This window comes from Eupeodes corollae, chromosome 2 (assembly GCF_945859685.1).
Source record: "Eupeodes corollae chromosome 2, idEupCoro1.1, whole genome shotgun sequence".
In the NCBI taxonomy this organism is placed as follows: Eukaryota; Metazoa; Arthropoda; class Insecta; order Diptera; family Syrphidae; genus Eupeodes; species Eupeodes corollae.
In genome coordinates this window covers 64,504,728-64,648,906 of record NC_079148.1, presented here as the reverse complement: position 1 = coordinate 64,648,906, position 144,179 = coordinate 64,504,728, and the positions used below count along the sequence as shown (strand labels likewise).

The following is a 144,179-nucleotide window of genomic DNA, read 5'->3' as shown; positions in this document are numbered from 1 at the left end:
TATTCTTTATGAAAGACCAGAAATGTTTAATATTATGCTTTAATTCTCTCTCTATTGAATATATATAATTGTTATAAATAAAGTTATTTAGAACATTGAATTCTCTATCCAATTGGGTATAGCTGAATTTAAGAAAAGAATTATCTAATGAATTTCGATATAGCTTATAAGCTTTTTTCTTTTTATTGCTAGGATTACATAACCTTTTATTGAACCATGGAGGTTTCGAATTACATTTAATAGGCAATTTCGGCACGAATGTATTAATTGCACTTTTCAACGAGTCAGTGAAAACTTTGTATGAACATATTTGATACAATTCAAACTTTGTCAGCAATTAGAAAATTTAAGTATACATATTTGATATTTATGTATTTAGACAAATTCGTTTTTAAAATTAAAATATATAGCGAAGTGTTATCCTGCAAAAATGAAATATGAATCGGTCAAGACGATGTTTTCACCGTCCGTACACAACGAAAAAAGTCATCCTGTTAACTATTTTGACTGATAAACGCGATAGTAAATATTTCAATTTGCAATTCTCAATTTTGGTTTTCGAAATATTATTACAATTTGGTATTCAATGTGACAACTTTGGTTGAAGGAAATAGAAACTACGGTTGCCATTTTTACCTGCGTGACAGTCAAAACGACAACTGCGGTCATCAAGATAAAAACTGCGGTAGTCAATATGACAACTACAGTCGTCAATAGATCAACTGCAGTAGTCAATATGACAACTAAGTACTCAATGGGACTGCCGTGCAAGTCATTACGACTATTTTTTTTAAAAACCGTTATCTAATTTGAATACCGGATAGTTAATATAACAATCCTCGATAGTCCATTTTGATAATCAATACAATACGGTAGTCAATATGACAACTGATGTAGTCAATAGGACAGTTACGGTAGTTAATATGACATTTTTTTCTCAAAACAGTAATCTAATTTTACTACCGAATAGTAATTATAACAATTCTCGATAATCAATTTCGGTAGTCGAAGTTGTCCTATCGACTTCTTTTGTTGTAACATTGACTACCAGAAATTGACAATCGAAAATTGTACTATTGACTATCCAGTATTCAATATTTAAAAAAAAAAGTTGTCATATTGACTATTTTGGTAGTCAATGCGAAAATTTGGCCAGATTTCAAGTTGACTATCGACGATTGTTAATATGACAACTTTTTTTCTGTGTAAGATATTTGAAAAAAAAAACATTCTTATCACCAAACATTTGTAACGGAATGACGTTTACTAATTTTTATAACTGAAAATGTTATTCCTTTCAAATGTCTTAAATTAAGACTTTTCTAAACCTACATCAAAGCTATCCCGTACATAATGAACTTCCCATATCTGTTTAAAAAATACAAATAACCCCTTTCTCTTAAGATATGGACTTGGTAGGTAAGCTGATGTGAAGTTAAAATAAAAAGGTAGCATATAAAAATATTTGTTATCATTTTTATTATTATTAAAGATATAAGAGCATAACCCGTCAAAAATAGTTGACATCCATTGTAAAATATTTGGAAATGTACCTACAAACTTGTAGAAGTGACAAAATAGATAAGACGACATTGACAGTCTTTACTTTTTTTCCCTCCCTGCGGTGCAGTGTTGTTTTGTTTATGTGGAGAAAACATTGGGCGCCGAAACGTCTGGCATTTCCACAATTTCAATAATGCCACAAAGCAAACACAAACAAAAGATATTTATTAGGTGTTGAGTAAATTAGAGTCTCTATACGACCGACAACGTCGACGCACGGACCGACAGACCCCTCGATACCATATTGTTTGCATGTAGGTACGTTACACTTCACGTTTTCATATTATAGCGTATAGCGCGCTTTACGCTGCGCTGCTGTTGCTGTTGCACTCTGTTGTCGGTTAGGTTCTATTTGCTCAGCATAATATGCATCGATGAACGATGAATCAGTTTTATCTACGGAAAAGCAGGCCACACTGCGCTCTTGCCTCCACCGTATTATAGCGACTTCAAGTACGAGCACAAAATGTTCCCTAGCCTTTTTAATGCCTTATCGCGCACACACCCAGTTGATTGTTAATTGTGATGAGTTTAGCGTTTTGTTAACTCGAACTTATATCAATAATTGAGCTTTTTATTTGTTTTATATAACACTTATGGTGTATTGGCTACGCCACATTTATAAATAATATTATAAATGTAGGTATATTTGTATGAATGCAATAATAACGAGTATACTGAACCTTTCAGTGTGTTCATATTTTATATTAAAAAGAAAAACATAAAAGTAAAATCTAGAATACTGAAATATCATATTATGAGACTTTTTACTCCGCATAATTGATATAATAATAGAAAATAAATGTAAATTTATAGAACTTTAATATTTTTAAGAATATGTCAGATGTTACTTTCATTGAAATAAGAAGAAACTAACAGCGTTATAAGCCAAAAATAAGGCACTGTGGAAAGTAAGTCCAAAAAAATATATCCTTGTACATAATCGATCCTAGAGCTACCCTTACTTCGAAGGAGGTCGCAGTTGCATAAGTGGTATGTACAGTGATGGAAAAAATAATAGAAACGAATTTTATTTTTACTGATCTAGCCACATCATTGTTTTTGCAGGAAATATTAACTCATGTGCCTCACTGTATATGATCGATCGAAAACGGTACTTTATTATGCTATCACTTTTAAGCACATTTCGTTGCAATAAATAATTCTTTATGGTCATTTGTTTAACGACCTCGTGTTTGTGCTGGAAAAAAAAATAGAAACGCTTTTTTGTTTAAGAAAAATTCGTGAATAAAAAGTGTTGAAATCTAAAATAAGGTGATTTAATTTGGTTATTTGAGAAAACAAAAGGGTCAAAATAGCATTTATCGCGAAATTTGTTTTCTAATTGTTATTAACACTTTCAGCATGGGCCGCGGGTTACATTGCTCAAACGAAGAACGAGAGTTGATGAAAAATCTCAAAAATGAAGGCAAATCAATGGCGGAAATTGCAGGCCTAATGAATTGTTCAAAAAAGAAAGTATTTACCGCCATTAATTTTGAACAACAACAGGAGCAGCGCGGCAGAAAGCGGGCAACCTCCAAAAGGTTCGATGCCTTATTGGTACGAGAATCGAAGAGGAATCCATTTTTATCGTCGGAGGACCTTAGGAAGGAGTTAAATGCTCCAGTCACAAGCCGGACGATTAGAAATAGGCTTATAGAAATGGACTTGAGGGCGCATTCTGCAAGGAAAGTTCCACTGCTCAGCCAAAAAAATATTAAAAATCGAATCACTTTTGCGAAGGCGAATTCAATGCGGCCAAATTGGAAAAATGTCTTGTGGTCAGATGAGACAAAGATAAATTTATTTGGATCCGATGGAAAACCAAAGGTAAGGCGCCCCAAGAACACCGCATACGATCCCAAACACACGATAAAGACCGTTAAGCATGGCGGTGGCAACATTATGCTTTGGGGATGTTTTTCGGCTTCAGGTGTGGGACCAATTTATTGGATTAAGGATGTTTTGACGGCCACAGGTTACGTTGATATCCTTAAAAATATAATGTTGCCATTTGCCGAAGAAAATATGCCGTTAGTGTGGGAGTATATGCAGGACAATGACCCCAAACACTCATCCCGACTCGCAAAACAGTGGTTCAAGGACAACAAAGTCCATCTAATGGAATGGCCGTCACAATCCCCAGACTTAAATCCCATAGAGCATCTGTGGGGAATATTAAAAAAGAGACTTGGTGGATTTAAATCCAAAAATAAAGACGAGCTGTGGGAAAAAGTGCAGGAAGAGTGGTACTCCATTGAGCCCTTCACTTGTGCCAAGTTAGTGGACTCCATGGGTCGCAGGTGCACCGAAGTACTAAAAAATCGTGGTGGCACAACAAAATATTAAAAAAAAATTATATTTTATTGTTTAAGTTTAAGAAAAATTGTGTTAATTAGTTTTAAGTCTATTGTTTCTATTTTTTTTTCCAATGGAAATAAATTGAGTTAATTTTTTGTTATTTGAATTTTGAATCAAATTTTTTTTTTCTCTATTATTGAAAGCGTACTTCAATATACTTTAAATAAAAAATGTAACATTAAAAAAATAATGCATTTCAACGAAGAAAATTTAAACATTACCAACAAAACAAGTCGTTTCTATTATTTTTTCCATGACTGTATATTAAGCAAAAGCTTCACAAATTTACTAAACCCTTTGTTTACTAGTAGTTTTGCCACTAAATTGATACTTTTCTATTTATACAAAAAAAAGGATGCATATATTATGTACAACAATTCTTTTTTATAAACATTTTAGTTGTAAATATAATGAAAATCTATCTACAAAAACAAAATTTACAATTTTGCATCCATAGCAAAGGATCTGATGCAGCTCTCAGTCTTTTTCTCTGGATTGTTAGAATTTGTTCTCCTTCGAACTTCTTCTATAGCAATTATTTCAAATCCTAGTGAATCCATTTGTATTGTTTGTTAAATTTTCTTGAGCTCTCTTAGTAACTCAATTTCAACACAGAAATGGTTGAAAGATGTAAGTCACTAGGTCCTAGTTCTGGATGATTTGTTGCACCCCCTAATTTATTTATTTACTATCACTGAAGGTTCTTGAGATATAAATAAATAAATAAGGTGGCGCAACAGTCCATGAATAACCACGGCTTAGTGACTTACAACTCTCAACCATTTCTGTGTGCGAGCAATGTTGTCAGAGATGGAAGGGACCTACAGTTTATGTGCTGAATCCGAGCGGATAATTTGGGAAAGCACTTTTTCATGAAAAGATTTACTCTTGGAGGATTTGTCAATTCCTCGCAAGATGCAGTACCCATGAAAAAAAAGTTAGGTGGCACAGGCAGGGATTGAACCCAAGACCTCTTGCATAACAGTCCAACACACTTTTTTTCAAATTTATTTTTATTATTTTAATCTTAAACCTGTCTTAAAGCCATACAAAAATTCATAAAACTAGCCTAAATAACCATAACTTACAACTAACTTACTGGTCCCATACGGACACTCTAAGTTAAACAATAATATTAAGTGCTAAAGCCTTTCGGCCCCAAGATCTATTTTACTTCAATTTAAATTCTATTAATTTTTATATTTATTAGAAAATTTGAAAAAAAAAACTAATATCCAGATCCTTTTTTATTTTTACTTAAAAACTAATTAATATAAAACTAAGAGCTAACTAAAACTACCTATTCTACCTATAAACTACTTAAAACTAGAACAACCACAGCAGCAAATCTAATTTGTTTGTATTTCATATTTTTTGACTTTTTTTTTAAATTTTTTTATTCCATGCCGGCCAAGGCTTAAAACCCCATCCCGACTACCCACTATCAAGTGCCGATTTAAGCCACCAAAGCTGGTTCTCCTGCTTCACCCTATCAGTTCAGTCCCGTTCGGACACAGCCCTACTGAACCGAAGGAGATCTACTCCGCCTTGTGCCAAGACGTCCCGATTGTACGGGAGTCGCCTATCCACGGTTCGTCGTCTGACGTGGTAGATTAATGGAACTGCCAATCTATCCTGTAACATACCGCATCTATTTAAAAAGAGGAATGCCTCTGGTGGAATGAAGCCGCTCAAGCGTGCACTTTCAAAATACTCGTCGTTTGGATAGAATATCCTGAAAATTAAATTGTTGGTCGAAGACATAGCTCTTGTAATGTGACCTCGAATGAGTTTTATCACGAAATTGTCAATTCTGTTGATTCGAGCCCCGTTGTATAGGACCTCGTTGGATATAAGCCGGTACAGCGTCGTAAACACTGCCGCTCGAACACCCGAAACTTCTCCATCTGGGAAGGGGCAACGTTGAACCACACAGGACAACCATAAACGATCATCGGCGGTATGAGGGCCATAAAGCAAATTACCTTCACTCTGGGGTCAAGCCGACTACTAAAAAACAGCCGTTTCGTCATAGTGAAGGCTCCTCTGGCCGTGGTTAAGCAGTATTTATATGTCTGTCAAAATAAAAATACTGATCTAACCAGATACCGATATACTTCACTACACTCTTGCTCGCCAATGGCTGCCCGTGAAGATCAACGATGACCATCTTGCGTCAATTCTGCACGCATCCCTAGCCAACTGAGTCCGGAAGAGAATTGTCTCCGACTTCTGGACATTTATTTTCAGTTTCCAGTCGTCGCAATATTTCTGAATCTTGTCGAAATCACGCTGCAAGAGAATTCTAATAACCTCAACCTTTCGGGCCGTTCTGTACGCAATTAGATCGAACTGTTTATCCAGAATTATTTTGTTGTCCGCAGCCCACTTAGTCAGAGCCCTTTTAATGATCTTTTCGAAAACTTTGCTGATACTCGGAAGAAGACTTACCGACCGAAGATTCGACGGGTTGAAGAGGATGAACCACAGCGGTCTTCCAATGCATTGGATCATATGCTTTATTTAGTGCATTGTTGAAGAGTGTGGTGTAAATGTCAATTGCCAAGGAATCGTCATTGAACCACATGAAACCGCGGTTCTCAGATCGCCATTGTGTGATATCATTTCGAAGGTAAAAGTGATTAAGTAGGGCTCTGTTTTCCAGGTCGTGGTTGCTAACATTCACCTTGTACACTTGCTGGAAAGCAGCTCCCACCTCCTCCACTTTTTCCTTCCGATCTTCAATTATGTAAAAGTCATCGTAAAAGATGACTTCTTCTGGATTTTTGTGCGCTGTCATGACTACGACGTCTCTGTTCTCTTCAGTTTTTTAGAGTTTTAGACATGGAAGGTCATAACAGTTTTTTTCCTGAATATCTTGTTGATTTTGGGGAACATTCTAGTGTCACTGGAATTAACTGACCGGATCTTGCGGTACAAGTACTTGTTAATTGATAACCTGTAGTTCTCCTTAATCAAAGTCCAACGCACTAACCATCACACTACGGGTACTACGGTTCTTGAGATATGGTCGACAAAAAAGTTATCTGAAAGGTACGGATGTAAGAACGTTATACGTACACACGGACATCTGTATTTTTCGTTTGAATATATAATAAATTCAGTGGTGTTATAAAATAAATTGAACTAGAAATTTGTCCCATTTTCGAAGCTATAATAGGTATCGCAATTTAAGATATGACCTTCTTAACAATATTATTCATTGTTTTTTTCAATTTTTCTAAAGTTTCGATCGAATTTGTATTCATAAATTGAGGGTTTGAAAATATGTATGCCTGATATGTAAGCATGTGATTGTTTTCAGTAGCCGTAATATTTGTTTGCTGTTTTATACAAGTCCCTCATAGGGGCATACATCTTATGCCTATGCCCAATAAACTCTGAGAATTGATGGTGATAAACGATGTTATAAAATCTTAAGTTACACACGTTATTTTTATCAGTTTTTTAGAATAAGATTTTTATTTATACCATTTTAACCAAATAATAGATTAACATAAGTTGAAGTATTAAAAACATACACATATGCGATTACGAACTAGTATGATAACTATGGCGCCCAAAATTGCTATGGTTTATTCGTTAACGAGTCAAAAATACTTTTTTTTCTTTTGGAGAGGGTCCATATCACCCCGTCTGGAAGGTAGGGGTTATTTAAGAACAAAAAATACTAAAATTGAAAAAAAAAATATTAAAAATTAAAAAAACACCTATTTACATGACACGAATACAATACCTGTTTTTAAAGCCAGAAATTTGTATGAAAACTCAAAATTTTGATAAAAAAAATGAGAACCAAATTTCCAAAATTGTAGGCTGAAGTGCTTAATTTGTTTTCTGTAGTCAATATAGCTTTTGATGAATCCAGCACATGGCTTTATATCATGTTCCTTAAAAAAAAATTAAAAAAAAAAATATCAAATCTACGATTTTATGAAATATTCAATTTACGGTCATTTCATTTTGAGGAAAAATTATAGGAAATAAATCAAAATGTTGCCATTAATTTTGCTTAAATTTAAAAGTCCCACCACGATAGCAAACAAACAAAAAATAAAAAAAAATAAACAGATTTTTGCCAAAAGTATTGAAACTAAAAATGCATCTTCTCTGTTCAAGCATCAAAGCATCAAGGAAGGAACCAAAATAACCACTCCTACTTAAAGCGCGTGCAAAAATAGAAATAGATAAAATATTTATGTGTGTAACTTTGGTTTTTGGTAAAAGTAGAGGTACGAATATTTATTGTTTACATCTTATTCTGCCGCAATAAATAATTTAATTTCTAAAATTGAAAATTAAAATAAAACATACATATTTAAAATATTACGAGACATTACATTTATTAATGTTAATGATGTCTTTGTACATTGCGCCGCGCCTCCGCCATCCGCCATCCGCCTCCGAAACAAATATCAACGATGCGATGATGGGAGGTTTCAAAAAATTTCAGCACACAGAGGAAGTTTACTTAAGAAAATTTATGTAATTTTTGAACCTCTATATTCTAAAAGATATTTTCTTTTTTTTAACTTGTGTACTTGTATATTTTTGATCAGCACACAACCACAAGCAAGCACATCTACATATGTATATAAAGAATAATAAATGTATAGGTATAGAAATAAAAACGGATAAATCTTCATGCTGCGTAGTGTGCGGTCGGTCGTCGGTCGTTTAAAATAAGAACATCAGTGCTTCAAAAACAATACAAAAAAAGCACTGGCTTCGTTTCTAAATTTATATCACAAGCATAAACAAATACAAAATATAGCTGCTGCCATGCAAGGCAGCGAACTGCCAGCAAAGATGTTGTATGCCACGCACATGATTGCCACTTTGGTGCAGTGCCATTACATGCAGATCCGCAATGAATACGCGCTACCGCCGCTGCCATGAAACGATCATGAACCGATCAAACGTATGTAGGTACACACGATCATCATATCATCACCATCACCATATCGCCATCCCGATCATCAACATCAGCTAGATTAAATTCGATTCTAATTTGAAACGAACACAAAATACTAATCTTAGATTGTGTATCCAAGAATCCAAGTCCAGTCAAAATTGAGAAAATGTGTAATTCGAAGAAGGGACATTCTTGAGAAGTGCTGAATTTACGATGCATATATTCTGTGAAATTTAACATTGAAGATATTTTGAGAAATTTTTTGAAGAGCAGATCTTGTTCTTTGCTCTTAAATTAACCGTCAATAAGTTTTGAAAAAAAAATAGTTTTGAAAAAAAAAGGACTTTCTGATATTCACTTTAGGGCCGTAGTTTCAATTTGACTTCAAAATTACTTTTTAAATAACAATTTTATCTGCTTTTCCAGGTCAAATACATTTTGACAAAAGAGAGTTTTTTTTTTGACAGGGGGAAATTTTCAAAAGACACTTGGCAGTATTCGACACCAAGTAGTGTGGGACGTTTAACCACTAAAACCACCTCTTCATCAGGACCAATCTTGAAGGATCGACTTCCGATTTTTCTTTCTTAATTTTGTACAATCAATTTGGGGGAAGTTTAAACTTTTAATACTTTCCCATGTTTTTTTAGGCCATAAGCTCATGAGGCTTGGTTCTTCTTAATCTCCGAACATGGTTTCTTATATTCAAGGCGGACTCCATTTCAGAATTAGTATGACTTTGCAGTCTCTGGTTGTGCGAAACAGCGTATTTTTTAACAACTTCTGTAAACATTTCTATTTGTAAATCACGGTGTAGATCGGTATTTGTTATGTACCAAGGTGCATTAACTATTCCACGAAGGACTTTGTTTTGGAATTTTTGGATGATTTCGGTATTTGTTTTCTTTGTACAGTCCCATAATTGGGTTCCATAGGTCCAAACAGGCTTTAGTATTTGATAATACAGCATTATTTTGTTTTGGATTGATAAATCAGAGTTGTTACCAAGCAACCAGTACATTTTTCTATATTTCAAGTTAAGTTCTTCTCTTTTCTTTTTGATGTGCTCTTTCCACTTAAGCTTTGCATCCAAAGTCATTCCAAGGTATTTGGCCGTATTGGCGTAAGGTACAGCTTGATTATTAATGATTATTGGATTGTTTACCTTTTTGTTTGTAAAGTTTATATGTGAAGATTTTGTTTCATTGAGTTTAATACGCCATTTTTCGGTCCAAGCTCTCACTGTGTCGACGGCATTTTGTAGTTTTACTGCTGCCTTAGAGACACATTTGTCGGGTACCAAAATTGTGGTATCATCTGCAAAAGTAGCCATTATGGTGTGATTACCAACTGGAATATCCCTTGTGTATAGTAAATACAGGGTAGGACCTAGAACACTTCCTTGTGGTACACCGGGTTCTATTTTCTTCAATTGCGAGTATTCTTGATCGTACCTTACTCTAAACAATCGGTCTGAGATATAATATTTCAAAGTACTGCTTGAGAAGATCGCTTTGCAGTTTGTTCTCAAGTCCCTCATGCCAAACCTTGTCAAAAGCTTGAGCAACATCTAAGAAAATAGCTGAACATACTTGTTTTTCTTCTTTTTCTATTACATCCAATATTCTATGAACTTGGTCTATCGTGGAATGTTTATTTCTAGAGTCAAACTGATGGTTTGGGATTAACCTTCTTTCTTCTATGATTTTGCTAAGTCTCTTCAGAAGCAGTTTTTCAACAACTTTTGCCATAATTGGTGTAAACGATATTGGTCTGTAAGCCTTCACTTCTGTAGGTGGTTTACCTTGCTTTGGTATGACAATTACTTCAGCAATTTTCCAATGGTGCGGGACATACCGGTGCTTAAGACATGCATTTATTATATATTGGAGTTTTACAAAAAAGAGTGGTGCTACTAATTATAGCGAATCGTAAACGTTATTGCACCTGTACCAGTGGTATTTGGTTTGATTTTTTTAGCTTTAAGTTGCTTCTAAATGATGAGAGTTCAACTCATTGTATTCCAAAACAGAATTGATATTTATTGTATTTTAAAACACTATTTATAGTACCCGTGGCATGATGGTTAGTGCGTTGGACTGTCATGCAAGGGGTCTTGGGTGTGCCACCTTAATTTAAAAAAATTAATATGCGCGGGTACTGCCTCTTGCGAGGAATTGACAGATCCTTCAAGAGTAAATCTTGTCATGAAAAAGTGCTTTCTCAAAAATTAGCCGTTCGGATTCGGCATATAAATTGTAGGTCCCCTCCATTCCTGACAACATTACTCGCACACAGGAATGGTTGAGAGTTGTAAGTCACTAGGCCCTGGTTCACACCGGACTGTTGCGCCACCCAATAGTAATAGTATAGTATTTATACTAAAATTTTGTTTAAATTTGGTAAACAAAGTTTATTAATTATAATATTGTGAAGTTATTGTGGTTGACAATTTTTCTTAAAGCTAAGTAAAAAGATACTTCAGTCAAAATCAATTCTTATCTTATTTGTTTTAAGCTACTTTAGTTGTAATTTTTCCAAATCAATATTTTGAAAAAAATAAGTTTGATTTCAATATTTGTTTTAGTCACAGAGATAGTTTAGTCTCAAAAACAATTTGTTACAAATTCTTAGCACCAAATGTTAAACTATTTTTAAATTACTATGTAAAAATAACAACCCACTCAATTTTTTTGAACGTAATTTTCTGCTGCTTTTGATGGTATTATCAGTAAAACAATATTTATTTGATTCCATATTGTAAAAAATTTAATCGATAATTCCACTGGTTCTTGAGATATGACCGACGAAAAAAGTTTTCAGTACACTAAACTTTTATTTATGGTCTATTGAACTTGAATCTTCGAGAAATGCCAATATTTTCAATTCGACAAATTGGACAGATTACAAACACTTCCTTTATAGGAAGTTAATAAATGCAATTTTTATTTCCTTTTAATCTGAGATGTAAAGCTAAAATTTTGTTAAGAAATTGTTTGTTAACAAATGTTTCAATCAAGAAAATGTCTCTCATCAGTAAATGTCTGTGAATCAATACTTCTAGTGAAATCATGACTAGTCGGTATAAGAACTGAATTACAAATAAAGGTTTAAATATAATTCTGTTGTTTTCTTCTTCTTCTTTATTGTAAACGGTTTTAAAAGTTTTTGACAAATTAATCGTAATAAATAACTTAAACTCCTCTATTACTTTAAAAGAAACTATGTACATATTAATTTTTCAGCAACGCAATGGGTAAAAGCGCAATAGAGAGTCAAAGTTCTCAAAGTATCTTTTTAGTCCGAAATATTGAAACTGTTGAAGTTGTTGAAGAAAAAAAATTATTGATGTCAAGAGTAGAATCTGGTACGTCGTCCAGGAACAACTGTGCTGAAGAAAACCCAAGTTTGCCGTTTTCTTTTCAATCTTGGTAGTTGTCATTTCACAAACGATTTTACAACTTGTTTGCATAGATTTCAATCTGTAGGCCTTTCAAGTTCAGTTAAGTTAAGAGCTGAAAATAGCCGATCACCAGCAACGTTGTATGTTTGCCAGTTGAATTATTAAAAGAATACAAATTATTTGGAAAAATTATCTCCAGTGATGAATCCTATTTTCACCTAGAAAAATCAAAAAATCAAATCTATAAATTGATTCTTAAAGTCACAAAAAAATAACAATTTTCCAAGAAAATTTTCCTGATTTTGTTATATCTCAAAGCGATAATCATAGTTGGCCAATTGTAATTTTGTAATTAGTCTTGTAATTTACCACCTTATTCTTTGATTTAACTTATAAAATTCTACTTTTTAACACCGAAATGAAACTTGAAAAATCCCGTTTGTTCCACAATATTTATCTAACCATTCTTTAAATACAACAATCCTTTTTCAAATCACAATGATAAAACAAATATTTTTATGATTTAATCTATTCACATCTGACGATCAGGACCTTTATTTTGGTATTCTTATATTCCTTGATTTTACCTTCATAATATTTTCTAACTGTTCATCTTTTACGTATCTTTGTATTCGGTCCTATCGCGATATCGTTCCGAGCCGATTTTTTGCTTGGAATTTAACACACCCCAGTGAAATGCGTTGAGTTTTGATCAAGACCTTTTGGTGAGAATTTTGACATCTAAATTCAATAATCAATTCAATAAAAAAAAAAAAGTTGGTGCAATAGTCCGTTGAGGACTAGGGCCTACAACTTGCAACCATGTGTGCGAGTATTGTTGGCTGGGATGGAAGAACCTACAGTTAATTTAAATTTAAATAACTTTTCATGAGAAGAATTAATCTTGGAGGATTTGACAATTCCTCGCAAGAAACAGTACCCGCGAAAAAACTTTCGATGGCACAGGCAGAGTTTGGACCCAAGACCTCTGGTATGATAGTCCAACGCACTAACCATCACAAGTCGGGTAATTTTCAATTGATTTTGCGAACTCCTCCGAAATGAGTTCTTCTTAGAAGCAATAAACAAAGTTTTGGAACCATGTGTATCCATGTATGTCTATGTATTTATATGTACATATAACACTTTAGTTGTGAATCTGGTCTTTTTGGAACGTAATTTCAATCCTTTTGTTCACTACATAGTCCGACCATCATAGAAACCACACGGACATTATTGAAATCCTTAAAATAGTTGCTCTCTGCAAGGTTATGATTTGATCTGCTGTAAGTTGTTCTGCACAAGAAATTAGACGCAATATATTCAGCTCTACATTTCTCATCAACCTTTAAAATGTCTTTAAACAAGATATTTTTAGCGGTTGTTAAATCTTCAATGGGTAAATTAAAATTAAATCGATATTCCTGCGCAAGATCTTGCCACTCTCTATACCAACTATTTCTATCGATATTGTATCGATTTTATGGCCACTCTCTTCAGGACCATTCACAATCATTCGTTTAAAAAACGTCAAGCAAGAAGTTCGCTTGTAACTTTAATGCTTGTAAAGGGTGATTTTTTTGAGGTTAGGATTTTCATGCATTAGTATTTGACAGATCACGCTGGATTTTAGACATGGTGTCAAAGAGAAAGATGCTCAGTATGCTTTGACATTTCATCATGAATAGACTTACTAACGAGCAACGCTTGCAAATCATTGAATTTTATTACCAAAATCAGTGTTCGGTTCGAAATGTGTTTCGCGCTTTACGTCCGATTTATGGTCTACATAATCGACCAAGTGCGCAAACAATTAATGCGATTGTGACCAAGTTTCGCACTCAGTTTACTTTATTGGACATTAAACCAACCACACGAATGCGTACAGTGCGTACAGAAGAGAATATTGCGTCTGTTTCTGAGAGTGTTGCTGAAGACCGTGAAATGTCGATTCGTCGCCCTTCGCAGCAATTGGGTTTGTGTTATTCGACCACATGGAAGATTTTACGCAAAGATCTTGGTGTAAAACCGTATAAAATACAGCTCGTGCAAGAACTGAAGCCGAACGATCTGCCACAACGTCGAATTTTCAGTGAATGGGCCCTAGAAAAGTTGGCAGAAAATCCGCTTTTTTATCGACAAATTTTGTTCAGCGATAAGGCTCATTTCTGGTTGAATGGCTACGTAAATAAGCAAAATTGCCGCATTTGGAGTGAAGAGCAACCAGAAGCCGTTCAAGAATTGCCCATGCATCCCGAAAAATGCACTGTTTGGTGTGGTTTGTACGCTGGTGGAATCATTAGACCGTATTTTTTCAAAGATGCTGTTGGACGCAACGTTACGGTGAATGGCGATCGCTATATCGTTCAATGCTAACAAACTTTTGTTGCCAAAAATGGAAGAACTGAACTTGGTTGACATGTAGTTTCAACAATATGGCGCTACATGCCACACAGCTCGCGATTCTATGGCCATTTTGAGGGAAAACTTCGGAGAACAATTCATCTCAAGGAATGGACCGGTAAGTTGGCCACCAAGATCATGCGATTTGACGCCTTTAGACTATTTTTTGTGGGGCTACGTCAAATCTAAAGTCTACACAAATAAGCCAATAACTATTCCAGCTTTGGAAGACAACATTTCCGAAGAAATTCGGGCTATTCCGGCCGAAATGCTCGAAAAAGTTACCCAAAATTGGACTTTCCGAATAGAAAAAGTTCCGAAAAAGTTACCCAAAATTGGACTTTCCGAATAGACCACCTAAGACGCAGCCGCGGTCAACATTTAATTGAAATTATCTTTAAAAAGTAAATGTCATGGACCAATCTAACGTTTCAAATAAGGAATCGATGAGATTTTGTAAATTTTATGCGTTTTTTTTTTTAAAAGTTCTCAAGCTCTTAAAAAATCACTGTTTATTAACAAAGGAGAGAGACCCGTTTCCAGCATTATAACGTAGTTTTGCGTATTTTCGGCAAATGAATTATTCATTTTATATGGTGCGTAAGGAGTTTTTCAAACGAATTGTACTTTTAACATTAATATACATGCGATCAGTATTGCTTCAAAGACTTTAGACTTTTTGCCTTAACCAGTTTTTTCATTAAAGATCCGTTTTTCATTTGATGCATTGTGTTAACCACCATTTAGTAACCATAACTTTCGATTTATAGATATTAAACAAAGTAGGGCCTAATGTACAACCTTGTCTCACTCCTGATGAGGTTTCAAAACAGTCTGAGAGTTCTTCAACTGTCTATGCAGCCGCCCTGGTTGCTCTACATAAATGCTCAAGAACGCAACCAAACTTCAATGATATCCCAAGACTATACAGCTTGTAGAATAGTGCACCTCGATTGATTGTATCAAAAGCTGCTAAAAATCGATAAAAAAAATACGTACAGCTTTTTCCTTTGTTTCAAGAACTTCTCTACCAAGCTCCTGAATGTTCTCTATTGCTGAATATCCTTCTCTATTTACTTTTGTATACAAGTATTTATTAATTTTCTAATAGAATTCTTAAAGTTTTATTAGAAAATTTAAACTAATTAAATCAACCTTCAAATACGTTTTAGGGCAGCTGGTACAAGAGCTTGAACCAGGGGTATTTTAAAATTCCATACATTCTATATGCCGATTGAGTGCAGCGCTTAGGTTTCTAGGAAGAGGGCGGATATCAGCTTGTCGTAGCCAAGGATTTAGAAGACGGCATGGCGCAATCATCATTTTGTTATGATATTAAAATGGAACGTATTTAATAATATGCAAAATTTTGTCGTTAAGTTTTAGTGATTTTGTAAAAAGAAAAATTCAATCAACAGTCATGTTTTTAATGTTAAAAATGGGCTTTGAATCAAAATTTATAATCTTAGAACAAAGAAAGATATTGACCTCAAACACAAAATGTTGTTATTGATGTTTCATAAAAATTTTAGAAATATCGATTGACTGACACAGCGTGGACTACATCACAGCCTCTTCTTTTTTTTAATAATTTAACTATTTTTCAAAACAAATACAATTAAACGTAGCATTCCTTATACAAACACCAATCCTTGAAGCAGTTTCAAAAGGTTCAGTTAGTAGCGTTTTGTACTAATTTATCTTTTTTTCGTTACTCATAAGATTGATTTTTACATTATATTTTTACCTCTTCATACAAATAATCTGAAGTGAACATTAAAAGGATATGTCCCACTTTTGGGTTAGCTAATGAAAAACATAAAATCTGATATTGGCTCCAAAATCGTCAGTTGTGTTTTCAATTTGAGTTTTTTTTGGCGTTGAAATATTATATTATAAATATTATACACTTATTAATGGATACAGTATTTTAAGGTTAAGAATTTAGAAATACAATATGCATTGAGAGATACAGTCATCGCCGGATTTAGCTTTTTTGGGCCCAAGGCCTGAAGAGTGAATGGTGCCCTCTTTGCATATATTCTCGTATATTGTATGGTTTAGTTTATATAGAATTAATTACCTAATTACAAATATAAATTACAACGAATTCTATAAAACTGAAATTAATGTTATTTATAATGGTAGTTACAAGAATATGTACATATATATACGACTTTTTTTTTACAGATTTTTACTTCATTTTTAAAATATTTTTTTTAAAGTTTTTTTTTTAGCAGCGAAGTCTTCAGTAAGTTCTTCCAAATCTATTTCATAAGCCAATCCCTCTCAATACAGAGCAGAGGTAGTGCATCAAGTCTATCCTGCGTTATCATTGTTCGACAATGCCGTTTCTACGTTCGGAAACGCTGATGTAGTTTTATCTTCCCACATAATCTTATATGAATTAGCTTGATTGAAAAATTTAAAATTATTGCCATTTTTATGCACCACATAACGATGGAATTATATTAACTCGTCAGCAAGTTCTGAATTTAAATCTTCCGGACTTTTTCATAGCTTGTGCAAATAAAATCAAATCGTTCAGAAATGTCTTTATATTTTTTGACCACTGATGGAATACATTTGCATTCTTAACTTATCGATAATAATATAAAAAGCGTTTATCCGAAACTTATCTTTCGGGCTTAAATCTACACCGGCAGCATTACCATCGTAGCTGCAATCAGGTAGAACTTCATTAGGGCGCATTTCAATAGTGTCGATAAAAATTCGAGCATGTCAGTAGTGTTACGTCTTCGTTTTGCAAAACCATACTGACTTTTTAAAAACTTTGTAAAATATCGCTCCAAATCACAAGCATTAAGGTAAATTCTAGTTTATTCATTTTGGTTAGTAGATCACCAGCATATCCCTTTAATGAATTATCTTCAGAAATGTCGTTCAAAGTACCTAATAATTTATTTTTTGATTTAATCATGGCAAAAGTAGCTGCAGAATGAGCTTCCCAACGTGTATCTGAGAGTGATTTTATCACATTATTATTTTGAGGAGCAGATTTCAACGTTTGCCATCTACTTGTTGATGCAGAAAAAAAAATTGTAAAGCGATTGTACGACAGAAAAAAAATCAACTGCGAAAGGAATCCACAGCACAGCGACCAACAAGACTTAAAGAGTGTGATGCACAAGTTACATAGACTGCATATGGATTTGTCAGAAGAATTTTCTTTATACTGATTTCCCCTGCGAACTCTTTGAGCCATTATTTCAATCAATTCTTCATATATAGTTTTTGATAGATAATAAGTTGCTCCTGAACCAAGATGTCCGAATTTTGAAATATGAGTTGACAAGACAGGATCAAACTTTGCTATTAATTCAAGAAGACCCATAAAATTGCCACTATTTGATGAACCAAATTTTAATCACATGTTTCCAGTATGGCTCTTGAATTTGTTTGTCAAAATCTGTCTTGATTCTGCGGTGAAATCTACGTGTAATGGAATCCATCAAAGCTTCTTTATCATAGCTCGATTTTTCATGATTATCTATTAAATCCGAATTTTTCCAATCAAAAAACCTTCACGATTAATAAAAGTTATTCCTGGCCTACTGTGATCAGAAAATAGCTTACAATAAAAGAAGAACAACACTCCTTTTAAGATGGAATACAAACTCCATTCATGTTGGTAGTTCTCGCCATTTGCTTTTTTACCAATAAAATAAGACCTTCTCCATATGTTCGTCGAGATTTAAAAAAAAGGATCATTATGTTTGTTGTTTTTGGTCAGGATTTGTATTTTCATCGGCTTATTTTATTTCATTCTTTTCAGTTCCCCAAGTTCCATTGTTTATCATACTGTCCGATCCAGATGGAACGTCATCTACATTTCCATGAGTACCTTAATTTGAAGATTTGTGAAAATCTATTATCGATTTTGCTCGTATGAGCAATAAAGATTCGGTTGCTTCTGCTTACTTTTGTGGCCCCTTTTTCGTGATGCCCCAGGCCTGGGCCTGGTTGGCCTAAGGGTAAATCCAGGGCTGGATACAGTGTTTTGTTCATACATAGTCTTAAAGTACAATATTTCGAAAAAAAATTGTAAAAGAAGATTTGTACTAGAGTCAAATTTACATCAAATTTAGATTATATCAAATTTGGAAAATTAACTTCTAAAGCTTTTTTGTTAAATTCTACAGCAAATCAAAACTGGTTTCTTCATATTTGTATATTTATTTAATATTTGAAGTTATTCACTTGAATTAAAAATGTTTTATTAAACTGTTTCTTAAAAGTTGAGAATGAAATTAAAAATAAATTCCAACTTATAAACTTAAATTAGGTATCAAAATTCTTAGTGATTTTGTTCTTTTCTTTTGCGTCTCAAAATTAATAACATTAAATGGTGTTTCAATGAAGTATTTCAATGACTTGTTACATTTTTAAATAATGGTTACAAAAATATAAAAACAAAAATCTAAAATGAATTCAACGTAAAGTACTCGAACATTTAGGAGGCATAATGGCTTTTCTTAAAAGCAAAAAAAGAATTGTACAAAAAAATTATAGTCTAAATTTTCCACCGGATGTTCAACTTATTGATGTTTATTTAACTATCACATCCAGACGCTTGGCTATTCCATACACGGTTATGATGTCACACCTTTATGCTGACACACCGCTTTGTTCACTTGTGCATTTGAAAACGATTGCTGCGGTGCATGTTTTTATTATATTTTTTTTTTATATTAATTTTATTCTTTTTTTCATGTTGTTTGTATATTTATGTAGATATTAACAACAACTATAGATGGTCAATATCTTTTTTCCGACGAGCGACGACACGAACGGTAGCAAAGGTGCATGCAGCTGCAATATGAGCTTCTGTTTCCTTCCGTTTTTTTTTTTTGTTTTTTAATTTTGGTTGGTATTTATGTACAATGATAAAAATGCCAGAAATTATGGTTTTTCAAAGAAACTGATTGATAACTGAGACATTATGCATGTGTAATAAGTTAGATTTTGATTGAAAGAAAAGAATTAAAAGAAATTATGTTGCCTAATGATAGTTTATTTAATTTTGATAAGAACCGCAGTTTATAGAAACGAATAGAGAGAGATTATGTGAATTCGAATAAATGGATTAAAATTCTTTGAACCTCTTGGCATTCATGCATGATTTCAATTTTCTTTTTACCAAATATCACATCCATAGACTTGGGATTGTATTTGTACAAATCATAATTTTGAAGGTCTTAAAGGTGCCGTTTGGATTCTTCTTAAAACTCTTGGTCACCTCCATCCCCGACAACATTACTTGCATACAGGAACAGCTCTAGCTTCCGACGGACTGTTCCGCTATCTTATTTATTTTTAAAAGTGGCTTTACAAAGGAAATATGACTAGTGAGTGCTTAGAATAAAGTAATATCTGTGTCAGGATTCACAATTGTTTAATATCATTTTTCTTAAATTCTTACCAGCGTTTTCCTCTTTTATATCTAAACAGAGCTTAAAATGATTAACTCAAAATTCAGTGTGTTCAGAGCTTCAAAGTTGTATTACTTTTCTTCGTTCAGAGGACAGTTTCTGGGAAAAACCTGACTGTTGTGAATAAAACGTTGACACGAAAGTTCAACAATTATTTAAATCAAAACAAATATTACCTATATCCAATTTTAAAATCGAATTCAAAATGTATTTTAAAAGATAGCCTGTAATCCGTTAACTGAGTTGTTTCAGAATCATATTTCCGTTTCCCAAAATAGAATTGAAATCAACGGTAACAAAACATAAACAAATGGGACATCGCCACAAAACTGACGTTATTTTTAGAGATTTTTCAAGGGCATTTGAAAGAGTCAACCACCTAATCATATTAAATACGAGTAAACTAACTATTCTAGGCATTAAGTCTTCCCTTTTAAAGTGGCTTGAATAATATTCACTTAACATAAGAAGTTTTTGTAATGGGTCCGATTTGTCAAATTGTAAATTTTGACATTTCTCGATGTTTCTAGAGTAACTAGAGTCGAAATAAAATATTTTTAGAAAGATGTCTGTGCGTGCGTGTGTACGTACGTTCGTAGATTCGCGACCAGCAGAGTTATCCACTTGAAATAAATTTTGTTATACTGATAATAATGCACGAGAATTGCCTGGGTGTTTTTGTTTCCCATACCAGTTTTAAAAAAAAGGTAAACATTTTGGTTAACCCTAAATATCTCATGAACCAAAACCGATGGAGTCTTGAATTAAATTTTATATAATAAATTGTAACGTGATACCAAACCAGTTGATAAATAAAAACCTTAACAAGAACTAATAAAAGTTGGTAAAAATTGATTTTCGACTCAAATATCTTTTCAAAGCCTTGAGATATTGGCTTTAAACTATTTTTATCTTTTAAAAAATTTGTCAACTTACTGTGGCGCTACAGTCCGGGCGGACCTGGGCCTCAACCAACATGCGTCACCAGCCAGCTCGGTCCCTAGCTTGCTGTCTCCAGTTTCACACGCCAAGTTGGTTGAGGTAATCTCCCACCTGGGTGCGCCAACTAAGTCGCGGTCTTCCTCTTCCTGCGCCGCCACTTGGGATTGCATTCGAAGATCTTCCAGGCTGGAGCGTTGATGTCCATTCGCTCTACATGACCCAGCCATTTAAGCCGTTGGAATTTAATTCTGCTAACTAGGTCAGTGTCGCTGTACAGCCCGTACAGTTCTTCTCCTCCATTTTCCATCTATGCGTACGGGACTGAAAATCACATGAAGAATTTTTTTCTCGAAGCCTCCTAAGACGCTCTCATCTTTCTTTAATAGGGTCCAGGCCTCAGCGCCATAAATGAGAACCGGGATGATGAGTGTCTTATAGATGCTCGAGAGAGAACTTTACTTCTCAATTATGTCTTCTAAGTCCAAAGAAGCAGCAATTTGCAAGAGTTATTCTTCGTTTGATTTCAGCGCTGGTGTCGTTGTCTGTGTTAATAGCGGTGTCTAGGTAGACAAAGTCCTTAACTACCTCAAAATTATAGCTGTCCATGGTGACGTTTTGTCCAAGACGTCGTTGTTCAGTGTCCTTTTTTGATGACAGCATATACTTGGTCTTGCCCTCATTGACCACTAAACCCATCTTCTTCGCTTCCGTCGCAATGCTCAAAAACGCTCCACTGACATCACGCTTTGATCTTCCAATTATGTCAATATCATCTGCGTATCCGAGTAATTGGATGGACCTTTGGAAGATTGTACCTCTAGTGTTGACGGTTGAGTTTTGCACAATTCTTTCCAAAACGATGTTAAAGAAGTCGCATGGGATTGCATGGCCTTGTCTAAAATTTTTTTGACATCAAATGCATAGGTGAGATCTATTCCGACCTTGATAGAGCAGCGTGCATTCTCCATCGTCATTCTGCGCAACAGATAAGTTTGACAGGGATGCCAAAACTAGACATTGCTCTGTAGAGCTCTTCCCTATAGATGAAGTCACACTGATAAGGACCTATCAGGTTGGTGACGAACGGCTTCAGACGTTCACACAATACGGCAGAGAGGATCTTATATGCAATATTGAGGAGACTGATGCCTCTGTAGTTGGCGCAGTTTAAACGGTCTCCTTTCTTATGATACATAAGAAAACAGTGTGATGCGTTCGCTCACACTGTTGAAACTCAAGATTTTTTCCCTGAGTCTAGTTCCAACAACAAATCCACACCCAAATAAACGCTGACTTTGTTTTCGGTAGCAGTCACTGTAGTATATATCGTAGTCTTTTAGTTTGCGTTTGCCCAGTCCATCCCATCGCACTTCTTGGATGGGAGTAATATCTGCCTTGCAGAAGTTTAGGGTTTCCGCTAATTGTTCGGCTGCACGTGGTCTGTTAAGGGACCTAACATTCCACGTACAGATCCGAAGTTCGTTGTCCTTATTTCGTTTGTGTGGGTTGTCAACAGTGAATCCGTCCGTATCCGAGGATTGTTGATGCTTCGCAAAAAAGGTATTTTTTATGTGTCCAGGAAGTCACCCCGACGACGGCACAACCTCCAACCTGGAGGGCCAGATCCTTTGTATAACTTCAAAGAACTGGAGCCTTATAAACAGCTCCTTACAGTCCTGGGCTCCGACTATATCGAAGAAGCCCTATAAGGTGTTCACTAAGTAGATCAACCTTTATGGAACTGTAGACGCCACCCTTGATTCCATCTCAATAATTCGTCCGCTGCCGTCTGGATAAGTCGAGGTGCCTTAGTGGAAACTCCTCCCCCCCTCTCTCGCTTGCTGCCCACAACGAATTTCCACTGGGGTTGGAACCCAATCTCCAGTTGAGGTACTAGGCACCCTGAACATTGTTGTCAACATTCAGTAAAATTTTGAGAAGAATCGAATTGACAGTTTTTTTTACAAACAAAAAATAAAAACCTAACAAAAAAACGATACTAAAACTTGGTAAAAATTTTAATTCGACTCAAATAGCTTTTTAAAAAAACTTTTTTTTACTTCACAGAAAATATTGTTTTCGATATTCAGTAGATTTTTTATAAGAATCCAACAGTCCGTTTTTTCATAAAAAAAGAAAATCTATAAAAAAGTACGCACATTTGGCTAAAATTGATGTTCGGTTCTTGATATCAAATTAATTCCATTCATCCAATTTTTAAAAATTTAAGAAATGTTAATAAAACTGGTAAAAATTTGTTTTGACTAAAAATCTATTTATCAAAACTAGATTTTCAAACTAAACTATTTCTTTTTATGAAAAATATTTTTGGTAATTTTAATTTTTTTAAAAATAATTCAACTAAGAACTTTTATTAGTTCATTCCTACAAACTTTTAAGCAAGACAAATCGACAGAAGGGATGTGAAGTTATCAGTGTGGGTAGAATCCCAGCCTCTTTTTATGATTACTCAATCGACAGAAATAAAAAAGATCAGTAGCATTTCAGAAGATATGAATTTTATAAGTTTGGAGAATTGGAAGGCATCCCTTTTATAGTTGATGTTTATTGTTTGGAATTGTTTGCAATTCCTCTATAATCATCAGGATTATTTTTCAGTTTGGTTTTTAAGAGACATTAACATTTCATATCAATTGTCTTAATTTATTTAAAACTATAAACAATAATATCAACTAATGTTATATTTATTTAATTATGTAAGCAAATCTCCTCCAAACAATTATATTATCTAGTATCTAGATGTTCATGTTCTTAATGTAAAATTCCTGTTTCATTAAAAATAGATTAGCTACAAAATTATAAATTTCAGAATTAACTAATATTTTTGTTTAAATAGTCAGCTCTTAAAAATTACCAGGGCCAAATTCTGAATTTTAAACTTTCAAATGCTTTTTAAAACTATGAGTGTTCAAAAAATTTTAAGAGCATACTTCATCTTACTTATAACTTTTGTTGCACAAATGAAAAATCAAATTTTTTTTAAATCTTCATGATTTATAATTTTAAGTTTATATATTTTAAAATTAATGTTAATATAATTCAAAATAATTCTGAAATAAAAATTACGACAAATGTATCTGGTTTTGAGATCAGATAGCAGAGATGGGGTCTACCACGAAATCTAGAAAATCAAAATCTAGAAAGCAAAAATCTCGAAAAAAAATCTAGAAAAATAAATCAAGAAAGAAAAAATCACGAAACACAAAAATCTAGAAAAAAAAAAATCTCGAATGCGAAAATCTCGAAAAAAATATTTATAGAAATAGAAACATTGTCTAAAAAATTAATATTTAATTTAATACTCATGGTAAGTAAATTATTACACTCTTTGCGATAAAAAAACGACCTCTCTGAACTGTAGGTATAATGCAACTGTAAAAACAGGTTGCAGAGATTAGTGAAACTATTAATGGTGCTGTGTTCACATCGTTACAATAGAAAAAAAAGAAAAATGAGGATGATCGAAATAACATCGGACAAAAAGTTTACAAAAATTGAAATCGATGCATTTATTTATCACTCAAATGAAAGTTTAAAAAACAAGGTCTATTGGATCTGCGAACTTAACAAAACTCACAACTGTCGGGGAAGAGTGATTACGGTGATAAATGGTGGTACCCACAGTGTTGTTAAACTTTCCAGTGAGCATTCCAATACCCCAACTGCATATAAAAAACACGTGTTGAAATGTAATTCATCTGTCAAAAATAAAGGAAAGTCAACTTGTGATGCACCATCTCAAATAGGGTTAAACACGAAAGTCGAAACCCCTTCAGAATGTAAGGTCTATTTACCTCCTGATGTCGCTCAGAAACGAAATATCGCTCGTGTTAGACGTCCAAACGAGAGAGAACCTAGTGATCTAAGCGAAATTAATGTACCGCAACGCCTACGGTAATTCCCATCAAAAATTAAATACAAATTATAAAAACAAATCTTGTCTTCGTCTGAAGAAACTAATTTATATACACGTTTTTTGTTCGTCAATACTGTTTATGTCTTATACATTTTTTTAAATATATTTTAATCTGCTAGTAAATGATTCTTATTATTTTTGTCTTCAAGGTATGGTAATGGGAAGCTTTTTGTCCTTTCTAAAAAAGTTTTTGCTCTATAGAAAAATTCAAAAAGAAGGTTTTGCCAAGAAATACGGAAGTGATGAGAACTTCAGCTTAGAATTGAGAATGTTAAAATTCACGAAATTCCTGACTACTTCAATTCGTTGAACTTTCAATTTTGCGTAAGTAGTCGAAAAATTGGAAAATGGTTTGATAAGAACTATATTGGATCGACAAGATGTAAGCCCTTATATTCCCCTTCATTTTGGTCTTGTGCTGACCAAATAAAGCAGAACTTACCCAGGACACAAAACAAAGTTGAGTCGTGGTACAGAAGGTTGAAAGTCTTAGTGGGAAGGTCACACATTGGCCTCTATAAATTAATCTAAATTTTGGGCAAGGAATTAGTGCACGTCCTTTGTCAAGTTGAAAAGATGTACAAAGGAGAAGAAACAAGAGTCAGGCGAGAGGTTATAAAAAAAGAAAAACAAATATTAAAGGTTTTGAACGAAAATGAACAGAGGAGTCATGTGGGATATTTAAAAAGTCTTGCATACAACTCTCATTTATAGTTTTGTTGGCTATAGATATGGATTTATCTAATATATACAATTCTCCTGTCACAGTGTTAGTTGCCGTACTCCTCCGAAACGGCTTAACCAATTTCGATGAAATTTTCCGTAGGTATACATTCGGTAGGTCTGAGAATAGGTTTTTATCTATTTTGTATATTCCTAAGTGCTATGGTTCAATTGCATCATCATCGTACACGGTGCAACGATTTTACGATAGTATTCAGTTCAATAAAGCATTGATTGCTATTGAGGATCTTTGCATTATCATTGCCAACTTACCACTCAGTAATGGTAACAATTGTGGCCAGCAATGTCCCACTATTGAATTAAGAACAAGAAAGCATTTATGACCACAACATGCTCGCAGTTTCGGCAAGACAAGGTGGATTCTTTTTTTTTTTGAAGGACCAGGTGGAACTGGCAAAACATTTCTCATTTCGCTAATTCATTGTTGTTACATCTTCTGGGATTACGGCAACTTTATTGGAGGGAGGCAGAACAGCTCATTCATTATTTCAACTGCAACTAAATATTCAAAATAACCTAAGCGCGTTGCGCATAATACAAAAAATCATCTATGGCCGCAGTGCTGAAACAGTGTAAAATTATCATCTGGGATGAATGCACTATGGCACACAAACATTTTCTTGAGAAGTTGAACATGACATTGGAAGATATAAAAAACAACGCCAGTCTATTTGGCGGCACTCTGTTACTCCTTTCAGGTGATTTCAGACAAACACTTCCCGTTATTTCGCGTTCAACGTACGCTGATGAGATCAACGCGTGCTTAAAATTATCTCCACTGCGGCGTAATGTTGAAAAAGTACAAACTGAAAGTAAATATGCGTGTTCAAATGCTTCAATATCCATCTGCTGAAACATTCTCAAAACAACTATCAGATATAAGCGACGGATGAAACTACAGATGAAACTGGATGCATAAAATTAGCGGTAGATTTCTGCAAGATTATTGATTCACAAGATGCTCTCACTGACCAGATATTTCCTGATGTACTTAAACAATACACAAATCCTGAATGGCTACAACATACAACATTTATTACCAGAAGACTTGGTGTCATAGAAATATATTGATACAGTTTGTGATTTTACCGAAGCTGTAAATTGTCCAACTGAGTTTTTGAAATCATTGGATTTATCGGGCATGCCACCGCATAATTTACAACTGAAGGTTGGATCTCCGGTAGTTTTGCTTCGTAATTTGAGCCCACCACGGTTGTGCAACGGCACGCAATTATTCAAAAATTAATGACAAATGTTATTGAAGCCATAATTCTAAATGGCAAACTCCGAGGTGAAAATGTATTATTACCTCGAATCCCTATTATACCTACAGATGTGCCAGTTCAGTTTAAATACTATCAATAATTCTCAAGGCGAAACGATATCTGTCTGCGACTTAGATTTTCATACGGACAACTATACGTGGCGTGCTCTCGAGTGGGCAAGCCATCCAGTTTGTTTCTATTGGAGAAAGATGGGATCACACAAAATATTGTACACTCTATTGTATTAAGGGATTGATATTGTTTTTTTTTGTATTATTTTCATATTACTTATTATTTTAAAGTATTAATTTGTTTGTGAGATTTGTTATTTTAATATTTTGCCACCGTTAACAGTGCTCTATATCCCTCCCAGTTATGTACCACATCCTTACACACTTACAATAAGTTTTTTTTTTTTTATAATTAGCAAACACTAAAAGGGTTTTTTATACCTTTAATATGCCAAAGACACAGTGTGAGCATTAGGAAAAGAGGGAAGGGTTGGATAGGAGGTGTCGGTGTACATTGGTTTTAAATTACTGAACATTGCAATGACAGGGAAAGATAGAGCGTGGCAAGGCGATCCACATTCGCGGAGTACGGCTAAAAATAGAATCTCTGTACTTCATAGTACGTCCGAAGTTGGGCTCAAGGGTAAACTGATGGGCATTCCTAGAAGCGCGGGTATTACGGGTAAATTGTTTAAGGGGAGGAATGCAACTGGCTATTTCACTAGAGCATAGTTCGTTAAAATAACGGTAAAAAAGGGTGAGGCAAGAAACCTTGCGTCGATGTTCTAGTGATGTAAACGAGTTGATGATGTTAATGTCACCAATCATTTTAAAAGCTCTTTTTTGAATACTGTCCAAGAGGCTTAAATAAGTTACTGGAGCACCAGCCCAGAGATGAGAGATATATTCAAGTTTCGGACGTATATAAGTTTTGTAGATTGTAGCCAGATCAGACGGAGAAAAAAATTTCTTGCAACGTCTCAAAAAACCTAGACATCTTGCGGCATTTTTGGCAACATCGCGTATGTGATCGCTCCACAAAAGGTGGTTGCTGGTGCACAATCCGAGGATGTCAAGATTTTCTGTTTCGTTGATGCAAGTGTCACTCATAGATAGTGGCAAAGACGAAGCATTTAATTTCACACGATTTTTTATTCCCCATTGTACAATGCTGTGTAGGTCGGAATTTAATGAGCTAATCATATTTTGCCGTTGCAGTTCCACATCCGAAGAGGAGGGTAATGAGTCTGGAAACAAATATGAAAAGCTAAGAGTGCTATCGTCAGCGAAATAATTTATTGGATGAGGAAGAGGGTCGGAGACAAAACGGAGCCCTGGGGCACACCGAGTTTATTTTATGAGTTTCAGACTTGAATCCGTCCAAAACAACTTGTATTGAACGGTTCGAAAGAAAATTTCTAATCCAACGAAGAAGAGATTCGTCGATACCGAAAGCACGCATTTTCGATAAGAGAGCAAGATGCCAGACTTTATCAAATGCCTTTGAAATATCAAGTGCAATAATCTTACTTTCTCCAAAACGATGTAAAGATCTGTTCCACTGTTCGGTGATATGAACCATGAGATCACCAGTGGACCTATTGCTACGAAAGCCGTATTGCCGGTCATTAAGAAGCTTCCGTTTCTCAAGATATTTCTTAAGCTCATAATTAATCAGCGTTTCCATGACCTTAGAAAGAAGGGACGTTAGTGCTATCGGTCGGTAATTTTAGGGAGAAGAAGATTCGCCTTTTTTTGGAATTGGCTGAACAAATGCAGTTTTCCAACTACTCGGAACGAGCCCAGAAAAATAGGATAGATGGAAAAGCTTACGCAGTGGTTTTGCTAGCGTGGAAGAACACCTCTTCAGAATAATAGCGGGGATACCATCTGGGCCAGCGGATTTATGAATGTTGAGATCTTTTAGAACTCTCGCCACAGTTCGAGTACGAAAAAAGATTGGTCCCATAGAATCATTTACGCGTTCAAAAACTGGGGGAGTCATGACACTATCTGGTAAGGTGGAATTTTCGGAGTCATTCAGGAGTGTCATTGACAACAAGCGTAGGAACCGAGGGAGAGGAAGAATTCCTCATGTTTTTTACAAATGACCAAAAATTCTTACTGCCTTTGGGACATTGCAGTATTTTCCACCGTAATTTTTGGTCATGTAAAAATTTGGTCCTTCGAATATAGGCGTTGCAGGCCTTCCTGGCTTGCTTAAACTTTTTCCGGTTTTCCTCAGTTGGGTTGGCTTTAAAACACCGGAAGCTCACCTCTTTCTCCTTGATAACCTCTTTGCAGCTCGAATCGAACCATGATTTAACCTTGGGTTTAATACTTTTAACCCTATTCGGGATAAACGTTTCCATTCCCAAATGAATAATACTAGAAATCATATCTGCACTGGAGTCTACGTCGCTACCGAGGAAGCATAGCGACCAGTTAAAGATCCTGAAGAAATTATTGAGACCGTCCCAGTTGGCTTTCTCGTACTGCCAAACGGTTCTCTTTGGAGCTCTTTCTTTAACTGGATTTGTTTGACACGAGAAATTAGCAGATATGACACTGTGGTCCGATGTGCCTAGAGGCGTCAATACACTGATTGTGTACTTATCAGGATCAGAAGTGAGAAACAAGTCAAGGGTATTTTCTGCTCGGCCGTAAACGACTGATATTCGAGTAGGCTCGTTGACAAGCTGAGTAAGAATCTCAGCACACATTCCTTCGGGCGTTGTCTGGCCCGAATGGCGAAGCCACGAAAAATTGTGAACATTGAAATCGCCCGTAATAACGATTTCAGTGTGAGGATACAGGGAGACAATTCTTTGTATGGAGTCAGACAGAGCATCAAATTCCTGAGAAGTTGAAACTCTGTCCAGGTTTGGGCTCCGATAAAGAAAACAATAGTGAATGATGTGCTTATTCACGGAAAGTTTTAACCACATGAAATTAAAAAGGGAGTTGGTACAATGACCGTATTGTGGTAAAAGTTCATATGCAACATCATTCCTAATATATATGGCGAGACCATGGTGTGAGAAGAATAATGGCACTAAGCAATACCCATGAATAAAAAATTCAGCATGATCGGAATCTTCACCTACTTGGATTTCACTGAATGCCAAAACAGCTGGTCTGTTAGAATTAATGTGGATGTATACAGACAGAAAATTCGATATTAGCCCACGAACATTACTATAATCTACTCTTAAATAACCAGTCATTGCAATATAAAAAAAAATCTTAAAAAGTTATGTATTGCTTGCAAAATATTCTCTAAAAATGATTTATATGACAAAGCAACGTTTGTTGGGTCAGCTAGTATTAACATATATAAAACTGAATAATATTCTTGTGTTTTTTGCTTTTTATATTGAATTTTTTTCTTCATTTTAAGTTCAGAAAATAAATAATTGTTTAACTACCTAAAGAGCTGCGTTTAACTTGAGTATTAACTCTTAATAAAGATTCGATATTTACTCTTTCGAGATTATAATTCATTCGAGATTTTTCTCCATTCGAGATTTTTGCATTCTAGATTACAAGCAATTGTGTTCTATATTTTTGTCATTCGAGATTTTTCTCCTTCGATATTAAAACATGCTCCCGCAGAGATGTCTCTCTAGACGAAATACGGCGTGGTTTTGGTAAAAATTCTTTTTTTTTTAATTTAAATACTTAGTTTTTAATCAATTTAATTTCAAAGAACTAGTCTCTTCTCATGATTTATATTTAAATAATAGTTGTTGATGAGGAATTGCTTCATAATATCTGGAAACAATTTTGAATATATTCGAAATTCATATCTAAAAATATTAAAATAAAGAATACAAATATTTTTGAAGTATTGAGATTTACTGTTTATTTATACTTTTCTTTTAACATAAAATATGACAATGTATGTTTGCATAATTTAGTTTTTTACTTTGTATATAATAATATTTTAATATTAAATAAAAAAAAAAAAACAGTAGTTGTGCTGACAAGCTGAATATATTAATATTAATACAATTTAATGCAATAAAGGAAACACAAATAATATGAGTAGAAATAATATAAGAAGCATCCCAGATCGAATGATAAGAACTTTTTTATTTTATAAAATAAAGTCATTGCTAATGCAGGTTAGACATTTTCATAGTTTATGAAGAGATGAAGGAAATTGTCGGGATAACTCAGGTGTTCGGACATCCATTGTAAAGGTGTATCGGCGTGAATATCGATGCCATGAGTGCGAATACCACCTGAAAATATAAAATGAAAACTCATTTTTAATGTCGGGAAAAATACATAAATCTTATGAAAATAAATAATAGAAAAAGATACTTAACGAAAGGAACAAAACAACAAGAAAACTTACACATACATACATAGATACTACCTAAACGCACAGTTCTTATTTGATATTCTGGAAAAGTTTTGATTTATATCAATTTTCAGTACGTTAAGGAATTTATCCAGTAGCCAGGGAAATAGAGGACAATAAATTAAAATTGGTGTTAGGGATGGGATTTGTTAACTGGGAGACACGTACAAATATTATTGTTGAAAACTGTCCGATTATCAGTATTTATTATGATGGTAAGGCGATGAAGGGAAGTGGTGGGTGTATAGGTGTTATTATTCGAAAGGTCTTCAATTTTACATAATTTTTTTTCCTTAAGGAATGGTAAAGTATTAACATTTTTTTGAGAAGACTATAGGCAAACCAGAATTTTGTCAAGAAAAACAAAAAGGTAATAAAGGTGATTTTTGGTTTCGTGACATGATCAGAAGGCGTCTGATTGGAGGTCATTCGTAAAAATTTCGGTTGGAATTTTAAATAAAACAATTTGGTGTAAAAAATTATATTTTTTTTATTTTTTATATTTGATTTGAATGATTTGAAACAGAAAAAAACTGTAGCTTACAATTTGACTATATGAAATGAAAACAAAAACCTCAAGACTTTAGATACTCTCTTAAACCAACAAAGTTAAATAATGAGGGATTTTAGTAATACTCTCTAATCCAAACCCTGGTAAATGGGAGCATCCCAGTTTTTCTATTGTTACTTCTCTTAGTTTTGAACTTTAAGATGTGATGTTTTAAGTTGGGAAAACCATAAGGTAAAGGGGAAATGGTTCTCAGTGTCCAATAAAGATAATAGCACTTAATTATCTATTAAAATTTTGATTGTGGATCCAATGTTTTAATAAATACAGTTTATTTTTAAGTTTCGACTAAACGTTTCTATTACACGCTGTGTTTTGACTTTTTTTAACAACTGTTTCACAGATAAGGTACTGTTTTTCTTTTAAATTCTGTTAGTCGCTTTTAAACTACTTTTTTTGGCACTAACGATATATTGACAAAAAGGCTCGACATTACATTCTACATAATACATAATATTCCAGTCTAAGCTTGTGTCTTTAAAAAAATTTTACTCCGAACTTTGGTTTTTAAAACCTCGCCCCTTAGAACCAAAAATATTCAATTACCAAGACTTGAATCTTTTGTTCGTTTCACTCTCCAATGTTGACATTATTGAACATGACACTTGGAGCACTTTTCAAAGCAACAACAAAATAGTGAGGTGAATTATCTGGAATATATGCAAATTTTTTTGATAATAAACACACACTCAAGGGGATATTACTACCCTTATTATGCAGAGGCACAGTGTGAGCACTAGGAAGAGGAGAAAGGTTTTAAAAGGAGATGTCGGTGCACATTGGTTTTGAATTCCTGAGTATTGCAATGACTAGAAAAGACAGAGTGTGGTAAGGCATTCCACATTCACGTAGTACGGCTAAAGAACGAATCTCTGTATTTGACAGTACGGCCGAAATTGGGCTCGAGGGTATACTGATGAGCATTCCTAGAAGCGCGAGTATTACGGTTGAACTGTTTAAGGGGAGGAATGCAACTGGCTATTTCACTAGAGCTCAAAATATTAAAATAACCTTAAAAGAGGGTCAGACAAGAGAAATTACGACGATGCTCAAGCGAAGTAAATGAACTTATGATGATATTATCATCTATCAATTTAAATGCTCTACGTTCAATACTATCCAAGAGGCTTAAGTAGGTTGCAGGAGCACCAGCCCAGATATGGGAGTTATATTCAAGCTTTGGACGTATATAAGTCTTGTAAATAACAGCCAGATCAGAGGGGGAGAAAAACTTCTTGCATTGCCTTAGAAAACCCAAACATCTTGCGGCATTTTTGGCGACATCGCGTATGTGATCGTTCCACAAAAGGTGGTTGGTGATACACATACCGAGAATATCGAGATGTTGAGTTTCCTCGATGCAAGTGCCATCTATGGATAATGGCAGGGGGGGTATATTTCGCTTTAACGATACAAGACAGCATTGCGTTTTCGAAGCATTAAATTCCACGTGTTTTTTTAATCCCCATTGAACAATACTGTTAAGGTCGGAATTTAATGAGCTTATCATATTTTGTCGTTGCAGTTCCACATCCGAAGAAGAAGGGTGTGAATCTGAAAACGAATATGAAAAGCTAAGAGTACTATCGTCAGCGAAATAATTTATTGGATTAGAAGTTGCAGACAGGAGATCATTAATAAAAACGATAAATGAGAAAGAGTGTTGGAGATAAAACAGAGCGCTGAGGCACACCAGCATTTATTTTATGGTTTTCAGACTTGAATCAATCCAATACAACTTGTATTGAACGATTCGAAAGGTAAGTACTAATCCAATGAAGCAGGGATTCATGCAAACCGAAAGCACGCATTTTCGATAAGAGAGCCTGATGCCAAACTCATTCAAATGCTTTTGAAATATCAATTGCAATAATCTTACTTTCTCCAAAGCCATGTAAAGATTTGCTCCACTGTTCGGTGAGATGAACCATGAGATCACCAGTGAACCTATTGCTTCGAAAGCCGTACTGCCGGTCACTAAGAAGCCTTCGGTAGGCTTCAAGATATTTCTTGAGCTGACAATTAATCAGCGTTTCCATGACCTTGAAAAGAAGGGACGAAAGTGCAATCGGTCGGTAATTAGACGGTGAGGAAGGTTCGCTTTTTTTTGGGTATGGGGTGGACAAATGCAGTTTTCCATCCTCTCGGAACGAGACCTGGGGAGTAGGACAGATGAAAAAGTGGTTTTGCCAGCGTTGAAGAACACCTCTTCAGAACGATAGCGGGGATATCATCCGGAACAGCGGATTTATGTGTGTTTAGATCTCTTAGGGCTCTTGCCACAGTACGAGTGCGAAAAAAGATTGGTCCCATAGAATCATTGCTAACTCGGTCAGTGCTGCTGTACAACCCGTACAGTTCGTCGTTATATCTTCTCCTCCATTCTCTATCTATGCGTACGGGACCAAAAATCACCCGAAGAATTTTTCTCTCGAAGCATCTCAAGACGCTCTAATCTTTCTTAGACAGGTTACAGGCCTCAGCGGTATAATTGCAAGAGTTTTCTTCGTTTGATTTCAGCGCTGGTGTCGTTGTCTAAGTTAATAGCGGTGCCTAGGTAGACAAAGTCGTTAACTACCTCAAAGTTAAAGCTGTCCATTGTGACGTTTTTTCCAAGACATCGTTGTTGTGTCCTTTTTTGATGACAGCGTATACTTGGTCTTGCCCTTATTGACCACTAAAACCCATCTTCTTCGCTTCCGTCGCAATGCTCAGAAAAAGGTCCACTGACATCACGCTTTGATCTTCCAATTATGTCAATATCATCTGCGTATCCGAGTAATCGGATGGACCTTTGGAAGATTGTGCCTCTAGTGTTGACGGTTGAGTTGTGCACAATTCTTTCCAGAACGATGTTGAAGAAGTCGCATGACAGTGCATCGCCTAGTCTAAAGCCTTTTTTGACATCAAATGCATCGGTGAGATCTTTTCTGACCTTGATAGTGCAGCGTGCATTCTCCATCGTCATTCTGCACAAACGGATAAGTTTGGCAGGGATGCCAAAACTAGACATTGCTCGGTAGAGCTCTTCCCTAAAGATGCTGTTATACGCGGCTTTAAAATCGATAAAGAGATGGTGGGTATCGATTTGAAGTTCTTAGGTTTTTTCCAAGATCTGCCGTAGTGTGAATATTTGGTCGATAGTGGACTTTCCTGGTCTGAAGCCACACTGATAAGGACCTGTCAGGTTGTTGACGAACGGCTCCAGACGTTCACATAATACGGCAGAGAGGATCTTATACGCAATGTTAAGGAGACTGATGCCTCTGTAGTTGGCGCAGTTTAGAGGGTCTCATTTCTTATGTATCGGGCACACTATGCTGAGATTCTACTCATCGGGCATGCTTTCTTCCGACTATATTTTGCAGATAAGTTGGTGCATGCTCTCTACCAAGCCATCGCCTGCTGCTGGACGTGGTCTGTTAAGGGACCTAACATTCCACGTACAGATCCGAAGTTCGTTGTCGTGGGTTGTAGTAAATCCATCCGTACCAGAGGCTTGTTGGTGCTTCGCACTTAAGGTATTTTTTACGTGGCCAGAAATTCACCCCGACGCGACGGCACAACTCCCAACCTGGAGGGCCAGATCCTTAGTATAACTCTAAAGACGGGGAGCTGATTCTCAACCCTTTTCTCGTTTGCTGCCACCAACAACTTTCCAGTGGGGTTACAACCCAATCTCCAGTTGAGGTACTAGGCACCCGATGTTCACCGCGGGGAGGTGAGAGTAGGAGTTGATAGACAGAGGTGGGTTTTGAGAAAAACCTGTGGACGCTTGTGGCCTCTTGAATGCACATGTCAACCATTTGACATATATGCGATAGCTTAGAGATTATATGCACCTTGGGTGTTCTGAAGTAAGTGTAGGCCAGATGTTTTTCGTGACCTGACAGTGAAATTTGCCTTCTTTTTAATATCCTACATTAGCAACAGTTTATGTGCGATTGGTATGCCAGCAGTAGTCAAACGTGGTAGGATAGGTTGTTCTGTACCATTTCTGGGGAGTTCATCTGCCTTACAAATTCCTGGAATGTCTCTATGGTGCGGTACCCAGCAAAGGTAAATGTTGAACTACTTCGCCATCTCCATTAGAGATGCTCGGCAGTCATGAAATGTTAGTGTTTTTAGAAGCAGAGATTTGATATCGGTCTGATTATCTGAGAAATTAGGAATAACAAATGGTGATAATACGTTTTCTTTAAGCCAGTACAAGACTTCTTTCATTGCCAAAAGTTTTGCACGCTACTACTAAGTTGGAGCACGCTACTATTTTCGTTTAGAACCTTTGCCTCTTTTTTAAACAGTTGTTTTTTTCGAACTTTTGGTTTAATGAACTTTTTCTTTTAAAATGTTGCTTCGAAAGCTAACAACGCACTTAATTCAAGAGATATATTTACGTACGTGTTTTTAAAAAGTGAGTTAAGTCCATGTTTGGACTTTTCTGTCAGCAATTTATTTTATACAAAGTGATATGAAATATTTTTCTTCAAAAGCTTACTTTTTTGTTTAAAAAAAAAACTATTGCAGAACATAATAAATAGATGTATAAAAATTCCATAAAAAGACCTATTGTTGCTGAACGAAATTTAGAATTTGGCCAGTCTCTTCTTTTTCAATTATGAGCTGCTTTAAAAACGTCGTAAACCATTTTGTTTACAATTAGTGTTTTATCCAATAAAAGGAAATATTACAACACAAACACAATAAGTAAACGCCCAAGTGTGCCATTTTTTCAATTACTTAATAGAAATTAAACTAAATTGAAAGAATTGTTCATCATTTTTGATTTCGTTTACTAAATATTAAAACTGCCCCTTACGAGAAAATTTACGGCACTGAAATTCTTTAAATTCTGACAATTTTTAAATTTGTACATTATGTTTTATGTTTTTTAACGACTTGTGACACACACATTAAAATAGTTGATTTGTCATCAACAGACCATTATATTTTTAATTAAATTAAAAGTAAATAAAAACAGTCCATTTAATTGTGGTTTATTACATGAGATTTGTGACAAAACTACCAAGAAAGTAAAAATAAAAATTGATGTAATTTCATTTCAATAATGTTTGTCTCTAAAAAAAAATAATATTAAAAAAAATCAACATTATCAAACTGCTTAAAAATGAAATGGTCTTTGTATGCGCGTTTCGTACAAGGCTATTTTAAGGGTATATATTTTTAACATTTTCAAACAGCATCACATCCTCCATCATTAAAAATTTATATTTAAATTTATTTTTCACTATATTATATGTAGAAGCTTGGCGGCTGGCGGCGCCAACTTTTCTATATGAGTCACTTTTGGTTTTCAACAAAAATAGATTATGAATATTGTAGGTATATAGCTTGAGATTTTGTTAGTGCTTCGTGCTGGTGTAGCGATGATGGCGACTCAACGTCTCGAGTATTTTGCATTGGAAATTTTTGGTGTCCCATGATTTTGGTATAAGTAAAATTATTTTTAAATTTTGATTTTTCAAGTTGTTTTTTTTTTTGTATAGATATGTATTTAGAAATAAATGTATAGGTATGATATTTTGAAAAGACTTTAACAAATAATCCTTAGCTTTACTTATGGGAAAGTTTTTGACTGCTAAAAAGAGGTCTTGAAGTAAAATTATAGTTCGAAAACACAAGAAAAAACTAATACGTGACTCAAGTCTACAATTGCCACCGATGTATGTCAGAATATAAATAATCACCTCATTCTAAGAAGTTTATCTTTTCTTCCGCAAAGATAACAATCGTCTATGTCAATTTTTGGGTGTTTTTAGTTATTTATTTTTCGAGGAAAATAAACCCACATTAAATAAATTGTTGTGGCGCTATACATTGTACTGTAAATTCTATCTTATCTAAAAACAGTCAACGCGCCTTTTGAGTAATATTAATAATAAAATACTAGCGTCACCGTTATTAATAAACAATGAGTTTTGAAAAAAAAAAAAACATTTCAAAACATGACATCAGTTAAAATGATAACAAAAATTTGTCAAGCTTAACAAAAACAAAAAACTAATGCCTGTCTGAGTTATGGCAGAATAGTTTTTTTTTATTTTACTAAGAAGAAGAATTTTGATAAGACTTCAAAATGACGCATGAGACCTTGACAATGACGGTGCTACGAACGCCCGTTAAAATTTTAACATGGTTTTTAATGATCATTTTATAAAGAAATGTTATGCATGGGACTTTTCAGATTTTGGTTGCATGCAACTTTGACTTTTTTAGGTGTCATCATTTTTGTACTTAAAAATGAGCACTGATAACTTGCCGTACAAACATTTTAAAGGATTTTTTGTAATGAACCAGCATGTAAATCAAAGAACTTCAATACAAACAAATTAGAGAAAGTTAAGACAATGGAAACTTGAAATTTATTTAGTATTATTTTTAACAGAACTCCAATTTTTGTAAAACATACAATTCTGAATTTTTTTTAAACAATTTCACGATCATAAGAACTTGTTTAAAATTAAATAAGTTTAAAAAGTACTTGTTTAAAATTTAATAAGTTGAAGTTTGAAGAAAAATTTTCCTTGTTATGCAGATATTTGAGTCAGAAATTAATTTTTGTAAAAAAAACTGTCAATTTGATTTTTATAAAAAAAATTACCAGATGCAAAAACTACATTTTTTGTAGGAAACAATTTTTTTGAGGCAAATATAATCGTTTGTTTGTAAAATATTCGACCTGACAAAAACAAGATAATAAGTTTCTCAGTTTCATATATTTTTGATGAGCAAATCCGCTTTTGTCATAGTCCATGATTCTTTTTGTTTTTACAATAAGCGCACACTCAAAAGGATATACTTCCCTTATTATGTACACACAGTGTGAGCACTAGGAAAGGGAGAATTCCGGAATATTGCAATAGCTAGGAAAGACAAAGCGTGGCAAGGCATTCCACATTCGTATGGTACGGCTTAAGAACGAATCTCTGTACTTGACAGTACGACCGAAGTTGGACTCGAGGGTATATAGATGAGCATTCCTAAGAGCGCGAGTATTACGGTGGAACTGTTTAGGGGAGGAATGCAACTGGATATTTCACTAGAGCTTAAAATATTAAAATAACTTTAAAAGAGGGTCAGACAAGAGAAATTACGACGATGCTCAAGCGAAGTAAATGAACTTATGATGATATTATCATCTATCAATTTAAATGCTCTACGTTCAATACTATCCAAGAGGCTTAAGTAAGTTGCAGGAGCACCAGCCCAGATATGGGAGTTATACTCAAGCTTTGGACGTATATAAGTATTGTAAATAACAGCCAGATCAGAGGGGCAGAAAAACTTCTTGCAACGCCTTAGAAAACCCAAACATCTTGCGGCATTTTTGGCGACATCGCGTATGTGATCGTTCCACAAAAGGTGGTTGGTGATACACATACCGAGAATATCGAGATGTTCAGTTTCCTCGATGCAAGTGCCGTTCGCTTTAACAATACAAGACAGCATTGCGTTTTCGAAGCATTAAATTCCACGCGGTATCTTATTTCCTATTGTACAATGCTGTTTAAGTGGGAATTTAATGAGCTTATCATATTTTGTAGTTGCAGTTCCACATCCGAAGAAGACGGGTGTGAATCTGGAAACGAATATGAAAAGCTAAGAGTACTATCGTCAACAAAACAATGTATTGGATTAGAAGTAGCAGACAGGAGATCATTAATACAAATGAGAAAGAGTGTTGGAGATAGAACAGAGCCCTGGGGCACACCAGCATTTATTTTGTGGTTTTCAGACTTGAATCCATCCAATACAACTTTTGTTGAACGATTAGAAAGGTAATTACTAATCCAATGAAGGAGGGATTCATAAAAACCGAAAGCACGCATTTTCGATAAGAGAGCCTGATGCCAAACTCTATCAAATGCTTTTGAAATATCAAATTTACTTTCTCCAAAACTATGTAAAGATTTCCTCCACTGTTCGGTGAGAGGAACCATGAGATCACCAGTGGACCTATTGCTACGAAAGCCATACTGTCGGTCATTAAGAAGCTTCCGTTCTTCAAGATATTTCTTGAGCTGATGATTAATCAGCGTTTCCATGACCTTGGAAAGAAGGGACGTAAGTGCAATCGGTCGATAATTAGACGGTGAGGAAGATTCGCCATTTTCGGGAATACGCTGGACAAATGCGGTTTCCCATCCGCTCGGAACGAGACCTGAGGAGTAGGACAGATCAAAAAGCTTACGCAGTGGTTTTGCCAGCGATGAAGAACACCTCTTCAGAACAATAGCGGGGATACCATCCGGACCAGCAGATTTGTGTATTTTAAGATCTTTTAGGACTCTCGCTACAGTACGAGTGCGAAAAAACATTTGCCCCATAGAATCACTTACTCGCTCAAGTACAGGCGGAGTCATAACACTCACTGGCAGCATTGAATTGGCGGAGAACAGCAAAGAGATTAGCTTTCTCTAAAGAGCTAACAAATGGAGTGTCATTCACAACGAGCGTAGGAACCGAGGAAGAATTCCTCATATTTTTTAAAAATGACTAAAAATCTGTACTGCCTTTGGTATAATGCAGTATTTTTTGCCGTAACTTTTGGTCATGTACAAATTGTTCCGTCGAATATGGGCGTTGCAGCCCTTCCTGGCTTGTTTGAACTTTTTCCAGCTTTCCTAAGTACGGTTGGCTTTATAACAACGGAAACTTACCTCTTTGACCCTGATAACCTCTTTACAGATCGCATCAAACCATGCGTTTTCCTTAGGTCTGATGCTTTTAACCCTATTCGGGATAAAAGTTCTCATTCCCAGCAGAATCAAACTTGTGATCATATCAGCTCTGGCTTCAACGTCACTATCGAGGAAGCATACTGATCAGTTAAAGATCCTGAAGTAATTATCTAGACCGTTCAATGGTCAGATGTGCCTAGAAGAGATAGAGCACTAATAGTGTACTTACCAGGGTCAGAGGTAAGAAACAAGTCAAGAGTGTTTTCTGCTCAACCTTCAACGTCTGATATTCGGGTGGGCTCGTTGACCAGCTGAGTTAGGTGGTTTAACTCAGCGAAGATCCCAGCACACACTCCTTCTGGTATTGACTGGCCCGAATGTTGAAGCCATGAAGAATTGTGTACATTGAAATCGCCCGTAACAACGATTTCAGTTCGAGGATAGAACAAAACATTTTCACGAGAAGTTGACACTCTGTCTAGATTGGGGCTTCGATAAAGGAAGCAATAGTGAATGGTTTGCTTATTCACGGAAAATTTAAACCACATAAAATTGAAAAAAGAATTAGTGCACAGACCATATTGTGGTTAAAACTGATAAGCAACATCATTCCTAATGTATATGGTGAGACCATAGTGGGAAAAGAATAATGGCACCAAGTTATACCCTTCAAAGGATCGGAATCCTCACCCACTTGGGATTCACTTAGTGCCAATAAAGCAGCATAAGCCAGGACGGGGATATAGCGACACTTTGGTCCCTCGAGAAAGTAGTTTACCACTCAATTGCTTTCTTAGCCCAAAGAAACAGCGGTTAGCAAGAGTTATTCTGCGTTTGATCTCAGCGCTGGTGTTGTTTTCTGCGTTTACAGCGGAGCTTAGGTAGACGAAGTCCTTGACTATCTCAAAGTTACGTCTGTCGATGGTGACGTTTTGACCAAGACGTCAGTGTTGTATGTCCTTTCTTGACGACAGCATGTACTTTCTTTTGCCTTCAGTATAGGGACAGACTCTCTAAAAGCTATTGATATATATTTTACAGATCTTGGAATGTCGAGAATAATGTCAACATTTTTAAACTGATCAATAGAACTAATTACATTTAACAACGACCAACTTCTAAATCAAATTGAGCTGCGTGTCTTTTACAGACTTATACCTAATCTACTAAAAGAACCTTTTTCAATAAATTAAAGATCAAAACTAAATTTTTAGAACTGTTGTTTCATTTAGCATTTTTTCAAATGCGTAAGATATTTTTAAAAAAAGCAGCTGGCAGGGTTTAAAACTGACAAAATCAATTTTGTCTATTTCGTAACATTTATCTATTTAATTCGTTTTTTTTTTATTTTTTTCTGAAACAAAAAACTACATTGGCGCTAAGATATAACCTTTGCTTTCGATACTTTACGTCAGCACTATGTTAACGTTCAAAAACGCACATCACGCTATTTATTTAAAATAAATCATCAATGTACAAATTAGAAAATATCTCTTTTAAGTTCTTTGTTTGTCGTTAATAAACAACAGAAATTGTATACAGTGGATCAATATGTCTTTAAATTTGGAAGAAATTCGGCTTTGAATATGGCAACGATGCCATCCATTTCCTTTTTCAATTGTGAATGAACCTTAAAGTTTTCAAATCTGTCAGTCTTGTGTAAAAGTTGTTACAAGTTCATTTGTGATTTTCACTCTAAAAGTAAAATTATTCTCCCTCAGAAATTCGCAAATATTTTTTCAAAACAAAGCAGAAATAACTGGGGGTAAGTGTTTTTTATATTATCGAAGTGTCTTAATAACATTGGTGATCATTGTTTTTTTTAAAATAGAGGGTTTTCTAAGAAATAACTGTATTACTTTACAGGGACAGTGTCCAGATCCACCCGTCTATATTTTTTTTAATATCTTGAAATAAGGAGACATTTTATTTGTTTCAGACTAATAATGATTAGAAATCGGAAAACGACAACAAATAGGGCTGCAATTGATGAAAATACCGTTGCTCGAGGCATTGTAGATCTAAAAAATGGTAATGGATCAATAAGCAAAGTCGCAGAGCGATATGGGCTTAGCAAATCTATGTTGCATAAACGAATCCAAAAGTCTGACCCTCTGTGTATTAAAATCAAGTCAACATCTTATAAATATACATCAAAATACACAAACAATCAAGTATTTACAAACGAAGAGAAGAAGAATATATTCTTCACTGCTCAAGACTTCAATACGGTCTAAGCTTTCATCAGATTCGTCGACTCTCTTTTGACTATGCAACAAAACTTGAAAGGCAAACTCTAGCACCCTGGCAAAACAATAAGATTGCTTGAGTTGATTGAAGCGGCATCTCACACTTTCCTTGTGTAAGCCGGAAAATACTTCCATAGCCAGAAATATGAGTTTCAATGAAACAAATGTGAAAAGCTTCATCAAAAATTTAAAAGAAGTGCAAACGAAGTTGAATTTTACCGCGGAGCAAATAGCAAATGTTGATTAATCTGGCATAAGCACGGAATTGTTGCAAGAACCGGTTGCAAGCAAGTCGGCCAGGCAGAGAGTGGAGAGCGTGGGGAACAAGTAACATTCGTGGGAATCGTGAAAGCCCCCCCCTGTCTATATATTTAAAAGGGTGTTTTTCAAAGAAAGCTTTTTGGTAGGATCACCTGAGGATAGTTTCAGCTTAGCACTTAAAAGTGGTTGGATGAACAGCGAATCATTTGTCAAAGTAGCTCAGAACATACAAAAATACACTCATGCTTCTAAAGAAAAGCCGGTGCTTGTTCTTCTCGACAATCACGAGACTCACTGCTCAATAGAATTAGTGATATACTGTTGTCAAAATGGACTCGTTTTGCTAACCTTTCCACCTCATACCACCCATAGGCTACAGCATCTTGACGTTGCAGTTTTCGGGCTTTCAAATCACGCTAAATAGCCACCTTTAACAGATGGTCAGCAAAACATCCGGGGAAAGCGATTTCTATTTCTGATATTGCCGGACTTTCTTGCGAACCATTCCAAGAAGCCTTTTCTCGTAAAAATATTTTTACTAAACCAAAATATTTTCAGCGATGACGAATTTCTACCAGCATCTGTCACTGACATCTTAATCGAAAATGGAACCAATATTGCCGAAGGAGTACCACCTACAAGTGAAAATAAGAGGGCTGAACCAGATGATACAAACTGGCCACCAATAACACTGGAACAAGTGCGGCCGTTGGTCGAGCCATCATCATCCGAAGAAGTAAGCTATATTGACTCCGACCAAGATCGGGATATGTCAGTGAAAGAAATTGACCCATTGGAAATTAGTCCGCCAGAAGTCATAGATGAAGGTGACTATGTTTTTGTAAAAATGTATGGCAAGAAGGTTCCTAAGTTTCTTGTGGGAGTAGTCATCAAGAAAATGATCGAATCGGGTAAGCTTTTAGTAAGATTTATGAAAAAATGTGCCGGGAGCCCAGATGAAAGTTTTATTGACAGACACCAAATAGCAACAAAACTACCAAATGCTACGAACATGCCCGGAACCTCAAGTTTTCAAATTTAATGTTGGGTTCAAAAACTACGATATGGGATAAAAAATTTCGTTTATTAAGTGTTTTTTATACTTTTGTTAATTAAAATAAGAAATTTTTATTTTGGAATATTAAAAAATTTCTTTTTTAAATATCTTGTGTTAGTTTTTAATTATTTATCGGTTATTTTTGTAGCTGTCCACTTGCGCCCTATTAATTTCGGTCCGTGTCCTTATCCACCCTTAGGTGGGGGCATATGGACAGAAAAAGCTAGTTGGTTGAATTATGGAAAACCTTAAAACTTGAAATCTTATCAAGTTTATGTTTAGGGACAATTAAGGGGAAGCCTTATTTTATCAGCTTTTAAAAAGTTTTGATTTAAAGTCTTTACTGTAGACAAATATTAGAGATTTAATAAAATTTGTCCACAACCGCAACCTCCTCCCCTACCTAAACAACATCTTTAAATTTATTCTGCATTTGAGCATAAACTGTCCCAATGTTTCTTTGGCGAGACTTTTGACTAAAAACACAAAGCCAAGAATTTACGACTTATACGAGTTTGTTGTTTGTTATATCTCAAAGTGCAATATATCTAACCAGATGTAGACAAATGTAATGTTTTTATAAAAATATACATCATGCTCAATGTACTCTATATAGTATCTTAAATATACATCGATACAGGTAGGAGCTATTTTAGGAGTAAAATTTCCCTCTTTAAAGAAAGATTATAACAGCACCAGAAGTTGTGCACATTACACACTCAATAGAAATGTTCTATTTTCTTATTTTTTATTTTGTGTTATGTTTGAAATGAACTTCTTGATTATCGGCCAGCCAAGCCCCTATATTCCCAAATAGTATTCACCACTATTTGGGTTTCTTTTATTGCTATCTAACATTTGACGTCAATTGAATGCAAATTCGGAAAAAACTAAGTCCTAAATTAAAATTGTTTCAAAACCAATTTAATTTTTAAAAAATAAAAAAATTCAACGTTTAAGGGGTGTATACTTTATTTGGCATTGCCAAATTATTTCTCGTATTTTTGCAATCACGTTCTTAAATTTATTTTAAAGATCTTTTGATATTAGGTCTGATTGAAAAGTTGAGAAGCACATCAAAAATTATCACATAATTTTATTTGTTTTCTTTCTAATGTTTTAATCTTTCATAAATTTGAAAATGTTTCAAGTCAGTTAGTTAGTTCGAGGGGCTAACAACCCCTTCACAGTGAAAAACTTGAAAGTTATGAGAAAGATACCAGCCTCGGATAATGAACCCTCTCTTATGGTAATCAGACCCGGAACGACAACGGACTACGCATTGAGAGTTTGTACCTGGAATGTAAGAATCCTACACACTCCAGGTGCAACTCAGAAACTTGAATCTGTCCTATTGCAGCATAAGGCAGATATTACTGCGATCCAGGAAATACGATGGATAGGATCAGGGACAATGAAGAGAAAGAATTGCGACATTTATTATAGCTGTCATCAAAGATTGCATATATTTGGATGCGTATTCGTGGTAGGAAATCGGCTTAGATCGAAAGTCATGGATTTCAAACCAAGAAGTGATCGCCTGGCTGTGATCCGCATCAAAGCCACATTACAGACCATAAGTATAATATGTGCACACGCCCCTAACGATGATGCTGAGGAGTCTAGCAGGGAGGATTTCTACAACCTCCTGGATAGAGCCTACGGAGCCTGTCCAGAGTACGATGTCAAAATCATACTCGGAGACTTCAATGCAAAAATCGGGAAGGAAGACATCTTTGGCGGATTAGTTGGAAAGCACAGCCTCCACGAAGAAACAACAGATAACGGCTTCCGACTAATCGACTTTACTGCAGCTCGTAATGATAAGTAACACTATAGGTTTCCGAGACGGAAGATCTACACAGCAACCTGGCGATCTCCCGATGGTCGAAGCACCAACCAAATCGACCATGTGCTAATCGGCGCAAGGCACGCATCCAACATCCTGAACGTGCGCACTTTCAGAGGAGCAAATGTCGACTCTGACCACTTTCTGGTAGTGGCTAATTTTAGAGTTCGAATATCAAACGACAAAAAAACACGTGCGGCCCAAAGAAAGGAGTTCAACATCGGTTGCCTTAGCACATTGGAGAATGCCAGAGACTACAGTGAGCGCCTGATCGAGCGACTCTCCTCCGCCGTCCTCCCAAATACTACAGACTTCAACACATACTCGAACCAATATCGCAAAATAATAAAAAATGTAGCCGAGACCACCATCGGTTACCAGCCACCCCCGAAAAAGAACCCGTGATATGATGATGAGTGCGTGATATTGAAAAGAGAGACGAAAATGCATGTGGGCAGATGCTGCAACGGAAAACAAGAGCAGCAAGGGAAGAGTACCGCAGCAAAAGGAGAAATGAGAAAAAGTCCCTACGAAGGAAGAGAAGAGCAGCCGCAGTTTCTCAGCTCAGAGATCTAGAGGAGTATCGGGCCAAGAACAACACCCGACGTTTCTTTAAAAGGTCGAAGCAATTAGCTTCTGGTTTCAGAACCGAGACGCAAGCTCTTCGAAACAGTGAAGGAAACCTATTCACCGAAGCACAGGGAATTGTAGATGTTTTCAAGCAGCACTTCCAACAGCTGCTGAATGCGCAAAATGTCGAGCAAGGTAATGACGAAAGAGAAGCAAGACCAGTCAATGAAGACCCAGTCCCAGCCCCCAGCAGAGAAGAGGTAGAAAGAGCCATCCAAAAGCTAAAAAATAACAAGTCTGCCGCCGGGTTAAATGGCATACCCGCGGAACTCTTTAAATATGGAAGAAATGTTTTGATAAACCGCATACACCAGGTCATCACCAAAGTGTGGGAGTAAGAATGCATACCCACTGACTGGTCGGTAAGCTCCATATGACCAATCTACAAAAAAGGCGACCCGATGTTATGCAAAAACTAGCGTGGTATATCGCTGCTTAATGTTGCATACAAAATCCTCTCCAACGTACTGTGTGAGCGTCATAAACCTTTCTGCACGTACCAGTGTGGCTTTAGGCTAGGCAGAACAGTGATAGACCAAATATTCACACTGAGGCAGATCATGGAAAAGATCAACGAATTTCAAGTCGAAACCCACCATCTTTTCATTGACTTTAAAGCTGCTTATGATAGCTTCCACCGCCAAGAGCTTATGAAGGCGATGTCTGAATTCGGGATCCCGAACAAACTGACCCAGCTGTGCTGTCATGTGACTTCTTCAACATAGTCCTGGAGCAGATAGTGCGTAAGGCAGGTGTGAGCACGGAGGGCACTATCTTCAACAAATCCACACAGCTCCTAGGCTATGCGGACGACATAGACATAATCGGTCGATCCAAAAGAGCTGTACTTGAGGCTTTCACAGCGATTGAAGAACAGGCGAAACTAGTTGGTCTTAAAGTGAATGAGGACAAAACAAAGTAAAAGCAACATCCGTCCACCGCCTAGGACAAAACGTCACTGTTGGTAGCAGCTATTTCGAGGTAGTTAAGAAGTAGTACCCGTGGCGTTGGACTGTCATGCAAGGGGTCTTGGGTTCTGTGCCATCTTCATTTAAAAAAAAAATTAATAATCGCGGGTACTGCCTCTTGCGAGGAATTGACAAATTTTTTGTCCCGTATTCGACGGTGGTCAATGGAGAAGAAGATACAACCGAGGACTGTATGAGCTGTACCAAGATGTGGATGTAGTCCAGAAGGCTCTTGGCTCCAGCCAAGAAAGTCTTCTCAGCCCAGCCCCCAGGTACAAGACGACAATGAAGATCGAACCTACGGTACAAGGACCAAGTGACTGCGGATGCCAGAGCGCTTTGTCTCGTTGACTGGAGAGTGCATGCGAGGGATCGTTCACGATGGAAGACTGCAGTATCTCAGGCTGAGACCCTTCATGGATTGTGAGCCGGACAAGTAAGTAAATAGTTCAACTCATTGTTTAGAAATATACTCATCGTTCAATGTTGCTTGTTTTTTAGACGTTTGTTTTTACAAAAGAAATAAAACGCATATTATTTAGTGTTATCGCGGGTAATTTAGGTTTATTATAAAATAAGAGTTTGATATTATTTTTTAAAAATCATCTTGAGAAAGTGACCGCCGAGGCTGGCTCGTATAAATTTCAGCCGAGAGGCCTAACTTTCGACTACTTTGCTGTAAATCACTAGGCTCTAGTTCTCAAAAGACTGTTGCGCGACCCAATTTTTTTTTTTTATAATAAGCGCACACTCAAGGGGATATATTACTCTTATTATGTTGACACATTGTGAGCACTAGGAAAAGGAGAGAGGGGTTGAAAGGAGAAGTCGGTGCACATTGGTTTTGAATTCCTGAATATTGCAATAGCTGGGAAAGACAGAGTGTGCCAAGGCATTCCACATTCGCATAGTACGGCTAAACAACGCATCTCTGTACTTGAGCATTCCTAGAAGCGCGAGTATTACGGTTGAACTTTTTAGGAGAGGAATGCAGCTGGCTATTTCTCTAGAGCATAAACCATTAAAATAACGGTAAAACAGGGTGAGACAAGAAATATTTCGACGATGTTCAAGTGACGTAAATGATCTTTGATGGTAATATCACCAATCAATCTACATGCTCTACGTTCAATACTATCCAAGAGGCTTCAGTAAGTTGCAGGAGCACCAGCCCAAATATTGTAGTTATACTCAAGCTTTGGACGTATGTAAGTCTTGTAAATAACAGCCAGATCAGAAGGGGAGAAAAACTTCTTGCATCGCCTTAGAAAACCCAAACACCTTGCGGCATTTTTGGCGACATCGCGTATGTGATCGTTCCACAAAAGGTGGTTGGTGATACACATACCGAGAATATCGTGATGTTGAGTTTCCTCGATGCAAGTGCCATTTATGGATAATGGCAGGGTGGTATATTTCGCCTTAACGATAAAAGACAGCATTGCGTTTTCGAAGCATTAAATTCCACGCGGTTTCTTATTCCCCATTGTACAATGCTGTTTAAGTGGGAATTTAATGAGCTTATCATATTTTGTCGTTTCAGTTCCACATCCGAAGAAGAGGGATGTGAGCCTGAAAAAGAAAATGAAAAGCTAAGAGTACTATCGTCAGCGAAACAATGTATTGGATTACATGATGATAGAGCCCTGGGGCACACCAGCATTTATTTTGTGGTTTTCAGACTTGAATCCATCCAATACTACTTGTAATGAACGATTTGAAAGGTAATTACTAATGCAATGAAGAAGGGATTCATGCAAACCGAAAGCACGCATTTTCGATAAGAGAGCCTGATGCCAAACCCTATCAAGTGCTTTAGAAATATCAAGTGCAATAATATTACTTTCTCCAAAACGATGTAAAGATTTGCTCCACTGTTCGGTGAGATGAACCATGAGATCACCAGTGGACCTATTGCTACGAAAGCCATACTGTCGGTCATTAAAAAGCTTCCGTTCTTTAAGATATTTCATGAGCTGATAATTAATCAGCGTTTCCATGACCTTGGAAAGAAGGGACGTAAGTGCAATCGGTCGATAATTAGACGGTGAGGAAGATTCGCCTTTTTTGGGAATGGGCTGGACAAATGCGGTTTTCCATCCTCTCGGAACGAGACCTGAGGAGTAGGACAGATGAAAAAGCTTACGCAATGGTTTTGCCATCGATGAAGAATACCTCTTCAGAATAATAGCGGGGTTACCATCCGGATTCTTTTAAGATCTTTTACGACTCTCGCTACAGTACGAGTGCGAAAAAAATTTGCCCCATGGAATCATTAACTCGATCAAGTACAGGCGGAGTCATAAAACTTACTGGCAGCGTTGAATTGGCGGCGAACTGCCTAGCAAAGAGATTTGCTTTCTCTAAGGAGCTAACAAATGGAGTGTCATTTACAAATGACCAAAAATTTGTACTGCCTTTGGGACATTGCAGTATTTTTTGCCGTAATTTTTGGTCATGTAAAAATTTGGTCCGTCGAATATGGGCGTTGCAGGCCTTCCTGGCTTGCTTGAACTTATTCCGGTTTTCCTCAGTTGGATTGGCTTTAAAACAACGGAAACTTACCTTCTTAACCCTAATAATTTCAATTTACGAATGCCATAAATAAGCTTAGCAGTCCCCAAAAACAGCAATATTTTTATTTTAAAGTGTTTTGCTTCACCTTGAAAATAGAAACCACCTATTTCAGAATAAGTCTTAATTAGATTTATGAATTTCATAAGTCTAATACAACAAGTTGTACAATTTGAGATAAGTCATACAATAATTTTCTAATTAGAAAAGAAAATTCGAAAGTTTTTATTGAAACAAATTTAGTTACATTTTTTTTTATTTTATTTTCAAAAATTATCAATTAAGTGTAACCAATATTTTATATTGAAATCCATACTCTATAAAATATTTGGCTATTTTAATATCGATAATTGATCTTCTAATCAAAATTTATTTCTATAAACTTTCTAGACATGCTAAAAAAGGAAATGTTGTAAATACTTACAATTTTGGTTGATAGCCAGAGACAAGCCCCTAATATTTAAGTTATCCAACTTATTTTTCAGTCACATGACGTCAATAAAAGTTGTTTTCCACTCAAATTCCTTAAATTTATTGCGAAATCTTTTGATTTTTAATTACAAGACATAAAAAATGCACGTGTTTAGGAGTCACGTTCTAGTTTAAGGGGGTTGATACTTTATATAAGATAATAAGAAGAAAAAAAAAACTAGCGTTTGCATCACTGGTGTAGCAACAAATTGTATATGATGATTTTAGTTTTGGCAACATTATTTTATATTGGCATTGTTTTGGGTAAACAATTTTTACTCATATGACAAAAGTCTTGAGAATTTTTTTTATAAATAAATCATTTGAAATGGTATATTTTTAATTTTGAAAAATGGGGTGTGTCCGCGTGCATTTTAGTCAAATGATTTTAAAATGAGTTTGATAAGAAAAATTTATAAACGTTATGGCGGTCGGAAAGAGCTCAAGTAAGTTGAATGTTTGGACTTTCTTGATTTATAGATTTTTAGTGATTATTAAAACATTTGTACTATTAAACGTTTAATTTCATTGTCTTAACTTTTTTTTGGTAGCTCCATCAAAGGATGTTAAAACGGATGGAATTTTTGATTGGTCTGATTTGTTTGGGCACCATTTTAAGCCAGAATATTCAGGTATCAGTATGATACTCATACAATTGTTTAGTTGTGAAAAACTCTGTCATTAAATATTTCACAACTCTGAATATTTGATTTATAAAATTAAATAACATTCTTTAAATTCCAGCTGAAAGTGACAGATGGCAGCTCGAATACAGTCACGCTTTTGCGTGAATTTTGAAAAATAACAATTGATTCTTTATACTTTTTTCATGAATCATAATTTGTCATGTTTTTAAATACATTAATCCTTATTTTTTTTTTTCAAGTATTCCAAAAATCTTAATTATGTAGACCCCATTGCAAGAAGTTATGAGGCGATGTGAAACTTAACAACTATTAGTTCTTTTTTAAATGTATAACATTTTAGGCGTTTGTCCTACCTTCCTCATTTTCAGGCCATGGATACCTTCATATATGTAAGGAGATCGAGATGATTAGAATGTGAAGAGTGTTAGACGGAAATCTAAGATAATTTTTGACATTTTTAGTAGTGAAAGTGTATTGATGGTGTAAGTGATGTAAAAAAGTTTAAATATAATAAACTTCAAAGATTAAAAGATGCATTTACGAAGATAAATAACATTAAGTCAAATGTTGAACTTTAAAAAATTATACTCTAGTCGGATTTTTACATTAAGTGCTTTTCAGAGTTCTATTCAAAATTTAAAAAAAAGTATTTTAAGAAACCAACCATTTCGTTTGCCGAATGTTTACTTAGAACCAAAAAACATTCAAAATATCATAATTGACACAAAAAAATGTTAATTATTTTGAGTTTTCATTACGTAACTACATTATTATGTAATTTATCATATGTCTTTTAGTTTTGTTTGTAGATTGGTCTAGTGATCTCTTATATAAACTTACTCAAAGGAACATTTTGGCATGATACGAGTATAAGTGGGGGAACGTAGTTTTTGAAATGTGATTTCGACCGCGTGGTGTTTTTCAAACTATTTTGCCAAATTTTCGACATTGTTATATTTAGAGACATAACCTTTAAACAACCGACCAGATAATCAAAATAATTGTATTTAAAGTCTTGCCAAATGAAATGTTAAAAAACTCTCCGTTCTAATTGTATATCGTTTTAAAGAACTGAAAGAGAGTAGGCTTTCGACATTGAATTTCAAAAATATTAAAACAATATTTAATTAAAGTAAATTCAAAGTCGATGTTTAAATTTTCTTTTGAAAGATTTTCAACACCAAAATTAATTAAAAAAGTAACAATTTTTTTTTTTTTAATTTATGTTTTACTTCAATTAAAAGGGAACTTTAAAAAACTTCTTAACACAATCCCGTCCTCTCGACTTAGACGAAGTAAAGATTGACAAATGTAAGATGAAGTCTAATAAATCCGCTGGAGCGGATGGCTTGAATGCAGAGCTCTTTAAAGCAGCTGGAGATAAGTTGGTTAGGAGATGCCCGATGAATGGAACCTTAGTATTGTTTGCCCGATGCTGAAAAAAGGAGACCCTTTAACTGCACCAACTATAGAGGAATCAGTCTACTTAACATCGCCTATAAAATCTTCTCTGCCGTAATATGTGAACGTCTAAAGCCCATCGTCAACAACCTCAGAGGTCCTTTTCAGTGTGGTTTTAGACCAGGAAAGTCCACAGTTGATCAAATATTCACATTACGGCAGATCCTGGAAAAAAAATCCAAGAACACCAATCTTTTCATCGATTTCAAGTCCGCATATGACAGCATCTACAGGGACGAGCTGTACAGAGCCATGTCTAGTTTTGGCATCACTGCCAAACTCGTTCGTTTGTGCAGGATGACCATGGAGAATTCACGCTGCTCCATAAAGGTTGGAAACAACTTAACACAAACTTTCGATGTCAAAAAAGGTTTTAGAGAAGGTGATGCGCTGTCATGTGATTTTTTTAACATCGTGCTTGAAAGAATAGTGCAGAGCTCACACGTCAACAATAGAGGCACTATCTTTCAAAAGTCTGTCCCATTACCAGCATATGCTGATGACATTGACATAACCGGAAAAATGGGGCTTTTGTGAGTATTGAGGCAGAGGCGGCAAAAATGGGTTTAACGATTAATGAGGGCAAAACAGAGTTCATGCTGTCGTCAAGAAAGGACATACAACACCGACGTCCTGGTCAAAACGTCAACATCGACAGACGTAACTTTGAGGTAGTCAAGGACATCGTCTACCTATGGCTCCGGCGCTGAGATCAAACGCAGAATAACTCTTGCTAACAGCTGTTTCTTTGGACTAAGAAAGCAATTGAGTGGTAAAGTCCTCTCTCGAGGGACCAAAGTCTCGCTATATAAGACCCTCATCATGCCCGTCCTGCTATACGGTGCAGAAGCATGGACTATGACAAAAACGGATGAAAACACCTTGGGTCGCTTCGAGAGAAAAGTTCTTCGTGTGATCTACAGTCGCGTATGCATCGAAGGGGAGTGGAGGAGAAGATGGAACTGTACGGGCTGTACAGCGACGTAGACTAAGCCAGAAGAGTAAAAGTCTGGCCCAGAAAGTCTTCGAATTCGCACCCACAGGACAGCGCAGTAGAGGAAGACCGCGGATCAGGTGGCGCGCATAAGTGGAAGGTGACCTCACCAAACTTGGAGCGCGAAACTGGAGACATCTAGCTAGGGACCGAGCTAGATGGAGAAGTTTGTTGGGTGAGGCCCTAGCGCCACCTTAAGTAAGTAAGTAAGTAATCTCTTTGCTAGGCAGTTCGCCGCCAATTCAACTCTGCCAGTGAGTGTTATGAATCCGCCTGTACTTGAGCGAGTTAATGATTCTATGGGGCAAATCTTTTTTCGCACTCGTACTGTAGCGAGAGTCCTAAAAGATCTTAACAAACATAAATCTGCTGGTCCAGATGGTATCCCCACCGTTGTTCTAGAGATGTGTTCTTCATCGCTGGCAAAACCACTGCGTAAGCTTTTTCATCTGTTCTACTCCTCAAGTGACGTTCCGAGCGGATGGAAAACCGCATTTGTCCAGCAAATTCCCAAAAAAGGCGAATCTTCCTCACCGTCTAATTATCGACCGATTGCACTTACGTCCCTTATTTCCAAGGTCATGGAAACGCTGATTAATTATCACCTCAAGAAATATCTCGAAAATCGAAAGCTTATTAATGACCGACAATACGGCTTTCGTAGCAATAGGTCCACTGATGATCTCATGGTTCATCTCACCGAACAGTGGAACAAATCTTTACATAGTTTTGGAGAAAGTAAGATTATTGCACTTGATATTTCAAAAGCATTTGATAGGGTTTGGCATCAGGCTCTCTTATCGAAAATGCGTGCTTTCGGTTTGCATGAATCCCTCCTTCATTGGATTAGTAATTACTTTTCGAATCGTTCAATAAAAGTTGTATTGGATGGATTCAAGTCTGAAAACCACAAAATAAATGCTGGTGTGCCCCAGGGCTCCAACACTCTTTCTCATTTTTATTAATGATCTCTTGTCTGCAACATCTAATCCAATTCATTGTTTCGCTGACGATAGTACTCTTAGCTTTTCATATTTGTTTTCAGATTCACACCCCTCTTCTTCGGATGTGGAACTGCAACGACAAAATATGATAAGCTCATTAAATTCCGACCTAAACAGCATTGTACAATGGGGAATAAGAAACCGCGTTTAATTTAATGCTTCGAAAACCCAATGCTGTCTTGTATTGTTAAAGCGAAATAAACCCCCCTTGCCATTATCCATAAACGGCACTTGCATCGAGGAAACTGAACATTTCGATATTCTCGGTATGTGTATCACCAACCACCTTTTGTGGAACGATCACATACGCGATGTCGCCAAAATTGCCGCAAGATGTTTGGGTTTTCTAAGGCAATGCAAGAAGTTTTTCTCCCCCTCTGGTCTGGCTGTTATTTACAAGACTTATATACGTCCAAAGCTTGAGTATAACTCCCATATCTGGAATGCAATTTACTTAAGCCTCTTGGATAGTATTGAACGTAGAGCATGTAGATTGATTGGTGATATTACCATCATAAGATCATTTACGACACTTGAACATCGTCGAAATGTTTCTTGTCTCACCCTCTTTTACCGTTATTTTAATAGTTTGTGCTCTAGAGAAATAGCCAGCTGCATTCCTCCCCTTAAACAGTTCAACCGTAATACTCGCGCTTCTAGGAATGCTCATCAATATACCCTCGAGCCCAACTTCGGTCGTACTATCAAGTACAGAGATTCGTTCTTTAGCCGTACTATGCGAATGTGGAATGCCTTGCCACGCTCTGTCTTTCTATTCTATTGCAATATTCAGGAATTCTCCCTTTCCTAGTGCTCACACTTTGTCTACATAATAAGGGTAGTATATCCTTTTGCGTGTGCGCTTATTGTAAAAAAAAAAGAATCATGGACTATGACAAAAGCGGATGAAAGTACCTTGGGTCGGTTCAATTAAATAGCCAGCTATTTAGTCAGCTGTAAATTTTGAAGCTTTCATCTTACATTCGACACATAAAAACTACACAATTATTTATAATAACTCATTGAAATTCATCTTAAGACTTTTTTTTTGAAACCACATGCAAGACAAACCTATACCTATACCTGTCCTATTATGTGACTCTTATACTGCTCCTGTAGTGAGACTTTACAAAGCGAAATAGCGTTACAAAATTGTTAATTTAGAGGCGATATTTGTTCTTTAATTTTGCAGAACTAATTTTCAAATTAAAACTAGTTAACTACGTAACGCAAACATAAATATAATATATGTATTTAAGCAGTTACTTTAAAAGTAGTAGTTTTAAAAATTTGTCAGAAAAATAATTAATGTTACAACAATTTTGTAGGTGCGATTGTATATAAAATATTTATGCACATAAAAGTTATAATATTACGTAACACAAATGGAATTTTGTGTTAACTTTCGTTTCCACTTGTCGCTGTTCTAGTTCCATAATTCAAATTGTTAAAAACAAGTCACTCATTTTTCAATATGAATCAACAATTTATCGAAAGCTTTAGAATTTTGATGTGTCATTGTACATACAATATTTTGTAAATACCTATGTTAACAATCATTTAAGTTAATGACTGTTTGGTAGATATGACTATACAACTTTCAATCATAAAAATTGACACTATTTTCTTGGACGTGTTTAACGGCGTGTTTTTTGCAAAAGTATACATATGTAAATAAGTCGCTAAAATAGTATTTTTTATTCCTACATAATAAACTACCATACATAAATGTTTGACTTGACAAAAAAAAAGAACACATAACAACTTCCCACACAAAAAACAAACAAATATAAAATGATCACATCTCGACGAAGTATCTAATGCGAACTTATAAATAGGCAGGTTAGTATATTTATTTATTTTTTCAAATAGCTATGAAGTATTTTGATGCAATTGTGTTTTTTGTTGTTGTTTTAATATTTATTTATAGCAAATTTATTGGCTTCCCTCTATTGCCCCATATTTGATAAATAAAAAAATATCTACACTTAACATTTCAACATTTGTTGCACATTCTCGTTCTCTATAGCTTAGGTGATCTGGAATTTTAAATGAAAATTAAGTTGGTAGTTACGAGTATGCACATCAAAAATTATGTTTCATGCCCACCAACTATAATTGCAAGCTAATTTATGGCTAATATCTTATACTATATCATAAGATTTTCTCACTAGGACACTTCCATGATACTGTTGCAGCCGCTATAGCTAAACCGACAACCAACGCGTCCTCGTATTTTTTTTTATGTTATTTTAGTTAATGAACACCATGGAACTTGTTGTTGACAAGGCCGGACTTACTTTATATTTAGCCCTATCACTCCAATCCAATTAGAGCTGTAGTGCGCCGTTTTAATACCAACAACTCAGTTGACCTGTGATAGAGAAGCTTAATAGCGATTATGTTAAAGCCATTTTGTCGCATTGAGGAAAAAGATTAGGTCTCTTATCTTTGTCTCAGATACCTCATCAAGTTCGTGAAAGAATAGGAGACAAATTTTATAGAGCTTCACAAGCCGTTAAACACAATTTTTACGTAGATGATTGTTTAGCCGGTGCAGACAACATTGATGACGGTCATGAGTTACTCAACGAGATTAATTCTTTACTCAAGACAGGTAACTTTGAATTGAAAAAGTTTTGTGCCAATAATCCCATGATTTTAAAAGAAATTCCTGAAGACGATAAAGAGAAATTAGTAACATTCCATCAGTCTGAGATTATTAAAACTTTTATTAATATGGGATCCTTCACAAGATGTTTTCAAATTCATCTTTAATGACGAAAAGATAAGTAAAATTAACACACAGATAACAAAACGAACAGTTTTGGCGAAAACGCTTCCTCCACCATGTGTTTGGTTTTCGCCTTACATAATATTGCCTTCGATCGCTCCCAAAAATGATATATATCGCGAAAAACAACCGATTCTCAAATCGTACGTTTGAATGCGTTTTTGCAAATTCCAAGCTTTTTTTATTCATTCACGAAATAAATGTTATTTTGAATCATGCAAACTGCACACTGCACGACAACACTTCGGACAACGGATTCAGGCTCATAGATTTTGCTGCGGGCGAAAAGTTCGCCTTTTCCACACCTCAACATCCACAAAGGAACTTGGACTTCTCCAGATCAATCTACCGTCAACCACATTGACCATATTGCGATCGATGCCAGACACGCTTCCAGCATCATGGATGTCCGAACTTTCCGAGGAGCTAACATCGACTCGTTGTAGCCAAGGTATCACTTCGGGTTTCCAGACCCAAGGCAAAACAGGGAGGTGCTGTGAGAAGGTACAACCTCGAACGGCTACAATCACCAGAAATCGCCAATCCTTTTCCGACCGAGTTACAAGTAACCTCTATCGAAGTTCTCTGCCGCCAACACAACGTATCGAAAACCAGTGGCAACATTGCCAAAATACGATCAGAGTAGCCGCCTCTGATGTGCTGGGTTTCAAGCAGCCACCAACAAGGAACCCCTGGTTTGATAATTAATGTCAGCAGGCAAATGAAGCCAAACAAGAGGCACGCAAAGCGGCGTTGCATAAAAGGACGAGAGCTGCTCATAAGCTCTATGAACAGAACAGGTGAGAGGAACACCGACTTCTCAGAGGAAAAAGAGAGAGCATGAGAAGGGTGCGGTCGAAGATGTTGAGAGGTTTAAAAGCAGGAATGAAGTTCGAAAGTTTTATGAACAGGTAAAACGAAATTCACAGGTACATAAACCAAGAACCGAAGTCTGCGAAGACGAAAGTGGAAACATCATAGTGGAACCGCAGTCAATGCTGAGGATATGGAAGGACCACTTCTGCAGACTGTATAACGGCAACAAAAAACTGAATTAAGCTGTCAGGCAGGATGATCCATTCAACATAGACGACGAAAGCCAACAATCCCGCCCTCCCGACTTAGACGAAGTAAAGATTGCCATCTAAGCTGAAGTGTAATAAAGCCGCTGGAGTCGATGGCTTGAATGCCGGGCTCTTTAAAGCAGCTGCAGATAGAAATGGCGATCTATGGCAACCCCGCCTGAGATCCAATTAGCGCTGTAGTGCGCCGTTTTGATAAGGTGGACATAAGTTGGTTAGGAGCATGCACCAACTTATCTGCAAGATATGGTAGGAAGAAAGCATGCCCGATGAATGGAACATCAGTATTGTTTGCCCGATCCTGAAAAAAGGAGACCCTCTAACTGCACCAACTATAGAGGAATCCGTCTACTTAACATCGCCTATAAAATCTTCTTTGCCACAATATTTGAACGTCTAAAGCCCATCGTCAACAACCTGATAGGTCGTTATCAGAGTGGTTTTAGACGAGCAAAGTCCACAGTTGATCAAATATTCACATTACGGCAGATCCTGGAAAAAAACCAAGAACACCAAATCGACATTCACCATCTTTTCATCGATTTCAAGTGTTGAGAGCCATGCCTAGTTTTGGCATCCCTGTGATTTTTTTAACATCGTGCTTGAAAGAATGGTGCAGAGCTCACACGTCAACACTACCTTTCAAAAGTCTGTCCAATTACTAGCATATGCTGATGACATTGACATAATGGGAAATCTTAGCGTGAAGTCAATGGGGCTTTTGTGAGTATTGAGGCAGAGACGGCAAAAATGGGCTTAACGGTTAATGAGGGCAAAACAAAGTACATGCTGTCGAAAAGGACATACACCGACGTAATGGTCAAAATGTCAACATCGACAGACGTAACTTTGAGGTAGTCAAGGACTTCGTCTAACTAGGCCCCGCTGTAAACGTAGAAAACAACACCAGCGCTGAGATCAAACGCAGAATAACTCTTGCTAACCGCTGTTTCTTTGGACTAAGAAAGCAATTGAGTAAGTCCTCTCTCGAGGGACTTTATAAGACCCTTATTATCCCCGTCCTGCTATACGGTGCAGAAGCATGGACTATGACAAAAGCGGAGGAAAGCACCTTGGGTCGCTTCGAGAGAAAAGTTCTTCGTGTGAGTGGAGGAGAAGATGGAACGACGAGCTGTATGGGCTGTACAGCAACGCAGACTTAGCTAGAAGGGTAAGATTCCAACGACTAAGATGGCTGGGTCACGTAGAACGCATGCAAACCAATGATCAGGCACAGTAGAGGAAGACCGCTGATCAGGTGGCGCGCACAAGTGGAAGGTGACCTCAACCAACTTAGAAACTGGAGACATCTAGCTAGGGACCACACAGGACTGCAGCGCCACCTTAAGTAAGTAGGTAAACTGCACACTACAATGTTTAAAAATAGTATTTGCAACTTCTTCGGACAAGTTTGAAACACTTATTGTGAAATTTTGAGTTTTTTCCTATTTGAAAATTTACAAAGTCATTTCTTTTCTTATTTTCTGTTGAACCAGTGTTTTCGAAATTTTTAAAATACTTAAAATTGAACTTGCCAGTACTTCTTTTTATCTACTGTATATCGACAGACGGGCAGAAGCGAGAAGTTTTTAGTGTGGATCGAATCCCAACCTGTTTTCAAGCCTTTTGTTTGACAATCGCGACAACTTAAAAGTTTCCTAAATTTCCTTATTCTACTTTCTGCAAAAAAGGAAGTCAATATTCTGAACGATACTTTTTATGTACGGCTGTTAATATTGGCACTTCTATGACCCTTAATTTTTTCCCTGACAAAAGTGCTACCAAATTTGTATTGGGCTCAAAGAACTGTGAGACATAGTTTTATTAGGGATTTCAATCCCACCATTTTGAAAATTAGCTTGCTGGTCTTTTTTCAATCAATTGTTGTGTGACGGATAGACTTATGAAAAGTCATAGAAGGCTCTATAAAAAATAAAAGAAAAACTCTTATCAAACATTGATATTGGCCCCCCAATAGAAGTCATTTAATTTTTACAGCTAATCCAGCCCTGAGTGCTGCCAACACTATTGAGTATGAGTGGCACAAGCACATATAGCAAAGCACAATCAACAATCATAGCCATAGATCGACCGGATACCTGGCTTGAAGTGAGACGCAAGGGTATGACCCCAACGGCGTGGCGCGGCACGGCGCGCACCACACCAGTCATAGCCACCGCCATCGCATCACAGCACTATACTCCAACACGAACACTCCTCTATTTTCAATTCATATATGAACATATCTACTAGTATGTAGGTATGTATATAGGCAAGGTAAAGCGTATAGATACTGCCATACAACTACACCATTTACCTGACAGAATTTAACACGTGATCCGTTTGTGCTGAATAAGCGGGAGAAGCAATGAAAACGAAGCAATAAATTTCCAAACTGGTGCCGTCATGTCTGGCATGGTTTGTGCGACTCGATTCGGTGCGATCCGAATCCAAATACGAATCCGATATTGAGTGGGTTAGACGTTAGAGAGGTGAGGAGCACAATCCGGAGAATGGAGCCGAAACTGAAGCCGAAGCCGAAACCGATCGACCAGCTTGTTTCTGTTCTGATCGTTGTGTCGTTGGCGTTTTCTTCTCGTCGTTCGTCGTCGTCGTCGTCGTTATTGTTGTTGTTGTTGTGCTGCTGTTACTTTAGCCGAGGCATGGCGTTTGATATAATCAACAAAAGCCAGGCGTTTTTTTTTGCTGTTGTTACCTTTTCTTCGAAATCTTTCTGATTCCTCATTGATATTGGAAATATTTCTTTTTTTATTCATTCGTTTACAAATAAAAAGAACACAATTTTTTTTGGTGTGTATGTATTCGATATCCTAAAAGATTCAAAGCACACACACAATCAAACATATAAAATGACGATCAACACAATTAAATTGATATAAACTGGTTTCATTTGCTTTGAAATAAAGCGGCGGATTTGCGCTAGCATTTCATTACTGGTTTTTAATATCACGTTATTCGTCAATTGAATTGGGTTTAAGTTTTTTTTAATTTTTGCTTCTTTTGTGTAAAAAGAGATCGAGAGAAGTATCTATACCTATGCACCTACCTACATATGTATCTATAAGATACAGAATTATATTGTAGATATTATAAATTTTGTATTTTTGTTTTGTTTTAAGTTATACAACAAGCGAGGGGGATGCTGTAGCTGAGCGAGGCTGTGCCTGTGATGCTCTTAAATGATCTGCGCGATTTGCGAAGCGATGGATGTCGACGGAGGCTGCGGAGCGCAGAAACGCGGCAACAAACGGCGGCGTTATGAATGAGGTGCATGCGGCTGGAAAATAAATATAAGTCAATTGACGACAGAGGCGAATCTTCATGCGGTAGGTGACAATTCGCTTCAATTGGCCTCATTCATAAACCAGTTGAATATACATCTTTATACCTACCTACAAAACACATATCTAGATACATAGATACAAACTATACTTTAGGTAGAAATAAATGAGTATTTATTTATATTTTATAGCTTTTTTTAATTTTTAGGTTTGTAGGTATATAAAGACTTAGACACACGTTTAAAGTCATTTGAGCTAGTTTTAAATTTAAATAAATAAATATGCATAAATATGTACATATGTATATCTGACTATACTTAACCTATCTCTCACTTAACTTATCAAACAAGTCAAGCAAGTAAAAAGCAAAGCAAACACCTAAGTCTTTCCGGCGCCAGATTAAAAGTCGCGATCGCGACCAATATAAAATGTTAAGCGTGGTTGTTGGTTTCGCTGTGTTGTGATGGTGATGATGTTGAATCTTGTTGAATGTTGAGTTGATGGTTGACAAATGAATAATTATGTTACAAACAACAAAAACAAAAATATTTAAAACCAATTCAAAAATAAAACAACAAACTGGGGAAATCAAGTTCATTCAGAGAGCTCACGAAATTTAAAAAAAAAACCTAAGCTTAGTGTAAATGGCGTGTCGATTTTTCATATAGTGTGGGATAATGATAAATTTAAACATCTTTCGTTTTAAAATTGCGTAAGATTTTTGTTTATAATATTTCAGCTTATAGAAAGCTCTCATTTACATTTCTTTAAGATAAAAATTAGTTAAAAGATTTCGCAGTGAAACTACGACTTTTATAAATTTTGAGCTTCAAGCTTAGGGTTTTTCTCACGCAATATAAATTATCTACATTATGTGGGATGTAAGAGATGAACCTTCCTACATTCGAGTAGGATAATCGTATAGGTAGGTATAGGCTTGAGAACTGAATTAAGTTATCAGAAGTTATTGATTAGGTAAAACTATGAAATGTAAGCTTACAATTTATTATTTTCAACTTGATTTTTTACTTTTGGAGGGCAATGTTTTTGAGTGCCTTACTTTTGCTAGAGCTCTTCGAGCTCTTGGACAAGACATATGAGCAGTGCCCTGGCTATGACATTAAAATTGTCTTAGGAAATTTTAATGCCAAGCTAGGAAGAGAAGACATCTTTGGTGGCATAATCGGGAGATACAGCCTGCACGACACCATCTCCGACAACGAATTCAGGCTGATCGATTTCGCTGCGGGGCGACACGTTCTGGTAGCTAGTACGCAGTTCACGCATCTTAATATCCACAAGGGGACATGGAAATCTCCTGATCAATCAACCGTCAACCAGATTAACCACATTGCGATCGACGCACGACACTTCTATAGTATACAGGATATCCGAACATTCCGAGAGGCCAATATTGACTCGGACCACTACCTCGTTGTAGCCAAGGTACGGCTACGGATATCCCGATCCAAGCCAAAACAAGGAAGTACTTTGAGAAGATTCGACGTTAGGTTAGGTTATAGTTGCTGTCCAAGATTTGATACCACATGAATCTTGAGGCTTCCTCCTAAGCTCAATAGAACCAGCTTGATTCCCTTACGAAACGTAAGAGCCTGATTATACTGATATGATTTAGATTGTTAAGATCGTTAAAGAAGAATTCTCCTAGGTAATTCTTGCGTTTTCGAGCTAGAGCAGGCCATGTGTAGAGAAGATGAAGAACCGTTTCTTCCTCTTCCTCGTCCATACAGCTTCTGCAAAAGTCATTTGAGAATACGCCTTTTATCGAGCTTATATGCGATCTGCTTAGAGAGAGCAGGCACCTTGAACGTTTTAAATCCAGTGTTGGCCAGATGTTTTTTGTGGCTTGACACGTGGAGATGTTGTTCCACCTGGTGCCTGCCCTTCTCGCAGCGTCTTGCATTAGCAACAATTTGCAAGTAGCGATTGGTATGCCAGTCCTTCCAAACGTGGTAGGATGGGCTGTACTGTACCGTTCCTGGTGAGTTCATCTGCCTTACAGTTACCTCGAATGTCTCTATGGCCCGGCACCCAACAAAGGTGAATATTAAACTGTTGCGCCATCTCCATTAGAGATGATCGACAGTTATGGACTGTTATAGAGTTTGTAGAGACAGAGTCCAGAGATTTGATAGCGGCCTGGCTATCAGAGAAAATACGGATATCAGATGTTGATATCACGTTTTCTTTGAGCCAGGACAAGACTTCCTTTATCGCCAAAAGTTCCGCCTGGAACAGGCTACAATGATTGGGAAGGCGGAATGAGAGACTTAATTTCAGTCGTTCAGAGTACACACCACCACCAACCCCTTCTTTGGTCTTTGAGCCATCTGTTTAAAAGTGGATTGACTCATCCTCTAAGAATGTCCTATCCTCCCGAAAAGATCTGGTAGGTATAGAAATCTGGAAATTCCTATCGAATTGTAGTTGGGGGATGGTGTAGTCTGTGTGCTTTGGAATTGATTCTAAGTACCTTAGAATTACGGAGTGGCCAATGTTGTTATTAGTCCACTGCGACGAAGCATTGTGGCGGATAGCAGAGCTTGCAGCTATTTGTTTACTAAATATGTCAAGAGGTGTAAGGTAGAGCAAGGTGTCCAGTGCCGCAGACGGGGTCGTGCGAAGCGATCCGCGTCTACATAGGCAGGCTGAACGTTGGACTTTATTTAACTTATCCCTGTTTATACCTTTCTCTAAAGCAGTCCACCATACTGGCACACCGTACGTTAAAATCGGTCTTATTACCGATGTGTGGTTCTAGGTTGTAAACCCCATTTACTAACAATAGCTTTTTTGGAAGAAAAGAGAGCTACAGTAGCTTTTTTGACTCTTTCCTGTACGTTGCGTTTCCAATTTAGTTGTTTGTCTAAGATAAGACATAGGTATTTAGCCTCGTCTGAGAATTTTAATTGGATTCCTTTAATATAAGGAGGGTTGACAAATGGAATTTTGTATCTCCTCGAAAACAAGACCAGATCGGTTTTGTGTGGGTTAACACCCAGTCCACTCCAATCAGCCCAAAGTATTAGTCTGTCCAAGGCATTTTGTAAGAGTTCTTTAAGGATATTAAGATGCTTTCCTGAAACAGCTATAGCAACGTCGTCCGCATAGGCTATCACTCTGAAACCCTCCGCATCCAGACTAGTTAGGTCAGTCGATGCTGAGAATATAGAAAGATCACTTCTCCAAATTATATAATGGCGATGACGAACCAAATTCCTCTGTAAGGGAGACGCAGACCTACAATTCCGCCTACCCGACCTTGACGAAGTGAAGATAGCTATATCTAAACTTAAGTCAAACAAAGCTGCTAGAACTGACGGCATCGCTGCCGAACTATTCAAAGCAGCAGGCGATGACTTGGTACGGAGCATGCACCAACTCATCAGCAAAATATGGTCGGAAGAAAGCATGCCCGATGAGTGAAATCTCAGCATAGTATGCCCGATACATAAGAAAGGAGATACTCTAAATTGCGCCAACTACAGAGGCATCAGTCTCCTTAACATTGCGTATAAGATCCTCTCTGCCGTATTATGTGGACGTCTCAAGCCATTCGTCAACAACCTGATTGGTCCTTATCAGTGTGGCTTCAGACCAGGAGAGTCCACTATCGACCAAATATTCACACTATAGCAGATCTTGGAAAATACCCAGGAACTTCGAATCGGTACCCACCACCTCTTTATCGAAGAGGTCTACAGAACAATGTCTAGTTTTGGCATCCCTGTTAAACTTATCTGTTTGTGCCGAATGACGATGGAGAATGCACGCTGCTCTATCAAGGTCGGAAAAGATCTTACCGATGCATTTGATGTCAAAAAAGGTTTTAGAAAAGGCCATGCACTCCCATGCGACTTCTTCAACATCGTTCTGGAAAGAATTGTGCAAAACTCAACCGTCAACACTAGAGGCACAATCTTTCAAAGGTCCATTCAATTACTCGGATTCGCAGATGATATTGACATAATTGGAAGATCAAAGCGTGATGTCAGTGGAGCGTTTTTGAGCATTGCGACGGAAGCGAAGAAGATGGGTTTAGTGGTCAATGAGGGCAAGACCAAGTATATGCTGTCATCAAAAGAGGACACTGAACAACGACGTCTTTGACAAAACGTCAACATGGATAACTTTGAGGTAGTTAAGGACTTTGTCTACCTAGGCACCGCTATTAACACAGACAACGACACCAGCGCTGAAATCAATCGAAGAATAACTCTTGCAAATCGCTGCTTCTTTGGACTTAGAAGGCATCTAATATCACCATCTATAAGACACTCATCATCCCGGTTCTCATTTATGGCGCCGAGGCCTGGACCCTGTCAAAGAAAGATGAAAGCGTCTTAGGATGCTTCGAGAGAAAAATTCTCTGGGTGATTTTTGGTCCCGTACGCATAGATTGGAGGAGAAGATATAATGACGAACTGTACGGGCTGTACAGCGATACTGACCTAGTTAGCAGAATTAAAGTCCAACGGCTTAGATGGGTAGGTTATGTAGAGCGGATGGACATCAACGCTCCAGCCCGGAAGGTCTTCGAATCCAATCCCGAGGGACGGCTCAGTAGAGGAAGACCGCGTCTTAGGTGGCGCACCCAGGTGGAAGAGGACCAACTTGGCATGCGAAACTGGATCATCTGTCTATTGTTTAATACTTTCATAGATAGATTTTTGCTTTGAGGGTGATGTAGATTGGGACTTCTCCTACATCAGTGGACAAGGAACATCGGTAATAGACTACTGTGCTATTTCTAGCAAATGAATGGATTACGTTAATCATTTGAAAGTTGAACCAAAGATATGTTTAGACCATATGCCAATTAAAATCTTGGCAAAAATCCTCGTTTCAAATCCTCCCAGTGGGTGCCAGGCGGTAATGATCACCACAGTTGTCTTGCACGTTGTCAAGATGGAGATCAGCTAAGGTCAGGTTGAATTGCTAAAGTTTCCTACTCCTTAATAGTAGCAAGCTTTAGCAATGCAATTTGACCATAGATACGGGCTCCCTAATTTCAGTGGTGGTGTGAGCGTCTTTCATAATCCGTACCGAAGAATGAAAGGCTGGTGGGCAAACCAGTCGCTAATGAGCTCATTCAGATGCCTTGGCAGGGTCCATCTTATCTTCTGCCTTAACCCGGTATATCGGCTCTGCCGGGGCTGACCTCTTTTTTCCGACCTACTCATGGGACCAACATTTAAAAACTTCTATAAAATGGACGAACAAGACATGACGAACGTAGTACCCTCCACTCTTGGCCTCCAGCCAGGGGACTTTGAAGGGGAGCTCATTTAGCGCTGGTAGTTCCAGCACTTGTGAGCAACCCAAAACCACACGAAGTATAGACAGTGCTATTCATATTTGGGAGTTATAAACGACCCTAAACTAAACTGGAAACTAAATATTGAAGTACGGGTTAAGAATACCTGCGTTGCCTTCTACGCCTGCAGCAAAACTTTCGGCAAAAAGTGGGGACTTCAGTCGAAGATGATTTTATGGACGTACACAGCCGTAGTACGTCCAATCTTAGCATATGGTTCGATTGTGTGGTGGCCTGCTCTCAGCAAAGCCTATAATATTGATAAAGAAAGTTCAGAGAACAGCTTGCGTGGGCACCACAGGGGCCATGCGTACTTGCCCAACGGACGCCTTAAACGTTATTTTGGATCTTCTACCAATCGACCTTTTTATTAAATACATAGTTTTCTGCAGCGCTATTAGGCTGAAGGAATCGAACAGCTGGTTGTCAAAACCTTATGGTCACAGCAACACAACGAAATTGATTCCCTCAGATATTATCTTGGTAGACACTGACTACTGCACTCCTACTTTGAGCCCTAGTAAGGGTTTTAAGGTTATTTTCCCATCGAGAGAAGATTGGGCGGATGACATCATGTCCATAGGTTTCGACACAAACATCTTTACTGACGGCTCAAAGATGGAGTTCGAAGTTGGTTCTGGGATCTTTTCTGAGTCCCTGAATGTAGCTAAATCCTTTAGGCTTCCTGACTTTGCTAGCGTTTTTAAGGCTGAACTGCTGGCAATAAGGGAGGCGTGTAAAACCGAAATGCGGCTATCTTCACAGACAGTCAGGCAGCTGTCAAAGCCATTTACTCGGCCACATCCTCATCTAAATTGGTCCAGCAATGTCGCGATGAGCTTGCGAGCCTGAATATTAACCTCGGTGTCACCCTGATCTGGGTTCCGGGCCATAGTGGTATCGTGAGGAATGAACGGGCCTTCATAGCTCACTTGGCGGAAATGGTTAACATTCCTCTTGGTGCTATGAAGGGTAAAATCTTTTCTATCTACCAAACTGAATCAAACCGAAGGTGGAGCAATTAACCCAACTGCATTATATATAGGAAGATATGGCCCACCTATCATAAAACCGGTACAAACGACCTTCTATGCAGGCCAAGGCAAGACATAGCCAGGATTGTTGCGGTTTGTACCGGACATTGGCCTATAGAAGTCCATGCGGAGAAGTTGGGTATCTCCTACAACACCTTTTGCCGTTATTGTAGTGACCAAAGAGAAACTGAAACGATCATCCATTTCCTCTGCAAATGTCCTGCTTTGGCATACACTAGAATGAAATACTTTGGAAAATCATTCTTTCAAGAACTTGATGAGCTATCTGAGACAAAGATTAGAGACCTAATGTTTTTTCTCAATGCGACAAAATGGATCTAACATAATTGCTATGAAGCTTCTCTATAAATCTATCCCTTCCAATCAAAGGTCAAACGAGTTTTTGGTATCAAAACGGCGCACTACAGCGCTAATTGGATCTCAGGTTAGGTTGCCTTGAGATCGCCATTTCGACCTACCTACCTATGCCAATTAAAGTGACATTTTTCAAAAACAGATACAAAATCAATTCATCTACCACGAAAACTCATATGGAAAGAGAGCAATAAAAGCAGTTTTGAGAACAGACTTCACCAAAACCTTGCTAAGATACGAGTAGAAACCCAAACAGACCACGACTCGTTGGAAAAACTTATAAAATGCTTCGTAAAATCTTATCCAACCCCTGGCAAAAACGCTTAACAAGTAGGGAAACAAAAATGGTTCGATAATGAATGTAGAGAGGCGAGAAAACTATCTTTCAATTTATTGAACAAAATAAGGGATTCAGCTAATGTTGATGGAAGACTTCTTTCGAGTTACAGCCAAGCAAAGGCTAATTTAAAAAAACTGTTTAGGAAAAAGAAAAAGGAATATATACAACGAACTGTAGGAAACCTCGCAACCGAAAGAAATCAAGTTGTATTGGAGGCAATTACAAATCCTGAAAGAACAAGGATAAAAATGTGGAGTTAACATCAATTTTCTGAGTGATCACTTCAGAAAACCAAATTCTTGATGAAGATATATCGCTAGATGAGATAATTATGGTAGTTCAACATCAAGATCGCGTCCCAACAGAATTTTACAAAAACGCAACAAACCAATTTCTTCGAAAAATATGCGAAAATTTTAACTTTATTTTTAACACGGGCCAAGTACCTGACTCTTTCAAAGAAGCTTTAGTATTTCCCATATATAGTTTTGAGTCAAAACGTATGCCTTTAGAATGTATTTATCGCACTAACATTTTTAATGAAGTTGATGTGATTTTTATGAACACTGAATTTTGAAAACAACAAACTGAGTTTTAATATGAATAATTATGTGAAATTAGATGAAAATCTATGAACATTTGCGAAAATGATCATATGAAATAAATATCTATGTAAAATTAAGCTTATTTTATTTTGTAGGTCTAAGATCGGCGCTGAAAACAATTGCAAATTCTTTTCTTACTAAAAGCAAATGTGTTCAACTCAATGTGTGACAAATGTCTCAGACTGTGTTTGCTTCAGCTTTTTTTCTGCTATCACAATTTATAACAAATTGTTGTTTTTTTCAGGTACGACAGTGTGTGGTCCAAAATAAGATTAAGCTAGCAAAAAAAAACTAAACCTATAGACATTGAATTTATCAAACTTGTGTTTTATTTTTCAAAAAAAAAACATCCTGACATGTAGTAAATATTGTTATATTATTGTTGTTTTTTCTGTCTAAATTTTAAATAACTATGGAAGACATTTTCACTCATTTTCAATTAAAATTAATAATAGAAAGTTTTTAGGAAATATTCTTGGAAAAAAATTTATTTAATATTAAACAATTAAGACACTTGTTTGCAATAAAACACATGTTTAAATCAAACTGGAAGAAAAAACATACAAAAGTGCAAACACAAAAATTAAATGCGGAATTCAGGGTTTTACGAATTTGCTCTTTTTTTATTAAGGTAAGGAGATAAGTAAAAAGTTTAAAAAATTTAAGATCCATGATAAACTTGATTTTAAAGGGTTATGAAGAACTTTAAGAAAAATAGGTTTGCAGATATTGTTTTTTTAATTATTAACCAAAACATATACAGAACTTGTCGGATTTTTATTTTTTGATTAACTTTTTTTCAATTTGTGGTTAAAATTCCATAAATTGTTTTTTTTTTACCAATCTAAAACTTTCCATAAGATCATACCTATATTGAGATTGTGTGGCAGGTAAAGTCTCAAATAAAAATAAAATGAGGGCTTGGGTGGTCCATATTTCACATGTTTTCGACATTTGGGCGCCTTATTTGTTGCTAGCACTCATTTATAAGTACATAGTACCTATGTATGTATGTTTATTGTTTTTGCTTAATTTAACTAAGCAAACAAATGTTTCTTTTTTATTTCTTCAAGGTTTTTTTAAAATTCGATGTAGGGGTATAATATGACAGTGTTTAAAAAAAGGATAATTAAAAATATCATAAGTGAACAACATTTCTACGAAAAAATGTGTTTCTGTCTACTTTTTTTCTTGAAGTTATATAATATTTCATTTTTTACTTCTTTTAAATAATAATTGAAAATAATAACTTAATCATTTCTACGATTTATGAACTATTTTCGAAAAAAAAGCAACAGAACTTTATTTTTTTTTTCAATTTAATAAAACATTATTTTATCAAGTTCAGAATGTCGAAAAAGCACCTTTATCGTAAAATCATTTCTGGCTTAACGAATTGCAAATAAGCCGTATTTTTGATTTTTTAAGTGACCACAATTTTCATGAGACTTACTATGTTTGAAAACTTAAGCATTTTAAGAAATGGACCTGTGAATTCAGTCCAATCTGTTTTAAGAAGAGGCCATTCATAAAGTGCAGTTGTGGAGTCTATATCTTGAAAATTATGTTTAAACATTAGTAGTCATGAATAGAAATAAGGGAGATGTTCTATTTTTCTTTGGAGTCTGATCCTATGGAGAACACCTATGAGACTAATACTTACTTACTTACTTACTTAAGGTGGCGCTACGGTCCGGGGCGTACCTGCTCACTGTCTCCAGTTTCGCACGCCAAGTTGGTTAAGGAATTCTCCCACCTGAGTGCGCCACCTGAGTCGCGGTCTTTTTCCACTGCGCCGTCCCTCGGGATTGGATTCGAAGACCTTCCGGGCTGGAGTCCATCCGCTCTACATGACCTAGCCATCTAAGCCGTTGGACTTTAATTCTGCTAACTAGGTCAGTTTCGCTGTACAGCCCCTACAGTTCGTCGTTATATCTTCTCCTCCATTCTTCATCTATGCGTACGGGACCAAATATCACCCGAAGAATTTTTCTCTCGAAGCATCCTAAGACGCTCTCAATTTCTTTGACAGGGTCCAGGCCTCAGCGCCATAAATGAGAACCGGGATGATGAGTGTCTGATAGATGGTGATTTGAAATGCTCGAGAGAGGACTTTACTTCTCAATTGTCTTCTAAGAAGAAGAAGCAGCGATTTGCAAGAGTTATTCTTCTTTTGATTTCAGCGCTGGTGTCGATGTTTGTGTTAATAGCGGTGCCTAGGTAGACAAAGTCCTTAACTACTTTAAAGGTACAGCTGTCCATGGTGACGTTTTGACCTGGACGTCGTTGTTCAGTCTTGGTCTTGCCCTCATTGACCACTAAACCCATCTTCTTCGCTTCCGTCGCAATGCTCAAAAACGCTCCACTGACATCACGCTTTGATCTTCCAATTATGTCAATATCATCTGCGTATCCGAGTAATTGGATGGACCTTTGGAAAATTGTGCCTCTAGTGTTGACGGTTGAGTTTTGCACAATTCTTTCCAGAACGATGTTGTAGAAATCGCATGACAGAGCATCGCCTTGTCTAAAACCTTTTTTGACATCAAATGCATCGGTAAGATCTTCTCCGACCTTGATAGAGCAGCGTGCGTTCTCCATCGTCATTCTATAAAACGGATAAGTTTGATAGGGATGCCAAAACTAGACATTGCTCGGTAGAGCTCTTCCCTATGATGCTGTCACACGCGGCTTTAAAATCGATAAAGAGATAGTGGGTTATCGATTTGAATCTTCTGGGTATTTTCCAAGATCTACCGTAGTGTGAATATTTGGTCGATAGTGGACTTTCCTGGTCTGAAGCCACACTGATAAGGACCGATCAGGTTGTTGACGAACGGCTTCAGACCTTCACATAATACGGCAGAGAGGATCCTATACACAATGTTAAAGGGACTGATGCCTCTGTAGTTGTAGTTGGCGCAATTTAGTGGATCTCCTTTCTTACGTATGGGGCATACTATGCTGAGATTACACTGCTTCGTAAGCTTCATAACTTTGGGATTCACTCTAATCTCATTCAGTGGATTTCATCTTTTTTAACTGATAGGGTTCAAAAAGTCAAACCTCGAGATCTATTAAATGTAACTCAGGAGTTAACCAAGGCAGTCATCTTGTCCCAATTTTATTTATAATAAACATAAAGTTCAGCAAATGTTTCATATACGAGGTGTGGCAATTAAGATCCGGGAATTTAGTTATAATTTAAAAAGTGGCAACACTTATTCATTTGTTATCATAAGTCTAAGAAGGAGGATCTTCCTTTTAGTTAGAGTTCAAAGTTGAATTATATATCACGTTTGGTTTTCGTTTTATGCGTAAGTATAACAAGTAACTTTTTTAGTGGCGTAGTGAAAATGTGTGACGTACATTAGAAGCATACATTATTGAAATCTGGATCCTCAGAAATCCTCCGAAAATTGCAGGTTGTCTATGAAGACGATAGCACGTCAAAAACGCCTGTGTTTGAATGGGCGAAGCGGTTTAAGGAAGGGCGTGAATCGGTGGAAGACGATCCACGTAATGGAGCTCCCGTCACCTCTCGTACCGACGCGAATGTTGATCGTTTGCGCATGTTAATCACGTCTGACCTTCGCCTAAGCATTCGTGCATTGTCTTACGAGTTAAACATCAACAACGAAACGGTTCAGAAGATGTTACACGAGAATATGAACATGCGAAAGATCTACGCAAAAATGGTTCCTAAAGTTCTCAACCATTCTCGTTCATTGTGCAAGAGTTTTTGGCAAAAAAAGGCATCCCAACGTTGCCTCACCCACCCGATAGCCCCGATAAAGGAACTCATCATGGCGGCGTACAGAAGGTCCAAAAAGCTCTAACCGTGGTGCTTAACGGGCTAACTTCGGAGGACTACCAAGGGTGCTTCCAATCATGGGAGAAACGTTGGAATCGTTGTGTAGAGTTAAAGGGAGATTGTTGTGCAGGTCGATAGTAACATTTTTCCTAAAACTTCATTTTCTTGTTTTTTTTTGACGAATTCCCGGAACTTAATTGCCCCACCTCGTATGCGGATGATCTTAAATTATTCCATTAATTATTTCTTTAATATCCAATTAGACCTCGATCATTTATGAAAATGGTGTTTGGTTAACTGTCTTAAACTTATTGTCAAGAAATGCTTCGCTATCCCTGTCTCTAGGAAATCTCAACATATGAGTTAGCGTATTCTCTTGATCGTATCCCTCTTCAGAGAACTGCTACAGTTTACATTTGTTCCACACATGGATGCTATTGTCGATAAAGCCAACTTTATGATTGGTTTCATTAAAAAAAACTCAACTGACTTTTCGGATTCTTATATGCTTACATCTCTATATAGCTCATTAGTAAGATCATTGCTTGGGTATGGAATCCTTTCTAACAAACATTTTCGGATAGAATTGAGAAAGTTTAGAATCGTTTCACAAAATATGTGTTTTGCAAAATGCCCTGGAATTTTTGTTCAGGTTCTCAAGCTTGACGTATTCTAAAAACTCTCAAATCTCGAAGAACTATTCTTGATATAACATTTGTGAGAGATACTTTAAAAATAAATAAATTGGGTGGCACAACAGTCCGTTGAGAACTAAGGCCTAGTGACTTACAACTCTCAACCATTCCTGTAATGTCTTGTTTATTCTTGAGTAATGTTTGTTTATTTATTTATCAATTAGAGATTATAATAACTTTTACAGACTATCGAAATACAAAATTTGTCTTAACATAAATTTTAGTCAATTAACCAGAAAGAATAAGCTGAGCATATTTTTAAATAAAAAAAATCAGATATTTGGTTAATTTCTCTGACACAGCGAGATATTGGCTCGTTAACAGCATAATTTACTCTATGAAATACCTCATGGAATAAATAACGATTTCTAAGCACTCGAGTTGGAGCATGTAAATTTATAAGAGACAATAAAAACGGACAGTCAATATGATAGGATAAAATATCTTTAATGAACATTATAGAATATATTTTGCGGCGATTTTCTAAGGTCTGAATGCCAAGAAGCTGACACCGAGTATTATAAGGTGGCATAACATCTGCGTTCCATCTAAGTTTATAAATAACTATTCTTGTAAATTTTCTTTAATTTTTTTCAATTCTAACAGAATGAGTTTTGTAATACGGATTCCATACCACACAGCAGTACTCCAGAACTGATCTAAGATAAGCAATGTAAAGCGTTTTTAAGGTATAGGGATCAGTTAGACCTTTAGAGTTGCGGACAAAAAATCCAAACATAGAGTTGGCCTTGTTAACTATGAATTCTAAATGATTACTGAAGCTGAATTTACAGTCAAAAATCACTCCCAGATCTTTTTTGGTTGAGACTCTATCGAGAACTTTGTTCTCAATATGATAATCGTATACAAAAGGAGCAGATCGACGGGAAAATGAAAAACAATGACATTTAGAGATGTTGAGGTTTAATTTGTTGATTTTACACCAAGTTGATAAACTTTGAAGATCTTTTTGAAGAAGCACACAATCTACCGATTCCTTAATGCATCTCAGAAATTTAAGATCATCGGCAAACATTGTAAGAGAAAATCAGGAAGATCATTTATGAATATAAGAAACAAAAGTGGTCCAAGATGGCTACCTTGGGGAACACCCGAGGAAAAATCTATTGGATTTGAGACGATCAAATCAATACGGACATATTGAATTCGTCCTGTAAGATATGAACGCAACCAATTTAACAAGTTAGAATGTATACCTAGTTTTTCCAGTTTATGAATCAAAATTTTATGGTGAACTCTGTCAAATGCTTTGGCAAACTCCGTATATATGACATCGACTTGAAATAATTTTTTTAGATTATTTAAAACTAAGTCGGAGAAAATTGTAAGATTTGTAGAAGTTGATCTACCGGATACAAATCCGTGTTAAAATGGGGATATAGAGTCTTTTAATAAAAACGAAAGCTTATCGCAAACAATTTTTTCAAAAAGTTTTGGTAACTTGCAAATCGGGCGATAGTTGTATATGTCCTGTTTTGGACCACTTTTATGGATAGGGGTTATAAAAGATGTTTTCCATTCGGAAAGAAATACACCTTTCTCAAGTGATCTGTTAAAAATAAAGCATAGTATTCGAGACAGGGAAGGCGCACAGTTCTTTAAAATAATGGGAGGAATTTTGTCTGGACCAGTTATGTTAAAACTTGACTGATCAATGTTAACCGTATTAAGGTGAGGAATGGAGGGGACCTACAGTTTATATGCCGAATCCGAACGGCTACTTTGAAAAAAACACTTTTTTCATGCCAAGAGTTACTCTTGAGAATTGGTCAATTCCTTGCAAGTGGCAGTACCCATGAAAAGACTTTAGATGGCATAGGCAGGAATCGAATCCAAGACCTCTGGCATGACAGTTCAACGCACTAACCATCATGCCACGGGTACTACCTACTGCTAGATACTTTATGTTACCATATAAAGTGTCCTAACCTTCTATCGTTAATTTTTGTTTACGTCCTGATTAGACCATTGAGAGAAAGATACCTTCTTTTTCAACCTAAACACAGGAAAAGTTATGGAATGAATGAACCAGTTTCAAGGTCAATTAGGGAGTTCAACGAAGTAATAAGTCATATTAGCATAGAATGGCCTAGAAAAAAATTAAAAAATGATTTTAATTATCTTTTTTTAAGAAATTAATCATGAATTGTAATTGAGTACTAATTGTAGATTTAATAAATAAATAAAATATAAGCTTACTGTTGTAAATGTTTCGTAGGAATGAGGACTGTCGGTTGTTGCATTTAAGTCATCATTTACTTCGCACACAGATTGGGCTGAACGTAAGATTTCTTTGGTATTAATCTCATTGGTGTACGTCCTGGTCCAAACAATGGGCCAACTCCTTACTTGAGTTTTATTTTAAAAAAAATATGACATTTAGGTACAATTTGTTTATAAAACAACGTTGCCTAACTCTAAGAAATTCTTAGCTTTTAAACTCTTTTTATTTTTTTTTATTTATTTATTTCGATATGGCTATACAGTATTTTTTTTTAATTTACAGGCACTCGGGGTTATTAGTACCCTTTATATGTTTATATTTAAACACAGTACGAGAATTAGGAAAATAGGGAAGGATTTAAAAGGAGATATCGGCACATTGGTCTTAAAGTTCTGAACATCAAAATGGGAAAGAAAAACAGAGTTGGCTAAAGCATTTCACATTCTCGATGTGCGATTTATGAAAGAATCTCTATACTTGACAGTACGACCGAAATTGAGCTCAAGGGTAAACTGATGAGCATTCCTAGAAGTGCGAGTATTACGGCTGAATTGTTTAAGGGGTGGAATGCAACTGGCTAATTCGACAGAACATTGTTTGTAAAAATATCGATAAAACAACGAAAGGCATGAAACATTGCGGCGGTGTTCTAGCGATGTAAATGTTTCGATTATAGTTCTATCGCCTATCATTTTTAAAGCCCTTTTTTGTATTCTATCCAAGAGATTTAAACTTGTTTTAGGGGCACCTGCCCAGATAAGCGAATTATATTCAAGCTTTGGACGGATGAAGGCTTTGTAAATTACAGCCAGATCAAGGGGTGAAAAATGTCTTGCACCGTCGGAGAAATCCTAAACACCTGGCAGCATTTTTGGCAATATCAAATATATGATCGTTCCATAAAAGGTAATCTGTGATACACATACCAAGCACTGACAGTTGATTAGTTTCTTGGATGCAAATGCCACTCATAGATAGTGGCATCGGGGGTGTGTTACGCTTTAACGACAGGAGGAGTTTTCGAAGCATTAAATTCTACACGGTTTTCGATTCCTCATTGGACAATACTATCGAGATCAGAATTTAATGAGCTTATCATACGCTGCCGTTGAAGTTCCACATCAAGGATGTGAATCTATAAAGGAGTATGAGAAGCTGAGGGTACTGTCGTCGGCGAAACAGGTTAATGAATTAGAAGTGGTAGACATAAGATTATTTATGAATATAAAAAAGAGTGTCGGAGACAAAACGGAGCCCTGCGGAACACCAGCATTTATTTTATGAATTTCAGACTTGTAACCATCCAATACAACTTGTATTGAACGCCAACGAAGAAGAGATTCATCAATACCAAAAGCACGCATTTTCGATAAGAAAGCTTGGTGTCAAACTCTATCAAATACTTTTGAAATATCAAGTGCAATAATCGTACTTTCTCCAAAACGATGTATACACATTAAGATATAATATCTTATAAACTAGTGATAACAATGAATGCAGTGAAATAAAAAAAAGAAGAGAAAAGAAAGATAAAGTTGTAGGCAAAATTATACAATATTTATAATAAAATTTAATGATTGTTTGGAAATAAAAGGAAAAAATAAGAGATAGGACGAAAGCAGGAAGAGGTGGAGAAAAAGATAAAAAAGCTATAACGGTTTAGACAGGAGAGGGAAGAAAAGAAAAAAAATTAAGATACTGATAAAAATTGACGTAATTGGGATTTAATATTTGTAATGTTGTTTATTCTCTTAATATGGCGAAGCAAGGAATTACACTTACGTGTAGCATTAATAAAACATTGGCGCTCAGATGTTATTGAGGCATATCGGGGTTGAATGAACTGGTCAGACCTAACTGAATAAGCCCTTCTTATTCTCTCAAAAAGGTAGGGTGGTTGGTGTGTAAGCAGGACATCGGAAAACAATGATAAGGTACGAAACAGAAAATAGTTCTCTAGTGGCATCTGAAGTAAACTATTTGTAAAATGAGATACTCTGTCGTATCTACAAAGCCCATAAATGTATCTGATGATGCTGTTGAAAATGACGTTAAGCTTGCTTTTGCATGCAAAATTAAAACTCGAAAAAATTTCGCAGCCAAAATTGGAAGAATAAAACTTTTTGCAAGCATTGCACGCGTCTTCATGGGTGTATAAGCCTGGGAGACCCCAAGCATGCGTAATACTCCATATGATTTTCCAATTATAGCGTTAATATCCTAACTCCAAGATTCCTAGCAGAGTCCACAATAGTTGCATTGTTTAAAATAATTTGTGGGAAGTATGAAATATCCAGAACTCTTTTAGATATAACTAAACTTTTAGATTTAGATGGATTTAATGTCAGTCCATTAAACTGTAAACAACCTGATAGTTTTTCAAGGTCCTCGTTTAAGTAAGCACCATCTTCAATAAGACCAAGATCGCAGCCGAGATACATCTGTACATCGTCAGCATGTACTGTGCAGTTATGAATTACGGAGGAAATGTCGTTTACATATAAAGAAAAAAGTAATGGTCACAGAATAGATCCCTGTGGAACTCCACTAGTGGTTGCAAGAAAGGCAGACAACTGGTTACCTACTTCAACTGCTTGCATTATTCCGGATAAATAGGACGAAATAAGTTTTACTGCATCAGAGGAGAAGTTATAATGCTGGCGAAGTTTATACGAGTTTGCTGTCAACCACAGTATCAAATGCCTTCGAAAAATCAAGGAGGACTAAAAAATTAACTTTATCGCCATCCAATGCTTGACGGAAGTTCTCTATAACATCAAGCAGAGCCGTAACACAGCTATGCTTCTTGATTTTTGATTTTTCAGGATCCTTTCAAAAACTTTTGAAAGAAAAGCTAAAATGTAAATTGGCCTATATTCGCTACACTTAGCATTTTTGGATATAGGTATAACTTTTGCCAATTTCCAATCAGAAGGAAACTCTCCAGTAGTAAGGATAGTATTGAAGATATGAGTGATATACGGTAACACTACGGGAAGTATAATTTTTAAAAAGGAAGGGTGCATTTCATCGGGACCTATGGCATTTGACTTTACTGAAAGTAGACTTTCAACAACTTCAATACTGCTAACACCTCTGAAGCCAAAGTTGGAGGAAGTATTTGGCGCTGATAAAATTTGAACTGGAAGCACAGAGTTAGATAGAGAAGTCGGCAGAGGAGCACTGACGAATTTTCGATTCAAAAAGTTACCGTCAACATTCTCTTTATGACTATGTTTTGATTTACCAAGCCCAATGCTACGCAGATTACTCCACAGCTGTCGGTTATTAAAGCCGGCGGTATTAAGTTTACCCGAATAAATCCTAGTCTTGGCTGAACGAATTTCCATCACAACATGCGAAGTGACAAATATATTTGTCTAAGTTCAGGTAAACGATACATTTTTCACAAGTTGTACGCTCGATCACGTTGCTGCATTAAGATACATATTTCATTGGTGAACCAGTTGGGATCTTTTGATTTATTTTGTACAGTTTTTAAGGCAACGTGTCTATTAAAAAGTTGAGCAACATTATTATTAAAAAACTGCACTTTTCTTAAGCAAGAAAACAATATTAGTTTCAAAACACAAAGTATCACTTTAAAAATAGATTCCAAGGATTAATTTCTTTGAACGAAAAATATCTAAAAAAAAACAGAAAAACAAAATAAAATATTGAACCAAATCTTTACCTCGTCCGGGGACAGATATATGTAAATACTTAAATCGACCCGGATCAAAATGTTGTTGTCCAACAGAATCAACCTCCCCCTTTGATTGCCCTTTTCTGCATACCTATTTTCTATTCAGGTGATGAAAATAAATTCCCTTGTAAAATTGACGACTCATACCACCTAAGAAGAACAAGATACAAGAATCTTATAATTAATAGCATATAAGATTGCAAAATATGCCCTACTATAAAGGATGACGACGATGATAATGTGTGGTATATTATTATTGAGTTTCCTTCGTGTTTTCGGGTACTAAATTTGCAAAAAAAAAAAAAAACAAAAATCAAAACAACAAAACTAGAACGTTGAACATTATTTTGTGCCAGCCCCGAAAGCCAAAACCGCCATCTAATTTCATATTCACTCACAGAATTAGTCATCCACAAAAACGATAAATTAGATTTTGCAACACACCATTTTTTTCAATAGACGAAATGGGGGAAGGGGATACACATCAGCAACACCTAAATTTAGAAGTAACGAGACAAACAAAATTTAAATAGAAACTTATAAATGCGACTCTATCGTAAAGGTCTATGCGTATAAAGCGTGATGTATTTTAGTGCTCAGTAATGATGCGTTGGGCTAAATAAAGTCCCCCCTTTTTTGTTGCAGTTCCCAGAAATCATGCTGCCTGCATGTCTGATGTCTTTTATTCTAAATCTGCAATGGTTAATGGAATTAAAGGAACTAAATCTGAACGAATCGAATAGTTTTTGTTGCTTTTACAAACAATAGGAATTAATTAAAAATAACTGGATTTGTTTTTTTATTGGAATATGATATTAACATTAAGATCAAATTAAAGATGACTTTTCGGCAATTGGTCACATTTAATTTGAAGAAATACTGGTTATAAGAACCTACTTTTTGACTACCCAAAGTAAACAACTTATTTGTGAAGCTTGTTGTTAGTCATTGCCAACTTTGGGTTTTTTTGAAAATCAAAATAATCATTTTAAGTTACAGATGATAAGTTTTTGAAAGTTTGATAAAATGGTTATGGCGACCAGGTTTTGATATAAATTGCTTAAAAAAATGTGGTGACGATGTCGTACAGTTGTAAGGATCTGTAGAGAACTGGACGGATAATTCAATTTGAGAGTTTTTAGAAAGAATTAAGCCATTCATTCTACTCAGAAACTATAAGCCTCGTTGCACACTTGATTATTCAGTTTAGCGCAGTGCCACTGCAGCACCACATCTGCGCAGAGTGGTGCTGCGTTAAAACATCATTTGCGGGTCTCTGCAAGATTGTTGCGTCTCCGCAAATTCGGTTGCATAACGTGGCTTTTATAGGGAACTTCATATTAATTCCTGCGAGAAAAAACCACCAAAACAATTTCACCGCCGTAGCGTCGCTTTGCTGATGTTCAATTGGTAGACATGTGCATTCAAAAGGACACAAGCGTCCACAGGTTTTTCTCAAAACCCACCTCTGTCTATCAACTCCTACTCTCACCTCCCCGTGGTAAACATCTGGTGCCTAGTACCTTAACTGGAGATTGGAACCCCAACCATAGAGGAAAGTTGTTAGGGGCGGCAAACGAGAGAGGGGAGGAGAGGTGTTTCCACTAAGGCACCTCTCATTATCCAGACTGCAGCGGAGGAATTCAAGAGATGGACTCAACGGTGACGTCTACAGTTCCAGTAAGGTTGAACTACTTAGTGAACACCTTATAGGGCTTCTTCGACTTATACGGAGCCCAGGCCTATAAGGAACGGTTGTATCAGACTCCCCATCCTTGGAGTTATATTTGGATATGGCCCTCCAGGTTGGGGGTTGTGCCGTCGGGGTGACTTCCTGGCCACGTAAAAGCTTTCATAGTTGCGAAGCACCAACAAGCCTCGGATACGGACGGATTTACTGTTGACAACCAACGCAAACGAATTAAGGACAACGAACTTCGGATATGCACGTGGAATGTTAGGTCCCTTAACAGACCTCGTACGGTCGAAGAATTAGCGGAGGCTTTAGACCGCTATAAAGCAGACATCACCGCCATCCAGGAAATACGATGGGATGGGCCGGGTAAAAAGAGGATGAATAACTGCGATATTTTTTATGGTGAATGCTACCGCGAAAACCAACAGCGCTTATTTGGATGCGGCTTTGTTATTCGAGCCAGACTTAGGCAAGAAGTCTTGAGCTATAGGTGCATCAATGAGCGCCTCATGACCATACGCATCAAGGCTAAATTCGGCAACATTAGCCTGATATGCGCGCACGCCCTCACAAAAGAGAAGGATTACAACACCAAAGACATGTTCTTCGAGCTCTTAGGCAAAATATATGAACAGTGTCCTAGCTACGATATTAAAGTTGTGATGGGCGTTTTTGGTGCCAAGCTAGGAAGGGAATAATCGGGAAAAACAGCCTGCACGACAACACTTTCGACAACGGATTCAGGCTCATAGATTTTGCTGCGGGCCGAAACGTCATGGTAGCCAGTACGCGTTTTCCACACCACAACATCCACAAAGGAACTTGGACTTCTCCAGATAAATCTACCGTCAACCACATTGACCATATTGCGATCGACGCCAGACACGCTTCCAGCATCATGGATGTCCGAACTTCCCGAGGAGCTAACATCGACTTGGACCAATACCTCGTTATAGCCAAGGTAGCACTTCGGGTTTCCAGACCCAAGGCAAAACAAGAAAATACTGGGTGAAGGTACAACGTCGAATGGCTACAATCACCAGAAATCGCCAATCCTTTTCCGACCGAGTTACAAGTAACCTCTCTCGAAGTTCCCAGCCGCCAACACAATGTATCGAAAACCAGAAGCCGCCTCTGATGTCCCGGGTTTCAAGCAGCCACCAACAAGGAACCCTGGTTTGATGAGGAATCTCGGCAGGATAATGCAGCCAAACAACAGGCACGCAAAGCGGCGTTGCATAAAAGGACGAGAGCTGCTCATAAGCTCTATGAACAGAACAGGTGAGAGGAACACCGACTTCTCAGAAGGAAAAAGAGAGAGAATGAGAAGCGTGCGGTTGAAGATGTTGAGAGATTTAAAAGCAGGAATGAAGTTCGAAAGTTTTATGCACAGGTGAAATGAAATTCACAGTTACTACATGAACCTAGAACCGAAGGCAGCAAAGACGAAAGTGGAAACATCATAGTGGAACCGCAGTCAATGCTGAGGATATGGAAGGACCACTTCTGCAGACTGTATAACGGCGACGACGAATTGAATTCCCCTGTCAGGCAGGATGATCCATTCAACATAGACGACGAAAGCCAACAATCCCGTCCTCCCCACTTAGACGAAGTAAAGATTGCCATATCTAAGCTGAAGTCTAATAAAGCCGCTGGAGCAGATGGCTTGAATGCCGAGCTCTTTAAAGTAGCCGGAGATAAGTTGGTTAGGATTAGGAGTATGCACCAACTTATCTGTAAGATATGGTCGGAAGAAAACATGCCCGATGAATGGAACCTCAGTATTGTTTGCCCGATCCTGAAAAAAGGAGACCCTCTAAACTGCATAGAAGAATCAATCTACTTAGCATCGCCTATAAAATCTTCTCTGCCGTAATATGTGAACGTCTAAAGCCCATAGTGAACATCCCGATAGATCCTTATCAGTGTGGTTTTAGACCAGCAAAGTCTACAGTTGATCAAATATTCACAATACGGCAGATCCTGGAAAAAACCCCAAGAACACCAAATCGACACCCACCATCTTTTCATCGATTTCAAGGCTGTATAGAGCCATGTCTAGTTTTGGCATCCCTGCCAAACTCGTCCGTTTGTGCAGGATGACCATGCAGAATTCACGCTGCTCCATAAAGGTTGGAAACAACTTAACAGAACCTTTCGATACCAAAAAAGGTTTTAGACAAGGTGATGCGCTGTCATGTGATTTTTTTAACATCGTCCTTGAAAGAATAGCGCAGAGCTCAAATGTCAACCCTAGAGGACCTATCTTTCAAAAATCTGTCCAATTACTGACTCAGCGTGATGTCAATGGGGCTTTTGTGAGTATTGAGGCAGAGGCGGCAAAAAATGTTTAACGGGTAATGAGGGCAAAACAAAGTACGTGCTGTCGTCAAGAAAGGACATACAACACCGACGTCTTGGCCAAAACGTCACCATCAACAGGCGTAACTTTGAGGTAGTCAAGAACTTCGTCTACCTAGGCTCCGCCGTAAACGCAGAAAACAACACCAGCGCTGAGATCAAACGCAGAATAGCTCTTGTTAAACGCTGTTTCTTTGGGCTAAGAAAGCAATTGAGTGGTAAAGTCCTTTCTCGAGGGATCAAAGTGTCGCTGTATAAGACCCTTATCATTCCCATCCTGCTATTCATTGCAGAAGCATTTAATATGACAAAAGCGGATGAAAGCACCTTGGGTTGCTTCGAGAGAAAAGTTCTTCGTGTGATCTACGGTCCCGTATTCATCAAAGGGGAGGGGAGGAGAAGATGGAACGACGAGCTATACAGCGACGTAGACTTAGCCAGAAGGGTAAAAGTCTAACGACTAAGATGACTGGGTCACGTAGAGCGCATGGAAACCAATGCTCCGGCCCAGAAAGTCTTCGAATCCACACCCACATAACAGCTCAGTAGAGGAAGACCGCGAATCAGGTGGCGCGCACACCTTGTTTTGTCTTTGGAGAACACATTTCTGATTTGAGCGAAAATGTATAGGAAAAACTTGATTGGATTGTTAGGTTTCATTTCAATACAAAATAGCCTCCTTAATGAGAAAAAAATCATTCTTAAAGTAAAAATCCCGCGGGTTTTTGGTTTGACAACGCAGAAAGAAAATTTGTCAACGAGCAAAAATTTAAAAACTAAACTTTGACGAATCAACATTTCTTGAACCAAAATGAAAATTGTTTTCATTGTAACTGTGCATGTTTTAGATTTAAAAAAGTTTTGTTTAGGAGAAAATAAAAAGCAATTGTAAGAGAATTACAATTTACTTATGACAACATCGAAAAAATAATAATAATTATATAATAGTGGGAAAAGTAATATCCATCTATTATCGTTAAATTTAAAGATTTTAGCCAGCGGATACAACTACGAAGATTTAAAATTCTTGAAAGCTATTGTTCCACAAAGATTTAGCAAATAGTCAGGGAAACATTCAAAATCGTTAAAAATAATAGAAATCCGCTTTAAAAGTACATATCATCCGCTCCAGAACCGGACTTCTGATTGCTGGACTTTCTTGAGATCTTTCCGGTAATTTTTCACAGCTGTCTCACTGTCGGCATTTTTCTTGTAATTTCATTCAACGGTCGTAACATAATCCTGTTGCTATAATAAGTACTATTAATTTTTGGACCCCATCCACCAAACAATCTGTACAAACCCTTATTTGGACATTTTTTTGATACCTGAATGGCCAGCCTTACTTAAGGTGGCACCACAATCCTGTGAAAACTAGGGCTTCATCCTACAAACTTCTCCGTCTAGCTCAGTCTCTAATAAGATGTCTCTAGTTGCGCACTTCACGTTGGGTGAGGTCACTTTTTGGAAGACTTTACATTGTCAAAATTCGATAGTACAAAATTTGGAGATACAGCATTTGAACAAACCTTTTTAATAGAGCGTTTTGAAATAAAGAATTTAAGACATACAGAATTATGACCAAACCATATCTTACATAATTTTGATTATACAGAATTCATAAAAGCAGTATTTTGTATTTTTGGGCTAAGGGATTTGAATCAAATGATTAGCTTTTTTTCTAAAAAGAATTGTTTTGTTTTACAACATTCAAAATGTTCTTAAATAGCAAACTCACGAAAAACTAGTGTTCAAAAACAGCGAATGTTATCAAGAGTGAGATTTTGAATTAAACACTTTCATCAATTTCAGTTTGGACTATTAGAAAGTATTTGTCCAAATCTGGAGCTTATGGCCATGTTTCGAAAACGAAGTCAATGTGTCGATCTATGAATGATCATGGAACAAAAAATTATAGGAAATGTTTCCTTTCGTTCTTGGTCCTTGGTGGCAGAAGTTTGATTTTATATTAATTATATAAATATAAATTTCTATTTTTACGATTAGGCAAATCAAACCATTTCCAACCTTCTCCAACCAACCAACTTCTACCGTCGTCGTCGTGTATTTTTTGTTTTATTTTTGAGTTTGACGCATGTAAACAAAATACACGTTTATTTGTCTTCAAGTCTGACACAAAATTTTTAAATTCTAAGAACTTAATAATGCAAATAAAAAATATTGTAGCAAATAGAAAATAGGTAGCGCCTGTGGCGTTATTATTTTATAACAAACAAAAGTATAAAAATGTGTACTTAGTAACTCTGTCATTTACAATACAATTTTGTTTCTATCACTAACAAGCCGACCGACATGTTAAGGTTTACAGCATGTAATACAAAATATTTGTTTTATTAAGAAAATTAATATTTGTCGAGGAAGTAATCAATAATAGCGAAATATTTACAGTTTTTTCTTAATTGTGCGGCGCGCCGTTTTTGAGGCGATGACGCAGAGTAATTTAAAATACCATTAATTGTTTTTAAATTTTAAGTGTCTCGACAAATATTCACTTCCTCTGTTTTTGTACATATTTTTTAACATATGCCGTATGTGCCTATGTAGATAGAACGGTACTTCAATATTGGCAAACAAACATTTGTGACACTTCTGCCGAACAACATTTGTAATATTTTTAATTATTAATACCGCATTATTTTCAAATTTTGAAGATTGAGGCAAAGCCCCAAAATTTGAAGCTTTTTAATAAGAGTATTTCCGCACCAACTGTTATGCTTCAATGACATTAAACAAAAGTGGTTACATTATTTTCTACAATTCTACAATAGAATCTTCTTGGGCATAACTTTCTTGTTGGTGGAGACTTCAATGCGAAATACACCTATTGGGGTTCAAGACTTACATATATCAACAAAAGGCAAAAGAATTTTCCAAGCAGGCCGTAAATTCAATTGGGAATTTTATTCCTCTAGGTCGCCAACTTACTGGCCTTCCGATACTAACAAAATACCAGACCTTATTCAATTTTTCGTAGCTAAAGGAATCAATGTCATCAAATCATACTCCAGTGGTTCTATCACTAAGTGAATCGGAAGTACTAGAAAAAAGTAGTCCAAAACTTGTAAATAAGGAAACAAAGTGGAATGATTTTAGAGAAAAGCTTTTAAGTTTTATAAATTTAAGATCTCCCATGGATACAATCCAGCAAATTGACCATGAAGTGGAACAATTTATTGCTGATGTGCAACAGGCCGCTGAAGAAAGTACTCCAACATTTTCTAATAGAAGACAAAATGAAATAAAATATCCTTTAGAGATAAGAAAGTTGATAATAGAGAAAAGAAGAGCCCGAAGAAAATGGCAAAATACTAGATTTCTAGATGATAAAACAACGTTTAACCGAATAAGCAACAATCTTAAAAAACAAATTTACAAATTCAAAAATAATTCACTCAGTACATTCCTAAGGAATTTAACGACTGATGCTTCAACCAATTTTTTCCTATGGAAAGCAGCCAAGCGCCTGAAAAGACCGCAGTTACAAAACTCGCCCTTGAAATCTCAAGATGGGAAATGGATCGGCAAACCCGAAAGAAAAAGCTAACCTTTTCGCTGAACATCTTCCAATGTTTTTAAGCCATACTCAACAAACGCGGCTGAAAATAGCTTACAGTTTGTTGATGAGATAGATGAAAGTGAAATACCAATTGTAAGACTTAAAGAAATAAAAAGTATGTGTTTACATCAACTACCAAATAAAAAATCACCAGGTTACGATCTAATTACTGTTCAATTTTTGAAAGAAATGCCATTGAAAGCCTCCAATATATAATAAATGCATGCCTTAAGCACCGGTATGCCCCGCACCATTGGAAAATTGCTGATGTAATTGTCATACCAAAGCAAGGTAAACCACCTACAGAAGTGACGGCTTACAGACCAATATCGCCTATACCAATTATGGCAAAAGTTTTTGAAAAACTGCTTCTGAAGAGACTTAGCAAAATCATAGAAGAAAGAAGGTTAATCCCAAACAATCAGTTTGGCTTTAGAAATAAACATTCCACGGTAGAATAAGTTCATAGAATATCGGATGTAATAGAAAAGCATTAGAAGAAAAACAAGTATGTTAAGCTTTTTTCTTAGATGTTGTTCAAGCTCTTGACAAGGTTTGGCATGAGGGACTTGAGTACAAACTGCCAAGGGATCTTCCCAGGCAGTACTTTCAAAAATATTAAAATCGTATATCTCAGACCGATTGTTAATAGTAAGGTACGATCAAGAATACTCGGAATTGAAGAAAATAGAAGCCGGTGTACCACAAGGAAGTGTCCTAGGTCCTACCCTGTATTTACTATACACAAGGGATATTCCAGTTGGTAATCACACCATAATGGCTACTTTTGCAGATGATACCGCAATTTTGGTACCAGACAAATGTGTCTCTAAGGCACCAGTACAACTACCAAATGCCGTCTACACAGTGAGAGCTTGGACCGAAAAATGGCGTATGAAACTCAATGAAGCAAAATCTTCACATATAAACTTTACAAATAAAAAGATGAACAATATTGCAATATTTATTAATAATCAAGCTGTACGTTACGCCAATACGGTCAAATACCTTCGAAAGACTTTGGATGCAAAGCTAAAGTGGAAAGAGCACATCAAAAAGAAAAGAGAAGAACTAAACTTGAAGTATAGAAAAATGTACTGGTTAATTGGTAACAACTCTGATTTATCAATCCAAAACAAAATAATGCTGTATAATCAAGTACTAAAGCCTGTTTGGACCTATGGAATCCAATTATGGGGCTGTACAAAGAAAACAAATACCGAAATCATCCAAAAAATTCCAAAACAAAGTCCTTCGTGGAATAGTTAATGCACCTTGGTACATAAGAAATACCGATCTACAAATAGAAATGGTTACAGAAGTTGTTAAAAAATACGCTGTTTCGCACAACCAGAGACTGCAAAGTCATACTAATTCTGAAATGGAGTCCGTCTTGTTCGGAGATTAAAAAAAAACAAGCCTCATGAGCTTTTGGCCTAAAAAAACATTTGAAAGTATTAAAAGTTTAAACTTCCTCCAAAGTGATTGTACAAAGTTAAGAAAGAAAAATCCGAAGTCAATCTTTCAGGATTGGTCCTGATGAGGAGGTGGTTTTAGTGGCAAGCAGAAATTTGCAACCAAAACATTTGGGTCACACAATTTTGTAATTAGGAGATTGTTTTCAACAAAATCGGAAAAAAAGACCATTTTCAAACGCTCACTTTCGACCACGGCTAAATAATAACCTGACAGAGGGTTGAATTTTATATAATGGTGCGTACATGTACTACTTCACTTCAAGGAATTTTGGTTATGACTCTACTCCCAAAATTTGCTCTCCACTATACATAGGTTTAAAATATTGAACATTGGAGATTGGATGTTATTTCTCCACACAATGTCCATGGCCCTTATGTCTTATTGTGCAGATTTAAGTGTCATAATTAGATAATGTCAACCCATATGTGACTTAAAAAAATAATTAGTTTAAAGTCTTTAAGTTATCAAGTTAAAATCAGCTGAAATCAGAAGACTAAATGTACTATTTCGTTTTATTATAAAGCAGTATCAAACTTTGAGGACTTGCTTTGATATTTTACATACATTATGCAATTTCTATTTATGTGGCTATGTGGCAAACCCATTTTTTTCGAGCGTAAATTCAAAATGTTTCCTATGTTTTTCCAAATGAAAGCCTTAAAAATGTATAATATTCAATGCAAATTGAATTTCCTTGGTCAAAATTTACTTTCGACTCGAATATCTTTTTAAAAATTAGAAACATTGGCTTTAAACTAATTTTATCTCACAGAAAATATTGTAAATTTTTTTAAAATAATCCAACACTCAGTATTTTCATACAAAAAATAAAACCTTAATAAAAATAGTACGCAAATTTGGTAAAAATTGATGTTTGGTTCTCGGTATCTCGTGAACAGTAGAAGGTATTGACTTTGAATTCATTTCATTTATCCAATTTGTGGGTAGGCAAGGTCACGAATCCGCGAAGGATTTCAGAAAAATAAGCTTAACATCTTTTGTGCTTAAAACCTTGGAGCGCATTCTTAATTACCATATTAGAGAAATCCTAGTTGGACGACCTCTCGAAAGCTCTCAGTATGCTTATCTTAAGGGCAAACCTCCATGAGGTAGTACGTACTGTAGAACAAACAATCCATTATAAAGAATTTACTCTTGCCACCTTCCTAGACATAGAAGGTGCTTTTAACAACGTTCTTACAGAATCCATAGAAGAATCGCTCGTGAAGTTCGGTGTAGAAGACTTCATTCAGTTCATTCAGTTCCATGTTCAGTTGTAGGAAGATTCGAGCCACGTGAGTAGGGGAACACTCCAGGGAGGTGTCCTTTCGCCTTTTCTATGGCTTCTGGTCATGGATACAATTCTCGGATGATTGGTGCTATTGGTGTTAGGAAAGTACACCTCTGTGATTAGTGAAATCACGGAGTCAGCTTTGAAGAAAGTTAGCAGCTGGGCCACGAGTTGTGGACTAGGAGTTAACCAAAGTAAAACTGAATTGTTGATTTTTACCACCAAAATTAAAGTACCGCCCTTCACGCTACCTCGACTCAACGGTCAAATCCTATCATTGTCTTCCAGTGCAAAATATTTGGGAGTTATACTCGACCCTAAACTAAACTGGAAACTAAATATTGAAGTACGGGTTAAGAAGGCCTGTGTTGCCTTCTACGCCTGCAGCAAAACTTTCGTCAAAAAGTGAGGACTTCAGTCGAAGATGATTTTATGGACGTACACAGCCGTAGTACGTCCAATCTTAACATATGGTTCGATTGTGTGGTAGCCTGCTCTTAGCAAAGCCTATAATATTGATAAACTAAAGAAAGTTCAGAGAACAGCTTACGTGGGCACCACAGGGGCCATGCGTACTTGCCCAACGGACGCCTTAAACCTTATTTTGGATCTTCTACTAATCGACCTTTTTATTAAATACATAGTTTCCTTCAGCGCTATTAGGCTGAAGGAATCGAACAGCTGGTTGTCAAAACCTTATGGTCACAGCAACACAACGAAATTGATTCCCTCAGATATTATCTCGGTAGACACTGACTACTGCACTCCTACTTTGAGCCTTGGTTTTAAGGTTATTTTCCCATCCAGAGAAGATTGGGAGGATGATATCGTGTCGATAGGTTTCGACACAAGTATCTTTACTGACGGCTTAAAGATGGAGTGCGGAGTTGGTTCTGGGATATTTTCTGAGTCCCTAAATCTAGCCAAATCCTTTAGGCTTCCTGACTTTGCTAGCGTTTTTCAGGCTGAACTGCTGGCAATAAGGGAGGCATGTAAGATACTTAAGCAAAGCCCGAACCAAAACCGAAATGCGGCTATCTTCACAGACAGTCAGGCAGCTGTCAAAGCCACTAACTCGGCTACATCCTCATCTAAATTGGTCCAGCAATGTCGCGATGAGCTTGCGAGCCTGAATATTAACATCGGTGTCACCCCGATCTGGGTTCCGGGCCATAGTGGTATCGTGGGAAATGAACGGGCTGATGAGCTAGCCAGGCAAGGATCGGCCCTTCATAGCTCACTTGTGGAAATGGTTAACATTCCTCTTGGTGCTCTGAAGGGTAAAATCTTTTCTATCTACCAAACTGAATCAAACGGAAGGTGGAGCAATTAACCCAACTGCATTATATATAGGAAGATATGGCCCACCTATAACAAAACCCGTACAAACGATCTTCTATGCAGGCCAAGGCAAGACATAGCCAGGATTGTTGAGGTTTGTACCGGACATTGGCCTATAAGAGTTCATGCAGAGAAGTTGGGTATCTCTTACAACACCTTTTGCCGTAGCTGTAGTGACCAAAGAAAAAGTGAAACCATAATCCATTTCCTCTGCAAATGTCCTGCACTAGAATGAAATACTTTGGAAAAGCATTCTTTCTCGAACTTGATGAGCTATCTGAGACAAAGATTAGAGACCTAATCTTTTTTCTCAATGCGACAAAATGGCTCTAACATAATCGCTATTAAGCTTCTCTATAAATCTATCCTTTTCTATCACAGGTCAAACGAGTTTCTGGTATCAAAACGGCGCACTACAGCGCTAATTGGATCTCAGGTTAGGTTGGCTTGAGATCGCCATTTCTAACTACCTACATACCGTTAATTTAAGTCATTTGATTATGATACTCGTAAAGTCTCTTGCCTCACCTTTTTTCACCGTTATTTTAACGGATTATTCCTTAATGACTCCTCTACTGAAGTTCATCATTATACCTTTGAACCTAATTTCAGACATACTTTCATGTAACAGAGATTCTTTCTTTAGCCGTACAACACGAATTTGGAATGCTTTTCTTTGGTATAATAAGGTGAACAAATTCTCCTTAAGGAAGGGTGCGCTTAATATAGGAAATAAAATAAAATAGTTTTATAGGCTTTTTTTAGGTTATTGCTTGTTTTTAAAAGACATTAAAGCTAAACTTCCAAGCCTATCAATTTACTAAGAGTATATTTTACTGTAGGTGACTTGTTCGTAGTGTTTTCCTGAAAAATACAAAAATGGCAACCCAAAACCAAACCAATGCCTTATAGCTTTGAAAATAAGAATTATCTCCGTATCTAAAATCTGGATTTTATCCGCATTGCTTATCCTTGTCTTGAACTTGTATGTGCTTATGTACATAATATAAAAACATAATATTTACTGATTCTAAAAATGAATTAAACATTTTGTTGTAAGAAAGAAGATGATGAAAAAAAAAATGTTGCAGGAATTTGATCGGCAACTTCAGAGAGATGGACTCTGTTTCTGTTTCGGCCGAAATCGCTTGTGTTCATCAAGAAAACATCAAAACTCTAGCGACTTCTGTAGAAAAAGCAAATATATTTACTCACAGATATGTATAGAAGATTATAAGACCGACCAGTATCCCAGTACCAGTGTCAAGGGAAAGCAAAAAGGTGTGAAGTTAACAAAATAAAAAAAAGTTAAATAAATAAATAAAAATAAAACACAAAACAAGCGATTTGAGATTGGGGAATATAGTGCCTGTACCGCGAGGCCGTCGCGCCGCGCCAGAAAGGTGTGATTCAGTTGATCACGGTGAGGGATGAAAGTGTGAAAAAGGAAGTTTTGTGCACACAACATAACACCTCTATACTTTAAAAAAAATATATTATTCCACAGGTTTTTGTTATTTAATTTTTGAATGCTATTTGCTATTCGCAGCTGTGGCACGTTATCGCAGCAATTAAAACTCTGATTGGTTAGACGACAGGTTTTTGAAAATAGGTTTTTCCAATAAGAGCTTGAAGAACTGTTCTAAGTGTAGTATAGTTGAGCTCTATACAATGCAAGTGCGCTAATTATTTTAGATTTTTTTTTTAAACATAGGAAGTGCATATGTATATCTCGAAATAAATTATATGAATTATATTTAACACAAATAGTTAATTATGATGGATGGAGAGGAGCAGAGAGAGAGGAACGCATCTGAAAATTATTATTGCCCTGTCTGTGTTATTCGATATACGAATACACGACGAACGTCCTTGAAATGATTTCAAGTGGATCGGAGAAAAATTATATGGGAATGTTTTAGAAAATCACGTAGACACATATTGATAGCTGTTTTATCTTCATTTTGCACTTGGCGGCTACATTTTACCACTTGACGTAGAACTATGTTTTGTTCGCAGAGTGCTGATAGTTTAGGAAGTAAAGTTGTTATACAAAATACACTTCTAGACTGCCCTTAAAAATTTAGAGAAAACACATATTTTTCAGTAAAAGCACCAAGTTAAAAAAAAAGAGGCGACCCACAGTCCACACTAAAGTTTGTAGGTTTTCGTGTTTTGTTAAAAAGGTTATCACTTGAATTATCCCTAAAAATTTTAAAATTACCAACAATATTTTACATTTAATGAAAAAAGTTGATTTTTAAATTTACGAGATTTTTAGTCGAAAACTAAAACCAATTTTATTAGAATTTGTTAAAAGTTTTAATTTCTTATACAAACAAATTGGATAAATGAATTTGATTTGAATTCAAAATCTTTTTTGTTCACGAGGTATCGAGAACCGATTATCAATTTTTAGCAATTTTGCGCACTATTTTTTGTAGATTTGATTTTTTTATGAAAAACGGACTGTTAGACTTTTATAAAAAAAACTTACTGAATGTTGAAAACAATATTTTCTGTGAGATAAAATTACCTTGAAGGCAATATTTTTCATTCAAATCATGTTCAAATGGTAGACATGTGCATTCAAGAGGACACAAGCGTCCACAGGTTTTTCTCAAAACCCGCCTCTGTCTATCAACTCCTACTCTCACCTCCCCGCGGTGAACATCGGATGCCTAGTATCTCAACTGAAGATTGGATTCGAACCCCAGTGGAAAGTTGTTGGGGGCAGCAAACGAGAGAGGGGGGAGAGGTGTTTTCAGTTAGGCACCTTTCCTTATCCAGACGGCAGCGGAGGAATTCCCATTCCCGAGACGGAATCAACGGTGGCGTCTACCTCTACAGTTCCAGTAAGGTTGAACTACTTAGAGAACACCTTATAGGGCTTCTTCGGCTTATTCGGAGCCCAGGCCTGTAAGAAGCGGTTTTATCCGGCTCCCCATCCTTGGAGTTATACTAAAGATCTGGCCCACCGGGTTGGAGGTTGTGCCGTCGGGGTGACTTCCTGGCCACGTAAAAGCTTCATAGTTGCGAAGCACCAACAAGCCTCGGATAAGGACGACTTTACTGTTGAAAACCAACGCAAACGAATTAAGGACAACGAACTTCGGATATGCACGTGGAATGTTAGGTCCCTTAACAGACCACGTGTGGCCGAAGAATTAGCGGAGGCTCTAGACCGCTATAAAGCAGACATCACCGCCATTCAGGAAATACGATGGGATGGGCCGGGAAAAAAGAGGATAAAAAACTGCGATATTTACTATGGTGACTCCTACTACGAAAACCAACCAACTTAAGCAAGTCTTGAGCTGTAGGTGCATCAATGAGCACCTCATGACCATACGCATCAAGGCTAAATTCGGAAACATTAGCCTGATATGCACGCACGCCCCACAGAAGATCAATCTACCATCAACCACATTGACCATATTGCGATTTTAGCCTTACATAATATTGCCTCCCATCACTCCCAAAAATGTTATATGTCACGAAAAATAACCGATTCTCAAAACCGTCTTGGTACGTTTGAATGCGTTTTTGCAAATTCCAAGCGTTTTTTTATTCATTCACGAAATAAATGTTATTTTGAATCACGCAAACTGCACACCGCACGACAACACTTCCGACAACGGATTCAGGCTCATAGATTTCACTGCGGGGCGAAACGTCATGGTAGCCATCCACAAAGGAACTTGGATTTCTCCAGATCAATCTACCGTCAACTACACTGACCATATTGCGATCGACGACAGACACGCTTCCAGCATCATGGATGTCCGAACTTTCCGAGGAGTTAATATCGACTCGGGCCACTACCTCGTTGTAGCCAAGGTAGCACTTCGGATTTCCAGGGAGGTGCTGGGAGAAGGTACAACGTCGAACGGCTACAATCGCCAAAGATCGCCAAATCCATTTCCGACCGAGTTACAAGTAACCTCTCTCGAAGTTCTCTGCCGCCAACACAATGTATCGAAGACCAGTGGCAACATTGCCAAGATGCAATCAGAGAAGCCGCCTCTGATGTGCTGGGTTTCAAACAGCCACCAACAAGGAACCCCTGGTTTGATGAGGAATGAGAGCTGCTCATGAGCTCTATGAGCAGAAGAGGCGAGAGGAACGCCGACTTCTCAGAAGAAAAAAGAAAGGGCATGAGAAGCGTGCGGTCCAAGATCTTGAGAGGTTTAAAAGCAAAAATGAAGTTCGAAAGTTTTATGAACAGGTGAAACGAAATTCACAGGTACATAAACCTAGAACCGAAGGCTGTAAAGACGAAAGTGGAAACATCATAATGGAACCGCAGTCAATGCTGAGGATATGGAAGGACCACTTCTGCAGACTGTATAACGACGACGACGAACTGAACTCCGCTGTCAGGCAGCATGATCCATTCAATATAGACGACGAAAGCCAACAATCCCGTCCTCCCGACTTAGACGAAGTAAAGATTGCCATATCTAAGTTGAAGTCTAATAAAGCCGCTGGGGCAGTTGGCTTGAATGCCGAGCTCTTTAAAGCAGCTGGAGATAAGTTGGTTAGGATTAGGAGCATGCACGAACTTATCTGTAAGATATGTTCGGAAGAAAGCATGCCCGATGAATGAAACCTCAGCATTGTTTGCCCGATCCTGAAAAAAGGAGACCCTCTAATCTAAGGGTAAAAGTCCAACGACTAAGATGGCTGGGTCACGTAGAGCGCATTGAAACCAATGCTCCGGCCCGGAAAGTCTTCGAATCCACACCCACAGGACAGCGCAGTAGACGAAGACCGCGGATCAGGTGGCGCGCACAAGCACCCAACTTGGAGCGCGAAACTGGAGACATCTAGCTAGGGACCGAGCTAGATGGAGAAGTTTGTTGGGTGAGGCCCTAGTTCACATAGGACTGTATAGCACCACCTTAAGTAAGTAAGTAAGTAAGTAAGTAAGTTAGTCGTAGTGGATCTACCTTTAAGAAAACCATGTTGAGCGGGGGAGAATAATGGATTGCAATGGAAATAAACGAAATCATAAACTAAGCTTTCAAAAAGTTTTGCAATGCATGAAAGTTTAGCAATAGGTCTATAATTGTTAATTTCTGTTTTATTGCCTTGTTTATGAAGCTAAGAAGATTGTTAAGTTTGGAGAAATCAGCCCTACGAAAATCATAACAGTAATTCTCCATTTCAAATAAGTTGTTTTCAAATTCAATGGGGAAGGATAGATTAAGGGGAGGATGATTGCGATCCAAGGGTTAGGGAAGGTGAGTGCTCGCAGAGACAACACAGTTATCGCAATCAGATGAGAATATGAGATCGGGATCTCCCAATAAAGTTTGCTACTCCATTTTGTTGAAAACGACCACAATCAGACAGACGATCAATGAACAGTGATTCAGAAAGATTGAACTTTAAATTTAAAAAAATCTAATTGGATACATTTCATTTTTTTAATAAATTAATTTTGCAGTTTGGTGTAATAATGCCTTAAAGAAAAGTCAAGCTAAACTATCTTGCCAACTCTTTACACATTAAGAGCTTGAAGCAAATAAAGTTAATATCCATTTAAAATGTTTAAAGTTGAAAAATGACACCTAAATGAGTTAATGTAAAATGGCACTCCTTACAATATTTCATGACGATTTTAGATGTTCATAGTTCAAAGTTGTTTTTTTTTTTCAAAATCATAGCAGAAATTTGTATGAAAATCTATTCTAACTTTCCGAACGGAACTATTGGCTAAGATATCGCTGATCACGAAAAAGGTAAATTTTTTTATTTTTAGTTAAATATCTAGTAGAACATGTGACCAGATAGTTAGAATGCCAAAGGCCTTGGGTTCAATTCCTGTCTATGTCATCAAACTTTCCATGCCATGAAAAGAGATCTATCAAATTAGCCGTTCAGATTTATATTAAAACTGTAGGTCCCCTTTATTTCTGACAACATTACTAGCACACAGGAATGGTTGAGAGCTGTAACACATAAGACCATTCTCAAGGACTGTTGTGTAGAATCTTTTTTTAACTTCCAATAGGAAGATATTGTAATGGGTCCGATTTGTCAAATTGAAAATTTTGACATTTCTTGAAGTTTCAAGATCCCTAGAATCGAAATAAAAGATTTTTAGAAAGATGTGTGTGCGTGCGTGTGTACGTACGTTCGTAAGTCCGTACGTTCGCAACGTTTTTTTCGTCGTTCATAGCTCAAGAACCAGAAGAGATATCGATTTTAAATAAATTGTGTTATACAGATAATTAGGCAGAAAGATGCAGAACGGTCTCTCAAGAAAATTGCGTGCGTGTTTTTTTACCATAGCAGTTTGAAAAAAAGGTGAACATTTTGGTTAACCCTAAATATCTTACGAACCAAAAACGCTAGAGACTTGAATTAAATTTTATAAAATATATTGTAACGTGATATCCAAGAAGTATATTTTTTGAAAAAAAAATCCATTTAACGTTTTTTTTATAAATCAAAAAAAACTGAAAAAAAAATTTGTCACCTCCAAAATTTTACGACTAAAATATGATTTCATCTCCAAAACAATTTTGTGCAACGTAGAATAATGTTTTTGACATTTCATAAAATTTTGAGAAAAATCGAATACAGTTTTTTTTAATAAAAATCTAAAAAAAAACATTACTCAAAGTTGGTAAAAATTGAATATCGATTCAAATATCCTTTCAAAAACTTGAAATTTAGGCTTCAAACTTATTTTATCTTATAAGAAATATTTTCAACATTCTGAAAAATGTTGAGAAAAATCGAATTGAAAGTTTAAAAAAAAATAAAAACTTTAAAAAAAAATTAATAAAAGTTGGTAAAAATTGATTTTTAAATAAAATATCTTTTCAAAACTTTGATATATTGGCTTTAATTTACTTTTATCTTTCAAAAAATATTGTTGTCAACATTAAGTAAATTTTGGAAAAAAATCGAATTGACAGTTTTTTTACAAAAAATTAAAAACCGAAAAAAATTAACAAAAATTGGTAAAAAATGATTTTCGACTCAAATATCTTTTCAAAAATTTAAGATAATAGCTTTTAACTAATTTTTACTTCTAAGAAATATTGTTTTCAACATAAGGACAAATTTTGAGAAAAATCGAATAGACAGTTTTTTTACAAAGAATTAAAAACCGAAAAGAAATTAACAAAAGTTGGTAAAAATTGATTTTCGACTCAAATATCTTTTCAAAAATTGAAATATTGGGTTCAAATTAATTTATCTTATAAGAAATATTGTTTTCAACGTTTGATAAAATTTTGAAGAAAATCGTTTTTTTACAAAAAATAAAACTCTAAAAAAAACAATACTAAAACTTGGTAAAAATTTACTTTCGACTCAAATAGCTTTTCAAAAATATTGGCTTCAAACTTATTTTATTTCACAGAAAATATTGTTTTCGATTTTAATTAATTGTTATATAAAAATCCAACAGTCGGTTTTTTCATAAAAAATAAAATCTACATAAAAAAGTACGCAAATTTGGTAAAAATTGATACGAGTAGATATAGACAAACTTTAAGCAAAGCAAATCGACAGACGGGGTGGGAAGTTATCAGTGTGGGTCGCATCCTAGCCTCTTTTTTTGTTTATTATAGGTTAATATTTAAGCAAAAATAAACAGCGATAATCAAGATATAATGGTCCAGATCATGGCTTTATTAGTCAAAGTTCGTGAAATTAAGAGAAAAATAAACGGTACTCGTTGATTGTCTATATCTAACTTAAATTTTTCTTTGTAGGAACTTGAACTATCAAAATGTTTAAGTTTTATACTAAAGATACTTCTATAGATCCAGAGACCTTTTTATAGGGTACTTGTGTACCTTCAAAGCGTATTCCGTTTTCTTTCATTGCTGCGATTTGTTTAAGTACCAGAATGACTAAATGGCAAACCAAATAAATTATTTTTAAATAGTTTCTAGAAATTCAAACAAATATATGTAAAAATGGTGTAGTACCCGTGGCATGATGGTTAGTGCGTTGGACTGTCATGCAAGGGGTCTTGGGTTCAATCCCTGACTGTGCCACCTTAATTTAAAAAAAAAAAAATAATTTTCGCGGGTACTGCCTCTTGCGAGGAATTGACAAATCCTTCAAGAGTAATTCTTGTCATGAAAAAGTGCTTTCTCAAACTAGCCGTTCGGATTCGGCCTAAAATTGTAGGTCCCTTCCATTCCTGACAACAGTACTCGCACACAGGAATGGTTGAGAGTTGTAAGTCACTAGGCCCTGGTTCACAACGGACTGTTGCGCCACCCCATTTGATTTGATATGTAAAAATGGGCATTCGAAATAAGTTATTAGAAAAAAAAAAACAATTTTCTTTCATGCATGAGAAACACATAATCTCTATTCCTTTTCTTAATCGTTGAATCAACAAGTTGTATTAAAGTCACACCTCCATGATTGAACAAAGACAAAAAAATAGATACATTTTGTGCATGATAAAATTTTATAACCATCATAAGCACTGATAAGCAATGTGTTTCAATATTTCAAAAAACGAAAAAGAAAAGAATTCTTTTCGAATAATATAATATACAAGTGCTATACTCGTACATAGGTACATATATATGTACATAAAGCATCACTTTGTTGTTGGTCCTTCTTTTATTTCTTTTTATTATCATCATCTCACCTTTCAGTTGGAAAACCCCGTCAAATTTGAATTTATCCGTAAATAGCCAGTTTCACACCTTTCTACAAAAACATCTGGGGGAAACCCGAGCCCGAGCCCGAGCCTGATCCCAACTCAACTCGGCAAACTGTTTCTGTATCTGAATCTGTATCTCTTTTCACAGGAATACAATATCCCAATGCAAATACCATATTATTCGCATGACCATTGTCGAGTTAAGGACACCAAGTCATATATTCATAGATATACATAGTCTCAGTATCAGTCTCAATATCTCCCTACAAACAAAACACGGAAACCTTCCTTGTTGTCCTACCTGTTTCGTTTTTCCATTGGAAAATGCGTATTCGAGATTTTCTTTTGAATTAAAGGGCGCCGCAGGTCAAACAATGCACCGAGAGTTCCAAGGAGCAGCAGCAGCAACACAAAAAAAAAGCCATTTATAAACTCTATGCCTTTTGACAATGAGTGGCGTTGATGAATGTACCACTACCAACCGTCAACTTCAACTGTACGAGGACGATGACGATGACGAGGACGAGGACGAGGAATACCTGTGTGGTGTGCACTGTACTGTACATATAGGAAAGCGTTATGGCCATTGAATAATATTGTATTGTTGTATGTGACCATATCAATGGAAGAAAAATCGTTCTAGACCGCCTGGCATTTTTTTTTTCTTGTTCTTCTTTGAACAAGAGCTATAGTCAAGATCAAGAGAGATATACCTATCTATCTTATATGAACTTATGGTCTTGGTCTTACTCACTTTTTATATTTCAACACAATTGTATCTTTTAGATATATGGACACTTTTCGAAACAAAACAAGGATTTGGGAAATTTGGAATCACCTTAATTGTGTGTGGTGTGGAATTTATACTTATATATTTATTTGTTATTATTTTGTATATTTCTATTTCTATATAAGTGCAGTGTACTTACCGGCGTGTCGAACAGGTGTTGAAAATTCGGTTAGAAGATCCTGAACCGTCCTTTTTTGCCCAGATTCGTTAAGCGGGGCTATTAATTTTTGTAAATACGTTCCATCCTGGAAAAAGAAGATGAAAGAAAAAAAAAAACAAACCATATGAAGGGATTACGATAAGTCTGACAAATCATTAAAAAAAATATATATACGAATAGCAACCTATAATAGGAAATATTAATAAATAAAAAAGGAAAAGAGGGAGATCGTTTATTTTTAATGTTTCAAATAAATAGCTTCACAATAACATAAAATAATAAAAATAGTTATAGTTTTCAAGTGAAACATATCAATCCACAGCTATGCTTTCTAAGTATTAAAACTATCTCAAACAAAACGTTCTTAATTTTTCCAATTTTCTTATAAGTACAATATTTCATAATAAAAGATACAGAGGTAATCAAAAGTATTTACACAACAAGCTTTTTTGTGCACATTAAATTGAAAAAGCTTTTTCTTGTTGTTGTCTTTATTTTGTAGCGACAAGTACCAATAAAAAGAACGCACTACAAGAAACCTGTTAAAACAAACACACCTACTGCAAGCTTTTGCAGCAGCTGTCATCAAAAAAGATGTCTTTCCTTCTTCTTCCCCGAGACGTGGACACAAAAGGTTGCAGTGAGTGCATCGTGAAATTAATATTTTTTTAAGTTTAAGTTAAGATTTATATAAACGCTATTATTAATTAATAAAGTATTTTATTTAAGAACAACTTAACATTGGTGACCCCGCGTTTGAACATTTTAATTAATTTTGTTTGCATTCACTGCTAACCTCAACCAGTGCATTCAGCCTCGCCATCGCTGCCAAAAAAAAAAAAAAAAAAATCTAATCCACCAGAATCAACAGCATCCTAGGATATTTTTGTTCTTTTTCTACTTATATCGTTGCCAAATATTGCTAGAATTGTGTTGCGCATTAGTTTTTAGTTTAATTAGTGCAATAATTCACTAGTTTTCTCGTCTTATCACTAATTAAAAGACCCAGGCAACGATATGAGTAAAAATGGAGCAGAAGACAAAACAGGCGACGACGAGGGAAAACCCGCCGATGATCCACCTGCAGATCTCCGACCGATGGCAATTTCTGGACTCTCTGTAGCTGCACGAATGCCTCAATTTTGGCGTGACCGACCGTCGCTATGGTTTGCACAGCTCGAGGCTATTCTTTCTGCTTCCAAGCCGAACGACGACACAAAGTTCCAGTACGTCGTTGCCAATCTTGACCGGAGGGACCTGGAGCAAGTGTCAGACATTCTTCTGACTCCGCCATCATCAAACAAATACGCGCTGGTCAAAGCTAGGCTAATTGAAGTTTATGAAGAGAGTGACGAACAACGTTTGCAGCGCCTAATAGAAGGTCTTGATCTGGGCGACTCTCAGCCCTCTCAGCTTCTCCGGCGCATCCGCGACCTTTCAAGATCTTCAGGCACTCCCGATATGGTGCTGCAGGTCATGTGGCTTTCTCGTTTGCCATCAAATGTGAGATCGATTCTTTCCGCTGTCAAAGGCGATCTGAACACACTGGCCGACGTCGCGGATAAAATAATGAGCCACTCATCGTCTCCTAAAACTATTGCTGCGCTACCACCACCGACGTCTTCAAAAGCAAATACTTCTGTTAACGAGAATATAAACAGTATTTTGCAGAGGCTAAGCACACTAGAAAAGCAGATCAAACAAAACGCCATCGTCAAATCCACACACCAGCCACCAACAACCCATCACCAGAATTCAGGAGTTCGCCAGCGCAACACCACTCCTGGTCATTGTTGGTTTCACCGCAAATACGGCTCAAAGGCAAGAAAATGCACATCACCATGTACCTACAAGCAGGGAAACGCCAACCAGCAACTTTAGGTGAGGCTTCTTCGGTTGCTGGTAAGTCAAATCGCCTCTTTATTCACGACAAAATTTCTGGCCATCGCTTCCTTGTAGATAGTGGAGCCGCCGTATCAACTTTAGCCACCAAAAGCACAACCAAACTAGTTCCAGATTGCATCGGGTTGCGGGCAGTCAATGGAACCCAAATAAGCACTTTTGGAAAAACAACACTCGCTTTAGACTTCGGTTTAGGGCGTATTTTCCGTTGGGCCTTCACCCGTGCAACGATTCCACACTCAATAGTGGGAGCAGATTTTTTGAGTTTTTTCCGACTTTTAGTTGATGTTTACGGCCGCAGACTTGTGGATCAGAGCTCCAACAGCAGTACCTCACCTCTTCTCACGTCAACAGATGCAATCTCGGTAAATGCCATCAACCACAATGACGTTTATCTCAACTTGCTTCAGCGGTACCCTGCTATCACATTACCTCTCAGCGACCTCCAAACTCCACAGCATGCAGTGCAACATCACTTGGAAACAACTGGTGCTCCCGTTTACTGTCGTGCCAGACCAATTCCACCTAAGTATTACATGCAAGCAAAGGCTGAGTTTCAGAGAATGGTAAGTGATGGCATATGTCGACCTTCGAGGAGTCCTTGGGCCAGTCCCCTACATATCGTAACTAAAAAGGATGGCTCAATACGACCTTGTGGTGATTACAGGCGACTTAATGCCGTAACTCGCCCCGACAGGTATCCACTGCCACGCCTTACGGATTTTCAACTCATTCTGCCTAATAAGTCAGTCTTCAGTCGCCTCGATCTTGCACGCGCGTACCACCAGATCCCCATGGCTCCTGAAGATATACCGAAAACCGCAATTATAACCCCTTTCGGGTTATACGAATTCATTCGGATGACTTTCGGCCTGCGCAATGCGGCACAAACCCAACAGCGCTTCGTCGACTCGATATTCGGTGATCTAGACTTCGTCTTCACCTATATCGACGACATGCTCATAGCATCCAACAGCCCAGCAGAACATTTGACCCATTTGGAGGAGGTTTTCAGACGTCTCGATCAAAACGGCATCACCCTCAACAAAGAAAAGTGCGAATTTGGAAAGCAGGTTATAACATTCCTCGGTTACCAAGTTGATGAAACAGGCATTCGACCACCGCAAGACACTGTCAAATCCATGGCAGAATATCCGAAGCCAACAACAATCACTGAGCTCCGTCGCTTCCTTGGTGCAATAAATTTTTTTCGACTTAGTATGCCGCATGCGGCATCGCATCAAGCACCACTATGCCAAATGCTTCAGGGCTCAAAGAAAAAGGATAACACACCGCTTACCTGGACAACATCTTCAGAAACAGCTTTCCTGCGTTGCCACCAAGCTCTAACCGATGTCACCTCGTTAGCACACCCTCTTCCAAACTCCGAGTTGCGCCTCATGACCGACGCTTCAAACACAGCTGTCGGGGCTGCACTTCTCCAGGTCATAAAAGGGAAATCCAAACCCCTTGGATTTTTTTCAAAAGCCTTGTCGACGCGACAACAGAAGTACAGCACTTACGACCGGGGGTTGTTGGCAATTAAGCTGGCAATCGAACACTTCCGACGCTTCATCGAAGGACGGTCTTGTGCTATATTCACTGACCACAAGCCGCTTACCTATGCTCTTCGTAACCCACCATCAGCTTCAGAGACACCTCAGCGACAAAGATATTTGGAATATATATCTCAATTCTCCACCGATATACGTCACATCAATGGATCCGAGAACGCGGCAGCAGATGCACTGTCTCGTATTGCAGCTATAGATGAACCAATTAGCATGGACTACGATGCTATAGCCAAAGCACAAAACAACGACCCAGAGCTGAAAACATTGAAATCGGTAAGTTCCAAACTAAATTTCACTAATTTCGTTTTTCCCGGCAGTGAAACAGAAGTGGTCTGCGAAACATCAACTGGCCGGGCCCGCCCTTTCATTCCTGAGACTTTCAGACGAGCCGCATTCGAGTCTGTCCACAACCTCAGCCATCCGGGTATACGAGCCTCTCGCAAAACCATTGCACTCCGATTTTTCTGGCCATCTATGAACGTGGACATAGGGAAGTGGGCACGGAGCTGTCATGGGTGCCAACAAAGCAAGGTTCATAGGCACACCAACCCACCTCTGGGAACTTTTGCCGCAGCCGAAAGGTTCGAACACGTCCACATCGACATTGTCGGCCCATTGCCGACCTGCAACGGATTCAGCTACCTACTAACCTGCATCGATCGGGCAACACGTTGGCCAGAAGCCATTCCAATGGCTGACATCACTGCGGCTTCAGTGGCTGACGCGTTTCTTTTCAACTGGGTGGCACGTTTTGGATGTCCACTGCGCCTAACTACGGATCAGGGCAGGCAGTTTGAATCTGCCTTATTCCATCGTTTATCACAAGTTCTCGGCTGTCAACGTATCCACACTACGGCTTATCATCCGCAGTCCAACGGGGTGGTAGAGCGATGGCATCGCTCACTAAAAACAGCTCTAACCGCAAATCATTCTGAGAGTTGGGTGACTGCCCTACCTGCCGTCCTCCTTGGACTCCGGTCAATGGTGAACGAATCTGGCACCACACCTGCTCAACTAATATTCGGGACAGAACTTCGACTTCCAGGAGATTTTTTTGAAGCAACTGCTTCTAATGAGCCAGTCAACTTTGTTCGCGATTTGAGGGAGACCCTACAACGACTTTCACCATCGTTTACCAGCAGCAGTTCAAGGCCTGTTTTCATCCCAAGAGAACTAAAAACATCGTCTCACGTCTACGTTCGCAACGATCACGTTCAGCGTTCCCTACAACCAGCATATTCTGGACCTTTTGCCGTTCTAGAACGCCAGCCACTCGCTTTCAAAGTTGCTATGCCAAACAAAAACGTTTTCATCTCTATCCAGCGCCTTAAGCCTGCCTACAAACTAGCAAGTTCTGATTGTCAAACCAACCCAGCTAAAGCACCCGGAGTAAGAACACCAAACTCAAATAACTCAAGCGTAACAACAAGATCTGGGAGAGCAATCAAAACACCACAACGCTTCGCTCTCACATAGGGGGGAGCCCTGTAGCGACAAGTACCAATAAAAAGAACGCACTACAAGAAACCTGTTAAAACAAACACACCTACTGCAAGCTTTTGCAGCAGCTGTCATCAAAAAAGATGTCTTTCCTTCTTCTTCCCCGAGACGTGGACACAAAAGGTTGCAGTGAGTGCATCGTGAAATTAATATTTTTTTAAGTTTAAGTTAAGATTTATATAAACGCTATTATTAATTAATAAAGTATTTTATTTAAGAACAACTTAACAATTTCTTTGTTGCAGTCCAACAAAATGCTATTTTTTTTAAGCCCTGTGTATGCCTTAGCGACCGAATCTATTTGGTAAGGATGACAGTACATAGGGCAGAAAACAAAGCAAATGAACTGATGATTAGCGGTAGTCAAAAGTATTTACACACATTTTTATTGCATCAAAAGTATTTACACCAAACTTTAAATTAATTATTGTGCTCCAGATTATTGATAATTCATAAATTTTGAAGTTTAGCTTAACTAATTATTTTTACATATGAAATAAATAATTGGTTACATCTCCTTTAGCATCAATAACTGCCTGCAATCTGGTTGGAATTGTTACAACCAAATTGCGCAAAGTCAACTGTTAATTTGGACCAAATTTCGGTTATTTCAACAATTGTGTCATTGCGTTTTCGGTCCTTATTAATTGTCCTCTGACGTTTGACGAAAGCCCAAACATTAAATGATATTTAGGTCGGGGCTTTGCGTCAGGGAAGAACAACTTGATTTACTGCTTTTAAAAGTTTTTTAGGCAACCATTCTTTACGACATGGATCATTGTCATATTCGAAAATCCAGTCAATAGTTGGAAAAAGCCTATTGCCGGATAGAAAGGCATGGTCGTTTAGGTTGTATATCCAGACTGCTTAAGAGTGCCTTTACAATTGGTACCAAATCTCCAAAACCGTAGTAAGATAAACATTCCCAAAACATCACCGTGCCACCTCCAAATCTGTTTAGCGGCTGAACTGCATCTTTCTTTTTTTTACGTTGTAAATGCATAAAGTATTTACTAAACAAGCCCTGGAATTGAAATACAGCCTCATTTGTCCACAACACATTACACCAAAACTGTGGAGGCTTTTGGATGTACTCCAAGGCAAATGAGAGGCGTTTTGCTTTGTTAGTTTCAGAAATATCGACCACTTTCCGCACAACGTACGTGTTTATGTTAATTTCTTTTAATCTCCGACGCAGTGTAGCATTACTGAATACTGACTGATTCAATGCTGCTGCAACCTTAACGCGGCTTATTGTGGGCTTTTGTATGATTGTGCTTATCAATTGTCTGCATTATCTTTGAGTCACCGCTGGTTTCTTCCCAGTTCTCTTAAAATTGTAAAAGGAATTGTTTGTGTTCTTCTTTTTAACTGAATTATAAACAGTTTTCCTTGAAATTTTATAAATTTTTACAAACTCCGACGCCGAAATCCCACACTTGTTTGCAAGTTTTGGTCGGACCGCTTCATAACTTTGATCATAAAATCGGGGTTAGCCTTGAGGTAAGCCTGACTCTAAGTGGATAGCATAATTAGGAGTAACCTAAAAATTCGCTTGAAAAAATGCCTCTGTATATTTTCCATTTCCTCCAACTGTTCGAAATCGTATACATGACCATAGCAAAAACAAGTATTCACGGTGGCATTGAAAACTTTGAATTTTGAAATTGGATCTACGAGTTTATTTGCGAAGAACTACGACCACATTGTATTTATTGCAATTTTTGCAGCGGTTGTTTTTTCTTTTATAAAGGTTTGAATGTTAAGATTATATGTCATTGTATAACCAAGCTACTTAAATTCATTTACGACCTCAATTATCTTACCATCTAAAGTCTAATTCCGCCCATAGCCAATTGATCTATTTTGTTATCTGAAAACCATTATTTTGGATTTGGTGGTATTTATTCTAAGATCCCATAGATCACAAAACTGTTTTAGCTTGTTTATCTGGAGCTGTAGAGTAAGCGGACTGTCTGATAAAATCACTAGATCGTCAGCATAAAACAAGACTTTAAGTAGAATTACCCCCAACTGAACTTCAAAGGTATACTGTTTTCAACATCGGTTATATACAGTGCAAACATGACAGGGCTTAGAACACTTCCTTGAGGGACACCTGCTTTACAACTAAATTTTCTAGATACTTTTCTATCATTCTCAACAGTTGCCATCATGTTTTCGAGAATTTTTTTGTACTCTGATAAATTTTGAACGGCAAAATTTTCATTCAAACCGTCCAAGTGGGTGCCAGGCGGGCAATGATCACCACAGTAGTCCTGTGCGTTTTTGGCAGGATGCTGATTAGGTAAGATTGAGTTGGGTCGCTGAATTGTTGTAACTCCTCAATAGTGCAACGTTCGGAAACCCATTTTAATCATAGTTAAGAGGTTCCCAATTTCAGTGGTGGTGTGAGCGTACTTGTACGAAAACCGTGCCGAAGAATGAAAGGCTGGGGGATAAACCAGCCACTAACAAGCTCTTTCGGATTCTGTAGCAAGGTCCGTCATATTTCTGCCTTACCCCGGCAAAGCTGACCATCTTTCCGCATTACTCGTGGAAATAAAATGAAAACCTCAAATCAAAAAAGTCAAATAAAACAATTATTAAACAAAAAAATCGCTCCATGGCTGCCAATGCGGTCACATCTCCTGAAAAGGCTGTCGAGCCAACTCAGATGTGTGAATGGGTTGTCAACCCAGTGGTTGCCACTAGTAGCGGGAGTCTTTCTCCCTCTACTAGCCGCAACCTTTACTTGAAGGAACTACCCGTCAGTGGAACATCCGTGACGCTCGGCTGTCCCAAGGGCGGCAATACAACACCCTATCTTTTCCCCGCTCCTGCTAGGATGTTGCAAGCGACCCCAAGAAGGGACACCCCGTCCGGAGAGACAAAATCTGCGACATGTGGAATTGACTCGAAGGGTGAGGGCACACCCGGATTGGTATCGGTAGCGACTAAATCTGGAGGTGGACCCACATCTGTGTCACACGGACATAGCTCTTGGCCGGCCAAAAAGTAGTCCAAGAAGTCACAGGCCAATCGAGACCAATGCAATGCTGAGAGGATTCTAGCCGTAGTCGGTGTCATACCGGCGGCGGAAAGAACCCCAGAGCAGACGCGAAAACTCGAGTCGGCTAGTGGCTTTCTTAGCAAAAATATTAAACCGACCTGCGGCGACTCAACTTCAAAGCGCAATAGGTCTTTCGAAGGCGACAAGCCTGAACCAAAAAGGCAGGAGGTGCTTTCCAACATCACAACAGCCTTCAATAAAGATCTTTCCTTCAGCGACGCGCTCAAAGGCAAGATCATAGCCGCGGTCGTTGACAGGATTCATTTGGATGGTAACATCTTTCATGATCATTGGGCAGAGGTCAAGGCTCACCTCGGTTTCAGATTTGTATCTGTCATCGAGGAAATTCCGAGGCTTCTCCCAGACACAGCCGATGCAGGATGGTACCAAAATCGTATCAAACTCATTGCCTGTGGTGATCAGACATCTTTCGATCTATACAGGGCTGCTGTCAATGGCTTGCCAGAAGTCTGGCCGGGTGCCAAGCTCGAGGTTGTTGCAAGGGAGAATATTCCTTGCCGGACAAGAGCACGTATAATGGTTCCGGGTCTACACAACTGCCCAGATATGATCATGACTGGAAAGTACCAAAGGTTGAGAAGGAAACAGTGGATTATTATAAATCAGCTCTCGTGTTGACCAATAGGGAATCACCGGCTCCTCTGGCCACGACCAAAGGCGTGATGATGAAATCGTGATCCGTATCTATATAAAAAAGACGAAAATACGCTCAACACGCCCCCCACAGAAGCCCCTCCAGCGGAAGGAAACGCTTCACTAACACCAATAATGGAAGTCGATGCAACACCACAAGTGGAACCATCGACATCCACAGCCCCAAACGAGTCATCCGACGTGGAGGCTAAAACTATAGTCGACAGCAACTTCGACATGGATACTGAAGAAGCCACCTTAGGCATCACTCTGAGTGAGGAAGGCCTACTTAAGTCCTCCTCAGACGATGAAAACGCCGAAGGTGGAGGTTGATCTGACTAAAAGTAGCAATGCTGCGATTAGTACAGATTAATCTCCATCACGCAATCATGGCCAAGGAAGAGCAAGAGGTCTTCTTGTAGAAACTTTTATGGTAAAAAAGAAAATAATTCAGATGCGTCAAGACTCAGAAAAATTCTCAAAAAAAATCCAACAATACCCAGTGCTTTAAAGACAGAAGCAGGCACGTGGACTATCACAGATGAAGAATCTCTTAATCTGTTATTAGACACCCACTTTCCAGGTATCTCTAACATACTCAACGCGGGAAAAACTGAAATGGGCCATAAACAGCTTTGATCCATATAAATCTCCAGGACCAGACGGAATCATTCCGGCCGAACTACAAAAATGCTCAGACATGATCATTCGACAATTGGAAATCATTCTGACAAGCTGTTTAAGGTTGAGATATATTCCCAAAGCCTGGAGAATGGCAAAAGTAGTCAGCTCAACATGCTTACTCTAAGGGAAATCAGTGGAATCAGCACTTCATTCGCTGGTACGTATTATTAAATATTCCCTCGAATGCAAAGAATATAACTTAGTAGCGTTCCTAGATATTGAAGGAGCTTTCAACAACGTCAGTTACCAGGCGATCACAACAGCAATGGATAAGCTGAAATTAGAGAAATCAGTAATAGACCTTATAAGTCTCATGCTCAAAAGCAGGACAATAACTTCTAGCATGAGAAGTTTTACTACCACCAGATCGGTGAAACGAGGCACCCCCAAGGTAGGGTCCTTTCGCCTCATTTATGGAACATGGTAGTAGGCAACCTATTAACATCATTGGAAGCAGAGAGTATCAGGGTGATTGCCTAGGCTGACGACGTTGCAATATCTGTATCTGAGAAACACCCCTAAGTTCTCTCGGAACTCCTACAAAATGCCTTAAATATGCTAGCAAAATGGGCTAAGCAATGTGGCTGGACGTCAATCCACATGAAACAGAATTAATACTCTTTTCGAGAAGATATAAAATTCCTCAGGTTAGCCCACCCAAGATTAAAGGAATACCATTAAGCTTTTCCCACCAAGCTAAATATTTATGCTTCATTTTAGACAAAAAACTAAATTGGAAGGCAAATATTGATGGAAGAGTAAAAAATGCCATAGGATCAAAATGGGGCTTCTCCCCAAAAATAACCCACTGGCCATAAATTTCGGTAATCAGACCGATACTCATTTATGGAGCTGTCGTATGGAGGACCGCACTTGACAAGATGGTAAATCTAAATAAGGTCAACAAAGTCCAGTGGCCAGCAGGTATGTGCATCAGAGGATCACTTCGCTTAACACCAACCGCAGCACTGGAAGTGCTTTTAAACCTAACACCTTTTGACATCTTCTCCAAAATGGTGGCAGCCAACTCATGTGGGAGGTTTAGAGCCACCTATCAATGGAACAGTAACAATACTGGACATACTACAATTCTAGACAGTTTCAGATCTATTCCAGATCGCTTAAAATGGTATTTCGTAAAAGCTTCCATGTGTCCATCCTTTCAAGATCCTCCTGGGAAGAAGAGAGACCCCTGGAAGACGATGCGGTACACTTCTATACAGACGGTTCAAAGACCGATCACGGAGTTGGAAGTGGTATCTATTCGGAACAACTGAATCTATCATATAGACTTCCCAATCAATATAGTGTATTCCAGGCAGAAGTAATGGCGATTAAAGAAGTACTATCCTGGCTCAAAGAAAACGTTATATCTTACAAGGATATACGAATCGTCTCAGACAGCCACAGAGACATTCCGGGAAATTGCAAAGCCAATGAGCTCGCCAAAAACGGAACACTTCTGCCTCATGTTAGACAAAAACATAACATAGAAACACCACTTGCTACATGCAAATATCTTCTCAAACAATATGCTCTAGAATCAACAAATGCTAGATGGTCATAGAGTACCACCTGCCTAACAACCAAGCAAATATGGACAAGCATAGACTTAAAACGATCAAAAGGCTTGATTTTCCTGAGCAAACAAAGTATAAGCTCTACAATTGGATTAATAATAAGACACTGCCTCATAGGAAGACATGCTCTGAGGCTAGGGGCTACACAAATGACTTCAGTAGAAGCTGCATGGACGAGGAGGAAGAGGAAACAGCCCAACACCTTCTATGTACATGTCCAGCACTCTCCATTAGAAGGAATGACTTTCTCGGTAATCCCTTCTTCGATAATACCAGTGAACTGAAAATTACAAAATGGTTTGTTTAAGTCTTCCATGGGAAACCTCATTAGTGGTATCGCCATGGACCCTTGAGGTCTACGTGCGTCAATGACATCTGGACAGCCACTTCAACCTAACCTTACCTTCTGATTTTGATATCTGATATTATGAAACAACTCAAGAAACAGAAACTAACCAACTGGCCACAAGTAATTCAAAACAGGAATGAAATGTCCTCAAAAACCAGTAAACCGGTTTTTGTATCTACATTCATACATACAAAAATATTCAACCATGTGAAGTTATTAGAAATGTTAACTCGTATACGATAAATTCAAATAATGTTAAGGAAAAATATAAGACCACAAGATTTGCACATTTGTAATAATTCTTTAATAAGATGGAACTCATGGAAGAAAGAATATGCGAATTAATTACGAGTAGAAATTAAAAAAAAAGAAAATTATAGCCTATTTCAATTAACAAAAAAAAAATTCAAATAAAAATTATTCCTATGTCTGACATTTTCTTTTGTTTTGCTAAGACCATTTTTTTTGTTTATTTAACGCTTGTTGTCGAAAACAAAGTATTTAAATCAATGGCATCACAATTTTCTACTAAATTTAAATTTAAACAGAAAAAAAGTAGTACTTAGTTTTTGTTGTTGTTGTTGTTTATTTTATATTTTGTTCTCCGCGCGAACTAAATTAAATAGTCTCCCATAAGTGTTCGAGTAGTGTGACAAATTCTATTCGACAAAAATAGATTTTGAGTTTTATTTTTAAATTATCATGTGATAATTTTGCTATCCACATGATAACAGTCCTTAGTAGAGGTGATTGATTTTTAAAGAATTTCGCAAGTAAATCATTTCGTAAATCAATAGAATTAAAAATTGATTAAGAAACAAAAAAAAAAAATGGAAATGTTATTGCAAAATTTTGGGGTGTGGTAATGACGTCAATTAATTGGACATCAAGAAGGTAGTTTGGCAAAATTTTATATTTGAATATAAATATACGACATGCTTTAATCATGTAAGACAAGCCTTCGATATATTTCGGAAAGTATACATAATGTTTATAAAAATAAAATTAGAGGGCATGTCTAATACTTTTTTTTATTTTAATGTTTAGGACTGTTCCCAGGTGTATTTTACATCTAAAAATATTTTAATCTTGTGTTATGCAAAATTTACCCTTTTGAAGGCTTTTTTTTCAAAAGACATTATATAATATTTACAAAGCACATTTTTAAAAATACGATAAATACGAAAAATGGTATTTGATGTCAACTACGATATTGTTGAAAATATCGGAAGTTTTGCTTGTCGTCCATAGGGCGGCCGCTATTTATTTTTATTACTATTATTATTTGAATTTGCCTTTTTGAAGAGCTTCTTAAATATGTTTGAAAAATTAAAAAACATATGTTAACCCATTCCTCGGAAGTTCTATATAGGAAAACCTATCTTTCAACTCCAATAACTTTGGGAATAATATTTGAAAAATTATTGAAATTTCTTCAAAAACTTAATATTTTCTCTATGCGTAAGAGAACAAATTTTTTTTTCATATTCTGTTTCAAAATATTTGGAAAGCTTTAATGTTTTTTTTTAAATATTTACATGGTAATGTCCAATATGTTTGCTGATTTTTTTAAAATAATGGTACAGACTAAGACTATTTTTATTTTAAACGTTTATGTTCCTCCAAAAAGTTTGGAGTCTATTTATAGCGAACTCTCTTTAGCATTAGACTTTGTTATCAGTTTGTCCTGCTCTGAAACCAATATTTTACTTCTATGTGATTTTAATTTACCACGCAAGACGAATCTTGCCTTGAAGCCTCTCTCTCTTCTTAACAATTGGAACTATCTTTTCACGATAAAATCCTTCTCTCGATTTAAACGGTGATTTTTTAAGAGCTTGAGAACTTTAAAAAAAAAAACGCATAAAATTTGCAAAACCTCATCGATTCTTTATTTGAAACGTTAGATTGGTCCATGACATTTACTTTTTGAAGATAATTTCATTTAAATGTTGACCGCGGCTGCGTCTTAGGTGGTCCATTCGGAAAGTCCAACTTTTTCGAGCATTTCGGCCGGAATAGCCCAAATTTCTTTGGAAATGTTGTCTTTTAAAGCTGGAATAGTTGCTGGCTTATTTGTGTAGACTTTAGACTTGACGTAGCCCCACAAAAAATAGTCTAAAGGCGTCAAATCGCATGATCTTGGTGGCCAACTTACCGGTCCATTCCTTGAGATGAATTGTTCTCCGAAGTTTTCCCTCAAAATGGCCATAGAATCGCGAGCTGTGTGGCATGTAGCGCCATCTTGTTGAAACCACATGTCAACCAAGTTCAGTTCTTCCATTTTTGGCAACAAAAAGTTTGTTAGCATTGAACGATAGCGATCGCCATTCACCGTAACGTTGCGTCCAACAGCATCTTTGAAAAAATACGGTCCAATGATTCCACCAGCGTACAAACCACACCAAACAGTGCATTTTTCGGGATGCATGTGCAGTTCTTGAACGGCTTCTGGTTGCTCTTCACTCCAAATGCGGCAATTTTGCTTATTTACGTAGCCATTCAACCAGAAATGAGCCTCATCGCTGAACAAAATTTGTCGATAAAAAAGCGGATTTTCTGCCAACTTTTCTAGGGCCCATTCACTGAAAATTCGACGTTGTGGCAGATCGTTCGGCTTCAGTTCTTGCACGAGCTGTATTTTATACGGTTTTACACCAAGATCTTTGCGTAAAATCTTCCATGTGGTCGAATAACACAAACCCAATTGCTGCGAACGGCGACGAATCGACATTTCACGGTCTTCAGCAACACTCTCAGAAACAGACGCAATATTCTCTTCTGTACGCACTGTACGCATTCGTGTGGTTGGTTTAATGTCCAATAAAGTAAACTGAGTGCGAAACTTGGTCACAATCGCATTAATTGTTTGCTCACTTGGTCGATTATGTAGACCATAAATCGGACGTAAAGCGCGAAACACATTTCGAACCGAACACTGATTTTGGTAATAAAATTCAATGATTTGCAAGCGTTGCTCGTTAGTAAGTCTATTCATGATGAAATGTCAAAGCATACTGAGCATCTTTCTCTTTGACACCATGTCTGAAATCCCGCGTGATCTGTCAAATACTAATGCATGAAAATCCTAACCTCAAAAAAATCACCCTTTAGTATTTTCTTCTGACGCTATTAGTACTCTTCTAGAATTACTAATATTGATAAATACTTGGACATTTTGCTTGACTTAAGTAATCACCTTACTGATCACAGTAATTCCTTTGATTGCTTATATAATTTTGATTTCAGCCAATTTCCAGCAGTTGTCTGAAGATTTAACCATTTCTGGAATTGCTGAAACACTAGCATTTTCTTACATTGACGAAGCAGTTTCAACTTTTTATAAGATCCTTAATTATTTTTTGAAAAAAATGTACCCATAAAGAAATCAAGAATTACAAACTTTAGCCATCCTTGGTACACGAAAGAATTGCGTTTACTGCGTAACAAAAGAAGTAAGGCATGGAAAACGTATCTCAAAACTCTGTCTCCAAACAATTTCTCTGTTTAAGTTGAATTATTTCTAATTATCTATATACGCTTGTTATGTTACTGATATGGGCACCTCTTTGAAAGAGAATCCTAAAAAATTTTGGAATTTTGTAAACTCAAAGAAAAAATCAGATGGATTTCCAGTTAACTTCACTTACAAGAACCTTTCGTTATATAAAACTGTTAATATCTGTAACGCTTTCGCAACAAATTTCCGTGAGTCATTTGTTAATAGCCCTGAAGATGTTGATGCAGTATATTTTCATAATCTTCAAATTTTTTCGCAAACTAGCTGTAGTCACATACCTGTGCTAAAGAGTACGGTCCTTGATCTTTTATCTGCGTTGAATGATGACTGCTCAGCCGGTCCCGATGGTATTCCCGTGATAGTATTAAAAAAGTGTAGTAATGCTTTAGTTGAACCCCTTACGTTCTTGTTTGAACTTTCTTTAAAAACAGGCAAATTCCCCAGTATATGGAAAAAGTCATTTCTAACACCAATTTTCAAGAAAGGTAACAAGTCGGATATATGCAACTACAGGCCCATTGCAAAGCTTTCTTGCATTCCTAAATTGTTTGAACAAGTTGTTTGTGAAAGTGTAGCATTTTTTAGTATAAATAACATTTGCGAACAGCAACATGGTTTTGTGAAAAAAAGATCAACCGTTACTAATCTCCTTACATTCTGAAACATAGAAAAGCTTGACTGTGTATGCACTGACTTTTCTAAAGCTTTTGACCAACTTAGCCACAGAATGAACTATTAGGTTCCTCTTCGTCTGATCTGGATGAGCTGGATTTAACAGTGGTGGAGCTGGATCTGCCTATTTGTAGCCAAAATGCTGCAAATACTACAGATTAACCTCCAACAATCTAAAACGGCTTCGGCCTCCCTTTTTCTCCGCCTGACAAAAATTGGAGAAGATGTCGTTCTCATCCAAGAACCTTGGATTGTGAAATCCCTGGTTCGTGGATTGAGAACTCCTGGCTACTACGTGCTATATGTAACAGGAAAAGGTAACCCAAGGTCCTGCATACTAGTAAAACTTAATCTAAATGTATTTTTACTACCTCATTTCAGTGATAAAGACGTCACCACAGCCAGTATGGTAATAGACAACCATACCTACTGGCTGGTATCAGCATATTTGGGCCACGACCACCAGGGTCCACTGCCTGGTACCATTCTTGAGAAGACGGTCGCTGAATCAACAAGACAGAAAACAAACCTAATTATCGGTTGTGACGCCAATGCGCACCATACTACATGGGGTAGTACCGATATAAATAACAGAGGTGAGTCTCTTTTTGATTATATTCTAACAAGTAATCTGGTAGTAAGTAATGTAGGTAGTGAACCAACCTTCGTCACAAAAAATCGACAAGAAGTTTTAGATTTGACTCTTGTCTCGTTAAATCTCTCAAATAAAATATTGAATTGGAGAGTATCAAAGGAAAACTCGTTCTCCGATCATAGATACATCCAATTCTCACTTATTGAAGGGACCCCAAAACCGATCCAATTCCGGAAATATAGGAAAACAGATTGGCCAAAATATAGGGCGACTCTGAAAAATCTGATTAAACCAGAACTTTCGGATCCGCCCTTGTGCGCTCTTGAACTCGATCAAAAGGTCGATGAACTTACAGCAGCCCTCAATAAAGCCATGAAAACTGCCTGCCCCCTCACCACAGTGCGGGGAAAGAAGAAACCATATTGGTGGGCTGCTGAACTAGATATACTCAGGAGAGGTTGTAGAAGGCTTTTCAATCGAGCAAAAAAGACTAGACATCCCCAAGATTGGGATTCCTATAAAGAATCCCTCAAAAAGTATAAACTAGAATTGAGAATAGCCAAAAGATCCTCATGGAGATCCTTCTGTAACTCAATAGAAGAATCCACGGAGGCATCAAGGATAAGGAAGATTCTCTCGACAAATCCAACCATGCCTAGTTGTCTTAAAAACTCAGATGGTACATGGACTAACTCTTGCGAAGAAACGCTAAACCTGCTATTAGACACCCACTTCCCAGATAGCTCCTAACCCGTTAATACAACATACAGTCCTGGGTCTTACAAATCTCCAGGTCCAGATCAAATCATACCAGCTGAGCTACAATATACAACTTCGCCCATCATTGAGATGATCTTTAAATCTGGTCTATATACCTCAGCGATGGAGAGATGTAAAGGTAGTTTTCATTCCCAAGGCGGGCAAATGCTCACATGTCAACCCTAAGGATCTAAGACCTATTAGCCTATCATCTTTCATTCTCAAAACTCTGGAACGATTGATCGATATCCATTTACGTAACAACATTGAGAAGAGACTATCAATGTCTCAGCATGCTTACTGCAAAGGGAAATCGGCAGAAACAGCCTTGCACACTCTGGTAAGAACTATTGACTACTCCCTAGAGAAAAAGGAATATACTATGGTGGCCTTCCTGGATATTGAGGGCGCAACCTTAAACGTCGAATACTCATTCTGTGAGTTGATTAATTTAATGCTAAAAAGCAGGATCATCAACTCTAGTTTGGGAGATTTTTGCACAAAAAGGTCTGTCAGTAGAGGCACTCCGCAAGGTGGTGTTCTGTCCCCTCTCCTGTGGAACATAGTGGTTAACGAACTACTAATATCCGTTGAGAGGGAAGGCTACAGAATGGTTGCGTATGCCGATGATGTTGCTATCGCCGTCAAAGGGGAACATCCTGAGAGACCTCCTCCAAAATGCACTCAATATGCTCACTAAATGGGATGATCACTGCAGACTTAGTATTAATCCTAAAAAAAGGACCTCGTCCTTTTTACACGGAAATACAATATCCCAGTAATTGTACCTCCTTCAATAAAAAGCCAAATACCTTGGTCTGATATTGGACAAAAAATTAAGTTGAAAATCTAATATACAGGAAAGAGTTAAAAAAGCTACAGCTTTTCCTTTGCAAGAAAGCCATAGGAAGCAAATGGGGTTATCAACCTCGCATAACCTACTGGCTATACACATCGGTCATCCGACCAATACTTATGTACGGGGTTGCAGTATGGTGGACTGCACTGGAGAAAGTCACATACTACGACAAACTCAGCAGAGTCCAACGCCTGCATGTCTCTGCATAAGCGGGGCATTGAGAACCACACCCTCAGCAGCGTTAGACACTCTCCTTCATCTGACACCCCGCGACATTTTTGGTAAGCAAGTGGCAGCGAGTACAGCGGTTAGATTCGACGCCTTATCTCAATGGACCAACAACAATGTGGGGCACTCCATCATTTTGAACCTCTTTGGTTCTATACCAAAGTACATAGACTACACTATTCCTAAACCCCTATTTGGAAAAAACGTCCAGGTACCCATTCCATCCAGAGATGAATGGGAAGACAAAAAACTCCTGGATAACAAAAGTATTCATTTCTATACAGATGGATCCAAGACAAATGAGGGAGTTGGTAGTGGTGGGTACTCAGAAAAGCTTAATCTAAGCATCTCATTCCGCCTCCCTAATCATTGTAGCGTCTTTCAAGCGGAAATTTTAGCGATCAAAGAAGTTCTCTCCTGGCTAAGAGAAAATCGGTGTGGACTAGGCGTTAACCCACAAAAACCCGACCTTGTCCTCTTCACAAGGAAATACAAAGTCCCACTCATTGACCCTCCCCTCATAAACGGTGCACAACTTAAATTCTCTGAACAAGCAAAATACTTGGGTCTCATTTTGGATAAGAAATTAAGTTGGAAACCTAATATTCAAGAGAGAATAAACAAGGCCACAGTAGCCCTGTTCTCCTCTAAAAAGGCCATTGGTAATAAATGGGGCCTACAGCCCCGCATTACACACTGGCTATATATCTCGGTCATAAGGCCGATCCTTACTTATGGAGTAGCGGTATGGTGGACGGCGCTAGATATAGCGACAAATCGCGATAAACTCAGCAAAGTCCAACGAACAGCCTGCCTGTGTAAGGGAGGAGCACTTCGCTCACCCCCTCTGCCTCACTTGATGTTCTGTTCCATCTAATACCGCTGGACATTTTCAGCAAGCAAACGGCCGCTAATACAGCCATACGGCTTCAAGATTTCTCTCTGTGGACCAATAATGGAATTCGCCACACCACTATTTTGAACTCGTTCAGAACTATAAGCGGTAATATTGACTACACCATACCCCATCCTCAGTTTAATAACTATAGCTTCAAAGTGACTATACCTCCCAGGTCTTCTTGGGAGAATACATCATTTTTTAACGATGATCCAATAAACTTTTATACAGACGGATCAAAAACGGAGGATGGGGTTGGTGGAGGCGTATACTCAGATAGACTAAACTTAAGTCCCTCCTTTCGTCTACCCGATCATTGTAGCGTGTTCCGAGCTGAAATCCTTGCTATAAAAGAGGTCCTATCATGGCTCAGAGAAAACGTTATATCAACTAATGATATACGCATCTTCTCGGATAGCCAAGCTGCGTTAAAGTCCCCATAATATGTCTCCACTAACTCACTAACAGCTCTAAATTGTCGATCATCTCTTACGGAGATGACTACACAGTTCAACATTCACCTTTTCTGTGCTGGGCAATAGAGACATTCCAGGAAATTGCAAAGCTGACGAACTTGCAAAAAGCGGAACAACTTTACTTCTGCAGGCTTACAATGCTAGCATAGGTATCCCCTTAGCTACACGTAAACTCATGCTAAAGCAAGATACCATAGAGAAAACAAACTTTAGGTGGAATAACATCACCACCTTTTTAACGACTAAACTAATTTGGCCGTATCTTAGCTCCAGGCGCTCAAAACAATTAATCTCTATGAGTAGATTGCACATTAGCTACGTTATTGGTGTCCTGACTGGGCACTGCTTGATTAGAAGGCATTCTATTCGACTTGGAGCCCCTGCAAATGATTTTTGTAGGAGTTGCATAGACAAGGAGGAGGAGGAGACAATCTCTCATCTTCTGTGCACATGTCCTGCCTTATCACAAAGACGTACAATCCACCTTGGAGACTACTACTTACACAATACCAGCGATCTAAAAAATTCGGACATTGTTTGTCTCCTACGCATCATTCGGAGCTCCAATTGGTTTGACGAGTTAAGCTGATCAACTGATCCATGTGGTATCACAACGGACCATACTTTGGTCTAAGTGTGTTGGACTTCCCAACCAACAGCCACTTTAACCTAACCTAACCTAAGGTAACATAAAGATACGGAACATTTCTGAAATAACTTGTCCCTTCATGGGTGTTGGATAGTTTCAAAGCTTATCAGCGATAATAAGATAGCTCGTGTGAAACCTTAATTAAATTGATTTCTAATGTCCACATTCAGATTAACTTGTTTTATGTTTTCAATATGAAATACGGAAAAAACAGCTCTAATATCAAATTACAAATGTTCTCTCACCTCATTATAAAATCTTACAGGAATATTCTTAAAAGATTCATGGTCACCAGTTGGTTCCATTAATCGCCTATTGACTGCCCAGAATTGATCAAATTTATCTGTAAATTACAAGAAATAAGGGATTTCTAAATAGTTTTTATTGTATTAACTTTTAAAATTACCATTAACCAATCCCAACCATAACTGATTATGATCTTTTTTCTGCATAGCTGAAATAACTTGTCCTCGATGTTTAAGGACATCGGCTTCTTTTAAACAAGACATAAAATGAGCTTCTAATATATCTCTAAAAACAAAACATTTTTGATTAAAAAAGTGACCTCCAAATAGAAGATTAAATTAATATATTACTTTGTAGCAAACTTAACTAGAACATCTTCGGGAAATTTAGAAAAGTGAATCGTTAGATTCCATGGCAGATCATCCTCTTCCGAATGGTACAGATCGAATAACACTCCTGAAAATTATCATTAATCCAATACTATTCCCATAAACTCCTATTTAAAAAATCAATTAACTTACCAATTGGATAGTGTAACTTTAAGGGAATGCCATTGTAGTCGAACCAAACATTACCATCCTGTTGGTCATTGGCTATATATCTATTAAAATACTTTTTCACCTTAAATTTCAAAAGAAATACAATTATTTGGTTTTTGTATTTATTACGAAAAATATAAAAATGTATATTATTACTTTGTCAGTAACTAGAGGAAGGTAACTCAATCGAGAAACCATTAAATAGAACTGATTGGGCTGTTGAAGTCCTGCTATTTCATCGGAATCAGCTTGAAAACAAACTGGAATCTGTCCCTCCCAAACAATTCGCAAAACTTCACGATCATTTGCCATTATAAGCTAAATATTTTTATGGAATTAAGAATATTTTTGTTAAATTTTATGGAAAATGCTTGTTTGTTTTCTTTTGGAAAAAAATGTTTTGACTTTTCTTTGTGGTGAGTTTTTATTTGCAAATGTCAAAATCAGCTGACTTTGAGACAAGCTTTGGGGTTTAAACAGAATGTATGGCACACGTAGGTAATTGTTGGCAGAACAAATTTACTAGATAATGATAAGGTAGTTCGACTCACAAGGTGATGGGAATTAGAATAAAACAAACGAATCGGTGAGTTGAAATTGATGATCAAATATAAAACCTTTCTTATAAAATTGGTTCTAATCTACAAACTTGGGCTTATTATCTACATAAATAGTTAATAATAAAAATTATGATTTGTTTAATGAAGTGTCTAATTGGAATTAATAAAACATAGGCTGTTATCGTCCCAAAATAAGATGTATGTTTGTTTACTTCTCAAACATTTTCTGCCTCTTTTCTTTTGTTAACTGAAGTTCACAATACCTTACCATTTGAAACACAAAATAGACATCAGTAATAATGAAAACTATGTCTTTGAGATGAGATTCAAATAGATCAAGACAACTTAGCGTACAAAACTTTATTACAAGACACAAATATGGTTTGTTTTTGTTTTGTTTAAAAAATTTATCCAAAATCAATAAACTTATTGTTTGCAGAATTTCATTTCACATATATATGCTGTACTTCATTTTTCTGACGTTTGCAAAAACTTAAAGCCATTTTTCACACTTCCTTACCTTCTCTCGAAGTAAACTGGTTGTGGTAACATGGCGCTGGTAAGCTGGCAGTGGTTAAATGTCATGTCTGCCGATTATAGAACCTATAGCTATCACATTACGATTGGTTGTCTTTTACTGTCACTTGTCGGAAATTAACTAAGCTGACTATATCCAAGTTCAAACAGATGAAAATAGAAAGGTTGACACAAGTGTTGGGAGGTCGGCGCTTCAGCCCGATCAGTACTTGAATCAAACCCTGATGGACAACGCAGCAGGGCAAGGGAATGCAACAGACAGCGCATACAAGTTGGGGATAACTTGAAACCAACTTGCTGTTAGTAACTGAAGTTATCTAAGAGCAGATTTGTCTGGAGAGACGTGTTGGTTGGGGCCATTGATTCCATGTTTAATTTATCTTATAAATTTTGATAAAAATCACTTATCTTAACCATTATTCTCCTTGGCCTACTAAATAGTTCTTCTGTAGGTACAGCGGAAAAGTGCAGAAACTTTTGTCACTTGATTTTTGTATTTTGTTTCTTTAAAAAAAAGTGTGTTAAGACATAAAAATAAAAGATGGCGTTTTTAAATTATTAATATTTTGTCTACAAAACTTTCAAGGGGGAAGCATAGGCTCAACTTTCCCTTACCGCAGCACGAATTTCGACTTGCGGTTTTTTTTACAGTAGGAGGGAAGGAGTCGCCAGTGACAGACAAGAACGCACAACGACCATTACACAGGAGGAAGAGGACCTTCTTCTCACTCTTTTTTTAACCTTGGCATGGTGGATGGAGCTAGCATCGGAACACTAGAGACCGACCACGACACAATATGTTCAGCTGCTAGCTCTACCCTCTCACGATTGTCGACCACTTCAGTAGAATCCCCAACTGTAAGAAGACAATCAAACGACCTGGGGCCATGTCCCCGAGTGCAGCTCTAGCATAACCCCTTCACCTTCGTCAAGCAGCAGTGTCATGGACGTTACTACAGTTAGTACTAGGACAACAAAAACGGTTATCGAGAAAAAGACTATCAAAACTCTCACCGAAGACAAAATACTTCAGAGGAGAATACGAAACACTGAACGGACAATTCGACGCCTATCCAACAAAGATCCTAACTTCTTAACGGCTAGGGATAAGGTAGTGCTCGAAAACGCTACACGCAACCTTAAGACACTGACAGCAACGAATGAAAACAAAAATATAGGGACTAAGAACCTGATGAAGGAGAAGGAGATGGCCATGTGCCTCCCCTGAACACTGATTCAGTGGCAAAAACGTCCAGGAGAACAAGGCAGAATGACATACTTTCGTCCACGAAAAGATCACCCCTGAAGAAAAGAAAAAAGACATTGGCACGCAAATTTGCCATTGTGGATTTCGGAAATCCCCCAAGAAAACTCTCAGAAGACCAATGGAAATTATTGGAAATGAGAATCATGGATGAGGTTAACGATGCTATTTTAAATAGCAGGCCACCACCACTCTTTGGGAACCTCAGAACCATCCATGAGTTCAAAGTTCTGATATGCTAGGACGACAATACTCTTGCTTCCCTGCGGGACTTCGTCAAAAGAACGGTAGTTCCCTGGCCCAACGTTGATCTCCGCTTAATCGGTCCGAATGAAATCAGCGACTTCGTCAAACCTTAAGGCCAAACGATCAAGGTCTCGCGATACCCCGAGATCGCGTAGAAAAATATTTTCAATCTCTGAATACTTAACAGCTAAGTCAAAGCTGGAAAGTAATAGAGAAAGAAGAAAGAACGGAGGAAGGTACAGAAGTGGTGGTGAAACTTAGCCACAAATCTATACACCTTTAGCGGAAAATTGACTACAAAGTACGCATCGACATAAACCGGTGCAAAATGCGGCTTTTGACCAATAAGAAAACCCAAGTAAGCAATAAAATATGAACATGAAATTGATACAAATTAATCTTCATCACAGTAAAAAGCCGCCAGCTCCAATCTTGTCTGCATCTTGGGAAGTGGACAAATTGGCGTTGCTCTGATTCAAGAACCCTGGATTTCAGGTGGCAGAATTAGAGGATTACATGCATCAGACTTTATACTATACAAAGCCACACAAGCAGCAAATATTTAGTAATATCAGATCCTGTATTTTAGCCAGGGAGAAGTTTAATTTCTTTCTTTTAGCAAATTACAGTTATCCAGACCAGTGTGCTGTGAAACAAGAAAGGAAGGGACTCCCACCACTGATCCTGACATCGTGCTATATGCCGCATGACTGACCAGAAGTGCCTCCCGCTAACATCACAAGCCAGCTTGTAGAGAAAGCTGCCTCTAAAAGGTTAGGCTGTGATACAAACTCACATCATACCCAACGGCGTAGTACCGACATCAACAACAGAGGTGAGTCTCTTTTTGAATTTATACTTGACCATAATCTTCTAGTAGCAAACAGGGGTAACGAAACGAACCCACGTTTGTAACTAAAAATAGAAAAGAAGTGCTTGACGCTACCCTAACCAATAACACAAGCACAATAGTAATAGATCAATGAAATGTTCTTAAAGAGGAATCATTCTCAGACCATAAACTGATATTCTTCTTGATACAAAATGAAGCAGCAACTCCAAAACCCTTTAGGAATTTTAGGAAAACAAACTGGAATGTATTCTGTAGGGAAGTAGGACAGGGGATTCAAAACCCGTACACACTTCTAATTCAAGAACCCTCCGACATAGATATTGCGTCAGAAAAATTCAGAGTTGTTCTGAATCAAGCTTTAGAAAAAAGTTGTCCCATAAATCATATGGGAAGAGGTAGGAAAAACCCCCCTTGTGGACCACTAAAATAGACAACTGAAGAAAAGAAACTAGAAGACTTTTCAACGTCTCCAAAAGAACTAGGAAAGAAGCTCATTGGGAACATTATAAGACCAGTCAACGTATTTTTAAGGTCGAAACACTACGAGCAAAACGTAGCTCATGGATGGCCTTCTGCGACTAAATAGAAAGTACAAATGTATCAGCAAGACTCAGGAAAATTCTGACCAAGGATTCAGTCACTCTGGGATCTCTCAAAAAACCTACAGGCAGCTGGACTGAATCCGGTGGCGAAACGCTTGAGCTCCTTGTGATTACTCATTTTCCTGGCTGCGTAGCTGATATCCGCAGTCCAGAGTCTCATACAGAAAACCTAGTACCTAGTAGGAGGCCAAAGACTATAGACCCATTGGTCTAACATCGTTTATTTTGAAACTGGAGCCTGAACACCAAAGATAGATTCAAAAAGGCATCGATTGCCTTTTACTCCTGCAATAGAATTTTCGGGAAAACCTCTGGGGACCAAACCCTTAAATTATCAGATGGATGTATTCGACAATAATTAGACCAATACTAACCTATGGTAATTTGGTATGGTGGAAAGCTTTAGAAAAGAGCTCGAACCTGAAAACTTTGACAAAAATGCAAAGACTTGCGTGCACTGGCATTACGGGAGCAATGAGATCCTCTCCAACTGCGGGACTGGAAGTTATGCTCAATCTACCTCCTTGTTCAAGAATCTGCGGCCAAAAGTGCCCTGAGACTTAGTCAAACTAAAGTCTGGATAAACAGTTCTATACGACATGCCCAGATCCTTCATAAAATTATGGGTCACAGTACTACAACAGACTATAAAAAACCCGAAATTGATCTTCATAAACCATTCCAGGCTGCATCCCAAGCAGAAAGGAATGGATAAATAATATACCATACTCCAGTGAGTCGTCAATACCTATCTAATGGCTCTAAAATGGACACTGATGTAGGGGCAGGCTTCTATTCTGAATATCTCAAGTTAACCGCCTCGCTTAGGCTTCCAGTCTTCCAAGTTGAGCTCCTGGCAGTGACATAACAGCTGATAAAAAGGTATTAATGATGGCGATACCATGAGCTGATATCACCTATTAGATTGATAGCAAAGCGCAAATAAAAGTGATTACTGCAACTGAGGTAAATCAAAGTTTGTTTCATGCTGCCGCGAAGACCTTAAGGTTCTTTGCGCACAGCACAACATTAGACTCTGCTGGGTCCCAGGCCACAGCGATGTAATAGGCAACGAGAAAGCCGATGAATAAGCAAGATTAGGGTCGATGCTTGACGTAAGCCAAGCTCAGCTAGTTAGCACCCCTATGTTATTTAAAACAGGAAATCTCAAAAAGAATAACTATCAAGGCCGATGAAAGGTGTAACCTTCTTGACACCTGTGGCACTACAAGGAACAAGGAACGAAAAGAATTATGCAGCTACACAAGGGATCACTTCGATCTCTTGTGAGCATAATCACCGGACATAATCTATTAGGTTATCATATGAAAAAGATGAGAATCAGTGCATGAAGACACTCCGCACTTTCTGTGTCACTGCCCTACACTCTCCTATCAATCGAAGAAACTGCTTGGCAACTATTTCTTCGGGGATTTAGAAGAACTCTTTAGTACGCCATGTACGAACATTCTGAACTTCGTCAAAGCCTCTAACTGGCTTGACTAACTAAACACACAGCTTTTTCTTATTAGCTTGAGTAGCAATACTCACGGGTATCACAATGGATCTGTATTGATCTAAGTGTGACGGTAAAGACATCAACTGTCAGCCCCTCAACCTTACCTAAACTAGGCTCTGAAAATGCAATACAAAAAAGTAGGGTTAGGTCCGAAAAAGAAAATATTTGTTTCTATGACTTCAAGTTGTTTTCTCGCCTTAATATTTAAAACATGTTCTATTGAGACCCCTTCCTAACTGTAAAAATCAGAAGGAAATTCGTGCTGCGGTAATGGATAGTCGCTCCGTCTTAATGCCTGTACACAATCATTTTTAAGGACCTTACTAAATACACAAAATGTCATGCGGTGTACTTTTTTGACTCTACTGTATTTTTCGTAGACATGAACCATTACCAAACTTTTTAATCAAAGTGTACTTGTACACGTCAAATTTAAATTCACCACAAAACTACCATAAGGTGAAATCACTGATAACAAACGTCATTCCACCCAACATCAAAAATTACTTTAATCTCCTTCAAGAGTTTCGTAAAAATATCCGACTTGCAAAACGAAAATGCGAATTTTCAGCAGAACGTTATGGAAGATTTCCACCTTCCAAAGTGATGTTTCCATTAAAAAATCATATTTATTGCCACGGGCAAACTTTAGCTCCGACATAACACCGATTAAAATGGCTGTCAACGTTTTCGAATCCAAGACAACCGATCCGAATGCATCGCCTTTGTTGATTATGCACGGTCTTTTCGGTTCAAAACAAAACTGGCGAGGAATAAGTAAAGCACTTGAAAGTAAAACAAATCGAAAGGTAAGTTTCAATTTTCAAAACACCAACACGAGAATCCTCTAAAGTAAGCAAACAGATTTATAATGTAGATGCTAGAAACCACGGTGATAGTCCACATGTTCCTGAGCACAATTCTGCCTGCATGGCTGCTGACATAGCTCTGCTGATGCAGGAGCAAAATCTCAAAAAACTATCCGTGATGGGCCACAGTATGGGTGGCAGAACAATGATGTATTTTGCATTGAAATATGTGAGTTCCTAGCACCGAGTTATGTGTACAAAAGTGACTTTTAATTATGTCATCATCTAGCCTGAGCTGGTGGAAAAAGCGATTATTGTTGATATATCACCGATATCAATTCCAAACAATTTTAATGTCATGGAAGATATATTCCTTGCAATGAAGACCATGAAGGTCTCCCCAGAGCTTCCCATGGCAGAGGGACGGGTTATTGTTGAAAATCATATGAAAGAGGTGGTCCGGGACAAGGAAACTGTTGACTTCATCATGCTAAATCTTAAGAAATTAAAATCTGGAGAGTATGATAAAAAATCACTGTCTTAAAATGATTAACTAGTTTTCTATTTCGTAAAGGTTCGTTTGGGGTCCAAATGTAGATGCATTACATGCAAACTTTCCTCAATTTAGAGCTCAACGCTTAGACATGCCACCTTTTAATGGACCAGTTTTATTCATCGCTGGAAAACAATCTAATTTCTTAGAGTGAGTCCGATGTTCTATTTTATTTTGATTCTAAGTTTACCTCTTTTTTTTTTTTAATTTGCAGTCCAGATGATTGGCCAAAAATTAAGGAACTTTTTCCCAATGCTGAGTTAGAATGGGTAGATGATGCTGGACATCTAGTTCATTTCGATCAACCAGCTAAATTTTTGGATTTAGTTTCGAATTTCTTAAAAAGTTAAACGTAATGTGCAATAATCTAAGAAAGTTCAAATTGTATGTCATGTACATAATATTTAGAAAATAAATAGCAAATTTAAATCATAAAATCTCATGCGAAAAAATGGGTAATGAGAACATTTTATTAAATATATAAGTAGTTTTTACAAAGTTAATAATAAGAGTAAAATAAATCAAGTAGCAAAATGCAAATTGGTTGGCGGCTTGTTGTCGAGTGAGAGGTATCCAACTTTTAGAAATTGGCGATCCTTGCTAACTGTGTTCATCGCTCTGCCTCTCATAGGTTCGTTCATCAGAATATAATTGTAAAAAAGACTTTAAGCTTGGCTTTAAAAATGATAACACAATAAAAACACTGGTTGGTGGATTCTTTGTGTTTGGTAAACGCTCTTTTAAAGAACAAACCTTTAAAATTACTTTATTAAGTTGCGACGATAATAAAATAAGTTATTAAAATCTTTAAACACTATAAAATAAGTTTTACAAACGGGCTGGTAGTTATTGGATAATGGTTATATAAACAACCATGGTGTGTCACGCTTGATAAAGAAAAAGATACGAATCTTATGCAGAAGGTTAAGAAAAATTATCAACACCATTTTTAAAACGAACAATAAATTACATTTACCAACACCAGCAAACTTGAACACTATTAACAAACGTCCAGGAAAATTAGCTTGCGACACTTTTGAATCTAAAACAACCGATCCAAATGCTAACCCTTTAATGATATTGCACGGGTGTTTGGGCTCAAAACGAAACTTGAAAGGAACAAGTATTGAACTAGAAAGCAAAATCAAACGGAAGGCAAGTAGTTAATAAAACAGCCAACAAATATTTCTATAAACACGTAAACAGGTTCATGTTTAAGGTCTTAGAAACCATGGCGATAGTCCACATGTTCCTGAACACAATTTAGAATAAATGAATTATGACTTAGCTTTTTTGGTCCAGGTAGAAAGACTACAAAAAATCTCGATTCTAGGTTTTAGCATGGGTGAACGAATAGTGATGAATTTTAAATTGAAATACGTTGGTTTTTATATTTCTCTTCATATATTTTTGTATTTCAACTTTTAGCCTGAGTTGGTAGAAAAGGCCATCATCGTATATGTTTCACCAATATTAATTAAGTATTATTTGTTTCCACTAAGGCACCTCTCCTTATCCAGACGGCAGCAGAGGAATTCCCGAGATGGAATCAACGGTGGCGTCTACAGTTCCAGGAAGGTTAAACTACTTAGTAAACACCTTATAGGGCTTCTTCGACTTATTCGGAGCCTATAGTAGCGGTTTTATCCGGCTCCCCATCCCTGGAGTTATAATCAGGATCTGGCCCTCCAGGTTGGGGGTTGTGCCGTCGGGGTGACTTCCTGGTCACGTAAAAGCTTCATAGTTGCGAAGCACCAACAACCTCGGAAGGACAACGAACTTCGGATATTCACGTGGAATGTTAGGTCCCTTAACAGAATACGTACGGCCGAAGAATTAGCGGAGGCCCTAGACCGATATAAAGCAGATATCACCGCAATTCAGGAAATACGATGGGATGGGCCGGGCAAAAAGAGGATGAAAAACTGTGATATTTACTATGGTGACTGCTACCACAAAAACCAACAGTGCTTATTTGGATGCGGCTTCGTCATTGGAGCCAGACTTAGGCAAGAAGTCTTGAGCTATAGGTCCTCATGGCCATACGCTTCAAGGCTAAATTCGGCAACATTAGCCTGATATGCGCGCACGCCCCCACAGAAGAGAAAGACGATCATAGATTTTGCTGCGGGGCGAAACGTCATGGTAGCCAGTACGCGTTTTCCACACCTCAAAATCCACAAAGGAACTTGGACTTCTCCCGATCAATCTACCGTCAACCAGATTGACCATATTGCGATCGACGCCAGACACGCTTCCAGCATCATGGATGTACGAACTTTCCCAGGGGCTAACATCGACTCGGACTATTACCTCGTTGTAACCAACGTTTCAAACAGCCACCAACAAGGAACCGTTGGTTTGATGAGAAATGTCGGCAGACAAATGCAGCCAAACAACAGGCACGCAAAGCGGCGCTGCATAAAAGGACGAGAGCTGCTCATGAGCTCTATGATCAGAAGAGGCGAGAGGAACGCCGACTTCTCAGAAGGAAAAAGCAGGAATGAAGTTCGAAAGTTTTATGGACAGGTGAAACGAAATTCAAATCAAATCAAATGGGGTGGCGCAACAGCCCGTTGTGAACCAGGGCCTAGTGACTTACAACTCTCAACCATTCCTGTGTGCGAGTACTGTTGTTAGGAATGGAAGGGACCTACAATTTTAGGCGGAATCCGAATGGCTAGTTTGAGAAAGCACTTTTCATGACAAGAATTACTCTTGAAGGATTTGCCAATTCCTCGCGAGAGGCAGTACCCGTGAATTTTTTTTTTTTTAAATTAAGGTGGCACAGGCAGGGGTTGAACCCAAGACCCCTTGCATGACAGTCCAACGCACTAACCATCATGCTACGGGTACTACGAAATTCACAGGTACATAAACCTAGAACCGAAGGCTGCAAAGACGAAAGTGGAAACATCATAGTGGAACCGCATTCAATGCTGAGGATATGAAAGAGGAACACTTTTGCAGACTGTAAAACGGCGACAACAAACTAAATTCCGCTGTCAGGCAGGATAATCCATTAAACATAGACGACGAAAGCCAACAACCGACTAAAACGAAGTAAAGATTGCCATATCTAACCTGAAGTCTAAAAAAGCCGGTGGAGCGGATGGATTATATGTCGTGCTCTTTAAAGCAGCTGGAGATAAGTTGGTTAGGAGCATGCACCAACTTATCTGTAAGATATGGTCGAAAGAAAACATGCCCGATGAATGGAACCTCTGTATTGTTTGCCCGATCCTGATCCTGAAAAAAGGAGACCCTCTAAACTGCACCAACTATAGAGGAATCAGTCTACTTAACATCGCCTATAAAATCTTCTCTGCCGTAATATGTGAACGTCTAAAGCCCATCGTCAACAACCTCATAGGTCCTTATCAGTGTGGTTTTAGACCAGGAAAGTCCACAGTCGCTCAAATATTCACATTACGGCAGATCCTGGAAAAAACCCAAGAACACCAAATCGACACCCACCATCTTTTCATCGATTTCAAGGCCGCATATGACAGCATCTACAGGAACGAGCTGTATAGAGCCATGTCTAGTTTTGGCATCCCTGCCAAACTCGTCCGTTTGTGCAGGATAACCATGGAGAATTCAAGCCGCTCCATAAAGGTTGGAAACAACTTAACAGAACCTTTCGATGTCAAAAAAGGCTTTAGACAAGGTGATGCGCTGTCATGTGATTTTTTTTAACATCGTGCTTGAAAGAATAGTGCAGAGCTCACACGTCAACACTAGAGGTACTATCTTTCAAAAGTCTGTCCAATTACTAGCATATGACATTGACATAATCGGAAGAACTCAGCGTCACTAAAAAACCACCCGTTAAATAGGACCAATCTATGAAAGATCGACAAATGATTTTTCTTTCTTGATTCATAATTTAATTTGAGGAAAGTTTATAGTTGTAATACTTTCCCATAGCTTTTAGACCATTAGCTTGGTATACTTATTGATCTCCGAACATGACTTCGCAGTTGCTAATTTTGATACAGCGTTTTTTTTTTCAATTTAAAAACTCTCCATTCAATTTGTAAGTGACAATTTCTTATTATACCAAGGGGTATTTATTATTCCACGAAAAACTTTGTTTTGAATTTTTGGATAGGTGTATTATACAAATTGGAACAAACAAACTACTAATATCCTTTGAGAGGGAAGGCTACAGAGTGGTTGCGTATGCCGATGATGTTGCTATCGCCGTCACAGGGGAACATCCTAATACACTGAGAGACCTCCTCCAAAATGCACTCAATATGCTCACTAGATGGGATGATCACTGCGGACTTAGTATTAATCCTTAAAAAGCAGACCTCGTACTTTTCACACGGAAATACAAGATCCCAGTAATTGTAACTCCTTCAATAAAAGGTGTACCACTAATTTTTACCAATGAAGCCAAATACCTTGGTCTGATATTGGACAAAAAATTAGGTTGGAAATCTAATATACAGGAAAGAGCTAACAAAGCTACAGCAGCTCTTTTCCCTTGCAAGACAGCCATAGGAAGCAAATGCAAAAGCATAACCTACTGGCTATACACATCGGTCATCCGACCAATACTTATGTACGGGGTTGCAGTATGGCGGACTGCACTGGAGAAAGTCACATACTACGACAAACTCAGCAGAGTCCAACGCCTGCATGTCTCTGCATAAGCGGGGCATTGAGAACCACAGCCTCAGCAGCGTTAGACACTCTCCTTCATCTGACACCCCTCACATCTTTAGTAAACAAGTGGCAACGAGTACAGCAATAAGAATCGACGCCTCATCTCAATGGACGAACAACAATGTGGGGCACTCTATTATTTTGAACCTCTTTGGTTCTATACCAAAGTACATAGACTACACTATTCCTAAACCCCTATTTGGAAAAAAACTTCCAGGTATCCACTCCATCCAGAGATGAATGGGAAGCCAAACAAATCCTGGATAACAGAAGTATTCATTTTTATACAGATGGATCCAAGACAAATGAGGGAGTTGGTAGTGGTGTGTACTCAGAAAAGCAATCTAAGCATCTCATTCCGCCTCCCTAATCATTGTAGCGCCTTTCAAGCGGAAATTTTAGCGATCAAAGAGGTTCTCTCCTGGCTAAGAGAAAACGTGATATTAACTTCTGATATCCGCATCTTCTCTGACAGTCAGGCTGCTTTTAAATCTCTTGATGGTGTCTCAACCAAATCTCAAACGGCCCTCAATTGTCGATCGTCCCTTATGGAGATTGCGCAGCAATTTAACGTCCACCTATGCCTATTTCACCTGAAACTCATATGGCCTTCACTGGACCTAAAGCGCTCAAAGCAGACTTCATATTAGCTCCCTAATAAATGACCTTGCGGGACACTGTCTTATAGGCAGACACGCAATACGCCTTGGTCTGGCCTCAAATGACTTCTGTAGGAGCTGTATGGACGAAGAAGAAGTGGAAACAATCTCTCATCTATTCTGCACTTGCCCTGCTCTTTCACTCAGACGCAAACTTCATCTGGGGGATTACTCATTTGATAATCCCAGTGAACTAGCTAAAAAGGATTTCAAATATCTTCTTCGTTTTATAAAAGCTCAAAATGGTTCGACTAGTAAGAAAAGAAGTAATACTCTAGATTCATGTGGTATCACAATGGGCCTTTCTTTTGCCCTAAGTGTGTGGATTCTAATCCGCATCCACGTTAACCTAACCTAACCTATAGGTATCGACTTTGGTTTCATTTAGTTTGATAGGCCTTTTTGCGTCCTAATACTCACATTATCGACATCAGTTTTCAGTATTACCAACTTATACCAACTTATGTATTATACCAAATGTAAATACCATGATGCCAAGCTTGAGAAGAGATTTTGGGCGGAGGCCGTCAACACGTCAGTGTACTTGAGGAACAGGTCAATTTCATCTGGTCTAGAAGATAATACCCCGTTTGAGCTTTGGACTGGCTGTAAACCAGATGTGAGTAATCTGAGGATTTTTGGTAGCTGTGTGATGGTGCACGTTCCAAAAGAAACGAGACTTAAATGGGACAAGAAATCCAAAAAGCACATCCTTGTTGGATACTCAGAAAGTGTTAAAGGATACAGAGTATACAATCCTCAAAACAACAAAGTTACTACAAGCAGAGATGTTATCATAATGGAAGCTGCTGTTGAAGAAACTGCAAACGTATACATTGACGAAAAACAAATCCCGAACGAAGAAAATTCAGTTTCAGTGGGGGACTTAGAACCAAAAAACACCAAATCTGATGTCAAGCTTGAAGACGATGCATCACTCCAACACGAAGAGCAGGAGGAAGAAGATGCTTATAATTTCAATACGCCACAGCATTCACCGAATGACGCAAGCGATTAAGAAGATTCCTCTGAGATCCCGGAACCTGCAACTATTACAGATGAAACGCGACCAACTAGAACGAGGCGTGAACCTGAACGTTTTGGTTATACAAATATGTGTGTTGCAAATTCTCCAGGCACAGGTGGCTGCATAACGTTGAGTGAAGCTATGAATGGACCAGATAAGGAAAATTGGATGCGAGCGATGAAAGACGAGTTGATGTCTTTCGACGAAAACGATGCTTGGGAGCTGGTGGATGCACCTACAGATGCTACAATTGTGCAGTGTAAATGGGTCTTCAAAAAGATGTGAGTAAAAGTAGACTGTCAAAACGAGATTCGCTTTAGAGCACGATTGGTGGCGAAGGGGTATACCCAAAAACCAGGTATTGATTTTGATGAGACGTTTTCGCCAGTAGTTCGGCATTCAACTTTAAGATTATTATTTGCTTTATCAATTAAACTAGATTTTGACATAAGACATTTAGATGTAAAAACTGCCTTCTTAAATGGTGTTCTTGATGAAGATGTATTGTATGTATCAGCCGGAAGGTTTTGAAGTTTCAAGTTCCAAAAAGGTTTTAAAATTAAAAAAAAGCCATATATGGCCTTAAACAGTCCTCAAGAGCATGGTATAAAAAGGTAGACGAGAATCTTGAAGCATTAGGTTATAAAAAGTCTAAATTAGAACCATGTTTATTTACAAAAATTGAAAAAGATTCTAAAACTATTGTGGCATTATATGTTGATGATTTTTTTATTTTCTCAAATAATTCAAGTGAAAGAAATAATTTGAAAAATGTTTTGAATACTAAATTTAATATAAGAGACTTAGGTCAAGTGAAACAATGTCTAGGAATGAGAGTTATTATTGATAAAAAACAAGGTGTTATAACATTAGATCAGGAACAGTATGTGCATGAGTTGTTGAATAGATTTAATATGTCTGATTCCAAGATTGCTTTAACTCCAATGGAGGCAAAATTAGATATATCTAAAGGAGATAAATGTGAATCTAAATTTCCATACCAACAACTTATTGGCAGCCTAATGTACTTATCTGTTTTGACCAGGCCAGACATTGCTTTTTCAGTAAGTTATTTAAGTCAATTTAATAATTGTTTTACAGAAATACATTGGAATTATGCTAAACGAATATTAAGATATTTACAAAAAACTAAAAATTTTGGATTAAAATATGTAAACGGAAATGCAGATTTGGAAGGATTTGTAGATGCCGATTGGGCAAGTAACACAGTAGATAGGAAGTCATATACTGGTTATTGTTTCAAGTTAAATAATTCTGCAATTTCGTGGGAAAGTAGAAAGCAAAAAACAGTTGCCTTATCGAGTACTGAAGCCGAATATATGGCTATATCTGAAGCTTCTAAAGAAGCTATATATTTAAGAAATTTACTCATTGAAATAACACAAAAAACATGTATTATAAAATTGTATAATGACAATCAGAGTGCACAGAAGTTGGCGGTGAATCCTATCTTTCATAATAGATCTAAACATATAGATGTAAGACATCATTTTGTAAGAGAAACTGTTGCAAACAAAATAATTGAAATTAGTTATTTGCCTACAGCTGATATGCCCGCTGATTTATTAACAAAAAGTTTATGCACTCAGAAACATTATGATTTTATTGAAAAATTAGGTATTATTGAATTGTAATCTTGATATAGTGGGGGTGTTATTTTTATATCAAAATTACCCCACAATACCCTATTTTATTTATTGCCATCTATGTATCAAATATGTATGTAAAACTTACAGTCAGTATTACCAACTTATACCAACTTATGTATTATACCAAATGTAAATACCTATATCTATTATAATGAATACTTAACCTTACTTGTAATAAAGAAGTCTGTGAAGATTAACCAACGTGTTTTTTCATTAGTTTTTACAGTTATTTTAACGGAGTTTGTTCTATTGAAATAACAAGTTGCATTTCTCCATTCATACCAGCGCTTCCATGAATGCCCATCAGTTTAACCTTGAGCCCAATTTAGGCCTTATAGATCAATTTGTTTAGCCGTACTACACAAACGTGGATTGCCTTATCACGCTGTATTTTTCCCTACCATTGCAACGTTCAAGAATTCAAAATCAATATACATCGGCATCTCCTTTCAAACCGCTCCTTCTATTCATAATGATCACACTACCCGTGTTTTGTTGGAAAATCTATCCATAGTATAGCAGGATTTTATACGAATAACAAAAACAATATCCATAGTATTAATAAATCCGATAAAAGTTAGAGTAGAATCCTACTATGGATGGGTTTTTGACATTTACACGAGTCTTGGTACGATTGATATTTCATATGTATCTCGACGGATGTGTTCGTTGAGTAGTTGTGCATTTGGAATTATGTATGTGTTTTCCATTGGGGAAAAAATCAATCTGTTACTGTTGATATTATTTAGGTTTGTTAATGAAAATAGACTAACTGGGCTTATATTGCAAGAGAAAACAATAGAAAAGATAGTTAAGTTTTGCACCGCTCAAGAAAGTTTAAAAATGATTAAGTATGACAGCACTTTCTAAAATGCAAATGGTGCTTTGATGTTTTCGATGTATGAAGTGCAAATGAGATAGTATAGAGGAAATATATTATAATCAAGGGCTACTCTTCATTCAGAAGCTAGACGCTCCCATTCTTGCATTAGATTTCCTTTTGTTCTTATAACATGCTTAGGGACTTTTTTAGGTAACCTCTCTTCCTCCATCGCAGTCACTTTTACAATGTAATTGAAATGCATTTTTAATGTTTTCAAAAACATAGGAGCCGTTCCCGTTTCTAAATGTAGCATGTAGTTGGGGGTACTACTTGGTAATCTAAATATTCGCTTAAGAAAGTAGCACAGACATTTTTCAACTGCTTCAAATGAACAGTATCACACTTGGTCTCCATATAAAAGAATTGTGGATGCTGTCGATTGGAATAGCTGTTGCTTAGCACTATGAATTACATGTCTTTTACTTATGCATTTGCCCCAAACTGAAAAGATCGCGCATTTAGCGTCAGATAAATTGCTTTTAAGATGTTTGTTTAAGCTTACATTAGGGGTGATAAGAACTCCAAGGTAGGTACATGTATTCTCGGAGAATTTTAATGGGTTTATCTTGCAAAGTCCACTTTTCATTTCGACTGTATCTTCCGCCACCATTTCTAAACATCATCATTTTGGATTTTGTTAGGTTTACAGAGAGATTCCAAGTGTTGCAATACACATCAACACGGTTTATCATAAGCTGCATACATTCTACAGTATCTGCGAGAAAAACGATGTCATCTGCAAACATAAGTGTTGGAATACTTGTTTGGTCTATCTCAATCCCAACTCTTACGATCTTCTTTATGTCGTTTATATATAATATAAAGAGTAATGTGTTCAATACACAGCCTTGCTGCACACCCATTGTATAGTCTCAAAACCTTCGGACAAGAAGTTTCCATCCCAAACGTAAGCTATATTATTTGTATCCATTGCTCGCAAAACGTTTATTACTTTTGTCGATATTCCACTTCTATACAGCTTATAGAAAAGCGCCTCTCTAGAAACAGAGTCAAATGCTGCTCGAAAATCTATACAAAATGCGTAAAGCTTTTTGTGGGTCCTCTTGTAGATTTCAACGATGTTAGTTAGCGTAAATATTTGTTCGATTGTGGAATAGCTCTTCCTGAAGTCCGCTTGAAATTCATGAATGATTTTCTCCTTATTTACCCATTAAATAAGTCTGTTAAAAAGCACTGCACCAAAAAGCTTATAAAAAAGATGTTTCTCTATAGTTTGTCGGGTCATTACAAACACCTTTCTTGTGCAGTGGAAATATTATTGATTTCAAAAAACTCCCTGGTATATCAACATTTTCAAAAATGTGATTAAATTCAGATACAAGGGCTGAAAGGAATTCACTCGTACAGTTTTTATAAAATTCAAATGAAATGCGGTCGTGAACTGGGGCTTTGTTATTTTTAGAGTTAAAGATTAGTAGAAATGTGAACTTCCCACTCGAATCTCCCTCACAGTTTCCATTAAGAACTTTGCAATCAAATGCATCCATTCATCCAAATTCTAAATATTCCCCGGGAAAAGTTCTCCCTGGGAGATGTGTTCTCCCGGGAACAGAATTCCCTTATTCTGAATTCCCCGGGAGATTATTTTTCCCTTCGAAAGTGGGAAAGAAAATTATGAATGTTCGAAACAGCTGTTTTACAATATTTGACATACATATGAAACAAATTTTAAAGAAAAAAACTTTTTATTGAATGTGAACAGTTGTCCTTAAATTTTGTTTATAATTCTATTCTAATAAAGTTAAACCCAACAAAAATGTTCAGCATTGCACCCAGAATTTAACATGAAGAGGAAGTTGAAGAAAGCCGATATCGACAGCCAAGAGCTATCAGAAGATCTTTAAGGGATGCATTCAATTCACAATGGCTGTGTGTTCATTTGCTCTTTTTTTGTTTTTGGACGACATGTTAATAAACCTTTTGGTTTTTAGGTTTCAAAAATATTTTAGAATCAACAAAATTGCTTCATTGCTTGCGTTTCTTCGCTGAGGGATCATACCAAACAGAGGTTGGAAAAGACTTTAATGTTGGTTTATCCCAGCCTTGCTTCATTAAAGTGCTTAGAGAAGTCCTGGAAGTCCGACGATTGTACTCAATTTTGTCTTTGAGCTCCCGCTTTCGTAACTCCTCCAAAATCAAGTTTTGTCGTTTATTTTCTTTTAATTTGTCCTTTTTTACGTTAAGAAGTTCTTGGTTGTTTTTATTTCCCTGATCAAGTGCTTGGTAAATTTTCGAAGTGTACCGACGGATTTCTTTTGCTTCTTCTGATACAGCTTTGAGAGCTTCACAAAGTTCCTTTTGTACTGTAAAGTTCTCTTTAACTCCTTCAGCCAAATCCTTCATTGTGTGGCATAAATCTTTTTGAAGTTCCAATTTCTTTTGGAAAGCTTCGGAGGAAGCTTTTGTGAACTTCCTTGCGGGCGAGAATAAGGTTTTTTTTGAGGAATATTCTTTGGGGATGGCGAGGCTTCTTGAAAAAGATTTTGTATTTCTGTATCGATGAGCACTCCTTCAAGAAACTCAACTTGTGATGAAATCAAAACTTTTTTGTGTGGCCCTATATTTTCTTTATTTCCTTTCCTCTTTTGAACCCAAACCAAACTTTCCTGCAGCGACACATTCCACAGACTCTTTCATGCAAACTAAATCATATATGGCCTGTTCAAAATCGGAAAATTTGTATTCTTTATTAGACCCACCACCAGTGGCATTTCTCGATTTTAAATTTTCAGCCGCCTTTGTTCGGACATATTTTTTTTTGATCACTACATACGTTTGATAATAAGTTAATAAACAAATAAGTGTACACAAATTTTTGTTAATGCTTAATTTTTTCCATTCTGGAATTGTTTTTATCGGCGGCCCACATGAATTTAATTCCCTCTCTCTCTTCTCCCAAAACTGTAACACTTCTTCCTTTGGCCTGCTCTGGAATCCACAGGCGATATCCCGACATTCTTCCATTAAATTCAGCAACATTCGAGATTTTGTATAACCAGTTAATACTCAAGTTGAACACAGCTCCTTAGATAGTTAAACAATTATTTATTTTCTGAACTTAAAATGAAGACAAAAATTCAATATAAAAAAGCAAAAAACAAAAGAATATTATTCAGTTTTATTGAATATAAGAATGAAACAACAACAAGTTTTATATATGTAAATATAAATATCTATAGCCAACAAAACTATAAATCAGAGTTGTATGCAAGACTTTTTAAATATCCCACATGACTTCTCTCTTCTTTTTCGTTCAAAACCTTCAATATTTGTTTTTCTTTTTTTATAACCTCTCGCCTGACTCTTGTTTCTTCTGCTTTGTGCATTTTTTCAACTTGGCAAAGGACGTGCATTGATTCCTTGCCCAAAATTTCTATTAATTTATAGAGGCCAATGTGTGACCTTCCCACTAAGACTTTCAGCCTTCTGTGCCACGACTCAACTTTGTTTTGTGTCCTGGGTAAGTTCTGCTTTACTTGGTCAGCACAAGACCAAAATGAAGGGGAATATAAGGGCTTACATCATGTCGATTCAATAAAGTTCTTATCAAACCATTTTCAAATTTTTCGACTAGTCAAGAATTTCGTGTGCTGGAACAAACGCCAAACATTTTAACATTCGCATTTGTAAGCTGAAGTTCTCATATCTTCCGTATTTCTTGGCAAAACCTTCTTTTTGAATTTTTCTATAGAGAATTTGGCCTAAATGAAAAAAACAGCCAGGCTGGGCTTCCGGAAAAAAAGATTGTGCCGATCTGTAACTTGCTTTTTCGAAGTCTGAAATTATCATTGATGGATTAAGGATTATGTTGTTTTCGGCAGACAATTTCATTATGTCAGAAAAAAAATGTCGTATGAAGTCCGTGATTTTGAACTCATGATACAAAATATTACTGGGACAATATCATCCTTCACCGTGCAGTGTAGGAAAAAATAGTTGCCTCATAATCGATGGCAATAATTCAAACGTCCTATCCATCAACCAAACTCTTGAAAAGCCGAGAAAGTTTACACTCTCCTAAAATTATGAGTTTGTTTCCCTCGTAATCTTTTTCAGAAAGGACAAAAAGCTTCCCATTAACATACCTTGAAGACAAAAATAATAAGAATCATTTACTAGCAGATTAAAATATATTTAAAAAAAGTGTATTAGACATAAACAATATTTTTTTTTGACAGGAGGAAATCTTTAAAAGACACTTGGCAGTATTTGACACCAAGTAGTGTGGGACTCTTAACCACTAAAACCACCTCTTCATCAGGACCAATCTTGAAGGATCGACTTCCGATTTTTTTTTCTTAATTTTGTACAATCACTTTGGGGGAAGTTTAAACTTTTAATACTTTCCCATGTTTTTTTTAGACTTTAGGCTTGGTTCTTCTGGATCTCCGAACATGGTATCTTATATTCAAGACGGACTCCATTTCAGAATTAGTATGACTTTGCAGTCTCTGGTTGTGCGATACAGCGTATTTTTTAACAACTTCTGTAACCATTTCTATTTGTAAGCCACGATGTAGATCGGTATTTCTTACGTACCTACCAAGGTGTATTAAATATTCCACGAAGGACTTTGTTTTGGAATTTTTGAATGATTTCGGTATTTTTTTTCTTTGTACAGTCCCATAATTGGATTCCATAGGTCCAAACAGGCTTGATTATTTTGTTTTGGATTGATAAATCAGAATTGTTACCAAGCAACCAGTACATTTTTCTATATTTCAAGTTTAGTTCTTCTCTTTTCTTTTTGATGTGCTCTTTCCACTTAAGCTAGAATATCCCTTGTGTATAGTAAATACAGGGTAGGACTAAGGACACTTCCTTGTGGTACACCGGCTTCTATTTTCTTCAATTCCGAGTATTCTTGATCGTACCTTACTCTAAACAATCGGTCTGAGATGTACGATTTTAATATTTCAAAGTACTACCTGGGTAGATCCCTTTGAAATTTGTACTCAAGTCCCTCATGCCAAACCTTGTCAAAAGCTTGACATCTAAGAAAATAGCTGAACATACTTGTTTTTCTTGTAATGCTTTTTCTATTACATCCGATATTCTATGAACTTGGTCTATCGTGGAATGTTTATTTCTAAAGCCAAACTGATGGTTTGGGATTAACCTTCTTTCTTCTATGATTTTGCTAAGTCTCTTCTAAGCAGTTTATCAAAAACTTTTCCCATAATTGGTATAAGCGATATTGGTCTGTAAGCCGTCACTTCTGTAGGTGGTTTACCTTGATTTGGTATGACAATTACTTCAGCAATTTTCCAATGGTGCGGGACATACCGGTGCTTTAGGCATGCATTTATTATATATTGGAGTTTTATGAAGGCTTTCAATGGCATTTCTTTCATAACCTGAACAGTAATTAGATCGTAACCTGGTGATTTTTTATTAGATAATTGATGTAAACACATACTTTTTATTTCTTTAAGTCTTACAATTGGTATTTCACATTCATCTATCTTATCAACAAACTGTTAGTTATTTTCAGCCGAGTTTGATGAGTATGGCTTAAAAATATGCGCAATATGTTCAGCAAAAAGGTTAACTTTTTCTTTCGGGTTACCGATCCATTTCCCATCTTGAGATTTCAAGGGCGAGTTTTGTAACTGCGGTCTTTTCAGGCGCTTGGATGCTTTCCATAGCGAAAAATCGGTTAAAGCATCAGTCGTTAAATTCCTTAGGAATGTACTGAGTGAATCATTTTTGAATTTGTAAATTTGTTTTTTAAGATTGTTGCTTATACGGTTAAACGTTGTTTTATCATCTGGAAATCTAGTATTTTGCCATTTTCTTCAAGCTTTTCTTTTCTCTATTATCAACTCTCTTATCTCTAAAGGATATTTTATTTCATTCTGTCTTCTATTAGAAAATGTTGGAGTTCTTTCTTTAGCGGCCTGTTGTACATCAGCAATAAATTGTTCCACTTCATGGTCAATTTGCTCGATTGCATCCATGGGCGATCTTAAATTTATAAAACTTAAGACCTTTTCTCTAAAATCATTCCAGTTTGTTTTCTTATTTACAAGCTTTGGA

The 144,179-nt window shown here is 37.1% G+C and overlaps 2 protein-coding genes and 1 long non-coding RNA gene across 3 annotated transcripts; 2 read left to right on the top strand and 1 right to left on the bottom strand.

Annotated features, from left to right (window-relative positions):
- Positions 1–30,998: 30,998 nt before the first annotated feature.
- On the bottom strand, positions 30,999–122,674 carry LOC129946976 (autophagy protein 5). The gene is made up of 7 exons (XM_056057362.1): positions 122,417–122,674; positions 122,243–122,342; positions 122,072–122,177; positions 121,882–122,006; positions 121,721–121,818; positions 101,483–101,588; positions 30,999–31,268 (listed from the first exon to the last, which is right to left on the bottom strand). Exons 1-7 carry the CDS (start codon positions 122,570–122,572, stop codon positions 31,150–31,152), a joined length of 810 nt encoding a protein of 269 aa, XP_055913337.1. The 5' UTR covers positions 122,573–122,674; the 3' UTR covers positions 30,999–31,149.
- Positions 61,048–62,186, top strand: LOC129946977 (uncharacterized). The gene is made up of 2 exons (XR_008781670.1): positions 61,048–61,746; positions 61,842–62,186. It is a non-coding gene; the product is annotated as an uncharacterized LOC129946977 (long non-coding RNA).
- Positions 122,675–128,321: 5,647 nt separating the features above from the next.
- LOC129945842 (protein ABHD11) lies at positions 128,322–129,632 on the top strand. The gene is made up of 5 exons (XM_056055776.1): positions 128,322–128,650; positions 128,706–128,879; positions 128,940–129,169; positions 129,225–129,353; positions 129,418–129,632. The coding sequence occupies exons 1-5, from the start codon at positions 128,399–128,401 to the stop codon at positions 129,551–129,553; spliced, it is 921 nt and encodes a 306-aa protein (XP_055911751.1). The 5' UTR covers positions 128,322–128,398; the 3' UTR covers positions 129,554–129,632.
- Positions 129,633–144,179: the final 14,547 nt, after the last annotated feature.

Coding starts and splice junctions, on each gene's coding strand:
- LOC129946976 (XM_056057362.1), bottom strand. CDS start 122,572: ATGGCAAATGATCGTGAAGTTTTGCGAATTGTTTGGGAGGGACAGATT. Junction 122,007..122,071: donor CTAGTTAAGTTTGCTACAAA/GTAATATATTAA, acceptor TTTTGTTTTTAG/AGATATATTAGAAGCTCATT. Junction 121,819..121,881: donor ATGGTTGGGATTGGTTAATG/GTAATTTTAAAA, acceptor TGTAATTTACAG/ATAAATTTGATCAATTCTGG.
- LOC129945842 (XM_056055776.1), top strand. CDS start 128,399: ATGCGAATTTTCAGCAGAACGTTATGGAAGATTTCCACCTTCCAAAGT. Junction 128,651..128,705: donor AAAGTAAAACAAATCGAAAG/GTAAGTTTCAAT, acceptor GTAAGCAAACAG/ATTTATAATGTAGATGCTAG. Junction 129,170..129,224: donor AAGAAATTAAAATCTGGAGA/GTATGATAAAAA, acceptor TATTTCGTAAAG/GTTCGTTTGGGGTCCAAATG.